At 57.7% G+C, this 139,195-nt stretch overlaps 2 protein-coding genes across 8 annotated transcripts; both read right to left on the bottom strand.

Moving 5' to 3' along the window:
• Positions 1 to 13,922: 13,922 nt before the first annotated feature.
• Positions 13,923 to 26,767, bottom strand: ENDOV (endonuclease V). 2 transcript variants are annotated; one of them, XM_023244269.2, is made up of 9 exons: positions 26,610 to 26,767; positions 26,124 to 26,295; positions 21,172 to 21,306; positions 20,896 to 20,935; positions 19,891 to 20,003; positions 18,705 to 18,773; positions 18,296 to 18,424; positions 15,679 to 15,752; positions 13,923 to 15,044 (listed from the first exon to the last, which is right to left on the bottom strand). In XM_023244269.2, exons 1-9 carry the CDS (start codon positions 26,663 to 26,665, stop codon positions 14,891 to 14,893), a joined length of 942 nt encoding a protein of 313 aa, XP_023100037.2. In that variant the 5' UTR covers positions 26,666 to 26,767; the 3' UTR covers positions 13,923 to 14,890. The 2 variants fall into 2 exon arrangements, with proteins under 2 accessions (XP_023100037.2, XP_023100038.2); XM_023244270.2 differs by lacking the exon at positions 21,172 to 21,306 and having other exon boundaries at positions 26,610 to 26,766.
• Positions 26,768 to 29,846: 3,079 nt separating this feature from the next.
• RNF213 (ring finger protein 213) lies at positions 29,847 to 136,420 on the bottom strand. Of its 6 annotated transcripts, XM_019818352.3 has the most exons (69): positions 136,312 to 136,420; positions 134,380 to 134,521; positions 128,575 to 128,759; positions 124,620 to 124,763; positions 114,982 to 115,488; positions 114,631 to 114,753; positions 113,810 to 113,985; positions 113,134 to 113,292; positions 112,597 to 112,799; positions 109,945 to 110,228; positions 108,028 to 108,284; positions 105,456 to 105,653; positions 103,127 to 103,349; positions 102,547 to 102,602; positions 101,651 to 101,804; positions 98,688 to 98,861; positions 96,202 to 96,291; positions 94,961 to 95,083; positions 92,359 to 92,539; positions 90,386 to 90,559; positions 89,176 to 89,325; positions 86,671 to 87,260; positions 85,438 to 85,603; positions 84,235 to 84,452; positions 82,231 to 82,371; positions 81,952 to 82,116; positions 80,158 to 81,313; positions 79,701 to 79,894; positions 79,372 to 79,527; positions 74,669 to 78,289; positions 72,886 to 73,022; positions 72,388 to 72,483; positions 70,360 to 70,478; positions 68,963 to 69,082; positions 68,394 to 68,533; positions 68,027 to 68,171; positions 67,684 to 67,822; positions 64,858 to 65,049; positions 63,648 to 63,793; positions 62,110 to 62,264; positions 60,123 to 60,341; positions 59,592 to 59,773; positions 58,906 to 59,026; positions 55,086 to 55,186; positions 54,812 to 54,994; positions 53,656 to 53,825; positions 53,451 to 53,550; positions 52,233 to 52,344; positions 50,720 to 50,930; positions 50,291 to 50,481; positions 49,486 to 49,608; positions 48,618 to 48,728; positions 47,830 to 48,072; positions 47,463 to 47,544; positions 46,166 to 46,200; positions 44,980 to 45,074; positions 43,268 to 43,427; positions 41,797 to 41,977; positions 40,994 to 41,085; positions 40,130 to 40,387; positions 38,670 to 38,802; positions 38,281 to 38,364; positions 37,771 to 37,951; positions 37,381 to 37,582; positions 36,301 to 36,378; positions 35,550 to 35,744; positions 35,058 to 35,147; positions 34,792 to 34,970; positions 29,847 to 31,814 (listed from the first exon to the last, which is right to left on the bottom strand). In XM_019818352.3, the coding sequence occupies exons 2-69, from the start codon at positions 134,474 to 134,476 to the stop codon at positions 31,661 to 31,663; spliced, it is 15,720 nt and encodes a 5,239-aa protein (XP_019673911.3). In that variant the 5' UTR covers positions 134,477 to 134,521; positions 136,312 to 136,420; the 3' UTR covers positions 29,847 to 31,660. The 6 variants fall into 6 exon arrangements, with proteins under 6 accessions (XP_019673911.3, XP_044900640.1, XP_044900641.1 ...); XM_045044705.1 differs by lacking the exon at positions 136,312 to 136,420 and having other exon boundaries at positions 98,688 to 98,858; XM_045044706.1 differs by lacking the exons at positions 124,620 to 124,763; positions 136,312 to 136,420.
• Positions 136,421 to 139,195: the final 2,775 nt, after the last annotated feature.

Genomic DNA, 139,195 nt, shown 5'->3' with positions numbered 1-139,195 from the left:
GCAGAGGGGAGAGGCTGGGGGCCGAGGTCCCCACGAGGGGCTGGCGCCCCCCAGAGCGGGAACCCCGCCGCCCCTCCCCCACCCGGCCGCCCCATCCTCGGGGGGGGGGGGGCTCCTGTGGGGAGCATGGCCGGGGGTCTCTGGCTCCTGGGAGCTGACTTTGGCCAGGCTTCCCGGGAGGCCCCGTGCAGACCCCAAGACGGGAGTGGAGAGCCCATCCGGCTGGCGCCACCCGGAGAGGTGCAGGCCTGAGTCTCCCTCGGACAAAAACAGGCCCCCGGTGGACACTCATCCGTGTGGGAGGTGTCTTACCAAATGTTTGAAAGGGAAAAAAAAAATCCCATTTTCTTAGCTTTTTTTTTTTTCCTTTCTATTTTTTGATTATTTTTCTAGATGACTTCATTTCTAAGAAGGGTGTAGGGGAGAGAAGGAGGACAGAGGGAGGGAGGACATGGGCCCCGAGGAAGCCGAGGGACGAGGGACGGGAGCAGGGCTGGAGGGAGGGCAGCAGGGTACCTGGGCCCCAGGGAGGAGCTGAGGCCTCTTCACCTTGGAGAAAGCAGGCGCCTGGTCCTCACTGTGGGTGTCCCCACCCCCCAGCCCCCACCGCTGACCCCTCGTGGGCCTCCTGGCCGACTCCGTGCCCACCAGGCCCTGGGGCAGAGGTCAGCTCATCCAGCTGGGATTAGCGGGGGTCCTCGCTGGCTCATGGCCTCTGCCCGCGGACAGAGCCGAGAGGGGGTCCCCGCCCCCCGCTGAGGCCCCCTCACCCCACACGCCACTTGGGACCCATGGGGCCCACTCCGGCTAGCCTAACCAGAAAGGAGGAGTTATCTCAGGATATCAGCAGGCTCAGAGAATCTTCTGGAGAGCCCAGTGGCTACGTACCGCCCTGGGGCCCACACCGTGTGACAACCCGGCCGCGAAGGCCATCCTTCGGGGAAGTGACTGGGCGCGCTTTCCTTGGGTGCTCTCTTGTGTGTCCGTTGGGGCGCGTGTGGTCGCGAGAGCCTCTGTGGCTGCAGGGGCCCCACTCCTGCCTTAACGGGACGTCCTGGGCGGGGCGGGGAACCCGCGGCGAGGAGCAGGCGCCCCGCGGCCCCCTTAGCTCACAAAGCGGGTTTCCAGCCCCAGATGCCGGCAGCCGCCGGGCTCCGAGGGGGGGGACCTGTCCCTGCCTCTGCCGGTGTCCCGGGTGCACCACCCGCGTCTGCCTCCCACTGCACGCGGCTGCTCCTGAGTCTGAGTCTCCGCCTCCCCCTGCCTTTCTCTTCCCACTGGGAACCCCTGACATTGGGTTTAGGGCCCACCCCAGCCCGGGATGAGCTCATCTCAAGACGCTTAACTTGGTTACCTCCACAGAGTTTTACTCCAAGTGAGGTCACATTCCGAGGTGCCGGGCGGACACATGTTTTGGGGGCCACCCCTCAATCGGCTGCAAGAGGCGCGAGGCAGGGGCACAGAGCAGGGGGTGGGAGGGAGGGGAGCGTTGGGGCAGGAGGAGCCAGCTGTCCCCAGTCTGTCCAGGGGTGTGGGGCCATCTGACCTTCACGGAGGTATTTAAACCCTAAGGCCGCCTGTGTCTGCCCACATGGGTTCTCCACTGAGGCCGGGGCGTCCCAACTTCCGGGTTCCATGAGCACCCCGTCCCAAGGGCTTCTGGCCCCCCTGTGCTTGGGAACCCCAGAGTCTGAGGCCAGCCTCTCTCGGGGGTCCCCGGGCCCCGCCCCGGACCCCCCCCCTGCCGCCCAGCTCCTCCCCCTTGAAGTCTGAGCCACCCCTCCTGACGGGACCCATCCCGACCATGGAAGCAAACGCCCTCAGAGGTGGAGACCTCCAGGTGCACGGCCCGCACCAGAACATACACGCGTCTGTATACACGTTCCCTGCACGGTCTTGTCCCATTCTCAGGAGATACTGACCCCGCTCCACAGACGAGGAGACGGCCCCGCAGGCAGATTGACTCCCCCAGGTTCCCACAGGCAGACCGGAGATGAACCCAAGCCCACCCGGCCTGCAGCGCTCTCCCCTCACCGGGCTCAATCCACATCAGGGCTTGAATCCTCCTCGGAACAGGAAACTCACTCCCTAACAAAATGGCACCTTCTCCTGACAATCCCACGTCAGGGAGGCTTCCTTCCTTCACTGAGGGAAAGCTCATCCTCATCCAAGTGACTTGGTCCAGGACAAATTTCTCCATTTCTTCCCTTTCTTGAGAAGTTGGGTTCTGCCCCTGCCCCACCCCTCACCCTCCCCAGGAGGGTTTCCGGCCTCTTGATGCTCAATCTACAACATCAAGGACACAAGGTCCTTGGGTCGTGGGACAGCTGTGGAGGGTGACTTTGGACAGGCGTCCCCCAGCACCATGCCCGGCTCAGGCGGAGCATGCCTGCTCTGGAGGTGACAGCGTCTCTCCACCCGGGACCAGAGCCCAGGGGTGAGGCCCGGTCATTTGGTCACCTTGGCCGCCTCGAGCCAGGAGCCACCCCGGGCACTGCCGGGCAGAGGCCGTCAGCCTGCCACAGCACAGCAGCGACGCCACACTTTGGAAAAGAAAAAGGGGGAAAAAAAAAAGGCAACCACCAGCCGAGAGGCTAACAGCTGAGCTGAGTCACGCCGGGCGGGCGGAGGCGGCTGCAGGGGCGGGTGGGGGCCGCCCAGGATGGGAGGGAGGCGAGAGGGGCACGGGGCCCACCTGGCACCCTCCCCTGGGCTTCTGGAGCCGGGCAGCCCTCCAGCGGGGTTGTGGGGCCTGGAGCCCAGGGGGTCGCGCTGAGCCCCGGCCTCCGTCCGGCTCCGCCCCTAACCTCCTCTTCCAGCCGGTGGGGTGATGCTGCCTCCCCTGCTACGGTGCCCATGAGACGGGTAGCCACGCTGCTAGGTGCTCAGGGCAGCCTCTGGCACACGACAGGGACAGAGCCGGGTCCCCAGCGTCCACTCACTGTCCTTATGAATGAGAAACCCTTGAGCTTTCCAGGGCAGGATGCTGGCGCTGGCCCAGGGGGCCTCCCCTGCCCCAGGCCCTCCCGGTGCCCGACAAGCGCAATCCCCAGGCCCTGGGTTGTCGCCTTGCCAACTTTTCCACACCTCCCCCATCCACAGCCCCACTGCCCCCCAGGGTCCAGGGCCCAGGGTCCCGCGGGCCTGGGGCAGCCAGGCCGGGCGGTTCTGCCTTCGCAGCACCCTGCCCAGCAGCCTGGCCCCCGTGACCTGACGGGACCCTCGGGGCACGACTCTGGCTGCACGACTCTGGCTGCAGCACTCTGGGAACCACGCCCAGGTGCTCTGGCGGATCTGCCCGGCGTCCCCACCGCCCTCACCCCCTGGCGGGAGGGCCCCCGCAGACGGCAGGCGTCTGTTTGCCCAGGACACCCCTGTCCTGCTGTAGCTCCGGGCTTGGGAGCCTGAAGATGGTCACCAAGGCCCCGAGAGGGAAGGGACGTTCCTAAGGCCACCCTGCCCTGCCCGGTGTCCCCAGGACCCCGCCGCGTGGCGTGCCTCCCCCCACGCTCAGGACCCCTGCCATCCCAGCCCCCTCCCCCTCGCAAGCACTCCCCGCTCCCCCCGCCGGCCTGCCTCTCCCGCCCCCACGCTCTGGCGGGAAGGGGTTCCTATGGCACCCCTTCCCCCGCACACACTTAGCTCACTGGCAGCCCATCTGCCCCGAGACACTGAGCGGCAGATGCCTCCAGGCACAGCGGTGCCTGAAGCGAGGCGGCCCAGCGCCTGCCGGACGTGAGCACCGCCAGCCAGGCCTGGGGGCTCACGCTCCGCCTGGCTGAGGCGGGGGACTCACCCAGACGGCCCACGGCCCACGGGGGGCGGGGGCCAGGGCGTGGGCGGGAACGGGAGCCGCCCTTGCGGGGCCCCCCCCCACACCACCCCCCCAGGGCTCCAGCAGCCTGGGAGCTGCTCCTGGCAGGCTGCACACTTGGGGGCAGGGATCCGCAGCTCTCTGACTCCCCGGGGAAGGCCCAAGCTGTGGGGGGGCTGCTCCCCAGCCCCCAGCCGTTCCCCTCCCCAAGAAGGAGGCCGGTGGACCCCCCCCCCCCCGGGGAAAGACCCCACATAAGGGCCCGGCTGTGGGCTGGGGCTTGTGGGACGGGTTCTTCCTCTCAGCTCAGCTGGCTTCAGACCTGGGCCTGCCGGGCCCCAGGCCCAATTCTGGTGTCCCTCAGCCCCCTCTCTATCTCCAGTGACTTCCCTTACTACCGGCGGGGACACCTGGCCAAGCAGGGTCGGAGTCCCTGGGGCTGGGCCTCCTGGGAAGTGGTGGCCGTGGTTCCTGGACCCACCAACCGTTCCCAGGAGGCCTGCGGCCAGTTGGCAAAAAGCCTCGTTGCCATGGCAGCAGCCTCTAGCCCTGGGTCCGGGAGGAGGGGCCGGCTGAGGACCCCCAGAGCTCAGCCTGTGGCTCTGGCCCTGCCCTCCCCAGCCCCGGGAGCAGAGCTTCGTAGCCTGTGGGTGCCCAGCCAAGCCCTGGGGTGCCAGGCCCGCGTGGGGCGAGGGCCGCCGTGCCCCCAGCCGCCGAGGTGGGCCGGCACGCGCACTCTCCCATCCCCAATAGAGACAGAAGAGGCTGGCTAAGCCTGGAACTCTGGAGGCTCCGGCTTGACATTAGGTGGAATTTCCTGGTTCTGGAAAGAATGAGAACATTTCAGAGATCCGCACACAGGGCTGCCGGCTGCTGGCCTGTCTCGCTCGCGGCCTCGAGCGCACGTCCGTCCGTGTGAGGGGAGAGAGCTGCCGTGAGCCGGCCTGCCCGGGGCAGAGGGATGCACGACTCGGCCTCTGAGGACCCACCCCGTCGGCCAAGACCCAGAAGCCACGAAAACCCAAACTCACTCCCCCCGCCGCTTTCCTCCTCTCCTCCCGGCGCCCCCGCAGTGTGGCACCAGCGTGCAGACACACACACACACGCACACGCACACGCCCCCGGGCCGCCTCTGCTCCCCTCACATCTTGCATTTGTTTTCCTTCAGCCGGGCTCGAATGGGGACGCGCTGCACTCACAATTGGCAGCTTCCTCCGATCCCCCCCACGGAGGTGCCATATGTCAGTGTCATGAATAAGCACGAGGCTCCCTGGCTGGGAGAGCTGGGAAGTGGCAGCTGCCAATCAGCGCTGAGCACACGGGGGGGGGGGGGGGGGGGAGGGGGGGAGGGGCGCAATCGCTGGGTGGGGGTCAGCTCCACCAGAGGCGCAGGCCAGGTGTGGGGACCCCGTGGGTGGGGACAGGGCTGGATGTGAAAGCACGGTCACTGGTCCACATCCCCGGGGGGCCAGGGTGTGTTCCCGAAAACAGCAAAACCCAGAAGGCACCGTGACATCGGGTGGCCAGAGTCCCCAGACTCTGCCCCGGTGCCCTGCCTTGTCTGCCTGCCTGCCCACTGGCCAGCCCACACCACCTGCTCCGGGTTGGCCCTTTCCTCCCAGGCCGCTTTCCTCATATTCCTCGTTCCTGTGCCTCTTCTGGGCTTGGGCTCCATCGGAGCCTCCCCCCCCCCCCCCCCCACCGCCTCACCTGTGCGTAGCCTGCGGGGCAGAGAAGGGAGCCAAACTCTGCCAGCACCTGCCTGTGGGCCAAGCACAGAGTGAGGCGCATCTGCCTGGGGCACTGTTCACTCTCCCAGCACTCAGGGAACCAGGGATTATTAGCCCCATTTACAGGCAAGAAAACTGAGGCCAGAAAGGTTTTAAGAAACTATCTCCAAGTCCTACAGCTCAGAATGGCAGATGGCCTGCCGGTTCATTGCCAGAGGCCCTATATCTGTGTTGAACCTGGGAGCCCTCTGCCTGGTTGCTCCCCCCCCCAGCCCCCACCCTGAGAGGCCTTCCCCCGGCCACTCCTCCTGCACCTCCCTGCCCTGACCCCTGTAAAGTTAACCCTTCTCTCCTTCCTGCCCTGTGAACGCTCTTACCCATCTTGGATCCTATAGAGATCACACAGATCACAGACCCCCAAATGCACGTTTGTCCCTCGAAGCTCTGCCCCACCCCCCACCGGAGGTGACCAGTCAAGGCCTGACCCAGCAGGTGGCTGTAAAATGAATGAATGATGGACAGAGAGGCTGCAAGGCCAGGGCCATGCACCCAGGTTCCCCAGCGTGACTGCAGACGTGTGCATCCTGGGGAGGTGGAGGCCAGGCCCCGCCCACCCGGGTAATGCAGGCCCCTTCCTTCATTCTGAGCCCTGCTGGAGGCGGAGGCAGGTGACTGCTGGGGATCGGATTAACCGCTCCAGGTTAATTGGCTATCCCCCGCTACCAGCATGACAGATCCTGCTTGACATTTCCCTAGATAGTTAATTGATACCCAAGTAATTTGTCATGGAGACCTCGTTATATGCCAACTAGGTCCCCTAAGCCGTCAGCGTCTGTGCCCCAGAAACAAGATTGGCAAGTTAATAATGGAGCCTTAATCACGCTGTTTCCTGCTGGCATTGGAAGAGAATACCCAGAGACAGGATGGGGCGTCACTGGGCAGAGACGATGCTTTCTAGGGCCTTGGGAACAGAGTGTCCTGAGAGATCCCAGAGCCCCTGCACCTTACTGAGAAGGTCCCTTCCCATTTCCCCAGCCAGGCGTGCCTTCTGGTGACCGTGTTCGGCCTGCTGAGGAACCCCCTTCCATAGGTGCTCTGGGGCTGATTCCACTCCCTGGCTCTAGCAGGTATGTGGTGCGGCCAGCTGTGCCCCCAGGGTGAACTAACAAGTCCGTCTTTACCTAAGAGGGTTTGTGTTGGTTTCTGTCACATGTAATCTGGAGGCTTCTCAGCTCAAACCCCTCTGGGCTCTTACCCCAGGATTCGAGCCCATCTGCAGAACTTGTGTGGGGTCTGATCAGCGGCCTGGACAGGAAGACAGCCTGGTGCAGAAAGGGGAGGCCTGGACAGAAGGCCAGGGCTGGCAGGGAAGGGGATTTTTCAGGACGGACGCAGTATCTGGCCTCGGGAGAAGGGGAGCAGGGTGAGAGAGGAGTAAAAGTAGGGCAGAGGCTCCCTCAGCGTCCCAGACCAGCAGCACAGAGGGACGCCTCGGCATCGGCTTCAGCACCAAGGACAGCGGTGGCCTCATGGCCCAGAGGAGGGAGGGGGGCACAAGTTACTGGGGTGAGGGCGAGGGCGGGGTTGTAGCTCTCATACACTTGTTCTCAAGAAGCCACGAGATGATGCACACCGTCAATACAAGGGAGCAGACCCAAATAAAGGGCTTCAGAATCCACGAAGGAGGGGGATTCAGCACAGGAGAGACGAGGGTGGAGAGAGGTGCTTGGTGATGGATGTGTAGCAGGTGTACAAGGCAACTGGGACAGGTGGATATGGGAGGAATGGCTCTGAGTTAGTTGTCTTTTGCTGTGTAATAAATTATCCCAGAACAGGGGCGCCTGGGTGGCTCAGTCGGTTAAGAGTCTGACTTCGGCTCAGGTCATGATCTTGTGGTTCGTGAGTTTGAGCCCCACGTTGGGCTCTCTGCTGTCAGCACAGAGCCCGCTTCAGATCCTCTGTCCCCCTCTCTCTGCCCGTCCCCCAGTAGTGAACACACTGTCTCTCAAAAATTAAAAAAAACAAAAATTTAAAAAATATGTAAAATTGTCCCAGAACAAAGATCTATTGTCCCGCGTGGTTTCTCATGGAACAATCCTGGAGGCTGTCTACCATAGGCTCCAAGAAAGAAACCAAATTTATAGATGGCCTGATGTTTTTAACATACCAGAAAAGACATTTATATTTTTGTTACAGGGTTTGGGGATGAATAAGTAATAGGTACACAGAAAATAAAGCAAACCCAAAACATGAGGCAGTTATTAAGTCCAGGAAAAACAAGAGGTTGTACAAGAAAAAAGATGTAATTACAATACGTTACTCAGCTGTGAGTAGTATGTGCAAAGAAATAATAATGCATACATTGAATTATGATTCAGCCAAAATGAGAAAATGGGTGGAAGAAAAGTGTGTGTGTGTGTGTGTGTGTGTGAACAAACTCTCAACAGCAGGAAGTGAGTGGATGATTTCCAAGTCTGAAAAAAAAGCAACGTTAGCACGTTATTTAGAAGTAAATACCAAAACAAACTAACTAAAATAACAAAATTTTGCCTCTGAGAAGGGGAAATCAGGAGAGACGGTGGGTACGGAGCGGCTGGTTTTTCGTGGCAAGTCTTACAGAGATATTTGATTAAGCCACGTACATTTATGACTTTGGTGAAAAACCAAGTGGAATTCAAACAACTATAACGCAGACACACTCCAGCCTGCTCCATACTCCCGGGAACCCCAGGGAAGGGCGTAGGGAGCTGCCTCCTTTTTGGGGGGCAGCCCCCTCCCACGTCCTGGAGCCTGGTCTCCCTCCCTGCCCTTGCAGGGGCCCTCCGCTGGCTTCCCCCACTTCCCTCCCTCCACCTTGGACTCTTCGCCTGTCTCCTGCCTTCACTGTCCCCTTGTCCATTCTTCTGCCTGTTGGGTGGGGAACAATCAGACGGAGGGGGGCCCAGCCCTGCCCCCAGTGCCGCCTGTGGTGGTAGGAAACCGCCAGAAGTCGCTCCTGCTTCCTGGGGAGGTGAACTGGGGATACCGGGCTGTGCTCCATCATTTCCATGACACCTCGTCTAATTACCCAGCATGCTATTCATTTGGATGTCAGTGCTGCCGCATGCCTGGGCCTTTAATTAATAATTTGGTAAAACTCCATGCAGGGCCTGGCCAGGGTGGTGCAGCAGGGGCTGCTGGGGCCAGAACAAACCTGGAGTGGGTGGGCCAGGTCAGTGAGGCTCCCCTCCCCCAGCGAGTGCAGAAGGCTTGGGCTGGAACCCAGGTACCCTGGTTCCTTGTCCCCAGCCATTCCCACTGGGCCCTAAAGGCCCACCCAGGAGGAGGCAGGAAAACAGACCCTGAGGGGTACGTGCACACCAGTGACTGGGGCCTGAGTGGAGGGGATTGGCTTCACTGGAGCCCAGGCTGGCTTTTGGGCCCTGGAGGGTTGGGACCCCAGGAGCCAAGGAGGAGGGGTGAATGACAGTCAAAGGTGCCGAGAAGCCTGGCAGAAAACCGGGCTCACACAGGCCAATGTCTGCGGCCAGAGAGGTGTGGGGGTGGCTAGGGGAGGGAGTGCTCGGGGCAGGTTAGGACCTCCTCCCTGAGGCCCTGCTTTGGCCTGATCACAAAGGGCCACTCCCAGCCCTGGGTGTCCCCCATTTCTGATTGCCCCAAGAGAGGGGAGGGTGCGCAGGCTGGGGTCCCCAAAGTGAAGAGACCTACAACGTCCAGGCCAACCCACCTCGTGGGAGCCTCTTACTCCCGGCCCTTGGGCAGGGTGCGGGCCTCGGGAAGGGGCACAGAGCCGCCGGGTTAACAGGAAAGTCTATTTGGATCTGACTTGAATTATTGAGTGGCTCGGACTTATTCTTGGCTCTGGGGCAGGCTGTGGTCTATGAAGATTGACATCGTCTCGGCCCTATTTTTAAGGTTCCGTGGGAAGGAGCTGAGACACCACCACACGCAGGCCCCCACGTGCCCTCTGTGCTGGGGCGAGAGAGCTCCTGGGTAGGGGTGGGGTGGGCAGGACATGCCACCTGGGACCCCCTCCCCACACCCACCCTTGGGGCTGGCGGGTCCCCACCTCGGCCCCTCCACCTGAGCTCCCAGCCCGGCCCACCCCGGACCCCTGCACGCTGTTCCCCTAAGCCGAGCCCCCTCTGAGAAGTGCTGGCTGTATCCACGCCGGCATCCCCAGGGGGAATGGGCTGTGACTCTCCGTCTCGTCTCTGACCCGTGCTCGGTGCCCTGCTTGGCCGTGAGAAGGGCTGACGGGCCCACATTGCTGTGGGTTCTCTTCCTGCAGGCCCTTGTCACCCTGATATCAAAGCCAGACAAAGACATCACAAGAAAACTACAGACCAATAACCCTCACGAATACAGATCTAAATGTCCTCAGCTCAACACTAGCAAATCAAACCCAGCGGCATAGTAAAGGGACTGTACATCATGACCGAATGCAATTTATTCCAGAAATGCAGAACGGCTCAAAATGTGAAAATCGGCCCGTGTAACACACCACATTAACAGAATGAAGGAAAACAATCATTTCGATGGTTTCAATAAATCCAACACCTGTTCGTGATAAAGACACAGAGAAACTAGGAGCTCCTTCAACCCGATAAAGGGCGTCTGCGCCCGTCGCTATGTGCGTGTGCATGCGGGTGCATGCGTGTAAGTGTGTGTGCCCGCCTGTGTGCACATGCAGGGAGAGACCAAGAGCTTTGTCCTTGAAGTCAGGAGCCAGACAAGGACGTCTGTGCTCGCCACTTCTATTCAACGTTGTCCTGGAAGTTCCAGCTGGACCGTCAGGCCGGGACAAGGCGGAAAAGGCATTCAGATGGGAAAGGAGGAGGTAAAACCACCTCTCTCTGACGTGACGTGATCTTACGTGGAAAGCACCCTAAAGAATGTGTGTGCACACACACGTGCGTGTGCACACAAGCGGGCACACGCACACACAATTACAGCCAACGCATTACAGCACAGTTGCAAAATACAAGACACAAAAGCCAGATGTATTTCTTTTTTTAAAAAAAAAACCTTTATTCATTTTTGAGAGAGCGTGAGCGGGGGAGGGGCAGGGAGAGAGGGAGACACAGACTCTGAAACAGGCTCCAGGCTCCGAGCTGTCAGCACAGAGCCTGACACGGGGCTCGAACCCACGGACCGCAAGATCATGACCCGAGCCGAAGTCGGACGCTCAACCGACTGAGCCCCCCAGGCGCCCCGAAAACCTATACGCTCGTGTACACACTAGCAATGGATAATCCCAAAACAAAGCCGATAAAATAGCGTCAAACAGAATTTGACCAAAGGAGTGAAGGCTCGTATGCTGAAAACCACGGAAGGAAGCGGAAAGAAGTTGACAGAGGTGTCCGTGAATTCGCTGCCCAGGCGCGGGACGGCAGGACCGCGGAGCACCGCGAGGTGGTCGGCGCAGTGCCCGTCAGAACCCTTTTCTGCCCTTGTGCAGAAGTGGACGGCCGGCCCTGAAGGTGGCAAGGAACTGCCAGGGGCCCGGAACAGCCATACATAAACACTGACATTATCATCAAAGTGGGCCCAGGATCTAGACGTAAGGGCTGAAGCCAAAGGACTCGCGGGACTTAGGCAGCATCGCCTTAAATGTGACACCAGACGCACCAGCAGCACGCGAGCACAGACAGGCTGGACGTGTCACACGCCGTGGCGTCCGTGCACCGAAGGGCCCCTTCCGGGCCGGGGGAGAGCGCGTGCGTCCGCACGGGGTGGGGGACAGGGCCCGGGAGGAGCCTGGCAGCCATGTCTCCCGGAAAGACATACAGAAGGCCAACCGTCACACCAGCAGGTGCCCCACCTCAGGTCAGAGCCACGAGACCCCGCCTCACGGCCAGGAGGACAGCCAGCCAGCTGCCCTGGAAGACAGCCTGGCTCTTCCCCAGAAAGGTAAACAAACACACAGCTGCCACGGGACCCAGAGCCCCCTCCCCGGTGCAGACCCGAGACGACGCAAACGTAGCTCACACAGAGACTCGTACGTCGCTGTTCCTGCGGGCCCCGAACAGAGAGAGCCGGGTGCCGCAGGGGGCGGAGGCCGGTGGCGCTCTGTCCCTACAAGGGGGTAGCGCTTGGCCGTAGAGAGACGCGCCGCTTCACGGTGCGACGCGGGAGAACCTGGTGCTGAGAACATTGGGCCCGAGACCTGGCGGAAACCAGTGCAAGGGCCGCACGGCGTGCGACCCGGTGCCCCCGCTGCTGGGCCGGGCCCCTCTGGGGCGATGGAAAGCCCCGGAACTAGACGGCAGTGACGACGGCACAAGGTCTGAATACACGAGAAAACCGCTTCGTACAACTTAAATGCGCTTGAAGTGGCAGCTTTGGTGTTGGGACTTGAATTTCAAAACATAAACAAGTCGGGTGAGTTGTCTGCACGGTCCTCTCCGGGCTCTGGCCTGCTCTTTGCTGAGGGGAGGAGGCCGGGGTGGGGGATGCAGCCGCGCTGGTCACGCCCTCGGCCCGAGACCCGCCCGGCCCCTCTGGTCACCGACGCAGAGCGCCGTTCCCGCCCCTGTAGGAGGTGGAGGCCGCCTGCAGGGCTGGGGCCGGGGTGCCCTCATGTCCACACGGGCCCAGGAGGCAGGGTCCTGCCTGTCCAGCTCCTGCAGGGCTCGCATATTCTGGGGACGCGGGGTGACATGAGGAGTTGGTGGGAGGGGAGGGCTCCTTCCTTCCTGTCTCTGCCTTCTCATGAGGAGCGATAGCACAGCCTTGCAGACAGATGGCCGTCAACCCCGGCCTCCACGGGCCCCACTTCACGTGCTGTCACCCTGTTAAGGACTGACCACGGCCACTCCACACGGGGGCACCAGTGTCCGGGGATGCTCAAGCTTGGCCCAAGGCCGGTTGGTAAGAGGCAGTGGGACCGGCCGGCTCTCCCCGGCCTTGGCCCCACATGCCTGGTCCTGATGGCTCCGGGCAGGGAAGGCCCTGGAAGAAGTTAGGAGGGCAGCACGGGCGTAGCACCAGGCAGGCAGGGCCGAGAGCTTTGCTGTGGGTGGTGGAGGCCAGGCCTGCTCAGCCAGCCGGCTGGGGCTGGGTCCAGCTTGGCCACGCTGGCACAGTGCCACGTGCGTGCGGGCTGCTTCGGAGCCCTTGGTGGGCAGGCTGGGGCTCCATCCGAGGGCTACTGTTTCCCTTGTCCACGGGCCCCGGGGTGGGGGCGGAAACTGGGCACCGCTGGGACCATGCGGAGCCTGCCCGGACCTCCGTGCCCTTCTGTGGGGCAGGGCCGCGACTCCGTTGCCAGCCCTCCCTGTCCTGCTTCGGACCCTCCTCCCAGAACCCAGGTCTCACCAGGGCCTCGCGGGGAACGCGGGCAGGTATGCGAGGTGCCGAGCTCCCGGGGCTGCTGGCCTCCCGTGGGGTTCAGGGTAAGTGCGCCCAGCACCGGATGACAGACTACAGACATTCTCCTACTCCATCCACCCAAGCCGGGCTGCTAGGAACCCCGGGCAGAAACAGGCTCCGGGCGCGAGGTCGCAGCCTCAGAGCTCCTCCTGATGGCGTGTCGTGCCTTCTCGAGGGACAGCCCGTGTCTCAGTTCCAAAGCAGTGACAGCCGGGGCACCAAGGGCACGGGTGAGATGACAGCTGCGTGTGCTGGGGCGCAGGGTCCGATGTCAGGGGCACAGCACCCGGGAGCCGGGGGTCCTGGTCCTTGCGCCGGCAGAAGCGGAAGCTGGCTTGAGAAAGGAGGGGTGGCGCCAGGGGGCCGCCTGGGGAGGCAGGGGAAGCAAGACAGGAGGACAGAGCCTGGCCTGGCCCTTCCCACGTGCGGGAGTCCCCTTGAAGGCACCTGCGGAACCTGCTGGGACCTGCTCACCCCGCCGGGTCACGGCGGAGAGCCCAGAAGCACCCAGAGGGAACCCACAGCCCCACCCGCCCTGGGGCGGCCCTGCTTCCCTCAAGTGGGGAGCCCAGCTCAGCCTCCTGCAGCCACCGGGCCTCCCAAGGGGCACAGGCAGAGCAGGGTGTGGCCCCAACTGCAGCCCGCCGGCTCACTGTCCCCGTTTCCACCAGGGGTCTGGGCCTTGGACAAGAACTCACTCCTCATAAACGAAGGCGACACCGGGGAGGGGACAGGGAGTGAGGACACCTAAGACCTCCGTATGTGTCTGGGTCGTCTAAACCACGACGAGAGGCTCCTTGAGCAACACTAGGAATGGGCACCCGGGGGGCTCAGTCCAGTTGAGCGTCTGACTCAGGTCACGATCTCAGGGTTCACGGGTTTGAGCCCCTCGTCAGCTCTGTGCTGACAGCGCAGAGCCTGTCTGGGATTCGCTCTCTCTCCTCCCCTCCTCATGTACACTCGCTCTCTCTCTCAAAATAAATAAACAAGCTTAAGAAAACGTATGAAAGGCAAGAAAAACCTCTTCGAGTCGTACTTCTCAGCGAATGCCAGAGTGTGCAGGGAGCCTGGGGCGAGCTGGCCCGTGGGGCACAGGGGGCTGTGGGTGCGGCCGCGCCGCCCACATGGAGATGAGGGGCCAGCAGGGGGCCAGAGGCACTCTCAAGGACCCCCGGAGGTCGGGCCTGGGGTCAGGAGGAGCACAGGGGAGGGCCCCAGGCGGGTAGCAGTGAGGGCAGGCTAACAGCACTGCAGTTGGGGTGGGGACGTGCTCAACCGGCTTCCCAGACGGGGCCGCCTGCCCTCACAGCCCCAGCCAGGGCAGCGGGGCCCGACGCCCCACCCCTCGGCCACCAGCACCCGTCCCATCGGGTACCTGACCACCCCGCGTGCCCCCTGGTCCCCTCGTGTGCCTGCAGCAGGCCGGCTGGCAGATGGGCGGGGCAGCCGCGAGCAGAGGGCCCGGCCGCCCTAGCTCGCACCCTCTCGGGTCAGGGCAGAGGCAACTCAGCGGCCGCCTGAGAGACGAGGGAAGCGCTGGTGTGAAAACCAACGCCGGAAAATAAAATCGCGAAGGCAAAAAAGCAACGGCGTGTGCACTTGAAGGAGCAGCTGGACGAGAGGCCACGAATGCACGTGCAGTCGGGCAGTCTTAAGCCCCCTGGGGTGCTTTTAGAGAAAAAAAACAAAGATGCCCCGAACCCCACGAACCCTGAACGTCCTTCCTGTGCCCCTGGGAAAGCAACGTCACGCTCCTTCCGGGTCTGGCGCTCTGCCGCGTGACATCTGTCTTCGGCCGAGCTCCTGTAGCCTCGAGACCCAGACCACGGGGCAGGCGGTGGCCGGGCCCGTGGCCGTCCCTGTGGGCGGTGCGGCCAGCGTGTCCTGCAGCCTGGGACCTCCACCAGCTGCCGTGGGCACCACGGCCCCGTGACCATCCAGGCGGAGTGGGAGGCCGGGCGGCTGGAGGGTTTCACTGCGCGCAGCTCGGCTCCACGCTCGCCGCCGCTGGGCGCGTGGGTCTGGGGCTTTCTGCTGTCTCGGGACCTTGGCCGTGGGCCTCGGGGGGCCTGCCCTCATCTTGGAGCTCTTCCGAGCCTCCCTTTGGCCTCTGTACCTTCTGGCTCCTGGTGATGACATCGAGAAAGGGCAGCATCAAAGGCAGAGCCAGCCCAGAGTTCCCCGTGCTCCCCACGTGGTCCCCGCAGCTGCTGTGACTCGAGGAGGAGCAGACCGTGCCGTGTGGACTCCAGCTGGCCAGCCCCCGCCCCTGGGGGAGCTCGGGGGTCCCTCCGCTCTCAAAACAGCCCAGCTGGGCCTCGGACAGCCCCGGGCTTCGGGAAAAAGGAGCTCGAGGAAACGCCGACCGGAGCCTCTCTGCTGCTCATCAAGGCCACGCCTCAGTCTCCTCGCGTGTAAAGCGGGGTCACAGTGTCCGCCTCGTGCTGCCGTCAGGGCCAGATAACCCGCCCCTGCCGGCTGTGACATCCGTGCCGGGCTCCCCCACAAGAAGCTGCCGGCATAGGAATCACCGTGCCTGGCGTGCAGACAGGGAAACCGAGGCCCGGGAGCGTGATCACCAGAGCCGGTGGTGCAGAGCCGGGACGAGGACCGGTCCATCTGACGGGGTGCCCAGGCCCCACATCCTGCCGCCTCAGTGTCCCACCCCAGCAGGGACTCTGTCCTTCGCCCGGCACCGCGGGGAAGCCATCCCGCCAGGACAGCCCCACATCGTCCCCTGCGGGTGCCCCCAGCACTCACCTGTCCTGCCCTGGTGCGGGGGGCGTGGGGGCTCCCAGGGTCCTGCGGATGTAGTCTCGAGAACGGATGTCAGCCTGAGGAGAGGGCGGCTCAGTGAGAGGTGGTGGCCTCGGGACAAGCCTCCACCTCACGGCCTGGTGGAGGCGCTCTCGCTTCCCCGAGAGCCCACAGAGGGCACTCCAGGCCGCCACAGGGACATAGGCTGCAGCCCCGTGGGCGGCACACTGCCAGGCCCCCCGGTCAAGGCCCTGTGATGGCCAAGTCCCCGCAGGGCCCGAGTGCACGGCTGGGCTGGAGGCTCGGGCTCGTCCCCCACGTTTCCGGGGGCCGCTCGGCTTGTGCTCAGTTTGTGGCTTGTGCTTTCCGTAGGTTTCGCTTCTGCTTGAACCCCCTCCTCCGAGGAGTCTCCTCAGCCCAGGCAGTCTGTCTCCCCAGCTCGTGTCTGTTACGACCCCCTCCCTGGGAAGTGTCTACAGAAAGTCCTGCAAAGTCACTGTGACGGACGGGACCGAGGCAGACTTGAGGGACAGAAGCTCAGGCCGGAATGGAACCCTCTCCCACACACCGGCCCCTCCGCAGGGTGATCGCACTGGCCTCGGGAAGGCCCCTGATCCCGGCTCAGATGGGCTTAGCCCCCTTCAGGCCACGAGACTACAGGCCACAGCAGTTAATCCCTCCAAATGCTGTTCGAGAGTGAACAAGCAGGCAGGGGGGGGAGGGCAGTGGGACACTCTGGTGGGAAGCCCCCCACCCTCCTGTCTTTCCCTGCAGCAGCCAGGACCGACCTGACCAGACAGCCCACGCCTGGCACCAGAGGGCTGCCTTGCTGGCCTGGGGTGGGGGGACCCACAGACTCCATGGAGAGAAAAAGCAGGCACGCAATCCCCTCTCTCAGCCTCTCCTGGGGGCTTCCAGAAGTAACAAAGAGAACAAAGTGCTGACAGGCCAGTGGCCCAGGATGAATATGGGTCAAGAGACGATCACGGCTGCGGGACAGGGCCCTCCCCCCACGGCCAGAGCGGGGACGGGGACTGCGGGGTCCTGGCCCAGGCGGCTGCTTCTCCCCCTTGGGAGGGCAGGCCCAGGAACCCGGTGGGCTCCTCTCTAGGGCAAACGCGCAGTCCTTGCCTGCCTTGGAAGTGTCCAAGGTACTTTACAGGCCATTCTCCACCTGCAAGGATGGGGTCACTGTCCACACGGCGGGCAGAGAGAGGCGTGGAAGGACTGTGCCAGCACCACAGAGTTCTTGGCTCTAGAGGTCTCGGGAGGGTTGCTAGATTTCTCCCAGAGACAGGGTCAAGGGAAGAGTTAAGGCCTCCAGGGAAGGGAAGGGGAGGGCGGGCGTGAATGTCACAGCTTGAAGACCCACGACCTAGGAACCCAGCGGAGCCCTGGACAGGGACAGGGACAGGGACAGGGAGGCTGAGGCTGGTGGGAGCTCAGTGCCGGCGCAGCAGGGGCTGGGAGCCACAGCCGCACGTGGGCTACTGCTGCCCCCTGCAGGCCGCCCTGCACACCAGCAGCTGGGGAAGGTCCCAGGCCCCCAGGAGGCGGCGGGAGGCGAGGGCAGCAGGGCCGGGGCAGAGCCAGGGGTCACCAGGGCACTGGGCCGTGTGGACTGGCTCTCGGCAGTCTGGCCGGGGCTCCTCTGCCCAGCCGCCCAGAGCTGAGCCGGCACAGGCCATGGGGAGATGGCGGAAGCAGCAGGCTCCAGGGAGACCTCCAGGCACCCCGCCCTCCCGTCCCGTGGCCACACTAAACCGGGAACCTGCACAGGCCGGCACCTGCTCTCTAGACGGGCTCCCCCAGCTCCTCGGAGCCGCCCACAGAGCCGCAGGCCGGGACTCGCAGCCGGGTCCCTGTGGGCGAGTCTCCGGCATCCGGGCGGCCTCGATCACGGGCCCGTGCCTCCCCGGTCCCAGCTGCAGCGACACCTTCCTCTCGCTTTCCTGGCATCAAATTCCTTCCCACCCCAGGGCCTTTGCAGATGGGGGTCCTTGGGCCTGGACCACCTGCCCCCTCCTCTGGCTGCTCTCTTCCTGAGGAGAGCCTCTCACGAGTCCTCACTCCATGGGCCTCTCTGGGACACACACCCGCCTATGGCGAGACTCCCTGTCACGACTGAGCTCACCAACGCGGGCCCACAGGCCATCTTGAGCTCAGCTCTCGTCTCCTACAGGCTGAGCTTTCTCCCAGCCGAGCCACCTTGTTCCCCCAAGTTCTGCCCACCCTCCCCCCACCCCACTTTAGGTGCTAGGTGCCCGGCACAGCCACATCCTGCAATCTCCTGACCGAGGACTCTGGTACAGCCGGAGCCTCCCCAGCAGAGGATGGCTGTTCCCCACCCCCCCGGGCCGGCGGGGCGGGCCCCCGAGGGGATGGCTGGAAGTTGGCAGGACACTGTGCCGCCTGAGCAGATTCTCCCAGTGACCCCGGTAGGGTGCGTAGGAGGCCGAGGAGAAGTGGAGCACGGCAGACCCGGGGCCTGGGCGGAGCAGGGCCCCAGGATGAACTCTGGTCCCCTCCCCTCCCCCCAGGGCCCAGCGTGGCCCCATCAGGCCCTTCCACAGGCGCCTGCGTCCAGGGAAGTCCAGGAGGCGCACGCCGGCCCACCCACCTGGCGCACGGGCTCCGGGATCCGAAACCTGCAGCAGCCTCGGGTCAGGCGCACGGCCGCCTCCAGGCTGATCTTGTGGCCCACAGAGACATAGAGCGGCTTGGTGCTGTGGTCGTGGCTCCTCAGGGCCTGGGACAAGGCAGGCGAAGTCAGGGCACGGTAGAGACAAGCCCTGGGGGCTTCGGTCCGACCACGCGTCCGGGGGCCGGGTGGGGCACGCGCAGCCCGGAGCTCCCCTCGGCACAGCCGAGGGTGCCGGGCAGGGGTGAAAGGTGCAGGGCCCCCCCCCCCCCCCCCAGGGACCAGTCAGGGTGGCAGGGGGGAGGTGGACAGGGTCTGGTGCACACGGACAGGCGCCTGCCCCTCTGTGGGTGTCATCTCGGTGGCACGCAGGCCCCTGGCCGCTCACCATGCCCAGCACGGTCCCAGAGCCCCCCGTCAGAGGAAACGAGTCTCCTCCAGCCCGCAGGAGTCCTATCTGGAAAACAGGAAAACACACACACACAGAAGAAGTCTTTTCTCAGGGAAGGGCGGAGGGCAGGCCCGTCCATGTCTGAGGCCGCACAGCCGCCAGGCAAAGGGAGGGCGGGCGAGTCTGTGCGTGGGCTGCAGACCAGGCCGTGCCCACCCCCCATGCCATCAGCGGGCTCGGCGTCCGGGAGGCCTTCCCTGGCAGCGTCCAACCCCGACGAGGCTGTCGGACCTCAGTTCCCTCCTTGTTCCGTGCACGAGGTGCCCGGGGCCCAGGAAGGGGCAGCCCGCCCAGGCTGCGGTGCTGACGGGGGGCGGCTGCCAGGCTGGGACGAAGGCTGGCGCCCACCCGCCCGGCCTGGCCGGTGGGTACACGGACGCCACCTGGGCCGGAACCAACGCCTGCCGCTCTTTCTCCCGCGAGGGACTCAGGCATGTTGGATTCACCCCAGCAAGGCTTTTGTTAGGGGTGGGGACTGGTCCACTGAGTGTCTCAGGAGTCACGTCAGTTTGCTCTGGGGTCCCCGTCAACTCAACAAAACTATTCCACACACACACGGGACTGCCCGCAGGAGTGGGACAGACGTGATCACTGTTCTCAGCATCAGCCGTCTAGCGGTGGGGCTGGGCACGTCTCCGGCTCCCTGCGGAGTGGCTGTCACATTCCCAAAGCCAGCCTTGAGGGGGCCGAAGGAGGGAGATGCTGGGAGAAGGTGGGGATGAGTACAGAGGGCCACATGGGCTCCCAAATGTCCTGCGCGCAGTAACCAGAGGCCCTTCCCCTACACGGGGCACCACAGCAGCGCAAACGTAGCGGGGATGGGAGAGGCAAGCCTGTGCCCAGGAGGCTGGGAGAGCTCGGAAGGCACTCGTCTGGCCTGGGAGTCTGCTGCCGTGACCCCCGAGCCGTGAGGGACACACAGGCCACGCAGAGAGAAAAGTGGGTCCTTCTTACTCCGGGTTAGGGAGCCAGGACGGGGAGGACGGTGCCAGCAGGCAAGGGTGGGAACAGAGGCTCGTACGGGGCGGGCTCTGGGGCTGGCACAGGCACGTGCCCAGCCTGTGCGCCCCCACAGGCCCTCTCCTTGCCCTCCCCTGGGGCAGGGCATCGCCCCATCCCTCACCTTCTCCTTGTGCTGGGTGTTGTTCTCCAGGCCATCGACCTGCAGGAGTTTCTTGGCCACCCCGATGCAGGGCAGGTCCGTGAGGACGCCGAGGTGACAGGCCACCCCGAAGCCTACAGGGGCAGAGGGTGAGACTGGGCTCATGGGGCAGCGAGCCAAGGCGACCAGAGACAGCGTGGAGACTGGGGACAAACCAGAACCCGCCGCAGCTCCCCAGGTAAACAGAAGCCTATCGGCAGACTGAGCCCTGGGGAGCCAGGACGCGGACGGCCAACCTGACCCGGAACGTGGCCCTCGCCCCGCTTCACGGTCACCAGGCGGAGAACGCCCCCTTCCCTTCGGCGACATTAGGAGCCTGATTAGCTCACGATACTTCATCCCGTTTCTCCTTCCGCTTTCTGGCACTTTCCATCCTTTCTCTTTTGCAGCTGCCACCAGGCCTCTGCGTCACCCTCCCAACACACTCTTGGGGCTCCGGCCAGGCAGTGCGTAGTCACGCGCTGGCACCCAGGGTTCTCGAGGCAGTGGCCAAGACGTCCGATGCCAGCCCTTCCCAGATCCCCGTGCGGCCCCACCCCCAGGCTCGTGACTTCTCCCTCAGTCATCCTCTCCGGGGTCAGCACCCCGGCACCCAGGCGGGGGCAAGTTCCCCAGTGCCAGTGGGGAGCGGGCACTCCTGTCCGGCTTCAGTGGGCCTGTCAGAGCTCCGGGTGGGTAGCGGCGGGACAGGCCAGCTGAGCAGCAGTCGGGACCAGAGTGGCCGAGGGCACCTGAGATGGCCAGCATGGAGCGCTAGGGGAGGCCTCAGGGGGCAGGCAGGGAAGAGGCAGGGGTGACAAGAAGCAGGTTCTTTACTGAGTAGGGTCCTGACCAGGACAGCCAGCCCAGGGGGGAGCGGCCAGGGCCAGGCCGGCAGCAGAGGGTCCTGGGCAGGGGGCGGGCCCTCTGTGAGGGGACCGTCAGAACCGTCCCCTCCCGGGCCCTGTCTTTCGGGGGCAGGATTACCTCGGTGGTGGAGAAGCCCATTTCCATCCACAAGGAGTACCTGGAAGAACCACACGTGACAGTCAGCCAGCCGGACTGCCCCTCCCCCGTCAGGCCGGGGCAGCCTGGAGCAGGTGGGGTGGGCTCACCACTTCTGGGGGTGGGAGGCTTTTTGGGAGATCCGGCAAAAGCGCACCCTCTCCAGGGAGGTCAGAGACCTCGGCCTGCAGTGGGTGACGTGGCCTTCCCTCCTGGCTGGAAAGAGGGGGTCTCCCTCCTTGGAGTCGAGGTACCTGCCTGGGGCACGAGGCCGGGCTCCTTCTCCCGCAGCCGCCGCACCGCAGCCACCAGAAAGGGCACCTCTCGGAAGGCCAGGAAGCCCGACACGTAGGGAGCCTTCAGGCTAACCATGCGGCAGTCCTCATACACCACCTGTCGCCAGGCACCCGGTCACCGGCAGGCACGGCCCCCGGCTCCTGCCGGCCTTCAGCCTGTCACCCTGCAGCCCTTGGTTCGCTGCCGCCGGCTCCCTCCCCTTCTCCCACCCCCCCAACTCCTCTTCTCGGCCTCCCTCTCTGGGGGGGGGCAGGTGTGAGGTGGCCGGGCGAGCACCAGGGCCCCCTCGAGCCCCTCCGCCGCCCCACGCCGCCCCCGCTGGGCTTCGGGGAGGCTCAGAGAAGACAGAGCACAAGAAGCACGTGTGTGAAGCGGCACCAGAGTGAGGATGTTACTGTTCCTCACTAGCAGGGGACTTGGGGGAGGAGAGGCCGGGTCTTCACAGAGAAAGCAGCCACAAGACAGGCAACCCCAGCTTCGTGCAAAGAGTTCAGAGACTCAGAAAAGGACAGGCAGGGCCTCAGAGCTGGGCAATGTGGAAGAGAAGAGGGGTTCCCGGGGACAAGACAGTGCAAAGAGCCCCAGGGCCCTTTTGAAACCACAACTTCAGCCCTCCCCCAAAGCCGGCCCCCACCTGTGCCCCCACGAGGGAGGGGGCACGTGCCCCAGCATCTCTGTCAATGACTCCCGGGAACCTTCTCCAACTGCCAGTGACCCAAAGCGCGCAGGGTCTCCCGTGACGACGACCGCGGCACCGGACTCACAGGGAACCCAGCAGACCGGAGTGCTGAGCCCCACACGACAGGGTGACTTCACAGGAACAAGCGTGAAGTTCAAGCGTGGCCTGAGTTCTCACAGGATGATGGCCGCTTATCTCTGAATCTGTCCGCACAAGTTCCAGAAACCAGAGATCTACAAGGAGAGGGCAAACACTCCCCGACACCATCTCACAGCGTAACCGAGGGATGAGCCTATTGTGACCGTCGGTGTGCGCCTCTGTGCGAAAGTAAACAGCCCGGGACGGCAGAGCCCGCTCTAGACGTGCACCGGGCAAGGCCGGGGGCACCTACGGGACGAGACCCGTAGGCAGCCCGGCCAGCCGGGACCTGGAGGAAGAGGCCTGGAAGGCCACAGGGCCAGCAGCGGCCTTCTCGGGGAGGGGACAAGGAGAGCCCTGCAGGGTTGTGGTGAAGAAAACGAGGTCAGAAGCGTGAGGCTCTTCAGAAACAAGAGTGCCAAGAATCAGGGGTGCTGCCTATCTTCACCTCAGGAAAGGACACCATTCCCTGGAGCGACCACACCTCACTGTCCCTCATGAGCTAAGAAGCCCGGCCAGCCACCCAGACCCCAGCCCTCCAGACCCGGTTAAATCCGACTCTGGACGAGCAGTGAAAGGCCGTACAAACCCGGACAGAAATGATCCAAGCCCACCAGTGATGAAACAAATGGTGCCCCTAGCCAGCTGTGCGGCAGAGGAAAATTAACTATTCTTAAATGGCACGTGGAGAACACAAGGCAAAAATTAAAAACCTGGAATGGAAATACACAAAAACACAAGAAAGACAGAAAGACCAGAGCTCATGACTACAGAAGAAAAACAAGGCAAGAGAGCCGAACTAGTCAATAGAGCACTTAAAACCACAACGCAAAAAATGTTCCAAAAATAAAAGGAAATCTGACCCCGCGTGTCCAGAAAGCCAAGTGTGAACTTGGAGAAACGGACCCGGAACAGCCAGATCAAGAAGCAACTTGTGAAAAAAAAAAAAAAGAGGAAAAAAAAAAAAGAAAGAAAAAAAAGAAAAAAAAAAAAGAAAAAAAAAAAGAAAAAAAAAAAAAGAGTAAAGGAAACACAGGCAACATACTGGACAACCCGTCATTCCCCACACGGTGTAACGGCAAGAGTGGATTTTTTTTTTTTTTTATAAATTTTTTTTTTCAACATTTATTTATTTTTGGGACAGAGAGAGACAGAGCATGAACGGGGGAAGGGCAGAGAGAGAGGGAGACACAGAATCGGAAACAGGCTCCAGGCTCCGAGCCATCAGCCCAGAGCCCGACGCGGGGCTCAAACTCACGGACCTCGAGATCGTGACCTGGCTGAAGTCGGACGCTTAACCGACTGCGCCGCCCAGGCGCCCCAAGAGTGGATTTAAAATACACCTTAAGGGGCGACCAGGGGCCTCAGTAGGTTGATCGTCCACCTCTCGATCTCGGCTCAGGTCACGATCTCACGGTTCACGGGACTGAGCCCCCACATTGGGCTCTGTTGACACTGCGGAGCCTGCTTGGGATTCTCTCTTTCTCCCTCCCTCCCTCACACTCTTTCTCAAAATAAATAAAAAACATTAAAAAAAATCTTTAAAAAAATGTTAAACCTTTATAAGCTCAGAAAACAAAACAATACTTAAGAGGAAACCGGGGAAATGAGCCGTGGAAAGGGATTCAGGTGATGCTATAGGATTATAATGACCGCTCCGAGGTCCAGTAACGACACTGCTGTCATGCGTAGAAGGCCATTCTCGGGACAGGCCTGCTGAGGTGCTCGGAGGTGAGCTGTCACCTCCGGGAAACACTTTCGAATCCCTCAGTACACACACACACACACACACACACACAGAGAAATCAGTCGGCAACAGGCGGATCTAAGTAGAGAGTATTCAGGTGTCCAATGTATTATTCTTTCAATGTTCACACATTTTCAGCTTAAAGATCTGGAAAAAGGAAAAAACTCAATTGTGGGAGCACCATGTGGACGGTCAGAATCTCTGTGAAGGTCTGCAGGTTTCGACCTGGGTCGATGAAGTGGTGCCCCTACAAACTCCGTCTCAGGCTGCACGTAGGTCCGCCGGACTGGGGAGGAACTACATTTGAGGAGGATGGCGGGAAGGTCTGTCCTGCGCTCTGCCGCCTGAGGCACAGTCGATGGACCGACGTCACAGACAATTCAGCTTCCCGTGGAAAAGAACGCACTAACCGGGTGTCCAACTACGAACGGGCTGCGTGGTGAGACCACCATCCGCCAGGGCAACCAAGGAAAGGACTCCTGGCTGCCTGGAGGGTGGTTCAGTGCTCCCCACCCCGGCTGTGCTCTGTAATCACAGGGATGCTGTTTAAAGAAGCGGGTTTCCAGGCCGTCCACTGGAAGACCATTTTTTTCTTCAGGAAATGAGTTGGGGCTCTGGGGTCAATACATTTTTTAAAAACTTTATTGAGATAAATTTACTACATAAAGTTCACTTGTTTGAAGTGTATAATTCAACGTTCTCGTTATTTATAGACTTGTACAACCGTGTAATTCTAGAATACTTTCACGACCGCCCCCAAGCAAACCTCACCTCCGTTAACACTCACACTGCATCTATCCCACTCCTTAGCCCTTGGCACCCAGGAATTTACTTTCTGTCTCTGGATTTGCCTATGGAATTTGTATTTCTAAACACGCTTCCGGAGACTGACGGGGCAGATCTGTGCGATTAGGCGTTTGGGAGCCGCTGCGCCAGGCTCTGCCAGAACCCTTTCCCAGTGCAAGCTTCCGGAGCACAGGATGACGGGTGCCGACTCCATCCAAGCAGCGGGCACTCTGCTCCGTGCTGGGACTCCACGACAACACAGCATCACCCTACCCTCGAGAACCTACGCTTAGTGCGGTAACCTTTGAGTACAACGTAGAAGCGCTGCGTAAGAATGAGACCGAGGACAGGGATGAGAGGTGATTAACTCTGCAGCTAGGGAAAAGGACCGACCGACGGGACTATGTGAACCGGGCCTTGAAAAGTGAGAAGCTGTCCTATGCTAGGACATAGCTGTCCTAATAATGCTATATTTATTTTTTGAGGGCTTACCACGTGCCAACCAGTTGCTTTCCATGCACGATCTCATTTATCCCTCACCACAGCTAGCTATCAATAGTATTTTCATCCTTGATTTAGAAAGGAGGAAATGGAGGCCCAGGGGGTTGAAGTGGGAGCGGCAGAGTGGAGGTAAAAACTTAGGCAGTCTGGCTCCCGCGTCCATGCCTTATTCCCAAAGCCATCCTACCAAGTGACCAGGCGACCTGGGAGGGCAGGGACTCTGGTTCCATTACCCCGCTACACCCAGCTCCTAGCAACGGCAGGTGCCCAGTACGTTTTTGCTGAATTTTGACTCAAGGGGTCTTCCGAGTAAAGCACAAAGACACGGAGGCAGGAACATGCGGTCGTGGGGAGCAGGCAGACGAGCAGGGAGGGCGAGGCTGTGGGCTAAGAGCAAAGCGTTCCCTGTCCAGTCTTCCTGAACTGTTGACTCCAAATCAATCACGGGCATACTGCTCATGCCTTCACGTATCTGGGTGTCTTCTCTATGACAGGCATCGAGCTAGGTGCCAAGGCTACAACTGGTGGGCATGACAACCTGATTTCTATCGTCGTGGAGTTTACATTCTGGTAAGAGAGGCAGATCCGCCAATCCCATCCCAGGGCAATGAAGAGAAAAGACAGGGTACTGAGAGTAACTCCTGATCTTGCAGGGTGAGAGGGGTGCTTACCGGAGCACCTGAGACACAACTAGGGGGTAGCCAGGAGAATATTCCAGGACAGGAAACACCAATGTAAGGTCAGGCAGGCAGACAGAGCATGGCACGTGTGAGGAATCTAAAGAACTCCCGAGTGGGGAAAGGGGGTTGGTGACAATCTAACCTACAGCGTCATATTAAGCTGGGTCAGATTCCCCAAGGGCCTTTACACTTGTTAGGAAGCACACAGAATCTCCTTCGGTTTTTACCTCCCTTCTCTTTCCTTCAGAGGCTTCCCCACCGACTAACGAAATTCTACAAAAGGAGAAGCGTGGTTCTACGCTGGCCCTGTTCCCTGTCCCGCCTCTCTCACTAACGCAGCCCGCAGCCCGCAGCCCGAGCGGGGCGGCCCCCGCGGGGTTACCTCGAGCTCAGGGTAGCTGAGCACCACCAGCGAGGCACAGGCGCTGACACTGTCTCCCTTCACAAAGGACACGTCCACGCCCCCGACCCTCTGCAGCCCCGAGAAGCCGGGGTCCCGCTGCCACGCCTCCGTGTCCCGGTCCACCACGAGCGCCTTCAGCTGGGCTTGCTCCCTGAGGGCAGACACACGTCCAGCGGGCCTCCCGGCCCCGCGGGGCTTGAGGCTCTTCCCCGGGGCACTCCCGGTCTCACCACCCCCACCCCCCCACTTCCCGGGGAGCCCGGCCTCGGGGACGCCCCCTCCGCGGTCTCACCTTCCGACCCCCTGCACCGAGACGCGGCGCCGGAAGCGAGCGCCGCCAACCCCGCAGACTACAACTCCCGAAGGCCCTTTCGCCTGCGTGCCGGGCCTCCCCCCCCCCCCAGCCCTCCGCGGCCCCAGAGTCGCTCCAGCCCCCGCAAATTGGCTGTCACCCGACCCCATTACCTTATCCAGAGCGACAGGGTCTCCTTCGGAGGCAGCTCCGCCGCCTCCCTAGCCATGGCTCGGCCCCAAACGCCCCTTCCGGTGGCGTCCCTTCCTAGTGGCGTCACTTCCGGCTACTCGCGCGCAGGCGCCCTGCTGCTTTCGTGGCCTTGGCGCTTCTGGTTGGTGAACCCGGGTCCGGACGCCGCCGCCTGGTGGCGGGAGGCCGGCGGGGAACCCTGCCCGCTCCTGGCCGCCCGCCCACCTGCCCCGCCCGGGTCTGAGCGGTCCCGGCCGCGCGCGGGCGCCTTCAACCGGGACGAAGGCTCGAGCGGCGACCAGAGCAGCTTCGAGACGGTGCGGGCTGCGGGCGGTAACTGGCGACGTCCGGGTTTGCTCGCAGCCTGGTCGGCGCCCGGTGCCCGGGGGTGGGTGTGGGAGGCGGGGGAGGCCGGCCGCCCGCGTCCCGCGCGCGGTGTACAGTGCAGGGTGGGCGAGGCAGGGTGACCTTCCACGTCGGGCACCTCGCACGCTCCCTCAGCTTCTGGCACCGGACGTGCCGAGCCGCCCGGACCCCATCACCGATCATCTGCCCTCTCCGCGGCTCGTGGGTTTGGGCCCGGTGACTTCCGTAAAAGCTTTGAGAGCACGGCGCAATCCTTAGTGGACCACACTCGCGAATTCGGGTGGGTCCTAGTGGGCCCACAGCCTCGCCCAGCAGACCAAACACGGACCACCTTTGGCACGTTGACGCTCACCCCAGGCTCCTCAATTTAACGAGCTCTTCGTGCCCGGCCTCGTGCGCGGTCCCGTGAGAATGGCAGGGATGCCTACTTTACCCCGGCCGTGGGAAAGTTAAGAGGAGCCCTGGGGGGTGAGTGGGAGACAGCATTCCACAAAGGGCACAGCACGTGTAAGGGTCCTGGGGTGAAAAGAGGTTGGTGTAGTTGAGGCACTGAAGGCAGCCAGTGAGACTGATGGGTAGCGATTTGACCCGTGGTTTATATTCTCCCAGGGGAAATCGGGGAAGTGTGTGGATAAGAACTGTAGTCTGAATATAGATTTCAAGAGGAAATATGGAAGTTTGAGGTTCAGGAAAGGCTTTGTGTAGCATTTGACAACCCACAGGTGTGGTGCTTAAATGGGGTGTCTTTGGATGGGATGGGAGCCCCGTGATTGGTGGGAGTCGGTGGCACAGGATGTGAAAGAATTCACCTGAGGCAGAACAGAGGAGATGGAAGGTTACTGAATACGCCGCAGGGGAGAAGCAGGCAGGGCAGGACAGTAGAGGAGAGGCTGTCTGCCAGGAGGCCGTGGGAGGGGGCTGCTTTAATAAAGAGAGAAGGTGAGGAAGGGGCTTGTGCAAGGCCCTGGAACTGGCAAATGGGAGGGCCAAGGCCTACACTGGGGGCCATCTGGGATGTATTGTGTCGGCCTTGTCATGGTACAGGGCGGTGAGGATGAGGAGGCCCTTGGCTTGGGTAACTGGGGGCCGCTCGTGGGCCTGTGGAGCTGGGGCCAAAGTTACCCTGGGCTGAGGCTCTGCTGTGCTTGGGGTGAGGGCAGTGGCCACCAGGGGGATGCTAGGGCCTGGGGCACCCTCCTAATCAGGATGGGTGTGGAGGAAGGGGCGAGGTTGAAGGCCGGCCTGTATAGGATGTGCAAGGTCCCGGGGCAGTTTGCATGGGCTCCGGCTAGGGCCCTTCCTCCATTTCTCTGCTCTTGCCTCAGTGGTGCCCCCAGATCCTTCCTCCTCAGAAGGAAGCAGGGCCCTGCTGTCCCCAGTACCCTGACGATGTGTGAAATGCTCAGCATCTGTGCGTTCCTGGTGCTGGTTTTCCAGTTGGAGATGGGAGCCATGAATGCTTGTGCGTAAGTTTAATTAGTGACTAAGAAGGGACCGGAAGAAAGGCAGGAAGCGATGTGAATGCTAGCCATGGCTTGGATGGATGGTCACCCAGCTCGTGGCCTCAGGTTTTCTCCCTCAGCCCCATCCAGTAGCTCTCCAGGCCCCGCCGATACAGCAACTTCTCACTTAGTGCGTGGCTGTTAAGTCAGAGACGTGCCAGGGCCCGCGTGCGTGCCCAGACTTGGGCAGCGCTACCAACCCTAGCATTGCCTTTGCCCTCCCCGTCTTCACGGTGAATGCTTATCGGTGGAAGTTCGTGTCTAGGTTAGCATCGCCTGGCTCTGGAACAACCGACATAGCTCACGGCTGCCTCCGTGAACAAGTGATGGAATCCCGCAGCCCATGACAAAAAGTGGCTAATTTACACACACGGTAAGGTCTTAAAGAGGAGACAGCAGGGCGCCTGGGTGGCTCAGTCGGTCGAGCGTCCGATTTCGGATCAGGTCACGATCTCACAGTTTGTGAGTTCAAGCCCTGCATTCGCTGTTGACAGCCTCTGCTGGCGGCATGGAGCCTGCTTGGGATTCCGTCTCCCTCTCTCTGTCCCTCCCCTGTGCACTCGTGTGGCACACGTGCTCTCTCTCTCAAAAATAAACATTAAAAAGAAACAAAGAGGAGACAAAGTGCCGTTTCTGCCTGGGCGGGAAGCAGGAGGGGTGCATTTGGGAAATGTGCAAAGGAACGGATGTGAACGGAGATGGGAACCGGGAGGAGGAGGGGGAGGATCGGCCAGGGGCCCAGAACAGAAGCTGCCGGAAGAGGAGTCTGACGGCAGGGGCGAGGCCTCCTCTAGAAGCCCCCGGTTTCTCTCCTGGAGGAGCCTCTCCATTTGGAAGAGAAAATGCAGTTTCCCCCTGAAGTGGGATTTTCCCGCTCGAATGTAAGTGGGCCGCTGGAAGCTCACAGGTTATCCCTTGTTACCCTGTCTTTCCTTCTGCAGAGGAAAGGTTTGCCCGTCTCGCAACCCCGCTCTGTGAACAGAGGGGGCTCTCCGACAAGGTTAGCTGCAGCGCTGCTGTCTCCCGGCGAAGGCATTTCAGGCGGGGAATGGGGGGCTCGCCCTCTGAGGCCGAGGTGGAAGCTTCTGGCTTGGAGTCTGGAGACCGGGCAGGGATGGCCAGCTGTGGGTCCCCCGCTTGGCTATCATTTTGTCCCGAGAAAAGGTTTACCTCTCACTTTCTACACTGGGGTGTACGTCTTCTGTCCAGAACCTTCCACTACATGGATGCATCTACATTTCCACACACACACACACACACACACACACACACACCCCAAAACCATTCCCCATGGCTGAGCTGATGTCTACTTGCCATAAACTGAAGCTCTACCCTCAGAGAGAAGGATTCTTTAGCAGCAAAACTCAAGTTTATTAAAACAGGTATGACAAGTATAATAAAATTGACATTTGCTTGTGCTAGGCCAGTGTATTTCTGTATAAACAAGATAATCTAGATATGACCATTAAGGCTTTGAAGGTATAGCATACAAAACAAAATATCTTAGTTAAAAAACCCTTCATTAAAAGTGGGGGGAAAAATTCCCAGCCCCAAAAAAAGATTCACAGCAAGATATTGACCCCTAACTCCCCTAACTGTGCTAAGGTATGGCACAGTGAGGGACCAGAGCAGCACCTTGGTGGGCCGCACCAGCTCCGTCCCAGCTTGGAGGAATCAAAGGGATTCCCAGTGCAAGTCGACGAGCTGAACAGGCGCCCTCCCTGCTGCACCTCAACCCATTGGGGGGGGGTTGGGGGGGTACCATTGCATAGTCTAGAACGATACAACAATCACGGGTTACTAAGTTCAAGGGGGTGTTGTTTCAGATTAATTACTGAGGGGGCCCGGGCCACCGTGCTCCCCTTCATCGGACACTCTGAGGAGCACGGAGGACGGTTCCCTCTGCAGCTCCCTCCACTGTGGCTGCCGCGTGTTCGGTGGTCCCGGCAGCGTTTTGTTTCCGCAATCTCAAGCTGCCCACGTCGTTAACTCACTCAGAATGTATATTGAAGACACTCGCCTCTGACTTGTAAACAGTGGTCATCTCAGTGCCGATGGGTGCCCAGCCACCTGGGAGCAGGCGTCAGTCCAGAGGCCACCAGTATCCAAGGAGACTGTGCAAAAGAGACACTTGCCTCACAGTGAGGAACGTGGCAGGGCAGATCGAGTTGACTATTCTCTTTTTTTTTCCTTTTGCAGAAACTTAGCTGGTTCTGTATTCTCTCTGAGTCTGTTTTTTATGCCTTGGTGGAGATTCGGAGGAAGGACCAGATAGATTCAGAGGGAGGACGCGTTTATTTAGCACGATCCCGGACAGTTTAAAAGTTCCCACAAAGATGCTGCAACCATGCCTTTGATCCAAGTGTGTACTGACCAAGTTTCATTTGGAATTTAAAACCTCTAGAAATAGAAGCAAACGTGGCCATCGCTCCAGTCTCTTCATTGTGTAAAAGAGGAAGGAACACCCGAAAAGTACCCCCGACTTGGCCCCGCGCTCTCCACAGTGAAAGCATTTTGGCTCTGACCCTTGAAGCTCAGCAGTGACTCTCCGTGGGGGCCGGGTGAGGTCTCGGAGGTTTGGCCTCAAGGCACTGAATGCCCTGACTTGTGTTTGGGAGGACACAAAAAAGGGTCTGGCACTTTTGCAGACCTTTCTGGAAACCTACAAATATTTGCACAATACTCAGACTCAGAGGGAACAGAAGAAAGAATCAAGCTGGATTCTCCTCTGTGAGTGCAGAACAATTTAGAAAATAGCAAAGTCAATAACCCCGTCTCCCCTCCTCCTCATCCTGCAGTGAGAAGGGCCGGGGTGTGCGTGTGCTGTACTCCAGCCGGCGAGCCGAAGGCACGGATGGCTCCTGTTCCAGGAAGCTGAGAAGCACCTGCTTGGCACCCCGGGCAACCGAAAGGTGATCTGTCCCAGCTTCCCGGGGTCTCCAGTTCTCACCTCCCACCGGGATGTATCCATAATCCGATGGGAACGATGTGGAATGTGCACGTGTTCCTGGAACAGCGTGGCTCTCGCAGCTGTCTGCGGCACGGCACCCGGGGATCTTGAGTTCCGAGCCACGCCAGCAGCCGCCCTCGTACGCCCTGGCCCAGGCGGCGGCTGGTGACAGACGAGGGAAGAGCCCGCTGTCCCCCGTCAGGAGCAGAGCACTCTACCTCACCTGCCGACCTCGCTTCAGTTCAGCGGCCATTCTCCACACGGGGACACAGCTGCACAGCAGTATCTCCTCTGGGAACTGAAATTCCAGTTCAGGAGGAATTTCACCCTCTTTAGTTTCCATGTAACTTACTAGAGTGTCTCTCAGGCTGAAAAACCAAGGGACAAGAGATAGAAGGTTAAGCACTCTCCCATTTAACGCAAAGATGCCATCAGTGGTCGTTGCTATTTCCAAGTCAATAGAACCAAAGTGCTTGTTGAGACCAGAAATGCTGGGGGGGGGGGGGGGGGAGGGGGATCATCCTGAAGTCGAGTTACAGAACGGGGACTAGAAGCCGGGGTTCAAGGGCTCCAGGACAGGCCTGCCGCCTCCCACACTAAAGTGTACAAACACCACAGAACAGAGCTGACCTTGATAATTAATGGCCAGGTCACGCCCCCTTAAGCACTCTGGTAATGTGATCTGCTCCATAAACACAAAGCCTTGCCATTCAAAAAAAGATTATATTCCATCTCATGTTTTATATTAACAAAGATGGTAAATTCTCCAGGAAAGGGATCTTTTGTTCTCTGTACTAAAATTCCCAGGTAGGAAGGACTTGTTGAATGTGTTCAAGGAATATAAACGTATGCAGGCATATGCCAGACGGCGTCATGGAAGGAAACAGCACCGATGACGCGCTGGCGAGGAAAAGTGGGAATGGAGTATCTATTTAGGAAAACAGGGCTGGCAAATCCCTACCTCACATCATACGTAAAACATAAACTGGTTAACAAAGCAGATGGACAACCTAAGACTATAAAAGCACAAGAAGAGAATGTGGCAGAGGGCTTTGTAAGCTTGGGATAAGGAAGACCCTTCTGGTATGTTTTTCTAGTCTTTATAGAAAAAGATCTGTCAGATTTGGCTTTCTGAAATTGAAGACTGAGGCAGAGGTTCTGTAACAAAGATTAATCTTAAATATATATATATATTTTTTTTCAACGTTTATTTATTTTTGGGACAGAGAGAGACAGAGCATGAACAGGGGAGGGGCAGAGAGAGAGAGAGAGAGAGAGACACAGAATCGGAAACAGGCTCCAGGCTCCGAGCCGTCAGCCCAGAGCCCGACGCGGGGCTCGAACTCACGGACCGCGAGATCGTGACCTGGCTGAAGTCGGACGCTCAACCGACTGCGCCACCCAGGCGCCCCAGTAAATATATATTTTTAAATTTAACGTTTATTTTTGAAAGAGAGAGGGTGAGAGGGAGTGCGCGTGCACAAATGGGAGAGGGGCAGAGAGAGGGAGACACAGAATCCAGAGCAGGCTCCAGGCTCCAGGCTCCAAGCTGTCAGCACAGAACCCAACGTGGGGCTCGAACCCACAAACCGTGAGATCATGACCTGAGCCGAAGCCGGACGCTCAACGGACTGAGCCACCCAGGTGCCCCTAATCTTAAATCTTTTAAGATTATGAAAAAGATAAATAGCCCAAAAGAAACCTAAAAGATACCAAGAGATAATCTAGAGAAAGACACAAAAATGGCAGATGAGTAGGAAATCTGCAGCTTCACCATTAAATAGGAAAATACGAGTGAAAACAAGACACCTATTTTTGGCCATTAGGTTGGCAAAAACGTAAAAGACGGGTAATATCCGACGTTGGGTTTTCTCATACACTATACATCGGTGTGACTTTTTATATCAAATTTAAAATGCACATCTCTCTCCCTCTCCTCCCTCTTTGGTGTGGAATTGTAGAAGTTCTTTATATATTTTGGGTACTAATCCTTTATAAGGTATGTCACTTGCAAACATCCTCTCCCATTTGGTAGGGTTGCTTTTTGGTTTCGTTGATGATTTCCTTCACTGTGCAAAAGCTTCTTATTTTGGTGTGGTCCAAATAATTTATTTTTGGTTTTGTTCCCTTTGCCTGAGCAGACGTTGCTAGAAAAATATTTCTACAGCTGACATTGAGAAACTACTGCCAGTGTTTTCTCCTAGGAATTTTATGGTTTTTGGAGAAAAAGGAACCATCACGCATTGTTGGTGGGAATGAAAAATAGTGCAGTCATTGTGGAAAACAGCACGGAGTTTCCTCAAAAAAATTAAAAATGGGACTACCCTACGATCCAGCAATTATTTATTACTATTTAGTACTATTATTTATCCAAAGGCTACAAAAATATAGATTCAGAGGGGTACATGAACCCCAATGTTTACAGCAGCATTATCAACAACAAGCTATGGAAAGAGCCCAAATGTCCATCAACTGCTGAATGGATAAAGAAGATGTATATACACCCACACGTATACACACACTGGAATATTAGCCATAAAAAAGATTGAGATCTAGCCATTTGCAATGACATGGATGGAGCTAGATCGTATAATTATAAGTGAAATAAGTCAGAGAAAGAAAATAACATGATTTCACTCAAATGTAGAATTTAAGAAACAAAACAAATGAGCAAAGGGAAGAAAAGAAAGGCAAACCAAGAAACAGACTCTTGACTATAGAGAACTAACTGACCATTACCAGGGGGCAGGTGGGTGGGGAATGGGTGAAATAGGTGAAGGAGATTGGGTCCACTTCCCATGATGAGCACTGAGTAATGCATAAAATTGTTCAATGACTATATTGCAAACCAGAAACAAATATAACACCGTATACTGTATTTCAACAAAAAAAATTTAAAAATAAAATGCACATCTCTGACATAAGTACGCTTGTCACAACCAGAATATATGACTTCAGTAATTATTTTTAAAAGCCCAGCAGGGGTGCCTGTGTGGCTCCGTCGGTTAAGCATCTGACTTTGGCTCAGGTTGTGATCTTGCGGTTGGTAGGTTCTCTGCTGTAAGTGCAGAGCCCGCTCTGGATCCTCCATCCCTTTCTCTCTCTTTATCTCCTCCGCTCTCTCTCCTCTCTCAGAAATAATTAAACATTAAAAGAAAAAAAGAAATAAAAACCCAGCAGAGATCAAAGCCAAAGGGCCAATCTGCTGGGGGCCTGGAAAGGTTAAAACAGCAGGGCACGGGCTTCAGAGGTCAGACGGGAGCTCCTTCCACGTCTGCAGAAGGTCACGGGAAAGACCACAGGGCACCCCGTGTGTGCAGGTCCCACCCGCGAGCGAACCCGTACCTCCACTCTGGGTTGAAGTTGCCCTCGGCCTGGGGGCTCTTCAGTTTCAGGATCATCATTTCATGAAGCTCCAGGAGGAAGGAGTCGAGGTCAGTCTGGTTCAGGAAAGTGCGAAGGCACTTGGCATTGTCTGGGCTGAGACCAACTTTGTACCTGGCACTGATTTCCCTGAAGGGCTCCTAGAATAGAGAAGAAGAGAGGCAGTAAGAGGCTGGCTGGGAGGACAGAGGGCGGCCCCCAGCCCAGCGGGGTGGGGCTGCACCCACCTTGTGCAGACGGAGCAGCTGTTCCGACCGGTGGGCCGACAGGAGCTGCCACAGTGCGATCGTGTGCTTCAGCTGGCATCGGTGTAAGGCCTGAAAGCGACAGGCTCCTGAGCGGGAGGCGGGGCCGGGAGGGCCAGGCTCCCCAAGCAGGAGTGGGGGCTGGGCGGGGACAGGCTCCAGGGCAGGAGGCGGGGCCGGGAGGGAACAGGCGGGCAGGGCTGCACTTTTGCCCCGGGCTCCTCTCTTCCCATAGCTGTGCACCAGCCGCTGGCCTCGCCTCCAAAGCGCCACCCCTCCCCCGCCATATCTCAGAGCCCCTTCCCATGGCGAGAGGGTGGCTGTCGCGCTGGGCCTCGCCTTGACATGCCACTCTCACCTCCTGCCCTTTCCGGAGGTCGCCCAGGTGGGGACTCCCTTCGAGGCGCAAATCCCGGCAGGCAGTGGGGAGGGCAGCGTGGATGAGGCTGCAGCGGAGCCCCAAGCAAGACCCACCTTCAGAACCAGTGCTGTCTGCTCGCCCATGCGCAGCACGTCCTGGACGTACACGTTCAAAGACATGTTGGGGTTGCCGCCAGCCGTGCTCAGGAACCCCAAAGTGACTTCTACGAGCGACAGGGCCTCACAGGCATCGCTGTAGGACTGCAGCTGTCCGCAGATGGCGCTGATGGCCGCGTTGTGGAGGGGTTTCTAGGAAATCAAAGGCGGGACAGGGGTCCGTGGCTGGGGGTTTCTTGTGCCTCATAACCGGCAAGCGGGCTTACCTACTTCACGGCCAAGGCCTTAAGGTGAGAGACCTACCAATAATGACAGTTAATGCTCGGTGATTCTGGGGCAGCAGTGCCCCAGACACTTTACAGAAATTGACGTGAACTCACAGTCCTCCAAGCAACCTTGTGAGGATATTTGCACGGTCGCGTGCGTGCTCACACACACACACACACACACACACACACACACACACACACAAGTCCAAAGAGCGGGAATAGGTAAGTTCTCTGGACCTTTTGCATCAGCACGCGTGGTCTGACATCATGACTAAGAAACTACCACCAGGTTTCAACAAGAGAACTCTTGCTGATTTGCTGCCCTGCTGGCCTTCTGGAAAGAACAGTGGGCTCAGGGAATGCAGGGAGGCCGCTGGAACCTGGCGGTGCTCCCAGCAAGGCTGAGCGGTCCTCCCCAAGAGGAAGCCACCACCACCGGGTAAAAGCACCGTGCGAGCAGGGTGGTGTGCTGTGATCACCTGTGGCATTTTGCTCTTGATGTCCGCAAAGAGATGCTCATAGTTCCAGTCACGTCTGTGCACCAGAGTGGGGATTCCCTGAATTGACAAAGAAAACAGCCTTTGGAGATGGAATCCACCGCGGAGGTTTCTGTCCGACGACAACTCTATTCCTGAGCAGTGACGCAACGGCAGGCCCGTGCTCCTCAGCATGTCGCCGGACAGAGCGTGCCCCTCTTGGCGGCCGTGTGAGGTCTGTGTTTGACCCACGGTCTACAGAAACAGTGACGCGGCAAGGGACCCGGCCTCGCCTCGATGGCCAAGCAGGTTACGACACGCCGAATGCTAAAGGCTTGCCGGCCACTGGGGGGAGCAGGTACACGGGGACCTCCCGTTCCTGTACTCCCCCAACCACTACGGGGCACAGACAACGGGACAGCAGAGCGGGTTAAGACAGCCCTGGGTGCAACAGGTCAGGGCTTCACCGCCGGCAGCGAGGGAGCACACACACGGAACCAGTGTCCCCGACTGGACCCGGCAGGGACAAGAACAGCCCAGGTGAAAGAACAGAGATGTGTAGGTGCACAGTGTGTTCAGGGAGGGAGGGCGGCTCGGTGTGTGAATCAACCGGCTGGAGAAGGGCTGCGACAAGCAGTGTGGGCGTTACCCCACGCGCACCGGGACACCAGTCGGCCTCAGGGCCGTCGCCAGGGAGCGACGTGGGCCAGATGTGGTTCGGGAATGTGGCCTAAGACTCGGAAGGCAGGGAGCAGTGGGCCTGTGGCAGTTACACAGGTGCCGTGGTGTCGGGTGACAGGCTGTGTGTGGAGCGTGAAGGCAGGTGGCCGCCAGGGGCTGTCAGGGGCAGAGGCGATGCCATTAACGACACTGAGAAATCCAGCAAGTCCACGGGGACCTGAAGAGGCCCAGAGGTACGGAGGGGACCCAGGTTCTGGCCTCTGGGGGGACCGCACGGCTGGACGGTCATCCCTGTGCCCGTCTCGCTCAGAAAACAGCTGGGATGCAAGGCCAACTTTCACAAAACAGACGTGCCGGCCCGACAAGTCCCGTGGGGGGGGCGGGGGGGGGGTACAGCCGCACCTTGAGCGTGAGCCTGGGTTTGCCCTGGAGGAAGCGGCCGGTGACCTGGCGCTGGATCTTCTCCAGGTCGAACTCCTGCAGGGTCTCCTGGCCCTGCTCCACCCTGTACTGGCAGTTGGAGAGGATCAGGGGCACGAGGTCCCGCTCGACTTCGTAACTGATGACGTGCAGGTCCGTGACCTCGGAGGCATCGACCGTGTAGCTGAGGGACACACAGACGCGGCGCTCGGGGACCCACCCGGAGCGGGCTCCCGGCTCCCCCCCTCCGTCCCGGCGGGCGAGCGCGCTGCCCGGGCCCGTGCACCCGGCCGAGGCAGGGAAGTGTGCCCGCCCCCGCGGCCCCGCGACCCCCATCTCAGACACGGCTCCCACGGCCGGCCGTGCGCTCACCCGTTGTTTTCTCCGGAGAACTCTCCCACCGCGTAGACCATTTCGTTGTGCAGCCTGATCAAATAGCTGACTAAGGCAGTGGAGCAGAGGCCCCGGCCCCGGCGACGCGGCAGAATGACCTCGAAGTCGGTGTCCTCGTCCAGGTCGGCGTCGCAGTATTCTTCGGGCAGCTTGATTTCACCTTGGGAGGACGGGGAGCCCTCAGCAGAGAGGCCTCCGCTCACCTCCACGCCGCCGCTCCCGCCACCTCCAGGCCGGCGCCCGAGCCCGCGGGCGCTTCCCAAGTGGGGACGAGCTGGAGCCGGGGTCGCTCTGCGCGCTCTGTCCCCACCGCCCTCACGCGCCCACCGGTTTCAAACGATCTCAGCTCCTTCCTGAGCCCACATCCGCAGATCCGAGATGACCCACGGGTTACTTCTCTCGTGGTATGTTAGTTCGCTTGCCCCCGACACCTGTGCCCAGAGACTCACGGACCAGGGTTGGGCGGGAGACAGGGAGCGTGGCACCTACCACTGGTCTGCAGCGACATCCTCAGCTTGTTCCATGTCGACAGAAAGATACGGATCCTCTTGCGGAGTAACTGCTTCAACCCATCTGTCCGACAAAACACCTCCTAAGGGCCCCGTGAAAACCCCTACCCAGTCGGGTCCGACCAACATCGTCGCGCGCTCTTTGGGAAGGGCCCGGCTCTGCGTCTCCGGCCTCGCCAGCGTGTGTGAGTGCGGACGCCGAGTTTCAGCCGCAGCCAAGCCTCTTTTGGGCTTTTGGGATTCACGGCACCCGTTACTTCGCACTGAAGGCTGAGGGGACAGAGGCCCCGAGCCCCGGGCTGGCTGCAGCGGTCTCTGCGAACCCCCAAACACCGCTGGCGCTGACCTCCTCCTGGAGCGGAGACGTACCTTCGTGGTGACTGCTGATAAAAGCTCGGATGGACTGGTAGTCAGCTTCCGAAACGTTCTGGAACTGCTTCACTAGATCCCTCTGCAGGGCCAAGATCTCAGGCAGTGATTTCACCAGCCTCAGCTCTGCCTCCTGCCGAGGGAAGACCGCCAGGCCGCATGTGAGTTCACCTGTCCCACGTTCCTGGGGACACGGGCTCCGGGGCTGGCTCAGGACCCGGGTTTGCATCGGAGCCGGTCGAGGCGCCATTTCACGTGACGCGCCCCCCCGTGGGCTCCTCGGGAACAGGAAAAGGCCGTTTCCGTCCTTCACAAGTGCCTACCGCCTGCCAGCAGGACACCGTGCACGCTAGGGACGGAGACGCCAGCGGGACACGGTCCCTGCCGTCACGGGGCTGACACGTCACACGTGTCTGCCGAACACTCGGCAAAGAAACCGGCCTCCTGGGCCCCGGCGATGGGCTGGCTGTGCGGGAATCTGCCAAGAGCAGAGGCTGGGGATTTAGGCGCCGGCACCCGGCGTCGCTCCCGTGTGTCGTCGGAGCCCCAGGAGACCCTCCCTGCTTGGGCTCCTGCCCTCCCGCTGACCGACAGTCGTCGCACTTGTCCCGAAAGCCAACGCTGGTACACGGCGGGGCGGGGGAGACAGACGCTACCACAGAAGGCGAAGTTTCAGGGGGCACGAGGCTCAAATGGGGCCTGTTTCCGGTCTCGGCCCGACGAGACCGTTCACTGCTCCCTTCCCCCCACCCCCAACACCTTTCTTCCTTCTGAGGCCGAGTCTGGGACACGGCAGACTCTTTTTGTCTGTTGGTTTCATTCTGGTTACGTGTTCCCCACGAAAAAAGCTTTTTCTTTCCACAGACCCTCACTGATGGCCAAGCGCTTCCGGCACCGGGGCCAGGATGGTGGACGGGCACCCCCCGGGATGACCTGAGTTCTGCTCCTTCCTGCTGAGTGACCCGGGGAGATACCATCCCGGCTCTCACGTTCTTTACGGATTCCTGACTCCTGCCAACTCCGACCGGTGTATTTCCTCTGTGACTTTATGCTTCAAACTGCCTCACGGCCTGACGTGCATGAGGAACCTACCCTCCCCTGCCACAGGTGGTCCAGCAAGAAAGCAGAGCCCTGGGACACCCGGGGGACTCAGTCAGTTAGGCGCCCGACTTCGGACCAGGTCCTGATCTCCCGGTTCATGGGTTTGAGCCCCGCGTCCGGCTCTGTGCTGACAGCTCAGAGCCTGGAGCCTGCTTCGGATTCTGTGTCTCCGTCTCCCTCTCTCTCTGCCCCTCCCCCGCTCACGCTCTGTGTCTCTTCTCTCAAAAATAAAATAAACGTTAAAAAAAAAAAAGGCAGAGCACCGAGGTAGTCGGTTACATGCCCCGTGTGACTGAGTAACAGCCAGGCCTTCGCGTCCGCAGGGACACGGGCAGGGGGTCACTCAGGGGCAGCCTTACCTTCTGCAGGAACTTCCGGAGGATGGGCACTGTGTCTTTGCCAGAATTCTGCTCCACGACGTGCTGCAGATACTCGACCGTGACCCTCCTCCTGCAGGCCCACATCTTAGAGCAGTGGACCACGCTCTTCTGGGGCAGGTGAGGCAGGAAGGCCCCGGGGTCACCGTACACGATCCTGGCCACGGGGTTGGAGCTGAGCCGCTCGTCCTGGCTGATCTGGGTGGTGACGGTCAGCAGTGCTTTCTGCAGATGCTGGTGCTGGGGGCGAGAGCAGCACAGGGTTCTGGAGGCGAGGCCGCTCACGCAGACCGCGACACGGGGGCTCCGCCAGTGGGCAAGGTAGGGCGTCCGCCCTCCCCGGTTTAGCAAGCGACCAAGTTCTCTTTCACGACGGTTTTCAGGTTCCTTGCCTGTGGGCTCACGTCTCCCCAGATGAGAGACCCAGAGACCCGAACTGTATCCGCATCCTTTTACTGGGTGGCTTTTATCTCCCTCCGGGTGTATTTACTCCCAGTACCGTTCTTATCTGAGGAGCGGTGAATCCACGAGTACCCGTGCATTTTTGCTGGGCATCTACACGCGAGTCTGTCTCCCTACCTGCCGTTCTCGCCATTAAAAGTAGCCGACAGAAAGCCACCTACCCCTCCTGGACTCACAGTAATTCCTCAACCGGCCAGCCCGGCCTCCGGGACGGAGGGCACGGGGACAGCAGAATGGCAGAGGGGCCGGTGGTCCACACCTGCGCCTGGGGTTCCGCCAGCGGCCCCACGGCCCTTGCGCGAGGGACGACGCACAGCCCAAGCGCCCAGGACGCTCCCAGGACACCCACCCGTGGGCTCCCAGCCGGCCGCCAGGGCCGCGTACCTCCAGCTCAGGGAGAATGAGTGTCTGCATGGCCTTCTCCCAGCTGTTTCGGAACTCTCTGGATGACAGCTTCCCATCGAAATTGAAAATTCCTACAAGGAAACACACGTTACCCAAGGAAAAGAAACCACAGCAGCTACGTAAACACTGACTAAAGCCGAGACCAAAGTCACGCTCCCTTCCAGCGGGGGGACGAGGGGGGGATGCGGGGCACTTGTTGCTAAATTAACCTGTGTTTCAAAACGGTCCCTGCTGCTCCCAGCAAGCCCAGGATCGTGGTGAAGATAGAAACAGAAAGAAAATAAAGTGACTCTCAACGCCGCCACTCAGAAATAGCCATTCTGCTACGTCACCTTGAAGACCTTCCCTTTCCACGGGTTTCAGTCTTTAAAGTGGAACATTGGCTCAGTGACCACAGTGGTCTGTAGCCCCCTTTTCCACGGGACCAACTGTGGACACGGGCACACGGGCAGGTAACCCCGGACTGCGTGTCCTTATAGCAAAAGAAGGGGCCACACAGGCCAGGGGTCCAAAGAGGACAAGTCTCAACAGAGGAGCAGACACTGGTCTCTGGACGGTGGGGACTCAGACGCCCTGCCCGCCCTGGACGACGCACGGCCTCCCCGCACATGCGCACACATGTGACGCCTCTGTGCTCACGTGCTGACCCGGGGGGGGGGGGAGCGCAAAGACAAGAGCCACCCTTCCCTCCGCTCGTCCCCACACCCCACCCCGCTTCCCTTATCCGTCCCCGGCGTCGTGAGGAGTGACCAGCCCCCCCCCCCCTCGCCCCTCGAGCTCACTCTGGCCGGAGGGGTGGCGCTGCCTTCCCAGGAGGCTGCGCAGGACGAGGTGCACGGCGTTGATGGCCTCGTCGGCGCTCCTGCCCAGCGTCCTCGTCAACTGCTCCAGGTCCTGCCGGATGTGCTGCTGCAGAAACCCTCTGGGGTCCCTCACCGGAGGCTTGATGATGTTTATCACAGCCTGCGAGGGACACGAGATCTTGTCTGCGGGGAGCCGGTGGGCCTGGCACACGTCCCCAGGAAGGACGGCCAGGGCCGAGTCAGAGGGCGCTGGGGAGGGGCGGAAGCACCCCGCGCACAGAGGCGGCGGGGCGGCGAAAGTGACCCTGTGACATCGTCAGCGTGACCTCGGGCCCACGCGGCCCTGCTCTCACCTCATTGAAAACACGCGTGTCCCTCACGCGTTAGGGCACACGTTCATACGGTCACGTGTGCAAGCACGTAGGAACAGCCTCATCCCTAGCTCGTTAAAGCTACACTGCACGCAAACCCAAAACAAACAAGTAAATAAACCCTCAGGGGCCCAACGTTCGGCCGTCATGGTTCATTAACTTCGAGGGGACGCGCTGCGCTTTCTTCCCCCGAGCTCCAGCGAAGACACGGGTAACGTCGAGGTCGAGTAACCTCCCCGCTCCCAGTGTGCACCGAGACGCGGAGTGTTTGTTTAAACTTTGATAATAAGACTTATTTTGCCAGGGCGCCTGGGGGGCTCAGGTCGTGATCTCGCAGTTCGTGGGTTCGGGCCCCGCGTCAGGCTCTGTACTGACAGCTCGGAGCCTGGAGCCTGCTTTGGATTCCGTGTCTCCTCTCTCTCTGCCCCTCCCCTGCTCGCTCTCTATCTCTCTCAAAAGCAAATAAACATTGGGGCGCCAGGGTGGTTCAGTCGGTTGAGCGTCCGACTTCGGCTCAGGTCATGATCTCACGGTCCGTGGGTTCGAGCCCTGCGTCAGGCTCTGTGCTGACAGCTCAGAGCCTGGAGCCTGCTTCTGATTCTGTAACTCCTCTCTCTCTGCCCCTCCCCTGCTCGCTCTCTATCTCTCTCAAAAGCAAATAAACATTGGGGCACCTGGGTGGTTCAGTCGGTTGAGCGTCCGACTTCAGCTCAGTTTGTGATCTCACGGTTCGTGGGTTCGGGCCCCGCTTCAGGCTCTGTACTGACAGCTCGGAGCCTGGAGCCCGTTTCGGATTCTGTGTCTCCCTCTGTCTCTGCCCCTCCCCTGCTCATGCTCTGTCTCTCTCTCAAAAATAAACACTCAAAAAATTAAAAACAAAGAAAATGGATTTTACGGAACCTGATGCGTAGGGCCCCCCGCCGGCGGGGAAACGAGGGGTGCGTGAACCTTACGCTACTTTGTGGATTTGGCAACAAATACGTACTCCTGACCCGCAGGAGGTGGCCAGCACTTTTTGGACAAAACGACTGGCGGGTCGTTACAAATTCGCGACCGAACGCGAGGCTTGCGGGCCGTACCTCAGGACTCTGGGCCGCCCCCAGGAGCATGGCCAGGTGGGTGAGCAGTCGTAGGAGCAGGAAGACCGCGGGGGCCAGCTGTCGGTCGGACACCACCGTCTCGCGTCTGCCCAGCGCGACTCCCAGCACGTGGCCAGTCTGCGTTCTGTCTGCGTGGTTTCTGGAGAGGACGAGAGAAGACAGGGTAGAGACTGAAGACGGCCATCTCTCCTCGGCCCCAGGGGCACACCTCGGAGTCTCGGGCCGGCAGATGAGGTTGGCATTTGGAAGAGAATGGTGCCATGGTACTCGTCGCCGGGACCACTCGCCTCGGGGCGTCCCCCTTCCAGCCTCACCTTCCCGTCTGACCGGCAGCCCGCGTCATTCTCAGCGTGAGGCGGCTGACCCGAGCGGCCACCTGTGCTGCCCCCGAGCCGCGTGTCCAGACAGGGGTCTGCACCTGCTCCTTCCACTGTCCACTGTCCCTAAGTAGGCTAGGGACAGGTGACGTGGACATCGGGGGCATGTGCACCCCGATCTCATTTTCCCCAAATCAGAAATGGGATGGAAGGCCCGGCAAAGAATTTCGTGTCGCACCCAGGTGGGAGGCACAGCAGGACAGACAGCTGCAAAAACACTGGAGATTCTGGGACGTTCCGACGGTTTGTGGCGATAACAGGCTAGGATATTTTAAACTGTAATGGCAGCAGACTGGCGAAAATGTGATGGCCACGGAGGGGCCCCAGCTGCCCTCTGGGGGAGCACGGAGAGCCACACTCCTCTCGAGAGAAGGCTGGGATCAGGACACCAGCCCAGGACTGTTTGATAAGACGGACTCTGTCTCCTTCACGTCCCGCAAACAGTGGTGGCAGCTGAGAGGCTCCAAGTGAGACGGCCTGGGCTCAGATAGAAAAATGCCCACATCGTGGCTTCGCAGATTTAACTGTCGCTCTGAACCAGGTCACTTGCGTATGGCAAGCGTATCTCTACAGGGGCCACGCCCCAGGCCCGAACAGAAGACCTCTGAATAACAGGTGTTAATGCAAGTATGTATCCATGTGTGGCCTTATTTACAGAGAAGAGGCCAGTCAGGGGCGCCTGGGGGGCTCCGTCGGTTGAGCGTCCGACTTCGGCTCAATTCACGATCTCGCGGTTCTTATGTCCGAGCCCCGCATTGGACTCTGTGCTGGCAGCTGGGAGCCTGCTTGGGATTCTCTCTCTGCTCCTCCCCCTCTCATGCTGTCTCTGTCTCCCTCAAAATAAACAAATATACTTTTCAAAAGATAAAATAAATAAAATCTTTGAAAAACCAAAATTTCTGCAAAAAACCCCCAGAAACTTAAAGGGCGCCTGGGGGGCTCAGTCGATTGAGCGTCCGACTTCGGCTCAGGTCATGATCTCGCGGTTTGTGGGTTCGAGCCCCATGTCAGGTTCTGTGCTGACCGCTCACAGCCTGGAGCCTGTTTTGGATTCTGTGTCTCCCTCTCTCTGCCCCTCCCCTGCTCTCTAAGAATAAACATTTAAAAAAAAAAAAAGGCCAAAGGCCAGTCAGCCAGTGACAGATCAGACACCGCACTGTTCCATGACCACAGGGACCTTGGCATTGAGATCCGACAGGCCCAAATGCACAAGTTATTAATACCGTATTCAGTATCAAGTTACCCGCTGGAATAGAATCAGGCTCCAGAACCCGTAGTTGGATCGCTTTGAAACGAAATGCCCGTCTCACTTACGTGACAGCAAGAAACCCGTCCTCAGGTCTGTGGTTAATCCCGCCAATTACAGCCCCGCAGTCCACACAGTGGCTCCGTTCCATCGGCCGGCCACACTAGGACACACACAGACGGGGCCATGCTCAGTTGTGGACGACTGTCGCTGCAGGCGCACAAGCCCACGCGGGAGGCCGAGGCCCGCGATGGACGGCAGGCACGTGCAGGGGGCTGCCGGCGCCATGGGGCCTGGGGCGCGTGCTCTGTGCAGACGTGGTGTGCGCCAGGACACGGGGGCTTTGAGCAGGACAGGCTGAGCCGCGCTCACGGCTCCTCCCTGCTGCCCCGACTGCCCACGCCCGGGCCCTGTCATCTCGCGCCGGGAACACTGCCGCGGCCTCCAAACCCAGTTCCCAACTCTGTTGGGACTTTTTTTATTTAAAAAACAAAACAAAACAAAACATATGGTTCGCTCCTTCCACAACCTCATTTTTTTCCAAATCAGACTGGGTGCTCCTGGATACTGCGAATCGCAGCCTCAAGCCCCAGAGCGCGGAACGTCGGAGCCGAGAGCGGTCCCGGGAAGGACGGGTTTTCTCGTCTAGGTCTCTCGCTTACTTTGTTCAACTCAACACCTGCTGCTGAGCAAGCAGAGCCCCGGCCGGGTGCCGCGGGACGCAGAGACGGGGCGCACGCAGCCCTCTCCCCCGGGGCTTATAATCCCGGGGGTCTTCTTCCTGTCCCTCGGTGTCTACACCGCATCTCCTCCCTGGGCTAGTAGTCCAGACTATGGACCAGCCAACACCTTGCCGTTACAGAAGGACACGTGTCACACATCCCGTGTGGCAGTGGCCGGGAAGGACGGCCAGCAGCAGTCTTGCCTCCCACAGGGACTTTGGCAACGTCTGGAGACATTTTTGGTTGTCACGCTGGGGACACGGGTGCTACTGGCATCTGGTGACTCGAAGCCAGGAACACTGCTCCGCACCCGAGCACATCCCACAGGGCCCAGCACAGCCCCCCAGTAGAGGGTTACGCGTGGAGACCCGCGGCGCCCTTTGGTCACCTTCAACAGCCTTCAAAAGGGTCTGGGCTCTCCTAGAGGTCAAGACCCTCATCAGCCTTTTCCTCCACGCCCACCGCTCCAGCCTCAGATCTGCAGGAACAGACGTTTTGGGCCCCGCCCCCCTCCCCGGACACCACGACTCACCTCTCCCACAGAGCAGGGGTGGCCGTTGGGACACACTGTTGAAAGAACAGGACACACGTCGGCTGCTGAGTTTCCACCCCATGACCCGAGGTTAAGAGAGAAGGCTAACGCTCTCCCCTCCGGCGCAGCCACAGCAGGACGCAGAGCACGTCAGTGAAAACACGCGTGGGCCTGATCTGACACGCAGAGAAGCTCCCTTCACGGGCTCGTGCCACGGGCTACCCTGGGAGCCACCCTTCCTTTCTCTTTCAACTTTTTTGTTTCTGAGGAGTGTGTTTCGTAACAACTTTTTAAACCCAGTTTAAAAGGATTCTTTGCTCAGGGGATGCCTGGCTGGCTCAGGTGGAAGAGTGTGGGACTCTTGATCTCAGGATCGTGGGTTCGAGTCCCACGTTGGGAGATTACTAAAAAATAAAAAAATAAACTTAAAAAAAAGGAGGGGGGCCGGGCCAGTCCTGGCTGTGTCTGTTTAGAATAATAAATAGGGGCGGCTGGGTGGCTCGGTAGGGGTTGAGTGTCCGACTGTTGATTTTAGCTCAGGTCAGGATCCCAGAGTTGTGGGATTGAGCCCCACGCTGGGCTCCGTGCTAAGCATGGGGCCTGCTTAAGATTCTCTTTCTCTCTCTCTCTCTGAGCGCCTGGGTGGCTCAGTCAGTTAAGCGTCTGACTCTTGACGTACTCTTGGTGTTGGCTCAGCTCATGATCTCGCGGTTTGTGGGTTCGAGCCCCGCGTCGGGCTCTGCGCTCACAGCTCAGAGCCTGGAGCCTGCTTCGGATTCTGTGTCTCCCCCTCTCTCTACCCTTCCCCTACTCACACTCTGTGTCTCTGTGTCTCTCAATAATAAATAAATGTTAAAAAAAAATTTAAAAAGATTCTCTCTCCCTCTCTCTCTGCTCCTCCCCAGCTCACTCTCTCTCTCAAACATAAATTAATTAATTAATTAATTAATTAAAAGGGTGATTTACTCAGGCAACAGCAAAGTTTACACGAAGTACAGGTGCCATCGTTTGGGCTCGCGCTTCTGTATTTCAAAAAGAACTCTCTTTGGGTCGGAACCCGGGCCGTGGCGTGAGCTGACCCTTGCCCGGGCCTCTGGTGTGGCTCACGTCCCAGGGAGAGAAGAGTGTGCCCAGCGCGCCCCCCCCCGGGGGCTCAGGAAGGGGCTGATGCGCCCCGTCCGCGGCCAGCAGGCGCCGCGCTCTGCAAAAGCACCGATGGCGGAACCGGCCAGGTGGCTGGGACCTTCGGGCACAAAGCGCGTGGGCCCCGGGTCACATCGCGGGGACTGACACTTACTGTACCAGTGTACGCCTTCCAGACCCTTCCAGTTCTGAGCCTGAGCCAGCAAGTCTTCCGGCATCGTTGGAAGAAAAGCGCTCTGAAAAGCCAAGAGAGCAGAGAAGCTTCAGGAACGTGGGCGCGTGGCCGGCTGCCACCGCCTGGGGCTGGGAAGCGGCCTCTGCAGCCCGCTTCAACGCTCTCCACCGGGGAAAACAGAACAGGGCTCCCTGCGCGATGACACAGGGCAAGGTCTTCGCCATCGCTGGGGGCTCAGGCGTCAAGTGAGACAGAGGCAGAGAGGAGACCGCAGGACGACCACGGGTTCTACGGGTGCCCAGGGACGGCCTCGGTCTCTGTGGTGACAACCAGCCCCCGGGCTTACCGCCATAGTGGCCGGGGAGAAGGCCAGATTCCTCAGGGGTTCCAAGACTTCGCTGTGTCCGCACAGGAGGAGGATGGCCACGTGGACGGCCAATTCTGCCACCGTGCCTTCGAGGCTGCTGTCCCGGACACCCGTGCTCAGCAAGGGCAGAGTGTCGGCCACGAGAGAGGTTGCGAAAAGTTTGATATCCTGATGAGAAAGGACCTCGCTCTCCTCGATGAAGCTGTTGAGAGCCTCACGTTGCTGGCGAGAAAACATGTTGAAAAATATATCAAAGACGATGACGTGAAGGCTAACACTGGCTCCTTAAGCTAGCCACATACTTCGATCCAGACACATATCGAGAAGGAAGGAAACTACGGTTGTCACCGTTTGAGGGGAGATCATCCAGATGAGAGAATTTTCATCTGCAGACGCAGCACCACACATCCCAGGGCTAACTCTGATGTTCTGCTTTGTAAACACTATCTTACGTTCTTGACTTTTCTTCCTTTTTTTTTTTTTTTTAAAGTATTTATTTATTTTTGAGAGACAGAGACAGAGCGTGAGCAGGGGAGGGGCAGAGAGAGAGAGAGAGAGAGGGAGGCACAGAATCCGAAGCAGCTCCAGGCTCCGAGCTGGCGGCACAGAGCCCGACACGGGGCTCGAACTCGCGAGCTGTGAGATCGGGACGTGAGCTGAAGTCGGACGCTCAACAAACTGAGCCACCCTTGTGGTTTTTACTTCTATTCAAGAAAGTCCCTCTGGGCTTTGAGACTGTGAGCATCGTCCCGAGTGTGGACACTCACCTCTGGCTTAGGATGGAGGTTTGCATCAGGGAGTCTGTACAAAGTGGCGACCTCTCTGAAAAGCGCTAACAGTAAGTGGGCCGCCTGCTGAGGGCCGGGGTTCCTGGAGACCTGAAGAGGCGAGGACGCCGGTGAGGCTCGGTTACACACGTCCGACTGAGGGCCAGAGTCCTGCTGACTCTGGCCTTAAACCGGGGGGAGGCGGGACAGCCTTTCCCGAGACCTGGACGCCCGCCACCCCCCGCACCTCGAGGGCGGCCCCTGGCCAAGGACTCTGAGGCCGCCCGGCTCATAGACATTCCGCCACGCAGCTCAGTGCGTTTATCAGACCGCTTGGCACCCACGTAAGAGAGAGCACCGCTGTTCTCCTTCTGGGCACCCCACCATTCCTGGAAACCCCCACCACCGAGCAGAGCGAGGCTGTGTGTTTACTTCCTCGCTTCCCGGCACAGTCCCAGGGTACACGGGGCCTCCAAGAGGAAGCAAGACCAGAACCGTTCGAAGGTGACCCTAGGAACTCCCTGCCTCGTTAAGGAAATTGAGCGCCACGTCAGCACCGACGGGATCACGACCGTGCACAGGTAGGGGCGTCGTCCCCAGTTCTGCCCGCGCACCTCCCATCAGGGTGACCTCAGAGGAAGTGATGTTCAAGCAGGGTCTCACAGGAAGTAACAGATGTGCGCCGTCACATAGGGGCTAATGATGGCCCCGACCGGGCGGGTCAGCGAGGTCAAGCAAATCTGTCCCCTAACTCGGTTACTAACATCCTCCTGTTTCGGCCGGGCGCGCGGAGGCCGTGGACACACGACTCGGCTCTGGGGCGCCGTTTGGTACCGAGGGAAACGGGGGGGGGGAGGGGCCGTCCTACCTTCACAGCAGCCGCAATAGCCAGGGGCTTGCACTCGAGGACGGCTTTGCCCACCGCGTCACGAAGGGACTTGTATTTGTCACCGTACACCAGGTACCGGTCCATCTGGCTTGAGTGATCCTCCTGCAAGGCCAGGGACACGGGTTCATCACGGTGGGGACGTGGGGGGACACGGTCAGCAAAGAACCGCCCTGACAGGTAGAGGACCCAGGCGATGGTTAGAGGTCCGGTCCCCTGCTGTGCTGGGACAGGCCGCCTCCTCGCGCAGTGGAGGGGGGAGTGGGTGCAGGACTGGGGAGGAAGAGGCAGCTCTGACCGTGTCGCTGTGTTCTGTCCCCACTGGGAGCACAGACAACAGTGCCGTAAGGATGCCCGTGCCAGGCTCCCAGCGGAGGTAACACGGAAAGCCAGCATGCCGAGTGTCATTTCTGTCACCCCAGGAACGGGCCCCGGAGCCAAAACTGCTACAGCTTTTTTACCCTCTTTCTCCTGCCTCCCGTCCCTGCCCGCGCGGGAGAGAAAGGACTTCTTCTGCTAGCTGATCACTATTCATTTGCAAGAGCAAAAGCCACACGTTCGTTCTTTTGCGTTGCCCGCGTCACGCCGGATCAAAGGCGAGGCCCAAATAAGCTTTTTGTGCAGGGAGGTGACAAACCAGAAGCGCACGCGCCCACCTGTCCCCCAGGGCGGGCCGCCTAAACGCCACCACGAGCCTGGGCAGGTTGGCTGCAGGGAGGCACCGGGGACCAGGCTGGACCGGCGGGGGTGGGGGGACGAGGCCAGGACGGGAGGCCGCGCCACTCACCTGCTGCGCTAAGACCGCCTGGGGAAACACCCACCGCGCCGGGTGGCCCGGCCTGGAGAGGCGCTGCACGAACTCGATCCCCCGCTCGCTGGCGAGTTTCCGCACCAGGTACACCCGGTACCAGTCGTTCTTGACCAGCCTGCAGAAGCGTTCCACGTGCTGAAGGTAGCGCTGCTTGTCCTCGGCCGCCTCTGCAGAGCACAGCGAGACAGGCGTGAGGGCCGGGCGGCCCGCTGTCCTCGCTGCTCACTCGTCCGGGACCCGGAGCCAGGCGCGAACAGCACGGGCCCTGGCGTCCGGAACTCACGGTGTGATGACCGACCCAGAAGGAAGGGGACACAGGACAGACCGGGATCGCTCTGCTTCCCGAATTTCCACAGAACGAGGTCTCTAGGCCTGGGGTGGAGAGGGGTGCGGACGAAGACCTGCCTGAGCCCTCCTGGAGCCCGGAGAGGAAGTCAGAGGCCCTGTTGAGACAGAGGCGGATCCTGGCCATCTCCTGTAGGTGGTCTACCGAGGCCTCGCTGGCAGGCTCGGGGCCGCGCCGTGCCGAGTAGGTCTCCAGGAACACCCCGTCCTCTCTCAGGCATTTCTGGCCCTCGCTGGTAGAGAGGGCGCTAACCTTCTCGTACATGGAATCCTAGGGAACAGAGAACCGGAAAAAAAAAGGATGTTCTTTCTTTTTATGTTTATTTTTGAGAGAGAGAGAGAGAGAGAGAGAGAGAGACAGAGTGCGAGCGGGGGAGGGGCAGAGAGAGAGAGGGAGACACAGAATCCCAAGCGGGCTCCAGGCTCCGAGCTGTCAGCACAGAGCCCGACGCGGGACTCAAACTCACAAACCGCGAGATCATGACCCGAGCCGAAGTCGGACGCTTAACCGACTGAGCCACCCAGGTGTCCCAGGATGTTGTTCTTTTTAATAGGCACATCCCCAACCTTCCAAAATTCCCACAATGTGACCACGGAGAACAAGACGGAAATATTGTAAGTTTGGGGGAGCCTGGGTGGCTTGGTCAGTTGAGCATCTGACTCTTGATATTGGCTCAGATCACAATCTCACGGTTTGTGAGTTTGAGCCCTGAGTCGGGCTCTGTGCTGGCAGCGTGGAGCCTGCTTGGGATTCTCTCTCTGCCCCTCCCCAACTCGTACACACGCGCACACACACACACACACACACACACACACACACACACACGTTCTCTCTGTCTCTCTCTCTCTCTTGCTCAAAATAAATAACTAAATAAACATGAAAAAAATCGTAAGGTTGAAGGTAACTGTTTTTAAAAAAAAATTTTTTTTTTAACATTTCATTCATTTTTGAGACAGAGAGACAGAGCATGAACGGGGGAGGGGCAGAGAGAGAGGGAGACACAGAATCGGAAGCAGGCTCCAGGCTCTGAGCCATCAGCCCAGAGCCCGACGCGGGGCTCGAACTCACGGACCGCGAGATCGTGACCTGAGCTGAAGTCGGATGCTCAACCGACTGAGCCACCCAGGCGCCCCGAAGGTAACTGTTTTGAATCATGGAAAACAAACAACCCTTTTTATTTTAGGGGCAAGAAGGAGGGGAGGAGAAAACCTTTGAGGAAGAAAAAACGTCGTATAATCTGATTTTCCCATGTGAATCGTAACATTTTTGCAAGTAGCAAAAGTGCGGGGAGAAGAAATACGACAAGCAATCACAGCCACAGCCTCTCCGCCTGCAGAGTTGAGCACGGTTAACCTGGGAGGAGTGGTGTTTTCCTCTCACCCAGGCTCGGACACATCAGAACACACGACTGCCGGGGGCAGAAGCAGTGTTTCTGGGTGTGGAGCGGAGCATCTGGTAATTTCACCCACTAAAATGATATTCTGCAAATTTTCGGAGACACTTTTCCACTGAACAGACCGCGTGGTCCAGCTAGTTTGCAGAAGGAGCTCAGGGTACTGACGGCTCGCTTACCTCCAGGCAGGTGCTAAAGAGGATGTACAGCTCAGTTTTATCTTCAGTCAAGAACGCTTTCTTCTCCAAAAGGGACAAGTAAGCCTGGATGTAATCTTTCACTTCTTGGAAGCTGCGGAAAGAGACATATGGTACCTGGTGATCTCAGGTCTCGTGTTGCAAAAAAAAAAAAAAAGAGAGAGGGAGAGAGAAAGTATCTATCTGTCTACCTACCTACCTATCCATCTTTCTCCTCCTGTATAAATACAGCCGTGTGTACATACACTTTATAACATGGTTGTGCTGAAAATATTTTAGCACAATATTGGAGGAATACAATTCTGTACTTTAGACCAGCTGTTCTCAGCCTTCTTGGCTTCAGAACTCTTTAACGGCCTTAACAATTACACAGAACCCCAAGGGCTTTGTTGATGTAGGTTCTATCTATCGATGTTGATGACGGTCCAAATTAAAACTGAAAAAAATTGAAAATACTTATCAACTAGTTTAAAACATACACCCCACACGGGTTAAAAATTAATAACGTTTAGGGGAGTCCGGGCGGCTCGGTGGGTCAAGCGGGCTCCAGGCTCTGAGCTGTCAGCACAGGGCCCGACGTGAGCCTCGAACCCACGAACCGTGAGATCACGGCCTGAGCTGAGGTCGGACGCTTTACCGACTGAGCCACCCGGGGCACCCCGTCTGTTGGAACTTTTCTTGTAGCATCTTGACTTTGCCGTCGCCTCGAAGTATGCTTTGTCAAGCCAGGGCACAGGCCGGGGGCACTAAGTGTCCTCTGAAAGAAGCCTTGGGACACAGGTCAGCCTTCTCGGCATTTTCTGAAATACCATAATTTGACAAGACCGCTGGCCTTTGGCACTGTGCGGGCGTCTCTGTCCCTTCACAGAAGCAGACAGATGTAACTGCTGACACAAAATGTAGGTGACGCCTAGGACGAAGAGGGCGGGGGGCCGCTCTAAGTCACCGTCCGTCCCCCCAATCCCCAAACGAGATAGCTGTGCGAGGAGGCTCAGAACCGCAGGGCTCACGCGTTCTCGCACGTGAAACACGCTCCCCTGCCCAAAACACGACTTCTTCCCCCCAACAAGGTGCCTCGTAGCTATGCTGAACTCGTTTGCCTACAGCCGCAGACGTCACACACACAACCAGGGGGTGCCCCACTGAAAAAGCTCCCCCAAAGCAGCTTCTAGAAGCTCACTCCAGGCTGGCTGTGCTTACCTGTACTTCAAAAGCAGTTTCAGCACCACCGAACGGATGACAGGGGTCTTATCCACAACGTCATCGAAGGGGGAGAGAGATTTTGTGTGTTCACGGTGCCCTTCAACCAGAGAGAGAGGGGGTAGCTCATTATTCACGTCGGACACAAAAAAGTCAGAGGAGGAAGCCAGGATTGATTTCGGTCTACGGGCAGAAAGCAACTTACTTTGGAAGGTACCTCTTAAGAGCTCCTTTTGCGCGAAGAGTAAATTTAGCAGAACATCGATCACCTCCTTCTCTGGTGGGGAATTATCCTTGAAGCATATGGTGGAGACCAGGTCTATGAAGAAACTGTTACACATCTGCCGGATACAGGCGTGCTTCCTGATGGCATTCCTGGGGGAACACGGTGGGGAGGCACAGTCAGTGCTTGGAGAGCGTGCCCCAGATCCCTGCCCAGGCTGGACACCTCGTGTTCTTCAGTAAAGAGATACAAGTATCTCCTTGCTACGGGCGCTTAGAGCTGGGTGCAAACTTAGAGCTGGGTGCAAACGGCCGGACGGGGTGCAAACTCCTCTCTAGGGGCCCCATGATCATTTGCACCAGCCAGTGACACCCTTTTCTGCTAATGTCTGCAAAGACCCCGCCCGCTGGACTGGCCGTGTGCCCCGCCTTCGGGCGGTTATCGGAAGGGGGGCAGGAAGGGAAGGCTGCTGAGTCACCGATGGCAGAGCTGAAGGCTCTGAGCCCGCCGAGCGTTCGCCGATGCCAACCACTGCCCCGCAGGACATGTGGCCAGGCACAGCTGGCGCCTCGGGTGTGGGGGAGGCAAACTTCTTCCATCTAAGCTCTTCGGGTGTCTCGTGACGGCTTTATCTAATTTATGACTTTCTGATTTATTTCCACTAGTCGGGTCATCTCCCAAATCTATGCTCGCGTGTGTCTCGGGGAGAGAATCATTTTGGGACACTAGGTGCTTATGAAGCTACACAAGTGGCCGTCTCTCTTAGGATGGTTCTCTGAAGTCAGCTTTCCTTTTATTTTTTTTAAGTTATTTTTAAAAAATGTTTATTTATTTCTGAGAGAAAGAGAGACAGAGAGGGAGGGAGGGTGAGAGCAGGGAGGGGCGGAGAGAGGAGGAGACACAGAATCCGAAGCAGGCTCCAGGCTCCGAGCTGTCAGCCCAGAGCCCGACACGGGGCTCGAACCCACGAACCGGGAGATCACGACCTGAGCCGAAGTCGGACGCTTAACCGACTGAGCCAGCCAGGCACCTCTGAAGTCAGGTTTTCTAAGGTTAATACGGTTTATATTTCTGAATACTGTACTTGCCAAAAAAGGAAGAGAAAGTGGAAGCTCAAGAGAAAGAAAGGGCGATTTACCTGTGCTCTTGGGACACCGCTGGAGAGAAGCCTTCTGGCAAGTCTGTTAAACACAAAGGACATCTCATCTGGCCTATGATGACCCAGACCTTGACGCAGGCCAAGCAGAATACGTGGTCACAGGGCAGGCACACCGGGTCCTGTGGGTCTCCCAGGCAGACGGGGCACGGCTGAATCTCAACCCTAGGATCCAAGAAGGGTGACCAGTTCTGAAGCTACAGGGGCCACACGTGCAGGGCTGTCTCCCGCAGGGATCGCGAACCAAAGGTCTCACCTGGCGAGGGTCTTGCAGACCTGGTCCTTACACTTACGAAGAGTGACCATCACGGCAACGAAGGGCCGGTACGTCTTGATGTCAGAGTTCTCCTGCAGACACTGAGGGACGGGGGGGAGTGACAAGGATGCTAATGAGCAGTGAAGAGGGGCAGAGCTCAGCCAGCCAACACGAACGACACTCCCGGGGCGACACGGTGCGCACATCGGGCACCTCCGGCCACTGGGCTGGAGTTGGGGGCTGGGGCTGTGGCGTGTGCCTGCAGGGTAAGGCCTTTCTGTTTCTAGCAGTTTCTCCAGCTTGGAATGTCCTTTGTTATCATGCTGCTTTGGGGGCGGGGGGGGGGGGCGAGGACGAGATGTGCAACTTGTGATTCCCCCCCTTCCTCTCTTGTCCTTTCTAAGGCTTACGCTTCTCCCACGACGGGAGATTCCAAACTTGAAATGATGACGTGATGACCACATGAGGATCCACCCCCACGCTTTAAGAACTCTTAGCATTTTTGGAATATTTGCTTTAGGTGATTTTTTCAAGAAACCAAACGCGGCAGATAGAGCTGTACGTCCCTGGGTGCCCTTCTGATAGCGTTGCTCTCCTTCCCCTCGCACAGAGGCCCCCCGAAATTCCCGCGTGCAGGACATCTGCACGCCTGCATAAGGACCACATATTGTTTTCAGTGTTTTCAAGTCCTGATCGTTCGTGTTACCTGCTGTATGGCACCCCCCGGCAGACACGCCAGCCCCTTGTTTTCTGGTTACTTGGGCATCTGGAATGTCCCCACCGTGTTGTACCCAACATCCTTCCACGTGTCTGAGTACCAGCGGGAAGTGTCTAGGGCTTGTATTCAGAGGTGGAGATACTAGTTTTTAGGAAATGTGCATCTTCAACGATACAAGCTGAGAGTCTGGTGGGTGTGCTTCTGGAACTTTGGGCTTAGGCATGAGGCTTGCAATAGATATCTTTATGTTACGTATACCCGTGGGCGTTAACAGCATAACAAGGAACTCCTTGTATCCTCAGTTTGCCACGAGTATCTTTTTTCCACTTCATAAATTTTACCAAATGCTTTTCCTGTCCCTTCTGAAATGATCACTTAGAGTTGACCTTCTAATTCGATATGTAACTGATACCATTTATAGATTTTATGATTCTGAGCTACCTTTGAATTCCCAGGATTAATCTTACTTTGAAATGGGATAGGTTTTTGGGGCGCCTGGGTGGCTCAGTCGGTTAAGCGTCCGACTCCGGCTCAGGTCATGATCTCGCGGTTCGTGGGTTCGAGCCCTGCGTCGGGCTCTGTGCTGACAGCTCAGAGCCTGGAGCCTGTTTCAGATTCTGTGTCTCCCCCTCTCTCTGCCCCTCACCTGTTCACACTCTGTCTCTGTCTCAAAAATAAATAAACATTAAAAAAAATTAAAACAAAAAAAGAAATGGGATAGGTTTTTAACACCCTGCTAAATTTGATTTGTTAATCAACAGGCTAATTCGAAAGGGAGCAAAGGACTTGGAGAGACATTTCTCCCAAGAAGACGTACAATTGGGCCGTAAGCACCTAGGAAGATGCTGGCCATCATCAGTCATTAGGGAAACGGCAGAGCAAACCCACAAAGGGATACACCCATCAGGACGGCTATGATAAACAAACAAAACGTAACAAGTGTCGGCAAGGATATGGAGAAATCGGAGCCTCGGTGGGTTGCTGGCAGGAGAGGCATGGAGAGGCCGCTGTGGAAAACAGTTCGGCGGCTCCTCAAAAAGTTACGCACAAAGTCTCCATATGACCCAGCAGCTCCACTCTAGGTTCGTCTCCGGAAGAGCTGAAAGCACGACTCGGACACTTGCAGACCCGTGTTCACGGCAGTGTTCCTATTTTCAGAAGGTGGGGGCAGCCCAAGGGTCCATCAGGGGATGACTGGATTAACAAACTATGTCCATCCACGCAATGGGATATTATCAGCTTATAAAGGACGGTCCTGACACCTGCTACAACACGGTGGGCCCTGAGGACGTGCAGAGTGACATCGGCCCGTCCCCAAAGGACAGATGCCATAGGGTTCGCCTTCTGTGGGGTCCCGAGAGTTCTCAGAACCATAGACAGAAAGGAGGATGGTGGGCGCCAGGGCCCGGGGCGGGGGGGGGAACCGGGAGTTGGTGTTCAATGGGGGCAGAGTTTCCGTCTTGCGAGACAGAAGAGTTCTGGAGACAGAGAGTGGGGAATGGTTGTGCAACAGTGTGAATCGATCAGCGCCACTTGACTGTAGGCCTACAGATGGTTACAGTGGCAAATTTTATGTGATGTGTATCTTCCCACAGTAAAAAAAAAAAAAATGGCAGCAGTCTAGTGGTTGGACGGTGGATGGTTAAGGATAGAGTGTTACAGACTGGAAAGTCAGCAAAACATCCGGTGAGACTGTCATCCGTGACACCGTGGAAGGCGGATCACAGAGCAAGAGAACTCCCTCCCTCCCCGTATCTATTACCTATCTATCAATCATCTATTATCTACGTAGTATCGATCTATCTATCATCTATCTATCATTCATCTAGTATGTATCTATCTATATCTAGCCACCTATGTACCTATACCTATCCACCCACCCACCCGTCCTTTCTATCAGAACTGAGAAAACTCAGAATATCCACCGTCCTGCAGCTATTACCAGAGTCCTGTGGGAGGCTCTGCTGACTCTCGGCACAGGCCAACTCCAGGGCGGCCCCACTAGAAGAGAAGGGTGGAGGCCCCTTGCCTTTCCGGTTAAGACTTTCCTCCGGGCAGACCACAGGAGCCAGCCTTCCAGGCAACGCGAGTGGGCTCAAGGCTGTCCTTGGAGGGGACGAGCATCGCCCGAGGCCATAGACCCGAGAGCCTTCAGGTGTGAAAATGAATGAGCGAAGACCTCTAGCCGGGGTCACTCACGCGTGGATCTCACTGGAAAGCCAGCCAGAAGCCCACTACGTTTCTGGGGAACATCACCCCACAGGCCGGGCCTGACGATGCCTGAGTGCGTGCACACCGGTGTGCAGGGGCCGGATGACTCATCTCTTAGCCAGCCGGTCACCTGGCCATTAGGGGCCCCGCGGGACTGGCCTCTGTGCGGGAAGAAGGGAGTCATGCGTGCCTGTCCCCCCCCGCCAGGGTAGCAGAGGCCAGCGTTTTCTAGAATTCTTTCTGCACTCTTCCCTCCCTGAAAACGGCCTCCAGGTTCTACCGGGCTGTGGGAGTCCGGACTAGGGGCTTCTCCGCCTCCTTGGCGGCCAGGTGGGGCTGTGACTACGCTCAGGACGGTGAGCCGTGACCTCAAGCGGGTGGACACATTCTGGGCCGTGCTCTTAAAACGGCCCGTGACGACAGCAGGAACAGCCTTCTCAGAGCACACGGTGGAGGTTGTATGGTGAGGACGACAGAGGGACAGCACGCAGGAGCAGGGACACCCGACCCGGGGAGCGGCCCGCGGCCCCGACTGCCGAGGCTCCCACTGTCCTACGAGAGGCACGTCAGCTCGCGTTTCGTTTCCACCACCGATACCCGCCCTCCTCGGAGTGTGCGGCCTGCACGTCAAAGCCCGGACAGCTGACACCATTAGGTGCGTTCGCGCAAAGCTCCCGGGGTAACGGAGGCAGAGATCACCTTCCGCTAAGCGCGTGGCCACGGAGATGGCAAACACACAGGCTTGACAGCCGCCGCGGAGGAAGTGCGCCCTGCTGCGCTCCCAGGTAAGATGGGCAGAGAGCGGGAAGGACGCTCACCCCGCGGGTGACGGCAGGCTAGGCCGGGAGCTCCCGCGTCCCCGGAAAGTGCGCCTGCCGAGCCCGAGCTCACCTTGTTCAGTAGGAAGACGTACTCGGTCACCAGCTCGCACAGCTCGGGGATCTGGCTCTCGATCCCCAGGAGCACGTGCTCCACGAACAGGGCCACGGGGAAAATGCGGTTCCACTGGGTTCTGTAAGAGCAGGTGGTTGGTCACTGGGCTGGGACAATAGAGCCTGAGACCCCAGGATAAAGGTGCAGGGAGGGATCCGAGACAGGGATGCGGTGAAGGCGGATGGAAGATTCCAGGAGGAGCCCTTTGCGGCGTGCTCCCGCCCCCAGTCACCTTCCTGTCCCCCACGCCCTCCCGCAGACTCGGGGTCAGGAGTCCCGCCTCACGCAGGAAAGCCGGCACGGGACGTGCCCCCCGCGGGACGCCTACCCTGACTGCTTGTCCCCTCCCCGCGGCCCTGCCGCCCGCCCAGGGCCCCTTCCTGCTGCTCCCCTCTGCCAGCACTTCTCCTGCGGGGACTGCGGGGACCGTAGGCTCTGCTGCTCCCCTTTCCACGCCCCCCGCCCCCCTCGGGGCTCCCTGAATGCCCTGTTGTCTGTTTCGTCTCCAGCGTCGGCATGATGCCTGGCGGTGAAGGAGACTCAGCGGACATTAAGGGACATTAAGAGAGGACCCTCTTCTGTGGCAAGAGGACCCCATAAGCCCATGGGGAAGGGGCTGGTGGGGGCCGGGCTCCTGGCCTCACCTGACCTCCCTGATGACATCTCTGGCCATCTCCCCGCAGGTCTGCAGGTACCCGTCCGAGCACAGGAGCTCTAGCGGCATGGACAGGCTCTTCACCATCTGCAGCCAAGCCTGGGGGCTGGGCTTCAGGATGTCTCTTGTCAGCATCTCCGTGCAGGCCATCGCTGCAAATGCATCCAGAGTCTGGTGGAAGGTGGGGGGGGCGGGTGGACAGAGAACAAACCCCTGACTAAGCAGCGCCCCCTGTGGCTGCTCTAATATCCTAAGCCCAGAGGTCCAGGTTGTGAGCCCGTGTTCTTCTGTTCCAGGCTCGTCGCCTACTCCCCTCTTGTCCCGGGATATAGGAAGCATTGGTCAGATGTGTTCCTAACATTTGTGTGTTAGCCGGGCATACGGCCCCGGGAAGAGGTCGCCCACGCAGAACACGGCTCCTGGGGCTTCCCGTCCTGGGCGGCCACGGAAGCACCCCCCACCTGCCCCAGGAAGGCCAAGCCCAGACCGTGAACACAAATGAACCCGGGAGAGGCCATACCAGCTCGGGTCCGTCCAGTCTGTCGTTCCTTACGGTTCCCATGACGTTGTAGAGTAACATCTGTAGGACTTGGGGGTAGGTGGTCACGATTCGGGAAAAGTTCTGCAGCCGGCTCCGGAAATGCTGATAAGCCACGTGCACCCACGGTAAGGAGACCCTTTCCTGTGGCCTCTGTGCTTGCAGCTGACAGATGCAGGACCACAGCGCCACCTGCAAAATCTGGGACGAGAAGCAAGCTTTTAGCGTAAACTGGAAAGCAAAACAAAAGCTATGTTTTGACGGTGGAAAATCCCGACCGCTCAAAAATGACACAAGGGAAACTTAAAAACCACACACACTGTGACGGTCCCTGGGTACGTTTTGGTGTCACCCTGTCTAGGCATTTTCTTATCTATACCTTGTCCCCGTTTTGTCCCCAGATCATGACCATGGTGTATGTCTGATTCTTTTCCCCACTTAACATCACATTGTGAACATTCCTCTGTCGTTAATTACGTTGGGAGACCCTCACTGTGAACGTGTGTGCCCATTAAAACAACCAGTCACCAATCAAACAGCTGTCACTTAACTTGTCTGGCCTTTAATTATGGACAATTAAATTGTTTCCTTTTTTTTTTTTTTTTTTTTTTTTTTTTTTGCCATTTTAAGAAACAAAGCTGGAAAGAACATTCTTGTGGATAAAGTGTTTGTCCACATCTGGTAACACGCCCGGGACAGAGACACCATTTCAGATTTTCTAAGGCTCTCAATACAACCCCTCGGACTTTTCCAGAAGCACATGCTGGTTCACAACACCATCTGTAACAGGGGTGCTTCTGGGTCCAGTTAAAAACCAGTCTTGGGGCGCCTGGGTGGCTCAGTCAGTTAAGTATCCGACCTTGGCTCAGGTCATGATCTCATGATTTGTGGGTTCGAGCCCCGCGTCGAGCTCTGTGCTGACGGCTTGGAGCCTGGAGTCTGCTTCGGATTCTGTCTCCATCTCTCTCTGCCCCTCCCCTGCTCATGCTCTGTCTCTCTTTCTCTCTCTCAAAAATAAATAAACGTTAAAAAAAAACAGTCTCGCCACATGGGCAAGAACCTAAAACCTAAAAACCGATCAGGTATTGTTGACTTATCAGTGAGGCTGGCCAGTTTTTTCTGTTTTGTGGATCTCTGCATAATTATTTTGTTAATACTTGGGTTTATAACTTTCATCTAGTTTTTAAAATTAGGAAACTTTCTTATTGATTCCTAAGAATATTTTATTTATTTTTTTAAGTAATCTCTACACCCAACATGGGGTTTGAACTCACGACCCTGAGATCAAGAGTCATATGCTCCCCCGCCAGGCCCCTCCGGGGTTCCTAAGCATATTTTGTTAGCCCTTAATCACGCTGGTGATAAGTATGTTGTCCTTAAATGGGTCACTTTCCTTTTTTACACACTCTCAAGTGTGAACCCAGTAGGTAATCAGAAGTGTCCTAATTTCCACTGAAATTTCAGTTAGTTATTACCTGTAGTGGCCAGTTAAATATTTACCTATTTTTTTTTCAAGAGAAGACTCCACATTTGAAAAGAAGGTGTTATTTATTTATTTTAATGTTTATTATTTTTGAGAGACAGATAGACAGAGCATGAGTGGGGGAGGGGCAGAGAGAGAGAGGGAGACACAGGATCCGAAGCAGGCTCCAAGCTCCGAGCTGGCAGCACAGAGCCTGACTAACGTGGGGCTCGAACCCACGAACGGCGGGATCATGACCTGAGCCGAAGTTGGACGCTTAACTGACTGAGCCCCACAGGCGCCCCGAAAAGAAGGTGTTAAAAAAATAATAAAGTAAAGTGAATAAAAAACTAAAAGGTGTTAGAGGGACACTGGAGGTCTCCCTTGCGTGAATGGAAAGCCCGTGATGCAGGGGGCCCCGGACAGGGGGCTGAGGGTGGAGGGACGGTGCGGCCCAGCCGCACGGACACCAGTGGCCCCCTCCCCTGCCCCAGAGTGAGCACTTACCCTCAGTTCTTCCCACGTGGACACTCTCATCGTCAAGAGGAGGAAGTCCTTTATATAGCATAGAAAGAGTTCTTCCTGCTGTTCTGCGCTGAGCTGAGCGAGAAACCTGCCCAGAGAGGTCTGCTGAAAGATTTCCACTAACTTCTTCAACAGTCCTGCGGAGCAGAGCAAAGAAGGGCGCAGAGGGAGAGCCTGAGGCGTGTCTTCTGGCCTGCGGTCAGGACCCCAGGGTCCCCCGGGCAAGGATAAGGCTCTGCTGAAGGGCAGCTCTCGGCAAACGGGAGTAAGCCGCACGATTTAATGGCTGTTTCTAGACACTTCGGACGCCTTTCCAGCGAGATGACGGAAACGAAGGCAGAATACATACTCAGTTTCAGTCACCACCAGCCTAGGTGGCCCCAAAGGGATAAGATGACCGCAGACAGAACAGGTTTTATGTCTAGCAAGTCATGTCATGCTTCGGGAATCCCAGGGTCTGAGTGGGTCACCAATGAGGGGGCTGCTCTTCGGGGGCCGGGGGTCACACGCTGCTCACACCAGGAAGATCTGCCTCTAGGGGACGAGTGCCAGCCCGCAGGCCACACGCTATCACAGGAAAGCAGGGGCAGTACGGGTACAGCCTCGAAAAAGGAAATACTCCTTCCTCAGGACAGAGATGGCTTCAATTTGTTCTGAAAACATTGCAGAATGCTTACCTAGAGAAGTAAGTTCGTCTTCAAGTATTTGACCTACTTTTTTTTTTCATGTTTATGTATTTTATTTTTATTTATTTTTTTCAACGTTTATTTATTTTTGGGACAGAGAGAGACAGAGCATGAACGGGGGAGGGGCAGAGAGAGAGGGAGGCACAGAATCGGAAACAGGCTCCAGGCTCTGAGCCATCAGCCCAGGGCCTGACGCGGGGCTCGAACTCACGGACCGTGAGATCGTGACCTGGCTGAAGTTGGACGCTTAACCGACTGCGCCACCCAGGCGCCCCATGTTTATGTATTTTAGAGGAGAGACAGAGCGCGAGCAGGGGAGGGGCAGAGAAAGAGGGAGACACAGAATCCGAAGCAGGCTCCAGGCCCTGAGCTGTCAGCCCAGAGCCCGATGTGGGGCTCGAACTCATGGATGGCGAGATCATGATCTGGAGCTGAAGTTGGACACCTAACCGACTGAGCCACCCAGGCGCCCCTGACCTGGCTTCTTTAAAGGCAATACTATGAGTAAACTTTGAAAAGTCTACTTCGTGCATGAAAGATGGAAAGATGACTTTTCCCAAGGATGCGTGACTCCTGGTTTTCCCGGGATATGCCTATGGCCAGGCCCGCTTGACCCGTGACGGCAGAGCAAGGAGCCACATGACTCCGAGGACACTGACCGCGCGGTGTGGACAGAACTTCGCTTGCGTCGCTGACACTGTTGGGAAGGGCTCAGCTCGGGCCGTCTCCCGAGTCCTGATGCCCGAACTGCCTAGAAGGTTCCGAATGGGAATGGCCCACTTACGACGGGGAGCCAGCACACGGTCCCGTTTCCCGGCATCCTCGGGGGCTCACCTTCAGCTCCAGTGATGTACTGAGCCTGGAGCCACAGCTCCTCCAGATACCCTTTGACTCTCCAGCCAAACGGGACGTCGTTGGAGATGTCCTCCGGAAGGGTCATGTGGTTCTGCACCATGATGTAGGGCACCTCACTCTTAGATCTGCAGCCAGACAAGGGGTTGCTCACGACACAAGCCCCACCTCTGATGCCACGCTCAACAGCACAGGTGCCCAGAAGGCTGGCCCAGATCACAGCTCAGGGCTTCCGTTATAAATGCACTCAAGCGCGTCCCTATGTCATCTGTTTCCCAGACAACAACGAAACAAGGCTGGGAGGTCAAGCAGGCTGCCCCAAGGCTGGGGCAGAACCGGGCCGTGCGGTGCCTGGACCTCCCCTCGCCGTCCACCTTCGACACAGAACCCGGCGTGTCGGAGGCGACCCTTTCCCTCAGGGTCGACGGTGCCCTGTCGTCTAAATAAGTGTTTCCACTCGAGATCCAGGATCCCACGTACTCGAACATTCTTTGTTCACCCACACTCCAAAAGCGAAGCCCCTGAGAGCCAAAGAGGAAACTGCTGGGAGGCCGGCTGAGAGTGAGCTGCGCAAGGGCAGGCCCGCGGCGGGGTATGCGGGTGCCGCCACGGAATGAGGGGCAGGGAGAGCTGACTGATCCAAGGGCTCTCCGCAGCACAGCCTCGCCAGTCCGGATGAGGCCCAAGCTGGCACGTGTACCTGGGGCGGTGCTCTGAAAGCAGGGCCATCCATGAGGCAGGGGAGTGAAACAGGGAATTCTCAGAACTTTCAAGAACCCCGTTTGTTACAGCGATGCCATCGCCCTTAGGCTGCAAACAGACCCGGCACTTAATTTCTGAATTTTTAATTTTAGAGAGAGTGCGTGCACGTGTGAGTGGGGCCGCGGCGGAAGGAGAGAGAATCTTCAGCAGGCTCCGTGCTCAGCGCTCACAGCCCGACTTGGGGCTCGATCCCACGAACCGCGAGATCGTGACCTGAGCCGCAATCAACAGTGGGACACTCAAATGACTGAGCCACCCAGGCGCCCCAGATCCAGCATCTAAAATAAATGTGATTCCAATGTCGATACATACACTTCATCAACTACTTGGATGAGCATGTTAAGACCGCACCTGCCTTACGGTTTTTTTCCCTTCACTCACACACACACACACACACACACACACACACACACACAACTCTCTTATTCACCTCATATCATTTGTCACAAGAGGAATGTTCAGAAGCTTGATGTCACGGAAAATAAACATCCAAAGATCTCTTGTCCAGGATGGAGAGTCTGGCCTGATCAGTAGCTCAAGGTTGCTGTCTATGTCGAGGACGGACACCATGCTCGCCAGGAGGGGGGTCACCACACCCTGGACCCGTTTCCAGAGGGTCTGCCTGCAGTGGGGGAGAGAGGAGACCGCGTGACGGCTCGGCAAGCACGGAGCGCGGGGGGGGGGGGGGGGGGGCTCCATTTTGTTGACATTCGGTTCATTGGTCACAAGACACCTGGTCTATCGATGCAACGCCACAGGTCTGGCAACACATGGAAACTGGCATCGTTTTTAGGTACCCAAAGAAAAGTTCACAGGTAGAAACGGATTGGAGACGGGACGGGAATGGACCTTAATTCTACATCGAATCAGTTTCCAAGTAGCATCCGTTGTGTTTTGTTACATAGCTATTTCCCCAAAGCAAGTAAAGGCTCTCTACAGAAAATAGGGACCACATTCATTTGGGGGAAAAAAAAGTTACTTTAAGAAAAAACAAACAATAGTTACAGGGAGAAAATGATAAAGCACAGGCCAAAATAAGTGTGTTGGGGGTCAAGTTAAACAGGAAAGTACACGCTTCTCTAAAACATGGTTTTACTCATGTCTGTGGACATTGGATCCAAAAGGGTTTACACACGTACACACGTTTCCCTGCTTCTGTTAACGCTGTTGTACTTCGCTGTTATAACGATGTTTATGCGTGATCATAAACTCTATAATGCCCTGCAAGGAACCTACTACCAAGTAGTTAATGTTGGGGAGAAAAAGTCAGGTTCCACTGTAAAAAGAAGAGAGAGAAATACTTTCCTTTTAAAAGTACGCAGTGTGCACAGACCTGTGGAGATTTCACAAGCGTCTAGGGAGGAAACGAAGCACGCTAACGGTCAAGAGAGCACTTGATTTACAGAAAAAAATGCCTAAGTAGAAAAAGTGTAGGAAACCACAGGATGAAATGTAGAAGCCGGCAGTGGGGGGAGAGGGGAAGGTGTACCTGGACGGGTATGCAGGCTTCGGGCATCGGGGAAAACCAAGACTAAAATGACTTGGATTTATTTTTTAATGTTTATTTATTTGCGGGGAGGGATGGCAGGGGGAGGGAAAGTGGGCGAGGGTCAGAGAGAGACAGGGAGACACAGAATCCCAAGCAGGCTCCAGGCTCCGAGCTGGCAGCACAGAGCCCGACACGGGGCTCGAACTCACGGACTGAGAGATCATGACCCGAGCCGAAGTCGGATGTTCAACCGACTGAGTCACCCAGGCGCCCCAAAGATTTGGACTTTAATCTCAAGAAGGGAAGTGACTTAGGTCCCCAGTACGTGGACGGTAAACAGAGTGGCCCCCAGAGGCTTGTGAGAGTGAACTAGTAGGCTCCAAAGCCCACCTGACACCCGACACAGGGGAGTTACAGCTGTGGTCTGACCACCCCATGCAGGGGTGTTCAGACACCCCCGGCAACTGCTGAGGGGTGGGCCAGTCTCAATACAGCCAACAGCAGAGCAGTGACAAGGAGGGACCCCACACACCGCTCTGGACACCTGCCGAGTGTGGGGAGTCTGGCCGCTGGAGGGGCGGTGTGAAGGGGAAACCAAAAATACAGATTTTAAGGATTACTGACATGAAATTAAATATTTAATAATATCTGTAAGAGGGGTGGGGAGCCTGGGTGCCTCAGTCCGACTTTGGCTCAGGTCACGATCTCACCGTTTGTGAGTTCAAGCCCTGGGTCCACGTCAGGCTCTGTGCTGGCAGCTCAGAGCCTGGGGCCTGCTTCCCATTCTGTGTCTCCCTCTCTCTCTGCCTCTCCCTGCTCGCACACTCTCTGTCTCTCTGTCTCTCTGTCTCTCTCTCTGTCGAAAATTAAGAAACATTAAAAAAGTACAAATATAATATCTGTAAGGTGTAACCAAGGAAAATGATCTAGATTAATATCTGATCTTATAAAATTCCTTACTCAGAAAGCGTAAGTGGGAAAGAAACTAAGGGTAAGTAAAGAAAAACACAGAAGCAGGAACTGCCCCCCACAGCAACGAAACCAGCAGCAGGAACTCTGGGGGCTCCCACAATTCCCGCCAGCCCATCACACAGAGGCAGTGTCCCGAGGCCATGCCGATCACGGCTGGGGAAGACCGGACCCGTATGAGACCAGAGGAGCCGAACGTTCCTTCAGAAGTGAGGAGCCAGGGCACGAGGATGTGTGACCAGCCTAAGAGGACCCTGCCGACTCGGGGCGGCTGGACCTTCCCTGTGGGACCCACCGTGTCCCGCCTCCCTCCAGAACACCAGGTGTCTCGACTTAGTCCTGAGAAAAGGGTCCAGGTTTTACGGAAAAAGGACCACGGGTGATACATGAATACTCCCGGACCCGACGTTTGTATTATCAAATGACTTCGACTAAGCAGCAGGCCTGAGAAAATCATTCCCCTTCCTTCCCTGCCTGTCCCCTTCCCCGTAACCTAAAACAGCAGCCATTTCCACGGACGACCACGCTGGTCGGGGTTAACACCCTGCGGGGACACACATTCTACTTTTGTTAAGTCGGGCGCTGTTCTTACGACAAAACGTGCACACACAGAAAAGGAGACCAGAGTCTAGCAAACCCCATCTGACCTCCACCCAGACCATTCTGCCCCCTTTGGGGAAAACAGGGACCGCTCTGAACCGCACGGAGCTTGCGGACGAGGCGCGCGGGCGAGCCGTCCACGGCCGGGGCGCTCGTGTCCCACTGCCACACCGAGCCACCCCCCCCACGGCCCAGTACCTGAATGTGCCTGCCTCCTGGAGAGCGTCCTGATTCGAGGCCTCCCGGGTCACCCACTCCTTCATGTTGAACAGGGACTGGTCTTCCTGCTGCTTTAGGAGCACGTAGAGGCGCGCCTTGGATGCCCGCAAGAACGCGGCTGCAGAAAAGCAGAGGGCATGTGCCTTGGGCATCCCCCACGGGCATCGAGCGGGGGGCTCTGATGGACGTCCAGTGACCCCAGGGTCTCGGGCGAGATTTGGGAGCTGCACCGAGGTCCCTGCTGCACCCGCGGCCCCTGCGAGCCCTGGGGCCACGGGGGCAACGGTCGCGCTCCCCCCGTGCCGCCCGTGGGGCCCCATACCTTTGACCTCGTCGTCGTCGTCCTCGTCTAGGAGGCCGAGAAGGATCTCCACTCTCCGCATGCTGCGCTGGCGGCCGTCCTGGTCGCGGAGCGTGCCCACGGCACTCTGTATGCAGCTCCTCAGCAGGCTGGTGGTGTCCATGATCTGTGTGTGTCACGGGGACAGTCAGGCCTCCCCGCCCCACGCCGCCCACCCCCCCCCCATCCCTCGAGAGCCGCTGTCGGGGGCCGCGGGCCTCCCCGGGGATTCAGCCCGGTCAGATCCCGCCCTGGCCCAGGGCCTTGACTCCGGGAGACAGGAGGGGACCGTCTGTGGGGTAGGCCCGCGTCCCGGGAGGCCCCAGAACTAGAAAGAGCCAGAACTCACATGGCTTCCGCCCTGCTCAGCGTTGCCCGTCGCCGTCGAGCCTTCCGTCCCCAGGTCCACCCCTGGCGCCTCCTCTGACCCCGCGGCCTCGGTTTCCATCGGTTCCTCCAGGCTGTCACCGGCCCCGTGTTCCGTCTCCACTGCAACAGAAGTGCGATCAAGCCGCGGAGAAAGGGAGGTGCACTCGGGCTCTTGCCCACAGGCCTCCCTGGTCCCTCACCCCCGCAGTGGGTCACACGGGCCGGGCTCCGGCAGGCCCGGGTCACGGGCTCCACCAGCACCAACCTTCCCTCCCGTCCTGGGCTCACACGGCTGACAGGGGGTGCTGGCGACCAGAGTCTGACACGCACCACAGGCCCCATTTCACAGCCTGATGTGTCCACTACGACCCATTTTCCCATGTGGGCACGATGACCTGCCTGGCCTTGGAAGCAGCGGAAGGTGTCCTGGGACTTGCCCCCTGTCAGGGCAGGTGCGGGGACTCAATGGGGACCTCCCTGCTCCTCCGTGCTCCCGGCCACCACTCCTACTGTCCCACCTACGGCCCCAAAGGCTTCCTCCTGACTTACACTCGGAGTTCCCTTCTGGTTTAAACAGCTGGCTGATGGTCACATTCTGCAATCTAGTCACGTCCGAAACCATAACCGTGGACTTGCACAGGTCGTCAATGTGCACAGACTGCCACAGCCCTGTGAGGAATGAAGTCACTGAGAACGTCCCCATGCTTTTCCTGGTGTCCTCTTGGCCACAAGCAGGGACACACCACAGGTCCTGATGTTTAAATACGCAGCTGCTCAGGGGTGTTGGGGGGCCCAGTTGGTTAAGCATCCGACCGGCAGCTCGGGTCGTGATCTCACGGTCTGTGAGTTCGAGCCCCGCGTCGGGCTCTGGGCTGACAGCACAGAGCCTGGAGCCTGCTTTGGATTCTGTGTCTCCCTCTCTCTATGCCTCTCTCTTGCTTGTGCTCTCTCTCTCTCAAAAATAAATAAAGATTAAAAAAAATTTTTTTAAATACACCTATTGCTGAATGGTTTGTACCCTTTAGTCCCCTTAGTCACCCTTTAGTGACTCTGGTTCACACACAGAAGCCACCTGACCCTGCTATCTATTTCAACAACCGTAACATAAACATCACTCATAAGAATGGAAAGATCTGCCTTTTTGTAAAGGGTATCTGAAGGTTTTCCATTCTTTTTTTTTTTTAAGTTTATTGATTTATTTTGAGAGAGACAGAGAGTGCACGAGCAGGGGAGGAGGAGAGAGAGAATCCCAAGCAGGCTCTGTGCTGTCAGAGCAGAGCCCAATGTGGGGCTTGAACTCACAAACCCTGAGATCACGACCTGAGCCAAAACCAAGAGTTGGATGTTTAACCACCTAAGCCACCGAGGCGCCCTGGTTTTTGATTCTTTTTACATTTTTTAGTAACCTTGCCCCATCACAGCTAGAAAAGGGGTGTGGGAAATTGGCAAGATTTACCCGCCATTATCTACGACATTCTTAAACTGTCACTTGCCAGTTCCTAGAATACCAATTTTCTTATGCGTGAAATAATTGGTGACCCATTCCTCAGAAAAAAAGAGAGAGGCTTACGATAGCATTCCCTGCCCCCCGCCAGAACCAGGCATAAAGTGTCAGTGCTTCCAGAACAATGCCAGTTGGGAGTGCCTTCTCTAGGCTATCCGTGTAATAAAAGACACGATTAAAGACACGATTAAAAGACACTATAAAAGAAAACGCTGGTGCTTATCTACCAGTCAGTAAGGGAGTCCCGCACACTGTAGCAGCCAGCCCAGACACGCGTGATTCCTGCAATAAGCCGGGGTTAAGAAATTTAATTGCATCCGAAACGAATCTCGTTGAGATCAACACCGGTGCTCGGATCCCAGGCTTGTGCGCCACGGGAGCAAATCAGGAGCAACTCTGCACAGTATCTAAATAAGCCTATTTGGTGCCATTTTCAGCCTACCCCCGTGGAATCCCACGTAGGACGCTCCACTCTCCATCCGGGACAGTTTCGTGATGAAATAGACCAAGATGCAGCCCTGATTCCCTTGTATCTTGTTGATTTCGTTTATAGCAGAATACCTGTTTTAAAACAAGCAAGCGAGGACAAACAAGTCAAAACAAAACAAACAAACAGACAGACAAAGCCAACGTTGTGGAAGCGGCTGACTGCTCCCGTGGGCGGTCAGGTTCAATCTTATGTCTTCTTAGCTTGCTTTCTTTCCCCCTCCCTCCCTCCCTCTTTCTTTCCTTCCTTCCTTCCTCCCTCCCTCTTTCCTTCCTTCCTTCCTCCCTCCCTCCCTCTTTCCTTCCTTCCTTCCTTCCTCCCTCTTTCCTTCCTTCCTTCCTCCCTCTTTCCTTCCTTCCTTCCTTCCTCCCTCCCTCCCTTTTTCCTTCCTTCCTCCCTCCCCTTTTCCTTCCTCCCTCCCTCCCTTTTTCCTTCCTTCCTTCCTTCCTCCCTCTTTCCTTCCTTCCTCCCTCTCTCTTTCCTTCCTTCCTTCCTTCCTTCCTTCCTTCCTTCCTTCCTCCCTCCCTCCCTTTTTCCTTCCTTCCTCCCTCCCCTTTTCCTTCCTCCCTCCCTCCCTCTTTCCTTCCTTCCTTCCTCCCTCTTTCCTTCCTTCCTTCCTCCCTCTCTCTTTCCTTCCTTCCTTCCTTCCTTCCTTCCTTCCTTCCTTCCTTCCTCCCTCCCTCCCTTTTTCCTTCCTTCCTCCCTCCCCTTTTCCTTCCTCCCTCCCTCCCTCTTTCCTTCCTTCCTTCCTCCCTCTTTCCTTCCTTCCTTCCTCCCTCTCTCTTTCCTTCCTTCCTTCCTTCCTTCCTTCCTTCCTTCCTTCCTCCCTCCCTTTTTCCTTCCTTCCTCCCTCCCCTTTTCCTTCCTCCCTCCCTCCCCTTTTCCTTCCTCCCTCCCTCCCTCTTTCCTTCCTTCCTTCCTCCTTCCTTCCTTCATTCCTCCCTCCCTTTCCTTCCTTCCTTCCTCCCTCCCTCTTTCCTTCCTTCCTTCCTTCCTCCCTCCCTCCCCCTTTCCTTCCTTCCTCCCTCCCTTTTTCCTTCCTTCCTCCCTCCCTTTCCTTCCTTCCTTCCTCCCTCCTTCTTTCCTTCCTTCCTTCCTTCCTTTCCTTCCTTCCTTCCTCCCTCTTTCCTTCCTTCCTTCCTCCCTCCCTCCCTTTTTCCTCCCTCCCTCCCTCCCTCCCTCTTTCCTTCCTTCCTTCCTTCCTTCCTTCCTCCCTCCCTCCCTCTTTCCTTCCTTCCTTCCTTCCTTCCTCCCTCCCTCCCTCCCTCCCTTTTTCCTTCCTCCCTCCCTCCCTTTTTCCTCCCTCCCTCCCTCCCTCCCTCCCTCTTTCCTTCCTTCCTTCCTTCCTCCCTCCCTCCCTCCCTCTTTCCTCCCTCCCTCCCTCCCTCTTTCCTTCCTCCCTCCCCCTTTCCTTCCTTCCTTCCTCCCTCCCTCCCTCCCTTTCCTTCCTTCCTTCCTCCCTCCCTCTTTCCTTCCTTCCTCCTTCCTTCCTTCCTTCCTTCCTTCCTTCCTCCCTCCCTCCCTCCCTCTTTCCTTCCTTCCTTCCTTCCTCCCTCCCTCCCTCCCTCCCTCTTTCCTTCCTTCCTTCCTCCCTCCCTCCTTTCCTTTCTAATGTTTATTTTTGAGAGACAGAGACAGAGCGTGAGCAGGGAGCTCCAGAGAGAGGGAGACACAGAATCGGAAGTAGGCTCCAGGCTCTGAGCTGTCAGCACAGAGCCCCACAAGGGGCTCAAACCACGAACTCTGAGATCGTGACCCGAGCCGAAGTCGGACGCTTAACCAGCTGAGCCACGCAGGGGCCCCTCTAGGATAGTCTTTTATATCCTATTAATATTCTATCATTTACACTTCTTGGCGTTTTACCACTGTTGCCTGGTTTTAGCCTTCTCTGTAGGCTAAATTTCAGGGGGGAAATTCTTTAGGAACTCCTGAATAAAATCTGGGCTTTCCGGGCAGTTTCTGAGAAAAATACCAAACACATACTTCGCTGAAGCAATGAGTTGAGCGCTGTGGACTCCGTCTTCAAAACTGGTTTGAATAATGAGGATTTTACACCTGGCTGCATCAGATAAGCAGTTTCTGAAAGAAAAAGGAAATTATCCGTCCTTAGAAACGGGCGATGAAACTCCCCCAGACTGACGGGAAGTAGAAGACGACCGAGACCGAGAACGAGTGCCTCGGGTGAGGATCTCCTCTGTGTGAGCGGACGAGCCAGGGGAGAGCATGTAAACCCGGGGAAATGCTTCCCCGATGAGACGAGACGATGCTTCCCTCCACCCTCCAAGAAGGACGCCTGTGCAGAGGCAGCAGAGACGAGGGGGCACTGGAAGGATGCAACAAGCACCCTTTTCGGTCGTGTGGCTTCGGCGGTCACGAGCCAGGGCTGGTGACAGCCCGGTGGTCCCTGCAGCCCTGTGAGTGAAGGACAGAGCAGTCAGGGCTGGGGGCAGAGGGGACAGGGAGGGAAGGCGGGAGCCTCACTGGACTTCTCTGAGGAATGAGCCCTCGGTGTCAAACTGCTGCAGAGACAGGATCATGGGCTTCAGAGCTCCGTCCCCTCCTTCTGACTGCAAAACTTCGCAGTCACGGTTGGTCAGCAGTCTGGAGAAAGTGGTGATCTACAAAGTCAGGAAACGCAAGTTACTGGCTAGAATTCAAGGGAAGGTTTACAGGTCTGCTGGGTTAAGTCCCAGAAACGTGAGGATGTTGAACAGATACCTTCCATGGGCTCCAGCATGCGTCGCGGAGTTGGTACACAGAAAAGAACCCAAACCCAGAGATTTTAAAAACGAGGCAGCGTTGAGGCACGCAGAACCCATGGGATCGAAACGTTCTAGAGAGAAGACTCATCCTGTTCCCTAGGTGCCTTCAAGTCTCCTTGGAGCAGCTCTCCGTACGTGGCCCCTAATGGAAATTCTGACGATTGCTCAGGGCTCAACGTCCCCGCCATTTCTCCCTCAGTCTTGCTGCATTCGTCCAGACAGACATCGCCGCCTGGATGTCACAGGGGGCAGCCAGGTGCGCCCTGGATGGAACTTACCACCAATACTTGTTTGTTGCTCATTCCTGGACTGCGACTCTCCAAACCTCCAGGCATCCAAAGCATGATCTGGGGAACCTTCCCTAGACCCCTCCGTCTTCCACGGCCCCCCCAAAAGAATCAGCCCCTCGCTCTGCCAACTGATATCTGGACTATTTCTCCATTCTGTCCCACGTGCTCCTCTCTCGGACTAAACTGGCCCAGCAGCCTCCTGACTGGCCTATCTTTTCTGCGACACTCTTCTCTCAGGCCTTCTCCCTCCCTGTCCCAGGCAATGGGACCCATCTCGACAAGCATTCCGTCATCTCTCCCGTCTCTACGGCAGACCCCTCATCGGCGCCGCTGCTAAGACCCGCCGTGAAGTCTCTCCAACGGCATCTCAACCCCACCTCTCGGTCCTTGCGTCCTCGAACCTCACGCTGCACAGCGACCAGTCCCTGGAGCGATTTCACACCTTGACAGCTCAGCTCAAGTAGGCTCTGTGCCTGTAGTACTGTCCCAGCCACACGTCACGATCGGCTGGCGGGTCCTCTGACCTCATACCCTGATCTGCGTCACCCCCTTCTGCCTCCACGGATAGCACTGTCTTATGATATCCATGGCACCTGCTCGCAAGTCTCACGCTGCATGCTGACGGAGGCCGAGAAGCGTGCCAACGCACGTCTATATTCTCAGTGCCCTCAGCCCGGTACTGGAAGGCGTCCCTTCATTTGCTGAAGCGAACGTTGTCCACAGCGTTACCCTCCGCGCAGAGGACTGCGCGGAAGCAGGCACTCGAGACTCGCTTGGCCTGAACTTTTTTGAGGATTTGGGTCTCTCACACTCCATGGAGAGAAAGCGGAGTCTCAACGTAGCCATCTGTAAATTCCTTGGCACTGCCTTTTTTTTTTTTGTAATTTTTTTTTAACGTTGACTTAGTTTTGACAGAGAGGGAGAGAGACAGAGCATGAGAGGGGGAGGGGCAGAGAGAGAGAGAGGGAGGCCCAGAATCCGAAACGGGCTCCAGGCTCCGAGCTGTCGGCACAGAGCCCGACGCGGGGCTCGAACTCACGGACCGCGAGATCGTGACCTGAGCCAAAGTCGGACGCTCAACCGACCGAGCCCCCCCCAGGTGCCCTTCTTACGCACTGCCTTGAAAGGAGTCCTGAATTCTGGACCCTAGGGATCCACCCAAGGCCTCTGGGGTGAAAGGGGACCAGGGTACAAGCGTAGCGAGACAATCACCTCCGTGAAGATGATGCGGCGTTCCAGGTGGCGCTCGGGGTCCGCCGTGCGCAGCTGGGCCCGGAGGAAGTCCGCAAAGGAGCTGTGCTGCTGCGTGTGATAGTACTCCCGAGACAGCGCCTGGGCGGTGAACAGGCCCAGGGAGGAAGCGCCCAGGCGGACCACGGCGTCTGGCGTGGCACAGCCCAGCAGTATCGACTTGGCCTCCTCGCACACCCTCTGGTAAAGTTCGTCGGTCAAGGCCCCGCGGCCTAGCCTCTCCGTGACCTGCAGCACCACAGAGGCGCAGGCGTCCGAGTGGTAACCGACGAAGACTTCGGAAGGGCTGTATCTGTGTCCGCCTGCGAAGTGCTGAGCTTTCACATCCACGAACCTCTCCACCCAGGCCTTGAGCTCCTCCACGACCCTTCTCTGCCATTTCTCCAGGACGGTGTTGATGTCCAGGTAGTGCTTCTCCAGCCGGTTGATGAGAGGGATGGGGAACTGTTTGTAGACGACGTCTTTCTCCTCGATGACGATCAACCGGAAGTCGGGGTGGACCCGGCACTTGACCCGATGGGTCCCCAGCCCGAGGTCCACGTACTTCTGGCCTCCCAGGTAGACGTAGTACTGGTTGAGCGCGTCGTACAGGCTCTCGTAGAGGCTCTGGAGGTTGAGCAGCACCACCGTCTTGCCGGTCTCCATGCAGATCTTCACCCGGTTGATGTTCCTGCAGATCTGGGTGTACTCTTGGTCCCGGGGAAAGCTGGAGCCGAAAATGATCTCCGGCTGCTGGTCGTCCCTGAAGAACATTTGCTGCAGGACCTGGAGGGCCGCGTAGTTTCTGGTCAGCACGAGCAGGTAGCGGGACTCGGACTCGTCCGGCTCCCCGCCCGCCGCCTTCCGGAGGCGGACGCACATGTTCTGCTCGATCAGCTGTATGGTGCTGACCGCCTCTGAGCACTTCGCCTCGGGCAAGGCGGCCGTAAAAATGTCCAGCGCGTGGATGTCGTCTTTGCCGCTGAAGTTGCGGAGGACGGCCTGCGCGATGTCTTGCGGGGAAGGCTCTTTATCAGAAGCCTTCGCCCTGGCGAAGACCATCTTGATGAGGCTGTAGTAGTCGCGGAGCCCGAAGAACTCCTTGTCTTGCTTCCTGCACACCGTTTCGTAGGCTCTGGCAAAGGGCGCAAAGAAGCCCTGCACCCTCTGTTGAACCAGGGGCTCCGAGGAGCAGATACCCTTGGCGCTCTCCATGAGCTCCTTCTTACTGGGGCTGCCGCGCGACACAAAAATGCCCCGGTTCATCTTGGCGGGGTCCAGGGCCCAGTTGGAAATGCCTATGAAGCCAACCTTCTGGTGGGGGGCAGGATCGTCTTCGATGCAGCCGTACTCCAGCAGCGGGTGCAGCGCCTTCAGGGGCATCTTGGGCGAGTCCTCGGCCAGCCCCACCTCGTCCAACACCACCACGGACACGTACTCCTGCAGGTCCTTGCCCTGCTGGAAGCGGGCACACTGCTTGAAGGTGCTTATGATGCCCTGCGGGGTGGAGTGGGGGCTGCACTGGAACGACACCAGGTGGACCTGCTTCAGGTTGCGGAAGAGGTCTGAGTGGGCCGCCGGGCCTTGCATGGCGTCCGCCACGATGGTCTTGGCCAGAGATTTAGAGCTGCCGGGCTTCCCCACCAGGAAGAGAGGAATCTTCAGCTCGATGCAGATGACCATCATGAAGACGTTCTCTTTCAAAGCCGAGTTCCTGGCGATGGTTTTCCGCAAAGACACGCCATCCAGGAAGAGATCCTGCGTTCGAGTTATCTCCTCCAGGACGACCTTGCTGTCGTTGTAGGGTTCCGGAAAGAGCCTGCAGATGGTCTTCCAATAGGACTCCTTCTGTTCTAAGGAGGCGTGATAGCACACCGCGAGGGCCAGCACCAGGGACCAGAGGACGGGCTCTCTCTCGAAGCCGCTTTGGTCCACGTCGGCCCTGCAGAGGAAGGCGTCCAGCTGGGACAGGAGCATCACGCGGTGGTCGTAGAACCACATGAAGACTCGGACACAGCGCTCCACGTCCCTGAGGCTGACAAAGCCACACTCGTTTCCTCTCTTCCTCATGAAGCTCTGCGAGGCGGAAAGCACCTCCGTGATGGCCCGGATCTGGGCTTCGTCCACCCCGACGGAGTCCACCGTCCTCTGCACGATCTGCTGGATATAGAGCTTCTCGGCGGTGTTATTCAGCTGGCCGAAGTCCCACACCAGGGGGATGAGGCTCGGCGGCAGAGCGTGGACCCGGTACACCAGCTGCCGGAGAGGGGTGGAGCCAAGCTTCTCCGCCGTGTCCTCCGAGCGGACCCTGTACCCCAAACCGGCCGCCTCCAAACGGCGGATCATCTCCTGCGAGTGCTTCCGGTAAGGGTTGCAGGCGGCTATGATGTGCAGGCCCGAGTCCTTGGCCAGGGGCTGGCCGTTCACGGTACGATCGCACAGGACTTCCTTGATGCAGCTTATGGCTTCCGTTGTGTTGGCTTCATCGAAAAACAAGATGGTGCCCAGCTGATGCTGCTCCTTGTTGAAGACAGCGAGTTCCTCGGCCTCCCGGACTTTGGAGTAGATCATCTCTGCCGTCGTTCCCCCGTGGACCTTGACCAACTTCATGGTTTCAGCTTGGGTGCTCCCACGCCGCAGGTCGCTGAGGAACTTAATGAGCCTGGTTTTCCCGCAGCCGGTCTCCCCCATGATGATAACGGGGATCCCACACCGGAACCGCATCTCGATGGCAAGGATCTTAAGCATGTTGTCCACGGTGAGCTCATAGGTTTCATCGGGGTCCATGGGCCACTGGATCCCTAACGCCAGGCACAGCCTTTCCAGTTTCTCATGCCTGGGCAGCTGGTCAAAGTCAACGTTGAAGGGCACCCTCTGGAGCGACAGCCCCCGGTACAGTTCCATCGCCATGACGTCTTTCTTGATGACCGTCCTGCTGGCGAGATCCACCGCGTCAAGGCTGCCGTTCTGGTTGGGCTGGATGTGGAAGCCTATGAATGTCATGGACGTGTGGTCGCCGTTGAAGAACACGTACGGGTGAGGCTCGGACTCCCACCTCCTCCGGAGGGTGAAAGGGGCGAGATCTTCTTCCCTGACCCCATCCATGGGGACCGCGTACCTCCCTGGGCTTTGGTCGGACGTGTGAAGGGTTGGTGTGGCGAAATCTCTTGCCATGAAGATCATGAAGGTGACCACAAAGTTCTTGAAGCCCCCCAGCGTGTCTCCAGTTACGTCTGGGTTGCAGAAGAGGGAACCCTCGCAATCTCGGAGCTGGTAATTGAGGAACCCGGCAAAGTTCCGGAGCTCTGACCAGGATGGATCTATCACCCCGCAGTAAATCAGGAAATACTGCAGGCATTCCGTAGGGGTGCCTTCCACACAGCCTTCTTGGTACAGGAACGAGTCCAGGTTTTCTTTCTGGTGGAACCGTCTCAGATACTGGTAAGGCCTCTGGAAAGTCTCGCTTTGGAACACTCCCTGGTCCATCCCTGGATCTCTGGAGTTCTCCTCGGGACTCAGCTCCATATCGATCACTTCTTTGGGAGGCCGGCAGGTGACTCTTGGGAAGATGTCGAGAAAGCTGAACTGGGGGCCGTGTGTACTCTGGAAAGGGGAGACACAAAGAAAACGCGTATGGCTCCGTTTTCCGAACCATCGTTCTGCACCTTAACCCTTCACGCGGTCTGCACCGGACGGGCCTTTATGAGCAACTACTTTGCGTCAACTGATTTCCGCAGCCTCCTTTGTACACGAGACTGCTTTCTTTTGTATGCTGAGGCATCGTGGGAACTTACCTTCTCAGCTGCTAAGTCTCTTCTACCCGACTTCTTGAAACAAAATCTCTAAATTTTTTTTTAATCTTTATTTATTTTTGAGAGAGAGAGAGAGAGAGAGAGAGAGAGAGAGAGGGGGACAGAAACAGAGCACGAGCAGGGGAGGAACAGAGAGAGAAGGAGACACAGCATCTGAAGCAGGCTCCAGGCTCTGAGCCATCAGCACAGAGCCCGACACGGGGCTCGAACCCACCAACGGTGAGATCGTGACCTGAGCTGAAGTTGGGCGCTCAACTGACTGAGCCACCCAGGCGCCCCCTGAAACAAAATCTCTATTAAGCCCGTGTGTGTGCGCGTGCAGACGCGTGCACAAGATGCCCACCCTTTCGTTTAGAAATGTACACGACAGGGGGCGACTGGATGGTTCAGTCAGCTGAACATCCAGCTCAGGTCATGATCCCAGGGTTGTGGGATCGAGCCCCATGTCGGGCTCTGCACTGAGCATAGGGCCTGCTTGAGATTCTCGCTCTCCCTCTCTCCCTGCCCTTCCCCAGTTTGCACATGCTGTCTCTCTCTCTCTCTCTCTCTCTCTCTCTCTCTCAAAAAAAGAAATGTACATGACAAAAGCCTCCTTCCCATCTTGGCTGGCATTAAGAAAGACGGACCGTGTCCAGCAGACGAACTTACTGCATTGCGAGCACCGCTGGCATTTAACGCCAACAGCATGAATCCCGAAGTGAACAAAACAAACATAAGATACTGCTAACAGATGACGGTATCTTCATTCCAGACATTATTAGAAAAATAATTTTAAAGACTGAATTGTCTTTACTAACACCGTGCTCAGCTGCTTCGCTAAGGGAGCAGTGGGCGAACCGGTGCAGAGACGTGAAAATGCCCTGTGGTACACACCCGTTTGGAAGGCGTCTTGAGCATTACTGGGGTCCTTTCCAGGATTTCAATGATGTATAAATGGCACGGGTTCCGGAGCCACATTTTCCCATTTATATCCATTAAGTACTGCAGGATGAGGAGTTTGAAAATGAACACCCAAAGTCCGGTCTGCACCTAAAGACAGAATCACGCAGGTGTAGGAGCGCTTAGAAGACGGCCCGTCCTCCCAGCCCCGGGGACTGTCGTGCTCCGTCCTTGGACACGGTGATACCGAGTATCAATACGCGTGGGAAGAGGACGCTGACTTTCCCGAAGCGGCCGCGCGACCAAGACCCCGGGGCACTTACCGAAGAGGTCACGTCAAAGTGGAATATCATGGGTCTGGTCTGATAGCGGGCCTTCAGGAAAGGCAGGAGGGAACTCAGTACTTGGTTCTCATCCACCTGAGGGTCGATCAATCGGATGACCTTAAGGGGCACGTTTTCTCCTCTCAGCTTCATCGTCAGTTTGCTGTGCAATCTCTCCACGTAGAGAGACTTCCCTGAAACGTTAGAGTATGGAAATCAGGCGGCAGGACCGTGGACCAGGAAGACTTGTTGCAAGTCGCTTCTCTGTGCAAAATTTGGAACGGGTGAAACAAACCATCGCCCCGATTCACAACCTCAGAGAGCCAGAACCTCCCTGAGACTCCGTGTCCCCGCCTACAGAGGGCTCCATCCGAGCCGTCCCCCCGCTGCAGGGGGAAGGGCCGTCGGATGGCCCCCGCGACCCGAGGGGCCCGCCCACCCCGGCAGCGGTCATTACCGACGCCCGCGCGCTTGGACGCCACGATGCCCACGCACGTCCGGTCCCGGAACACGTCGGCGGCCGACGGCGTGTGCGCGGGGACCTGGAAGTGCTGCGCCAGGTAGGCCTGGATGTCCCGCAGGGGCGCCTGGGGGGTGACCAGGACCTTGTGCTGGCTGAAGGCGGAGGGCAGGTGACAGTGCTCCCGCTCGCTGTCGCACACCATCACCAGCTGGAAGTCCTCGTGGTGCGGCTGTGAGCACAGGCTCAGGAAGAGTGCCTCCGCCTGGCTGGCCACCTCGTAGCTCAGCAGGTCCGCGTACAGCAGGCTGTAGACGCCCTGCCCCCGGGAGCCCGGGGTCAAGCAGCGACGCAGGAGCAGAGCCACCTCCTCCAAGGTGGTCGCCGGGGTGCAGAGGAGCACCTCGTCGAAGGTGGGCAGGGGCTGCTGCGGGGTGTGCATGTAGATGGCCAGCGCGGCCAGCAAGACCTCGGAGTGGCCGCAGACGATGAGGTTGGGCCGGCCGACGTGCAGGCCCTTGGGCAGCTGGCGCTCCACGGGGCACCCGCGCATCCACCCTAGGAGGGCCAGGCATCGGCCGAGGGCCTCCAGGTCCAGGCAGTGGGGCAGGAAGGCGCTCATGCACACCAGCGACTGCTCCAGGACGGCCCTCAGCTTGCCCGCCAGGCTGAGCTCCCGCAGGAGCATCACCTGCAGCCCCTGGATCGCCGTCTTCTCCTCGTGCCTGGCAGCCTCCCCGCGGGGCTCCTTGAGGGCCTTCGCGACGTCCTTCGGGGTGCAGTTGCCTTTGATGAAGGACAGCATGGTGAGGGCGGCGTCGCTGGGCGTCGCTTTCTTGAGCTCCGTGCTCAGGTACACCAGCTGCTCGGCGGTGTAGTAGTTGAGGTAAAAGTGCTTGGCCCGCTTCTCCGCCACGAAGGCCTCCCAGCGGTCCAGGAACTGCTCCAGCTGCTTGCTGACGGCCTCCAAGAGCTCTGCGACCGAGCCGCTGCCCTTGAGCTGGACCACACGCTCCAGGCGGAAGTCCATCTGGATGGAGACGCCGTGTCGAGGGGAGCAGTGCACCTGGGCCGTCCAGTTTCTGAACAGCATGTTCCCGGCAGCGTACAGGTTTATGAAGGACTCCACGAGCCTCTGCACGTTGCAGAACACCTGTGGCGAACGGAAGCGGGAGCCGTGTCACAGGCGACGCGGGAGTCGAGGGGGAAGCGCCCCTCGGGTTCGGGTCTTTGCACGCTTCCCGGCGCGGCCTCGGACACGCGGGGCTCGCCGCGGAGGCCTTTTCTCCTCTTTACATAATCAGCCTCTCGAGGGGACTCTCTTGAGGATAAAGGCTATTGGCGTAAGGTACAGATAGCCTTGAAAGAAAAAACCCTTGACAGAGGCCAGGGGCTGTCACGTAAACGGATACTCCTTTAACGGTATGTTCGCTTTTAATTTTGACCAAGAGCTACGATCTAAATCTTCTGGTATTGGGGGGTTCTTGCTGATTCACAGCGATCGAAGCAACAGAAGTCTCCTTCTGGGACCCCTCCGCCGGCCGTCTCCCCTACGACGCAGAGAACTAACAGACAATTCAGCCTGCGCACCTTAAGACGGGACCACCGACCGAACGGGCCCGTCGTGGCTCAGACATCTCTTGGCATCTTGAATTCGGGTTCCTGCATTCTGCAGGCCCGCTGTCCCCCCCCACCCCCCCACCCCCGATTTAAAGCGGAGTGCCTCCTATCACTTAATGCCAACTCAGACCCTCCTGAGTTGTCCCGCCCGCGGGCAGTGAGAGTCCTCACCTTGGAAAATATCTCTACTTGAACATTGCTGTGATCTTTCTTGCCAGACATCAGCATCAGCTTGTTCAAAAGCTCCTTGAGCTCTTCCAAAGAGAAGTCTCGCGTCTCCTCGCGGCCTCCGTGGCTCTCGGGAAGGGATAACTGTAGAACCGTGTCTGGGGAGATCTGCAGGCAAGTGCCAGTGTAGAAGCTGGTTTTCTGGAGGCAGAACCCCACACCCCCCCCAAGTGACAGCAGCCCGTACAGGTCACAGCAGTGCCGGGACATGGGGTGGCTCACCTTTTGGCCATCTGCGGGGGCCCTGATGATATAGCAGCCTTTGTCGTTGATGGCCGTTGCCAGAGACAGGGAAGTGAGCTCTACTGAACCGTGACTTTCCTTCACCGTTTTCAGCCACTCTAAGTTCCTGGCAGAGTCGCACTGTTGGGACAGGAGGGACACCTTCTTTCTCTTCTTCCCGTGGTCCCCCTCCTCTGCTCCCGCGGTGTGAGCCCCTCTTCCCCGTGTCCCACTGGGAGTGCAGTCGCCCTGGGTGAGGCTTTCCTCACCCGCTGTCCTCTCACCTGTCCCGCTCGGGTCGCTGCCCCACAGTGTTGCCCTTTTTCTAACGGGCTGATTGTCCGTGTCCCCACCCGTGGCCAGTGCCCTGGCTAGCACGCGGGGGGGCACATGGACGGGATGGGGGAAGGCTTGGTTCTGCCGGGCCCCCAGGCGGGGGTGAGGCCGGATGGAGCAAGGGCACTGTGGCCTTACGTTCTCCGTGTGCTTCTGGGGACCCCAAGTCCAACCGGAAGCACTAAGGAGAAACGATGACGGAGATGTTTTGTGGGCAAGTAAGCTTCCAGCAGTAGAAACGGAGATGCCTCGTCCTGTCCTTCTGTCTCCCCTTTCCTCCCTCACCCTCCTCCCTCACCCTCTGGCCAGTTGCGGCTGGCCAGACATGGCCTCTGCAGACTAGCCACGTGATGCGGTGTGGGTCTGCTCGAACCCTGGTGCACGTGGTTTACTTAAACTACCACGTTCGTTTTAAAGATTTTTTTTCGAAGTTTTATTTATTTTTGAGACAGAGAGAGACACAACATGGGGTGGGGGCAGAGAGGGAGACACAGAATCCGAAGCAAGCTCCAGGCTCCGAGCTGTCAGCGCAGAGCCCGACGTGGGGCTCGAACCCACAAACAGAGACCAGGACTTGAGCTGAAGTCGGATGCTTCACTGACTGAGCCACCCAGGGGCCCCACGTTCATTTTCTTTCTGATAAAAAATGGATTTCTAGGGGCACCTGGCTGGCTCAGCCGGTAGAGCATGTGACCCTTGATCTCAGGGTCCTGAGTTCAAGCCCTGTGTTGGGTGTAGAGCTTACTTATGAATTAAGTAAATATAAAAATGAATGTATATTTTACAAATATATACAAAATATAATTTACAAAATACAAATTAATATATATTTTACAAACATAAATTTAAAACGTTAATTTACACCATTTATGGAAAATATGGAAAATACCAAGCGATATACAGAATTAAGTAACAGTTACTACGATTCAAAAAAAAAAACACCAGTCACAGGTCAGTCTTCTGTCCGTGAGTGTTTTGCATGACAGGAATTGTACTTAATTTACATGCAATTCTGAATTACACTTTCTAACGTAATAAGGGAGAGAAGGCATTTCCATGTATGAAGGAAAACTGGTTTTAAACATCATTTTAGGGGCTCCCAGGGGGCTCAGTCGGTTGAGCGTCCAACTCCTGATTTCGTCTCAGGTCATGATCTCAGGGTTCGTGAGTTCAAGCCCCACGTCAGGCTCTGTGCTGACAGTACAGAGCCTGCTTGGGATTCTCTCCCTCTCTCACTGCCCCTCCCGCACTCTTGCGTGGACTCTCTCTCTCTCAAAATAATTAAACTATAAAGAAAAATCATTAAAAAATTTTTTTAATGTTTTATTTTTGAGAGAGACAGACAGACAGACGGACGGAGACAGAGCACGAGCAGGGGAGGGGCAGGGAGAGAGGGACACACAGAATGGGAAGCAGGATCCAGGCTCCGAGCTGTGAGCAAAGAGCCCGACGCGGGACTCGAACCCACGGACTGTGAGCTCGTGACCCGAGCCGAAGTCGGACGCTTAAGCGACTGAGCCACCCAGGCGTCTGCCCAAGAGAGACATCATTTTAAAATGCCGCATCCACCCGTCATTCCGGTGGCATAGTTCGCAGTCACGCCCCTGGCGGTGTTGCAATCGCCCACGCGCCTTTGTCTGCTCGCCTGAAGCCAGAAGTAAGACTTACCAGCTTATGGGGCAGGTATGCGTCGTTGTTCAGGGCCCTCCACAGCTCCCCGAGATGGGTCATGAACTCGTCGAACCCCGCGCTCGTGTCCAGCTTGTAGAGCAGCGGGGAGTAGCCCTGCACGGCATCGTGGAAGCAGGCCACCCGGTCCACGTCGATGTCGTTCTCCCCCGCGGAGATGGAGGCCAGGTCCACAAACACCTTCAGCTCGTGGACGCCTTGGGGCGGAGGGGGACAGGTGAGGGGGTGGGGGCGGGGCGGCTCTAGGACGGCCCGGCATTCTGACCTCGAGCAAGGATGCTTAGTGAGGTATAAACGGATACTGCTGAAATTTCAGGGTCTTGCTTATCGACTTTCTGCTCTTAGCACAGAGCCGGGGCCATCTTTCTTTTGCAGCTGACGTCGACACTACTGCTCAGCACCTGGCCTCACGGAACCACAGCGACATCCAGGCACCCCACGGGGCTGCCGTGAACCTCGCTTTATTTCATCTGCACGACGCGACCGTCTTACACGAAAAAGACGCGGGCTCAGCTGGGAAATACTGTGTCGAAAGTTAACCATCAAGGGATGGAAGGACCTCTCTTCGGGCAACTTACGAATCGAAGGATGTGCCTCAAAGCGGGCCGGGGAGCCCACGGTGGCAAGCATGGGGGCTCTGGAGGAGAGACAGCCTCCCCCCTGCACACCAGAGCCGCCTCCCCTCTCCCCTGCTTCCTCCACCTCTCTTCCGTACCTCCCCTCCTCCCCTCTGTGCACCCCCTCTGCCAAAGGCGCCCAAGCCACAAGACGAAAAAGGCTGCCAAGGCCCCGGCCCAAAAAGGAACACACAGAACACCACCGAGTGTGACGTAATCCAAACTCTCTGCGGACGAGGGCTCACCTTGTTTTGTAGCTAAAATCAAGCCCAGGAAAAAGCAAAAGGGAGCAGGATTTGTAAGAAAATGACCCTCCACTGTTGACAGCAAGCATCCAGAGTGGGGGAAAACAGTAGCCGAGGAAGTGCTTTCTACGCCCGAACGTAAGAAACACCGCCCTGAAATAAACTGTGCCGGCAATCGCTGCGGCAAATGCTGCGCATCGACCTGACTCAGACAGCATCTCTGTTCTTCAGGCAGCACGTGAGCAAGTGGAGGGCTTGCCCCCCGCGCCCCCCGCCCCACGAGCCATCTGAACACTCCCTCCAGACGCCGACCGCCGTACCTCCGAGAGCCTCCCGGACCCAGCTGACGAACTCCTTCCTCAGGGACAGCTCGTTCAGACACTGGCACCGGGGCTCAGTGACGTCCTGTAGCAGCTTTTTGGCCTGGATGAGCTGCTTGCTGATCCGGTCCAGCTTCTCGTGGCGGAACTGGTTGAAGTTGTCCGTCTGCAAGACAAGGCTCTACTGTGCGCGGGACGGGGTTACCTGGAGCCCTGGAGTTGGAGCCGGAGCGACGACCATCCCGGAGGCCCCATCCCCGCCCTTCCTGGACTGGCGGGAGCCGGAGGCAGGCACATGGAGCCCCTGTCCCCGAGACCGTGCCTGGCGTTCTGCCAAGACGCAGCCAGGTAAAAATTGCTGCTTTTCCTACTTCGCGGGTAAGGACACGGACCCCCGGAGCAGTGACTTACTCGAGAGCACGCTGCTGGCATTCAAGGTTACGTGTGCTTTAATTCCAAATTTTGTGCTAAACTTTAATCATCATCGCAAGCGTCTATACCATACCGCAGGTCACGGGATACCCTGTCAATGCTCGCCTGAAGGAACACACCGCATGGGGCCCGGTTCTTGCCCGTAGCAGAGACAGCCTGCCGCGGACCGCTCCTTGCTGGCACCAGGGGACGCAGAGCCGGGCGAAACCAACCCCTCTTTTGCCCCTCCAGCCCCTCGCTAGCCCCATGAGACCAGATCACTCCCTCCAAATCCCCGGCTACTGAAAGAGGGTCATCGCCCGTTCCCCGGTTCTCGAACCTCACGCCGACCCGGGAAAACAGCGAGTGCCAACGGCACTCACACTGTTTATAAACAGAGGTGGAAACAAGGCCCTGGGCACGATCTGGCATCGAATGAGGTGCAATCAAGAACTGCTGGGTTGGGGCACCTGGGTGGCGCAGTCGGTTAAGCGTCCGACTTCAGCCAGGTCACGATCTCGCGGTCTGTGAGTTCGAGCTCCGCGTCAGGCTCTGGGCTGATGGCTCAGAGCCTGGAGCCTGTTTCCGATTCTGTGTCTCCCTCTCTCTCTGCCCCTCCCCCGTTCATGCTCTGTCTCTCTGTGTCCCAAAAATCAATAAACGTTGAAAAAAAAATTTTTTTTAAAAAGAAAAAAAAAAAAAGAACTGCTGGGGGGAGGCTGTGGAACCATCCCGTCCAGCCTCAAGAACCCAGAGAGCCCGTGAGACGCCCCTGCCAACTTCCCAGCCCCCCACCCCAGGGGTCCCTGGCAAATAACTTACAAAGTTTAACAACGTGTGCAGGACACGGAAGTCACCGGTCAGGCCCAAACTGTCCTTGACCTTCAGGATGACCTTGGCTGAGCTGACGGCCTGATGCAGGTGATGGTACTCCCTGATCTGCCCAACACGGTCACCGATCCAGTCTCTTTGGTCGCTGCTGTCCAGGGCACACATAAGCTGGAGCTCGAAAGTGAGGTTGCTGTATTTATTCACAAAGTCATTGAACATGACATTGACCTCCTGAAAGGTGATCTCTCCTGACTTCAGATCCTCATAGAGATCCTGATACTTCTCGAAACAAGGGCAGTACAGATACTTGTACGCTTCTTCAGGCTGGAGTATCTGCCCTTCCAGCTCCTCCCCGGGCTCGCTCAGCGCCCTCGCGGCTTCCGCCCAGAACACCTGGAAGAGGTGGCTGTCCTTCAACCAGTCCATCTTCCTGGCCATCTCCTGGACCTGGGGGCTCAGGCTGTAATGTGTCGTCCTCTTTACGTCCGGGGAGGCGGGCGACAACCTCACGGTCACGGCGTCGCTCAGACGTTTACCGTTGAGGTCCTCCGCGTGTTTTCTGGTCACCTCTTCCAGATCCACTTGGAAACCACAGAGGAACGTCAGAAGTCAAACCTCTACTCGCGGTACCGTTCTACCTTATTTTCCCCATAGTTACCGTCCTCACTGCTCGAAACGCAACTTGCGTGAACGCACTTGCCGTCACTCTTCCTCAGTAAGGACCCACTGGTCTCCCCACAACCCCCCCTACCCCCCGCCCCAGCTTGTTCATGACTTTCCACAACAAAGCAAGCACGGTCCCTTCTAGGCACCTCCGGGCGCATGTGACCGTGTGGACATCGCCCGCCTCACTCCCTCCCCAAACCCGCTCCGGGGCCACAACAGACAAGGTCTTGGAAAAGTCACAAACCACGACGGGCTGGGAGGAGCGGAAAAGATCACAGCCAGAGCGGGGGGGTGGGGGGGGGCGTGGAATTGAAAAGCAGACCCGCAGCCACGGCCAAGGCCGAGTTGGGCCCCAAGGCGAGGGCCGCCAGCCCGCAGCGGGCAGGCTGGGATTCCCTGGCGGCATACACACAGGTCACACAGGTCGTTGGAGAGGCGGGAGAAAGTAAGGAGGCCGGGATCGAAAGGCTGGAGAGGAGGTCCGATTTTCACACACACCCCACTCTAGACAGCAGGCCGCCCGCCCGTCTCCACCCCAGCCAGCGACAGCTCTGACGCGGAGCGAGTTTGGCAACGGGAGAATCAGGTATGCCTGGACGCATGTCCTCCCTCAGAAGACGACGGAGGGGTTGTAACAAAGAGGGACACACGCCGCGGGCAGCGGAGGAGGGGAGGCAGGAGCAGGACCCTGAGAGAGGACCAGAACACCCACACCAGATGCAGACGGTCCTCCAGCCCCTCCCGTCTCTCCACCCCCAGGACCCCGGCCGCCGGGCCTGTGCCCCCCACGCTGGTCTGACCACCCCTGGGACAGGACCTAGCGTGCCCTTGAGGCCCAGTTACACCACCCTCAGGGGCTACAGCCGGTTTGCTAGGCCCCCCCTTCATACAGACGAAGAATTCCCAGACACACGGGGGCGTCTTTAACGTGAAAGACAGAAAAACATCCACATAAGGACTTGGAGGAAACAAGAAAGTCTGGGGACAAAAGGCAAGGGAAACGTCTAAGCCGAAAATGACAATAATCTCAGAAAGACGAGACACCGCGATTGTGAACAGGAGCAAGATTAGCACGAAACAGGGTCGTTTAGAGAAAAATCAAAGTTCTTGTAAATCAGCGCGACAACTGAGACGAAAAATGCTAAGGGAAAGGCTGGAGGCCAAGGGGCCGAAATTTCTCAGAAAGCAGAGCAAACACCAAAGGGACAAAAGTTGAAGAAGAGATCCACGGAAGTGGCGCGGCTGCTGCGGGAGGTCTGGGACCCAACGGGGCGTGTTCCCGCCAGAGGAAAAGTACCAGTGAGACAGCTCACGCGAATTTCCCGGGAGTCAAGGACGTGGATTTCTAGATTAGGAAGACCTACGTATGCCCGACACGACGGATGGAAAAGCAACCCCGACCTCGGCTCGTCACGATGAACTCTCTGAAGAGCGGGGCCGAAAAGATGGCCAGAGCTTCCGGACAGAGAATGACCAGTGGTCAGAGTCACATCTGACTTGGGCTCGTCCACACCGACAGGGACAGTGGACCAACGCATCCAAGATCGGGCAGGATCTCCCCTCTGTAATTCTGCAGCAGCTAACGCTCGGGCCTGGGAGACCAGGGCAGCGGGTGGGTGTTCAGGAGGGTCATGCGGAGGCACAGCGATAAACAGCGAAACGACCAAGGTGGCCCGTGTGATGCGGTTAAAAACGAACACGTCACGAAATGCCTCCCCCCCAAGGTAGACACTGCTGCGTGACGTGTGTGGATGGTCCCCTCGGACCCTCCCCCCCTCCCCTGCCCCGGGGACCCTCCATTTGGTCCACGTGGGCTCCCCGGACTGTCACCTTTCACCAGGTGCTTCACCTCCCCGCACAGCTTCAGAAGACTGTGGACGCATTTCTTCTCTTTCTTCAGAAACTTGAGCTCCTCCTTCCTCCACTCCAACACTTCCTTTACACCCTGCTTCTTCTCTTGGGGTGAAAGGCACTTTCCCTCTGGAAAACGAGAGGAGCCCAGTAGGAGCAGCAAGCGCATCCTTTTCCGCGAAAACCCTCTAACCCTAACCCTTTCTCTTTTAGATTTGTTTTTAACGTCTATTTATTTATTTATTTATTTATTTTTTATTTTTTTTTTTTTTTTTCAACATTTATTTATTTCGGGGACAGAGAGAGACAGAGCATGAACGGGGGAGGGGCAGAGAGAGAGGGAGACACAGAATTGGAAACAGGCTCCAGGCTCTGAGCCATCAGCCCAGAGCCTGACGCGGGGCTCGAACTCACGGACCGCGAGATCGTGACCTGGCTGAAGTCGGAGGCCTAACCGACTGCGCCACCCAGGCGCCCCAACGTCTATTTATTTTTGAGACAAGAGAGAGACAGAGCATGAACGGGGGAGGGGCAGAGAGAGAGGGAGACACAGAATCGGAAACAGGCTCCAGGCTCTGAGCCATCAGCCCAGAGCCCGACGCGGGGCTCGAACTCACGGACCGCAAGATCGTGACCTGAGCTGAAGTCGGACGCCTAACCGACTGCGCCACCCAGGCGCCCCAACGTCTATTTATTTTTGAGACAAGAGAGAGACAGAGCATGAACGCGGGAGGGGCAGAGAGAGGGAGGCACAGAATCGGAAGCAGGTTCCAGGCTCCGAGCTGTCGGCCCAGAGCCCCATGCGGGGCTCGAACCCACGAGCAGTGAGATCTCATGACCCGAGCCGAAGTGGGACGCCCAACCGCCACCCGGGCGCCCCTCTGCCAGCTCCCTTTGAGGATGCTCTGAGGTCACGGCCGCGGGGAGGGACGCGGCGGCTGCTACGTGCACAGCCACGCTGCCCACACGCCCACGGGCCCAGCCTCGTGGAGAGAAACAGGGCGATCTTACCGGCCCATTCTTTTATCACTTCCCCATCATTTTCCTGAGGATAAGAAACCGTCCCCTCTCAACTGACCGACAGGAAGAGCCCCTCATCGTAGGAGGATGTAGGTCGCCCCTCTACAAAACACGCGGACACCCGCGGTCCCTGTCCAGGAACCTCAAGTCCGGTTCCGCTGACACTCACTTAACTGACAGATGTCGAGAAACTGATTGGTGTGCTTGATGATGAGCTCCAAGTGTCCAACCAGGACAGTGCCATCCAGGAGGTCCTCGGTAACTTTCGTGAACACGGAGTCGGCGGTGGCCAACAGCTTCTTGCCGTCCTCGGTCATGTTGGTTAGCACCTTCTCATCGGTTTCTGAGCAGGTTGAGAACAGAGTTAAAGGAGCAGGCGCCTGCTCCTGCCCCCCCGCCCCCCGCCCCCCGCCCCCGCACGACACGGCGCTGCCCCGCGGCCTCCTTGCTATTCTGCCCCCACCTGCACGCGAGACCAGCAAAGGTCACCCTGTGTCTCCAGAAGCGTCTCTCCCTTAGCCCGATTCTGCCTTCTGGAAGGCTTCCCAAACGACCTTGCTCATAAAGGTGACTCCCGCCATGGCAGGAGAGGAGAGCCGCACTTCTCTGGCTTTTAAAACCTGAGCCCCCTTCAGCATGCTGAGGGTTGTTCTGGAACTAGTGTCTCCTTTAAGCCCCGCGTCTTGAGAATCCGTGCAGCGGAACAGTGGCCTGCACCAGGGACGCACGGGTGCCCAGCGAGGGTGACCCGGAGGGTTTGCAGGGGGTGTTTTTGCGGAGACACATCAATGTGAGGGTTTGATATTCTGCACAGGGTGGCTCTCTTGCAAAAATGGGAATTTGAATTTTAAGATCAAGTGAGAGGACAGAATTTTTATTTATTTTATGTTTAGTTTTAGTTTTTTTAATTATTATTAATTATTTTTTTAATCTTTATTTTTGAGAGAGAGAGAGAGAGAGAGAAAGACACAGCACAAGTAGGGGAGGGGCAGAGAGAGAGGGAGACACAGAAACCAAAGCAACTCCAGGCTCCGAGCTGTCAGCACAGAGCCTGAAACTCATAAACCGTGAGATCGTGACCTGAGCCAAGGTCAGATGCTTAACCGACTGAGCCACCCAGGCGCCCCTAAAAGCGTCCGTTAATTTAAAAAAATTTTTTTCTTCAAGGTTTATTTATTTTTGGGACAGAGAGAGACAAAGCATGAACCGGGGAGGGTCAGAGAGAGAGGGAGACACAGAATTGGAAACAGGCTCCAGGCTCTGAGCCATCAGCCCAGAGCCCGACGCGGGGCTCGAACTCACGGACCGCGAGATCGTGACCTGGCTGAAGTCGGGCGCTTAACCGACTGCGCCACCCAGGCGCCCCTCAACGTCCGTTAATTTTAAAAGACACAAATGAAATCTTTCCAAGTGAGTGGCTTTTAACAAGGCTCATGAAACCACCCACGCCCCCATCAATGACCTCGTTTTATGCACACAACAGCACTGACAGGCAAGACTCCGATGTAACAGAGACTCTGAATCCTCCAACTGGGATTTTTTTTGTCCCAAATCCAGTGCCCTTGCCCTACATCTGAACCTAATGACTTATACATAAACTTGAATACGACATTTTTTGGGCAATACGTATCTCCCCCTCTCTGACCACAGAACACCCGGGGCGTGGGGGGGGGTGGGGGCAAAGAAACAGACAGTATTTATTTTGTTGTGAAAGGTCGTCAGCATCGGCTTCGACGTGGACGCTGATCTCAGAACAACAGAGAGTGGTTTTTAGAGCCAGACACACTTGGGTTTGGACTTTAGTTCTCGGTATTGATGTTTGAGACCTCGGGTGAGTCACACTACGAGCCCCCCGCCTCGGCTTCCTCGCCTGAAGAACGGGGATCTTTCGGGACTGTTTCAAGGACCCTACGCTGGCAGTGAAGCTGGGGCATGGCAGGCACCCAGGGAATGGGGGCCACAGAGCAGGATACCCGGATCCTCCTGGGTGCCTCCCTCCCGTCCCTCCCGTCCCTCCCGTCTGCTTCCCTGGTCGAACATCAACCCGCCCGAGTATCAGGTCTAATACTCTGTCCCCCACCCCGGGGCTCAGGAAGACACAAGCACACGGGACAGACACACCTGTACCCCCCACGGACATACCGTATAACTTGAAGAGATGCTTGACGTCCGGCCACGTGAGCAGGTGCGTTAACACCCCATCCATGTCATCCACGGCTTGCCCGTTGCTCCTTGGCCAGGACTTGGTGATCACGGCCGACACAAGACTGCCAAATTTCCGCAGGTCGTGATGGGAGATTCTTTCAAGAATGCTGGTCTGAGACTGAACAAAGAGAGGGAAATGCGGGAGGTTTCTCGGGAGGGTTTGCCTTCGAAGGATGTAAATGAACCGCTCGTTCAATAGCATTCCAGAAATCCTCTGTGGTTTACAAAGCCTCAAAAAAAGCAAGAGAAGAAAATACTTCCCTTTTCTTAGGGCATTTCTGTTTCCCTGCATGCCGTGTCCTCACCTGACAAACATCAGAGACGCAGAAACAGAGGCAAAAAATACACACAGACGCACCTGCACGGCACAACCCGTTTCCTCGGGCTCACGGCCTGCTGCGGGTTTCCCGAACTTCCCGGGAAGGATGCCAAACGTAGTATGAGAAAGCTGTTAATACGCATACCCTGTCCTAAACCATGATTCTCAACTGTAACGCGTTCAGCACATACTTTTTAGTCCTCCTTCCGATTCCCCACAGAGAGATGGAACATCCTCCTTCTTCAGGTTCAAAGTTTTTATAAAAAGTTTCGGTAATTGGGAAAAATGTAGGGATTTGTTTACAATAGCTACTTTTTGATATTTAAAAGGATGAAGCAAAGCCGTATCCAACAACATATAAAAAGGATTATATACCATGACCAGGTGGGGTTTATCCCGGGGGTGAAAGGTTGGTTTAACACAGAACATTTGTGGGTTTTTTTTTAATGTTTATTTATTTTTGAGAGACAGAGAGAGAGCATGAGCGAGGGAGGGGCAGAGAGAGAGGGTGACACAGAATCCAAAGCAGGCTCCAGGCTCTGAGCTGTCAGTACAGAGCCCGACATGGGGCTAGAACTCACAAACCGCGAGTTCATGACCTGAGCTGAAGTCGGATGCTCAAATAACTAAGCCACCCAGGCGCCCCTGTTTTCGTGGTTTTTTTTTTTTAGTTTTATTTATTTTTGAGAGCGAGAGAGCGAGAGCAAGCAGGGGAGGGGCAGAAAGGGAGAGAAAGAGAGAGAGAGAGAGAGAGAGAGAGAGAGAGAGAGAGAGAATCCCAAGCAGGTTCTGGGATATCAGCACAGAGCCAGATGTGGGGCTCGAACTCCCCAACCATGAGATTATAACCCGAGGCTGAAATCAAGATTCAGAGGCTTAATCGACTGAGCCACACAGGTGCCCCAAAGATCTGTGCTTTTTTTTTGTAAGTATATATATTTATTTTGAATGAGAGAGAGAGAGAGAGAGAGAGAGAGAGAGAGAGGCAGAGAGAGAGAATCCCAAGCAGGCTCTGAGCCGTCAGTGCAAAGCCCCATACGAGGCTCAAACTCATGAATGGGGAGACCATGACCTGAGCTTAAGTTGGACACTCAACCAACTGAGCCACCCAGTTGCCCCATAACACGGAACATTTGTTAATGTGCTACATCGTATCCAGAGAAAACAAATCGTACAGTTGTCTCAGCAGACACAGAAAGCGTTCAGACATCCAATGCCTTTCCACGATAAAAACTCTCGACTAGAAGGAATGCCCTCAAGCTGACGAAAGGCGTCTCTGAAAAGTCCACAGCCGACGACACGCTCAGAGGCACAAGACTGAGGGCGTCCCCGCTGAGATGAGAAGTAAGGCACGTCTGCACTGGGGGCTCTAATCACACCAATGACGGGAGAACAAGATATAAGGCATCCAGATTGCAAAGGAAAAAGTAAAACCATTTCTCTCTGCGTACGATGTGATTTTATGTACAGAAAGCCCTAAGCTCACCCACGCACAGAGTGGGAGAGGCTGTTCCGAAGGGGCGAGGTGGGGCAGCATCTCTCCCCACTTTGCAGAAAAAACCCTACGTGAGTCGACAGAATCTTTCCAAACTCATCGTCTTCTTCCATAAATGTTCTGCCAGCCTTTGGGGTCTCTCATTGCACACGAGCTAAGCAAGTGTGAGCAGGTGGTAAGACCAGCCAGCAGCAGCCGGGCGCCTGGTTGGCTCAGTCGGTTAAGCGTCCGGCTCTTGGTTTCAGCTCAGGTCATGATCTCATGGTTTGTGGGCTCGAGCCCCACATCAGGATTTGTGCTGACAGCATGGAGCCTGCTTGGGATTCTCTCTCTCTTCTCTCTGCCCCTCCCCTGCTCGCACGCACTCTCTCTCTTTCTCAAAATAAATAAACTTACAAAAAAAAATTAAAAACAAAAAAAAAACAAACAGAAGACAATCCAGCAGCAGTGAGAAGGACGTACAGGCGCAGCACCGGATTGCTTGATTCAGGGTCACCCGTGAGCGGTGCGTTAGCTGTGGTAGCAGGAGGCTGAGCGGCCTCTCGGGGTCAAGGGTACTGAATTTGAGGACCCTCCCTCTAGGCTAGAGGGGGGATGCCCGGTGCCCATGTCTGCGCTGGTAGCTGGGGCTCAGAACCAGCGGGCACTGAACGGCCCCGAGCTGATGATGTCAGAGGACCGCCGTGAACCCAGACGCGTTTCCCACGCGGTGAGAGGCTGTTCACCTGGCAGGCCGTGCTCACTGCTTCAATGACACACTTCTCGAAGCACCTTGACACGCTGTCTTCTAACCCCATGGCATCCCAGTGGGTGCTGCAGAAGGCAGAGATCTGGACGAGAGGCCTCTCCTGCGACACAGGGCGACGGTGTGAGGGCTTTGGGGCTGTGCTCTAATACTCTGTGCAATAAAAGCGCCCCGATCGCCCTACCTTCCCCACACTGCACCGGGTCCCCAGGAGTTTACTTCACACCCCACCCCGACCATGTCCCCTGGCCCCGCCAACTGGAGCCGTTAGACGAACGAGGCTGCGAGGCAGCGTCTCTCTTCCCGCTTTGCAGAAAAAGCCCCCGGCCCAGCAGCTGGCAGAAGCAGGGAAACTTTGAAACATAAGCGATTCCCCCTTGCTTCCAGTTTCCTAAAAAGACCCCTGAGACCGTGGCGTATAAAACTCTCGTATCATGTAAAAACGAGTCCTGATTTTCCTAGGGTCACAGGCTTTAATTCAAAATAAAGACATGGGGGTGCCCGGGTGGCTCAGTTCGTTGAGCGTCCGACTCTTGATTTCGGCTCGGGTCATGATCCCAGGGTCGTGGGATCGAGCTCCACGCAGGGCGCAGAGCTAAGCGTGAAGCTTGAGATTCTCCCTCCCTCTCCCTCCTTCCCTCTCCCCTGCTTGCATTCTGTCTCTAAAATAAAAAAGAAAAAGAAATGAAAACACTTTTGTTTCCCCATTTTTGTCACTGGGGTTAGTGAGCAATCTGCACATGGGAGGGCTTTGCTCCATAAACCTAGGGTTTCCCTGGAGGCAAGACCCTTTCTCTCATTCTTCTCTGGAATATCACCTTTGGTCAAACGATTAAGGCCGGATCAAAAATGCAAGGTCACGGGTGCCTGGGTGGCTCAGTCGGTTAAGCGTCCGGCTTCAGCTCAGGTCACGATCTCGTGGTTCATGGGTTCAATCCCCTCATCGGGCTCTGTGCTGACAGCTCAGAGCCCGTTTCAGATTCTGTGCCTCCCTCTCTCTCTGCCCCTCCCCTGCCCTCTTTCTCTCTCTCTCTCTCTCTCTCTCTCTCTCAAAAATGAATAAACATTTAACAAAATTTTTTAAATGCAAGGTCAGGTCTACCCCACGCCCCTTGCGCACCAGGACTACCCATGAAATGCACCGTTCCGTATCTACAGGATGTTACGAATGGTCTGGCTTCACCAACTTGCTCCTGAAAAGAACACCCCGACTTCTGCTACCTGTTTGATTCTTCCTTCCAGGTCCCCCATCAACGACTCCTTCCAGCCATACTCCACGGGGAAGTTTATTTCCACCAGCCGCCTCCAGACCTGCAAAAGCCCTCACGTCAGTGACAGCCGCAGGACAACTAAGGGCCACGATGAATTCTACGAGAAAGGAACAACTGTTATGGCAGCTCCAGGGGCGCGGGACACCTGGGTTCTGACCGCGTCTCTGTCACCGGTGAGCCGTGTCAGTGGCGAGGCAGGGCAGCCATCCTCGTCCCAGTCTTTGGAAAGGAAGGGCTTCGACAGGACCAGGCAGCCGGGATGCTCCTCCTACCGTGTAGCTGGTCTCTAAGCTGAACGCATCTGTCTCCTATTCTAGCTCAAGGAACTCCGAACATAAAACAAAAGTTGCAGGGACGGCCCGGTGAGACCCCTGTTCCTTCACCTGGATTCCCCAGTCGTTGGTATTTAACAGCTGCTTTCTCGGTCTCCTTCGTGAAGCGTTTTCTCTGCAGAACCACGGGGAGAGAAGGTGCAGGCTCCGCGCCACGTGGTCCTCTAAACACGTGGGAAGGAATCTCCTGGCATCGTGGCCCTTCTGCCGCACGATCACGGTGCAAGCGTGACGCTCAGGGCGGTTGGTGTTGGCGGGACCCTGTCCCCTGACGGGGGTGATGGGGAGGCCGTCCATTCTTCTGTCTGTAGACTGTCTCTCGATCTGTCGATCTGACTTGACTCCTAATTCTCCCATGAGGACAAGCAGATCCTGACACCCCGCTTCCTAACGCTCACACCCACTGAGTTCAGCACTCGTGGATGAATCCTGACGGGGTCCACGATCACCGCCGTGTTACAGATGAAGGTTGAGACCACGGCGGTTTCCTCCACCTCCGTTGGCTGCATTCTCCAACAAAACGAGGAACTTCTCTTTCTCTCCTCCCCCCCCCCTTTTCTGTTTCTGTAAACATGTTTCAAGGATTAATGAGCCGTCTGTTGTCCAGTCCCGGCATTACTCGTCCGGATGACCAAACTGTCCCAGATTCGGCTAGTAGTCCCTTCGGACGACCTTCTGTTTCCTTTTCTCTAGAAACGTGGAATGACTCTAGACTTACAGAAATATCGCAAAGATGCGACGGAGTGCCCACGTATGGCCACCTCGTGTTCCCCTTGAGTTCGTGCCTTACTCGGGCACAGTACGGCTGCCAAAGCTCGGAAACGGTGTCACCGGGTATCAGGAGCTAAACGAGTGACTGTCCCGGGAGCTGGTCTGGGACGCTGGCCTGCCACGAGCCCCGCCACGAGCCCCGTGTCTACCAAAGGGGTGTCAGGCTGTGGGGCCAGCTGTCCTGCCTGAAGCCCAGGTTTCTTTTAGTGGGGATGGCAGAGCCAGGCCTGGGGGTGCTCACGACGCTCAGGGGCCTGGCCGGCATGACTTCCAGGCCTTTCAGTGGAGAGAGCTGGGAGCCCCTCCAGCCCTCCAGGTCACGAGCTCACAGCAATACCACGGGCCCCTGGCCCTCTGCCACGTCTGCCTCTCCACAGTGAGAAGGACGCCTGGCTTCCGAATCCCTGTGCCCGGTGCTCACAGACAACTCCAGAAGCGCTCCGCCCGTCCCACTACCAACAACGAAATTTCTAAATAAAGCTCAAGATTGACGTGCGTTTTCTTCATTTTGACCTCAGACTCTGTCCCTCTGAGGGTGAGTGATAGGACTTCTGTGCTCCAGGCATTTGGATTGATGTCCCCTTCCGTGTGGAGAAGGGGTTAAGTCTGAGACGTACGAGCATCACCAGCCCTGTTCACGCACAGGGTCAGCTGTGTGATTTTACCACTATCCCGTTCAAGTGTCCTGGGAGGCAAGCACCTGCTGAAATCTGGGTCGACGGGGTGAAGGGGGCCATCCGGTTGGGTGGCTCATCCCTTCTCTACAGCTGCGTCCTGGCAGCTGGCTATAGTCTTCAAGAACACAGCCCGGTTCGCCCCCTGTGGGGCTCTGATGGGGAGTCCCTGGGGCTGGGCTGCCCGCGCTTTGGTCCACTCTCTCGTCACGTCCCCCAACCCCGTCACCTCTTCTGTGAGACGGGGCTAACAGCCACACCTGCCTCAAAGTAGATGTTCGGCTACGTTTTAATCAGTATTATCTTACCATTATTAATTACTACATTTAACTGAGAATCCTCTCGTGTCAATGGACCATAAGCCACCCTTCACTCGTTCTTAACGCTTGGGGGATTATTCTGCCCAGTTTCCCCTTCAAGTAACTCTTGCCTTTTCCTGCCTTTTCCAGCCAAACCGCCTGCCAGCGTCCTTGCTGAAAGGGAGCCCTCTCCCCGCAGGCCCCGCGTCTCAGCACCTTCCCCCGGGGCCTGTGGCGGGGGGGCCACGGTGGACCCCACCAGGTAGACCGTGGGCAGCACGACCAGCCCTGGCTGTGCATCCTGGGGACAGAGCACAGGGCCAGCGTGCCGCGTCAGTGCCTTGGCCCCACACAGCTCACCTTGATTTCCTCCCGGTATCTGAACGTGACCTGCGGCCAGTAGCTGAAGAACATGCTCTCCTGAAAAATGCTCTGAAGCCAAGCTCTGGTCTTGGCGACCGTCCCCTGGAAGACCGTTTTCACGGAGTTCTTCTTCCCGGTCTCCTTTCCTGGGCCTTCAGCTGAATCCGGCTGCTGAGGGAGAGAGAAGGCGCGTAAAGGTCCCCGTACCGCGACTCGGGACATTCTGGAGACGCCACTCCACCTTCCCGATCCGTGGCAGGTGCTCAAGAACCAGCCACATCGGAGTCACATGAGCGCGTTCGAGACCTCAGCCTCGCCTACGTTTCAAGGCGCTTCGATTTCGTGGGACTCTGTGGCTCTGCTCTGCAAGTGGGCGGCTCGGGCAAAGCAGGGGGCTTGGGAAGGATAAGCCTTCTGTCCCTGTGAACCCCCCAGTGCAGCGATAGCACAGGGGGACTCCGCCTTACCAATGAGCAGGCCACACCAGGCCGCCTTCTCCAGACTGGCTGGGAGAAGACGTGCCCCAGTGGCAGAGCCTCGTGCAGCCCAGAGACGCCCCCACTGGTGCACCATGCAGACCCCTGCTCCTTGGACAGAGGTAAACCCGAGGCTGCTTCTGTCCACATTTTTTGCCCACGAGGTTTCCCCTACTCCAAAAAATCCTTTCTCCCTGGGGTCCGGGCTCTGGCCCTGGGGTCATGGGCCCTGGCCCTGAGCTCTTGGGATCCGGCCCTTGTAACAGGCTCTGGCCCCGGGGTCCGGGCTCTGGCACTGGGGTCCGGGCCCTGGCCCTGGGGTCACGGGCCCTGGCCCTGGAGTCTGGACTCTGGCCTTGGGGTCACGGGCTCTGGCGCTGGGGTCCGGGCTCTGGTGCTGCCTCCCCCCCACCTGGACATCTACATGAAGCAGATGGGCACAGAGCCTCACCTCAGCAGAGGCCATGCCCCAAAGCCCCAGGAAGGCCCTCTCAGCTCAGCGCTAACCTCTGTGCTTCGGCAGTGCCCCGCAAGGTCAGTATAAGTGTCAGGACCCACACCTGGATCAGCTGTCACTCCGCCCTCCGGGGGGCTCCCTGAGAGCCACCACATGCCCCGCCCCTGCCCGGTGGCCAAGCAGATTGGGTTCCTGCCCTGCAAGCTGATGCTGTGGAGGAGCGGGCAACGGCTCACAGACAGACAGACAGACAGGCCAGCATCTGCTTGCTAAGCACGTAGGTGCCTAGTGGGGAAAATGCCAGGTGTTCTCTGGGCACATGAAGGGGACTGTACCCAGCCTAGGGCAGGAGGGGGCTCTGTCCGTAAAGACAAGGGGGGGGGGGAGGAGGCCCACCCGGCCAGTGCCGGATCAGTGGATGCCAAGTGGGCGCCATGGTTCTCAGCTGAAAATTGGGACACGCCCGCCCTTGCCTGAAATCCCCGAATGGCACAGCACCTTCTAGAACAATCCAGAAGCTCAAGCATGGTGTGCCTGCCCTGTGATCTGGCCTTCTCTACACCTTGGCTGCATCTCCAGCCACACTCCACTCCCCACGGGCCCTTGAGAACAGCGAGGTTCCTCCTCCCCGACCCTGTGGGGGGTCTTCACTCCTCGTAGGAACCCCGGCCCTGCCCTCACTTCCCACGGCACCTTATGGACACTCCAGCCTACCGCCTGTCACCTGTGCCACACTTACACGTTCCCTGGGTGGCCCCCACGAGGCCCCCTTCTCTTTTCCATCACCTACACCGGGCACAGGGCCGGCCAGAGACGGGCAGGACGTGGACAGCTCAAGGCCGAGCACTAGTCTGATGCATTCCCACACTCCTGGCCTTTCTGCATCTGGTGTCCCATCAATGCACTTAACCCCCTGTGTCAGGACCCACCCAAAAGCTTGTTAAAAACTGATCATACACTTTTGAGTTCAGTTTTGCCAGGCTTTTTGTTTCTATGGCTGGGGTAGAATATTTTCCCCATATCGTAGATTACACCGGTCTGAGAGTCCAACCACCACGTAAGAGCTTTTTCTGCGGGAAAACGTATATACGTGTTTTCGCGTACGTTTATGGAAGCGGACACCTGCCCGTGATTAAAGTTTAAACAACAGCGGTTTCAGCAGAATCATCTTACCAACGTTTATTTTAAAACGTGTCTCAGGTATTTGAAAGAAGAAAAATGAAAAGAATAAAGTCAAAACACACGCGGAATTCTTTCACGTCGCTAACACAGTCCCAGCTCTGGCTCCTACTCCGGTTAGCAAGCAAACGGTCAGTCTAAACATAAAGTCTCATATCACCTGCAGGGCGATGCCCAGGATCTCAAGTGTAGTAAGAGTACAACGCGGAGAAAGGAAGAAAGGTCTGCCACGAGCAGGGAGGGGTGTGAGTCCCAGACATGCAGGGGTGAGTGAAGCAAGCAGGCACATGAAGCAGAGTGTGCGAAGATGGGCAAAGCTCATCTTGGGCGGCAGGAAACAGAAGAGGGCTCCCTTTGGGAGGCGTGCAGCGGGAGAGGGGACAGGGCGCCAGGGTCTCCCTACAGCTCGATCCTGGAGGGGGCGCAAGGGCGCGCACCTGTGTGCAGAGGCGTGGAGGTGTGCCTGTTGGGTGCGTGCACTTGGCCGCTGTAGTTAGGTACTAGTGTGCAGGAAACGAGGTCAAGTGGGAAAGACCACGCCCGGACGTGCGTTCTGGGCGCACATCCGCACTGCTCTGGAGTTAACCCCTGCACTGCCTGCCTCCTTCCCTCCCTCCAGTGGAAGCCCGCGGAGGGTAAGGGTGCAGACGCCAGCTCACCAAAACATCCTCAGTGCACAGAACAGAACCCAGCACAGGGCAGGTGCCCAACGTACATTCTGAGGATGCTGTCACCCATTCTGTGGCCCTCTAGCAATCCTAGAGCCGGCCGATCTCCCTCCTGGAATTGAGGCCGCTCGAAATTCCAGTTATCGTGGGTGCGACACTGTGTGTGTGGGTTCCACTTACCACTAGAGATTTAAGTATAATAATTCTGCGAACAATCTCGGCAGATAAGGCAGGCAGCTCATAAAACTTTGGGTCTTTTGTGATTCTGCAGATAGTTTCGTGAAGTTTCAGGCACACAGTCAAGTAGGACTGTACCAAGGGCTCCTCAAGAATCCTACCCCGCAAAGAGTTAAGAGAAATCGTTGAAGTAATTTAGGAGAAATGAGACAACAGTACCCATTAACCGTGATGCGTTCCTTCCCTTCCAAATCCCTACGAGTCAGGCAAAAAAAAAAGCTAGGGATGTGTGTCACCGCAGGTTAAGGTACTACGTAACTTTGAAAAAAAAATCAGAAAGGTACAGGGAGAAAGGGAGCGAAGACAGTGCTAGAACAGGTACGGTGGATGGAGTCTCTTCCAGCTCTGTGGGGACCAGGCCCCGTCGTCCCTGGCTGGCACATGGCCAGAGCCAACGGGGGCGAGGAGCAGCAGGTGACATGAGAGAGGTAATGTGAGGGTGCTTCTGTGACTGGCTCGGGGGAGGTCCTGGGGCCACTGGGGCTTGACACGAATGGCGATCTGACGCCCCCACCCTGAACACCCTGAGAATCCAGGGGAGGCGATTCCGCAAGTGTCCCGAGAATTCAGGAAACACGTGACGCCCCACGTGTGTGTTTCCGTGTAGTCAGCTGGCCTGACTTGCAAGAAACCATGCAGAGACCAGACGTTAAAGAAATGCGGAACACGAGCATGGATATGCAATGCGGTGATCGTTTCGATACGGATGGAAGACAATGTGGGGGAGAAAAGAGCACTGACAGCTCAAAAAGGCGGTGGGCGAGGACCTTCTGATCCCGCGGTCAGTGGGGGGGTGACCTCGTGCAGGACAAAGTCCGCATTTCGCTTTTTCTACTTACCTGTCCTGATAAATGTCCAGGAGGTGGAGCAACATTTGAAACGTGTTCTCGGTGCTCTGGGGTGGCCAAGAAAACAAAAAACAAAAAACAGGACAGTCAAAGTGACGCCACCGCGTTCGCGAAGACAGAACCCAGAAAACCCGACGTGACTACAGCAGAACGATGGATTCCTTTCTTTCTTTCTACCACCGAGTTTTAAGGTACTCGAGAACCAATCTTCTATCGTCTCACAAGGGAAGTTCAGGATTTAAAATTGGACCATTTCCCGCGCCCCCCAAAACGGGAAAGGAGGGAGCAGCTGTGACGGAGCGGCACGCGGGGGAGCCCCGACCCCGTCCGCCCGCCCATACTGCACAGCCTGAACGCCTCCCGGCCGTGGCTTTCGGGAACTCTCCGGAAGCAGAGGAACTGCCATCAGAGCGGCCCCATAGCCCTGGCAAAGAGCCACCCCACCCGGGCCTCTGGCTTCTAAGTGTTTCGTCCTGCCAGGACCGCAGAAGAGAAGGATCACAGGCTCTGAACGTCTCGCTTCTGATGTGCTTTTGCTAAGCGTCTCAAGAGCCTGCTCTGGACAACAGACCTCGAAGTCGCTGAAGGAGAGTATTGTAAGCCTTTGAAGCCGGTACCACGTCCCCAGAAGGCAGTCCAGGACGCAAGTGGGGAAGACGCTCAGATGGTCCATGAAGTTCTCCATATAGTGAACCAGGTTGCGCAGGGGCAGCAGACTGAACCAGGACCGGAAGAGAAACTCATCTACGTTCAGCAAATGCCTTTCCTTTCCCATGAGCTGAACTAAGTGACTCCTGTAGGGACAGAGAAGGAGCGGCAGTGAGATCGGCAAACACAGACGGAGTTAAGTGATGTCAGAAGAGACTTATAAAGTCCAGACTTCAAAAATAATTTAAACATCGGGGCGCCTGGGTGGCTCAGTCAGTGAAGCGTCCGACTTCGGCTCAGGTCATGATCACGCAGTTCGCGAGTTGGAGCCCCGCGTCAGGCTCTGTGCTGACCGCTCGGAGCCTGGAGCCTGCTTCCGATTCTTTGTCTCCTTCTCTCTCTGCCCCTCCCTCGCTCAAGCTCGCTCTCTCTCTCTCAAAAATAAACACTAAAAAAAAGAAAAGAATTCACCAAAACGGATGAAAGTTGAAGATATGACGCTGAGTGAAACCAGCCCGTCTCCAAAGGACAAACATGCTGATTCCACTGACGAGAGGTCCCTGGCGTGTGCAAATGCACGGAGACAGACAGCAGGACGGGCCTTACCAGGTGCGGGCAGGGGAAACAGAGTCGTTGCCTAACAGGGACAGAGTTTCAACGTGGGAACAAGGAGAAAGCTCTGGCCGGGGCGGCACAACCGTGTGAGTATGTGGGATGCCGCTGACCTACGCTGAAAATGATTAAAAAGCCAAAGTATAGGACGCGTCTCTTTTTACCACGGCAAAAAATTGCACTAAGAATTAAGCATTGTTTCCAGCTTTATGCAGCTGTAAGTGGCTTAGAGCCCTTGTGTGCCAGGTGTGGAGTGTGTTGATTTGACACACTGACCGCCTTCGCTCTACCCAGCACCTGCATGATGTCACACAGTTACGATTTCTTTGTTGTGCTGAGAACAGTAAAGATCTACTCTCTTAGCGACACGGAAGCCTGTCTAATACACTCCTACCAACTACATTCACCAGGCCGTAGAGCGGTCTCCCAAAACTTCTTCATCTTCTACCCGGAAATTTGTGTGTGTGTGTGTGTGTGTGTGACTGGGCATATCTCCCAACTTTTTTATCCGCTCATCGGTGGGCACTAGGCTGTCCCCACGCCGTGGCTATTGTGAATATTGCTGGAGCGGACATGGGGGCACACGTGCGTCTCTGAGATCCTGATGTCATCTCCGTGGAGCAGACGCCCACAAGTGAGACTGTGGGACCATATGGTGGTTCCACTGTCAACTTTTTTTTTTAATTTCTTTTTTTAATGTTTATTTTTGAGAGACAGAGAGAGAGAGACAGAGCATGAGTGGGGGAGGGCCAAGGGAGAGGGAGACACAGAATCCGAAGCAGGCTCCAGGCTCTGAGCCGTCAGCACAGAGCCCAACGCTGGGCTCGAACTCACAAACCGCGACATCGTGACCTGAGCCGAAGTCGGACGCCCAGCTGACTACTGAGCCCCCCAGGCGCCCCTCCACCGTGAACTTTTTAAGGAACTTCCATACTGTCTTCTACAGGGGCTGCAGCGACTTACGAATGAAGCATCTTGATGAGCGAGTAAGTAAATGCTCCACATCAAACAGTCCAAGTGGACCCAGTGAAGGTCTTTAAATCATGACATTATACAGTGACACTGTACTGGAGACACCCCAGAAGGGGACAGCTGGAAGGCACATAAAGCCAGGTGCCACAGAAGTCACAGAAGGGCTACAAAGAACATCTGATAAAGGTTCGTGACCCACTAAAGGCCGTGTCTGCTTGAAAGACAAGATCTTTAAGACCAAGGCTGGTATTTGTCATTTTCCATTGTTAACAACTGAATTTCTTCTAACAGTTTATACAGCACTGAAGGGTATTTAAAATACATATAATTAATCTTTTTTTTTAAAGCTTTTTCATGTTTAAGAGAGCACACCAGCAAGCATGCTCCAAGGGGAGAGAGACAGAGAGAGAGAATCCTAAGCAGGCTCTGAGCTGTCAGCGGGGAGCCCGACGTGGGTCTCGATCCCATGCACCGTGAGGTCACGACCTAAGCAGGAGCCAAGAGTTGGACGCTTACCGGACTGAACCACGCAGGCGCCCCCGAAGAAGTCATTTTAAAAGAAGTGTTGCCCGAAGCAGGAATGTGTGCACGGGGGAGCCTATCGAAGGTTCTAGAAGCACAGCTGTCATCCCAAGACTTACAGATACAAGTGTGGCTCTCCAACTTACCGATCTGCCTTTTTTTCCCGGAACTCCGAGAAGGGGATTCCTTCCAGGGCCGCCCAGGTGTCTTCAGGCTGTATCCTGGAGTCCTTTCCTTGAGGGGTTGGTGCCACGCAGTGGTGCAGGACAGGCAGGGTGAGCACCCAGAGGTCGACCGCCTTCTCTATGCACTGTCGGCAAAGGTTGACCAGGAATACCCGCCACCTGGGAAGGGAACAGAGAGCCCACAGCGAGCTGAGGATGGCCAGTGGCTTGCCCTGGGGGGTCTGATGACCCCTCGCACGAGAAGCAGGAGAACATAGGGGTGGCCGAGAAGAGCGACCAGCCCCGGGAGAAATATGGTTGCCAGGGACGTAGGGGCTCACCCTTGGCACCCACCCATCCCGGCATCAGGCTCTCGCTGAAGCCCCGTAGCGACCGACCATCCTCCCTGACAGTGGAGGGAACAGAGGTTTGGGAAAGCTACGTGATCTGTGAGCCCAGACCCTCCGGCTACAGTAAATCCAGATACAAAGCCACATAAAGCCGCTCTGTAAGCACAAGGAGAAACGTGCAAACGATACAGGGCACACTCCCTACGGTCACAAGATACTGATGCTGGCCGTAGGGCAGCTCTTTGAGCTTTGCCCTTGCACAAACTTTGTACGTGTGTCACCAACGCCTGGCTCTTAAAACACGCAGAGCTGCGCTGGGTAGCTCAAGTTTGTAAAACCGAGAAGCAGATGTCCTGATAAGACGCATCGTTCAAGGAAGCCCACCTTCCGTTCCCCGCAAGCTCCATGCGCAGAGCCGCGGAGAAGACCTTGCAGGAGCACTCTGTAATCGAGGGCACCGAGGTGGCCCCCGTCACCCACGGAGAAGCAAGCTCCTTCGGGCCAGGCCGGAGCCTCCACACCGAGAGCACCCTTGGCCCAGCACAGCGGACCCTTGTGTGTCCGAAACTGAACATGTGGCCACAGAGGCTGCAGGGGGAACACCCCCGTCGCTTCCGCAGACGCCCTTGAGGCGAGCCCTGCAGTCAATCTTCGAACCCCAACCTCTCAAACACATGCATACAGGGCCGATAAAGGAAATTCTCAAGTTTCCGTGCTCGTGGACACGCTCCTGGGCTCCCTGGGAAGCTACACTGTGGCATTCACCACATTCAACATGACTCGGCAAAACTCAAAGCCTGGCCCTGTTTCTGCCCCCAGCACACAATGTTCGTTGGCTTTTAAAGTAAGTAAATAAATAACCAGGGGCGCCTGGAGGGCTCAGTCAGTTAGGTGTCCGACTTCGGTTCAGGTCATGATCTCACAGTTTGTGGGTTCAAGCCCCACGTGGGGCTTTGTGCTGGCAGCTCAGAGCCTAGAGCCTGCTTCGGATTCCGAGTCTCCCTCTCTCTCTGCCCCTCCCCCACTAGCACTCTGTCTCTCAAAAATAAATAAACATTAAAAAAAATTTGCTTTTGGGGCGCCTGGGTGGCACAGTCGGTTAAGCGTCCGACTTCAGCCAGGTCACGATCTCGCGGTCCGTGAGTTCGAGCCCCGCGTCAGGCTCTGGGCTGATGGCTCGGAGCCTGGAGCCTGTAGCCTGTTTCCGATTCTGTGTCTCCCTCTCTCTCTGCCCCTCCCCCGTTCATGCTCTGTCTCTCTCTGTCCCAAAAATAAATTTAAAAAAACGTTGAAAAAAAAATAAAAAAAAATAATTGCTTTTAAATAACCAAAAAAGAGCATTCCAAACATAAAAATAAGAAAAAAGAAAAAAAAAAAAAAAACACAAAGAGCATTCCAAACATAAAAATAAGAAAAAGGAAAAAAAACACCTCCCGGTTCCCGTAAGTCTTGCACATACTAAACACATAAAGTCTGTAACTTTCTGGACTGTCTTGATGATCTGTAACTCTTCGTGTAAAAAAACACACATACCCCTATACCACATTCCTTCCTGGGGGCACATGTGCTCTCGTGGCGGAACGTGGGCTCGAATAAAATGCTTTCCCTCTTTTGTTTTTTTAAGATTTTATTTTTTAAGGAAACCCTGCACCCAATGTGGGGCTGGAACTCAAACCCGAGATCAAGGTTCCACAGACTGAACCAGGCAGGCGCCCCATTTCCTTTTAATTTGAAAAAAAGTTTCATTTGGGTCGACAGTAAAGCGTGATACACCAGAAAGCTTCTCAAAAGCAAGATATTCCAGGGGCGCCTGGGTGGCTCGGTCGGTTGAGCGTCCGACTTCGGCTCAGGTCATGATCTTGCCGCTTGTGAGTTCGAGCCCCGCGTAGGGCTCTGTGCTGACGGCTCAGGACCTGGAGCCTCTGCAGGTTCTCTGTCTCTCTCTCTCTCTCTGCCCCTCCCTCGCTCACACTCGGTCTCTCTCTGGCTCTCAAAAATAAACAAACATTAAAAAAAAAAATTAAAAAAAAGCGCAAGATATTCCAGTAGAAAAGTAATAAAAGTGAAGACAATACACACGTGAGGAAAAAGTCTAGACAAAGAAACACTGAAGCGACGGATGTGTAAAATCACGGGCAGTCTTTCTTTCCTGGACACACGCCTACACACGCACGCACACCCCCCCACACACGCACACACAATACCTCAGACGTGTTTCAAAAATGTGGCTGAGGTCGCGGTGAAGGTCGCCAGGCGAACAGGCGTCCAGATAAAGGAGGTTACAGAGCCAGGCCAGGTCACCTTCCAGCATGGGTAAGTCAAATGTTTCCACCGAAAACAGGAGGATCAGTCCCATTCTCAGTCTGCTCCTCACTGGGTGGGCTTCAGGCCGAAGGTCCCCACTTCTTTCCTGAAATGGCTCGGACCGCTTTTTCAAATACCACCACAGGTTTTTCTTCACCTGACCCCAGGAGGGAAGGAAGACATAACTGTGGGGCTGTGAGCGTCAGGGGTGTGAGAGCCGCCCCATCATCGCCCTCTGTTCCGTGCCACCTGGGCGGGGGGCCAAGGCCTATGAAGGGCGTACACAGCCCCATGGAGGGGTGACCCCACTGCCATGCCTCCTCACCAGACCCTGAGCACCCCCACTCCCCCGGGCCTTTGATGGGAGCCGCCACCAAGGGTGCAGTCCCGAACCCTGCATGGGGGAGGGGCCCCCCACGCTTACAAGGTCCCAACCGTCATCTCAGGCATGGCCGCAGGTCTGTCTCAAAACTGCCAGGGCCCTCCCACAACGCGGGGGGACGGGTGATGGAGAAGGGTTCCCACTCCTTCTTTCCACTCTGCCAGAGGCCAGGTGAGGAGGTGGGACCAGGTGAGGAGGTGGTGCTAGGTGTGGAGGAGGGGTGGGGCCAGAGATGGGGGAGGGGTGGGACCAGCACAGGAGGTGGGGCCAGGTGTGGTGAAGGGGTGGGGCCAGGTGAGGAGGAGGGGTGGGGCCAGCGGTGGAGGAGGGGTGGGGCCAGCACAGGAGGTGGGGCCAGGTGTGGAGAAGGGGTGAGGCCAGGTGAGGAGGGGTGGGGCCAGAGGCAGGGGAGGGGTGGGGCCAGCACAGGAGGTGGGGCCGGGTGAGGAGGAGGGGTGGGGCCAGGTGAGGAGGGGTGGGGCCAGAGGCGGGGGAGGGGTGGGGCCAGCACAGAGGGTGGGGCCAGGTGTGGTGAAGGGGTGGGGCTGGGTGAGGAGGAGGAGTGGGGCCACATGGGGAGGAGGAGTGGGGCCAGGTGTGGAGGGGTGGGGCCAGGTGGGGAGGAGGGGTGGGGCAGGTGGGGAGGAGGGGTGGGGCCAGGAGGGGCAGAGCCAGGTGTGGTGTAGGGGTGGGGCCAAAGGGGGAGGAGGGGTGGGGCCAGTGCAAGAGGTGGGGCCAGGTGGGGAGGAGGGGTGGAGCCAGAGGGGGAGGAGGGGTGGGGCCAGGTGAGGAGGAGGGGTGGGGCCAGCACAGGAGGTGGGGCCAGGTGTGGAGAAGGGGTGAGGCCAGGTGGGGAGGAGGTGTGGGGCTAGAGGGGGAGGAGGGCTGGGGCCAGGTGTGGAGGAGGGGTGGGGCTGGGTGAGGAGGAGGAGTGGGGCCACATGGGGAGGAGGGGTGGGGCCAGGTGTGGAGGAGGGTGGGGCCAGGTGTGGAGGAGGGGTGGGGCCAGCACAGGAGGTGGGGCCAGGTGTGGAGAAGGGGTGAGGCCAGGTGGGGTGGAGGGGTGGGGCCAGAGGGGGAGGAGGGCTGGGCCAGGTGTGGAGGGGTGGGGCCAGGTGTGGAGGAGGGTGGGGCCAGGTGTGGAGGAGGGGTGGGGCCAGTGCAGGAGGTGGGGCCAGGTGGGGAGGAGGGGTGGAGCCAGGAGGGGCAGAGCCAGGTGTGGAGGAAGGGTGGAGCCAGGCGGGGAAGTGGATGGGGTGAAGGAGGAAGAAAATCCCCAGGCAGTGGTGCTTGGAGAGTAGGGAAGTTGAGGTAGGTCCTTCTGCCTGCACCTGCTCCTCAGGGCAGCTCCTGGCCAGTAAGAAGTGGGGGAGGCGGGGAGCTGACCGCCCAGAAGGGGAAGACAGCCACTGGGGACACCCCAGACACCTGGTACCTCGTTCTCGTCGTACTGCAGAGCGCTCCAGGGCTGCTCACGGCCTTCATAGATCATGGGCACTCTCACGACAGAATAAAACTGCTGGAACTGGGTAAAAAAGCTGTTTATGTTGATGGCGTCCCAGATCTGCAGGATGCTGAAGATCGTGTCCAGCATGATGGTGGCGGCGATCTGCTTCCCCCTCACCAGCTCCCTCCTTGTGCCGTCTGTCAAATGGTCCATCATCCTCTGAATCAGCCCCGGGGGCTTCATGCAAACTATATCGTCGTACTGGTGCCACTCTAAGAGCAAAAGAAGTAGGACGCTGTAGGGCAGACCGTCCGAACACGCTGACCTAGACGCCCCTCCCTGGGAGGCTGGTGCCCGACGGACGAGGCAAAGGAAGGGAAGGCAGCCGGGTCGCGCACGGGTGCACCTGCCTGCGGATACCCAGCAGGGAGCTGGGCCCAGGTGGGGGACAGCTGTGTTTAGGACAGACACCCTAGTCGCCCCGAGGTGATCAGAGGGGGGCCCGAGGGCACACGACGCAGCCGTTCGGAATCTATCTGAAACACCTTTTATTGAACCAGCTGGCTCAGCAGGCTTCGTACATGAGCTCCTTAGAAAATGATCACACAGCGGTTGAGAACTTGATCCCGAAACCACAGTCACCGGCCCTTGAGCACTATCTGGCTAAGTCACTCCAGGCAAGCGCTATTTCTTCTGTACTGGGAACCACGATGCCCGCCCCATGAAGGACAGTGCGGGCCCCACGACAGACTAGACAGAGCCCTGGACACAGGGCCCGACGCAGGGCAAGGGCTGAGCACATGGCTGCTCCTCGTGTGACCAGATGCAGAATGTAGAAATCTCTGGAAGAGCAGGTCCTCTGTGCCTCCCGCGGTCTGCATGGGGGTCCCCGCTCACCCCGCCCCCACTCCATCCCGGCCTGGCGAGGACTTGAAATTATTGCCCGGAATAAAGCGGTTTTCCTGCTCTGCGTCCCACCAGCCAGAGGCCCACGTGGGCCCATGCTGGGGACACGGTGGGTCCCTCAGTTGTTCAAGAACGCCCCAGACAGAAGGTGAGGGGAGAGCTGCAGGCCTGGTCAGGCCCGCATTGTGGAGAGCAAGGGGCACCCTGGACCCTGGGACGGTGGGGCAGGGAGGGACATCAGTGGTCTCCGTCTCTCAGAATCTACCAGAAGAAATGTTTACGTTCCAACCCGCTAGAGAAAAGAGAAAGAAAATACAAAAGTCAGAAAAAACACAGAACAAAACCGACACGGAAACAAGGTGAACAGAAAAGATGGGAGAAGGTGGCAAAAGTCAGCCTTCCCGCGGCAGTGGTGACTGATGCTGGAGGGCTCACGGAACCACTGCGGTCACTCACAGACGGAATGAAAAACCGCGAAATAAAACCCAGCAATGAAAGCCCAGCAGACACGTGAGCCGGCAGGACAGAAGGGGCCACATCAGGGGACAGCACACCAGGTCCCCATGCCAGGCCACCGGCCCATGCTCCCGCCACCTGGGTCTCTGGGGGCGCGGCCTGCAGCCAGGAACCTCCTCCCTGGCGGCCTGGCCGCTGTGGTTCACGCTCTGCGGGGACGCTTGCAGGGGGGAAGGGGGGAAGCCACCTGTCCCCCCTCTCTGGGGAATCAGGAAACCCGCCTTTACTCAAATTAATGCAGATAAGCTATGACCCCACTGCATGGAGCAAAGCACAGACCCTCATTCACCATGTTCCCAGCACCTTCCAGACACCCTTCCCAAACCACCCGTGATGCCGTCGGCCGCGGGGGGCCCTGCGCCTGGGCTCCAGCCATGACCTCCTGACTCTCGGAAAGCCAGCGAAGGCCTTCCCGTGAGTCCTTCTGTCGGTCACCGGCACTCAGCTCCGTCCCCGTCCCACGTACCCGGCTTGGGCGCCCGTTCCCCGTAAGTGCTGACGGTGAGCCGGCCACCGCCCTGACGGTCGAGCTGCAAGGGGAGGCGCTCAGACACAGACCGAGGCCTCTCGGGAGCGGACACGCCAACCTTGCTAAAAAGGACTACGCTATGAAATCGGCTTTCTCTAACACGCGCACAAAGACCCCCGCACACCGTGCGCTCTCGGCACGCGCGCGCACACCTGTGAGACCGGGCACCGGGCCGCAGAGAAGGTACAGGCCACCGAGATCATCCACAGCACACACACACACACACACCACACTCACACCCTGTCCGCACACGCCACACGCTGCACGCAATGAGCGGAAAACAGAAAAAGGGAAGAAAAGCTACGGAAACAAGGAGACAGAAAGAAGAGAAAGGAGACGAGACGGGAGGGCGGCCAGGATGCCAAGCAGCAGGGGCGCCGTGGGCGGAGGTCTGACTCTCAGTCTCCGGGGCTGGGGGTCCTCCCGCCCTGCACCTGCTCACCAGCCCCCTGCGGCCCCTCCCACCCAGCGGCTTCGCCTTCCTCCCTTTTGCCCTTTAGGAGAAATTCCCTTCTACTACCATCGGAAGAGAGCGCTCCGTCACGCTGATCAAACCCGTGCTTCCCAACTCGGGCTTCTTCGATGTGGAGCAGGGGCCGGGGGGTGGGTGGGGGGGCATGTGACGAGGACCCACACGGCCCCCCTCTGCAGAGGAACGGCCGCACCCCTGTGCCCGGCCACGGACTCACCTCCCGAGCCCAGGAGTTCAGACCTCACGTGCAGACAGCGGTTGACGAACTCGCCCTCCTTCTGCTGACGTTTGTAGATGAACTCGTACTCCACCTGGCCCTTGCCTCGCATGATGACGTACTTGTAAGGAATGGGCTTATCCAGGTGCTGTCTGGAAAGGGTGGCGCTGCCTTCCACGAGGGACCCGTTCTCACGCAGGTCTCTGAAGAAACAGGACACCGGCCCGTTACCCGGAAGAGAATCCCATTTTGAAAACGTTCGCTCTCCTCTAACGCAGCACGGAGTGCAGACCCAAGGCTATAGCTCGATCCTGCCCAAGAGGAGGCTTCTAGAAGGAGACACGGTTTCCGGACAGAACCCACGTTCCGTGGGGTCCGGAGTGACACGTGACGAAGGAGTACATGACAGGGGGTACGTGTTTGCAAATGTCAGTTTCCAAAAGCGTAAACGGGTGATCGCCTTGAAAAACGGGATCAGAGACGGCGCGTTCCGTGCGCGTCCCCGAGGGGCTCCCCGCGAGCGCTGGCCGTACTCACTTGGTGTGGTGCATCTCACAGACGTTCCGAGTCCACTTGGGCTTCCCGAACTCTTCTCCACCCCTGATGAACACTTTGTGGAGGGCGGGGTCGAACCCGAAATGCTTCGAGACGATCGCGTGGAAGTAGAGCGTGACCCCTTCCTGCAGGCTCGGCGGGCTGCAGCAAAGCCGGGAAAGGAAACGCCCACCGGATCTAGACGTGCCTACGCGCCTGCGCGCACGCACAAGCGCCGACAGGGTGCCTGCTTCCCGACGGTGCGCGAACACGCACCCCAGCAAAGCGCGAGAGCGTCCACACTGCAGGCAGACCACACGCCGTGCGGGCCCCTCTCCGGAGGTGGGCACGGGTGGGGGGCTATCTCTGCCCAGCCGTGACGGGCTGGGGGCAGTGGCGGGAGGGGGCTGCTGAGCATCCCGGGTGGTGCCAGCCTCTGCCCGGAAGTCGGCCCACGCGGCCTCCGGGTCCCCAAGGGGCCGTGGGAGAGAGCACAGAAGCAAACGAGGAACCGGGGCGTGTGACCCGGCCCCCCCCCCCCGCCTCCCCCAGAAGAGTCCCCGAGAAGGACACCTGGGACCCTCCGGCCCTGCACCAGTGTGGGGGTGGCGGGAGGCTGCACTGGTGCCCCCCGGGCAGGCTGTGACCTTGCTCCCGAGCGCCAGGGCTCACACCCTACCTCTGCTTCACTTCACACACGGCGGCTTTGGAGTTCCTCTGTTCTTTGCCAGTTTTCACAGCAGCCGCGTAACTGCTGTTACTCCCTTCGGGCTTCTTGGGATCCTCTGGCTTGGCCTTCTCATTTCTACCTGTCTTCTCTCCAGTAGCGGCCGTCTTGTCCTTGGTTTCAGCTTCCTGGAACAAGTTACCAAGCCCCAGTCTTTAGGATCAGCTGCCACATTTGCCCCCTCCCGGGGACGGCTTCTCACAACAGCCAGGCTGCTCACGTCCTTTCCCTGCTCAGAACCTTCCAACGCCCTCGGGCCCACCCGCCACAGCCTCCAGGAATCCTCCAATCCTGTCAGGCCCCTCTTGCCCTCACTCAATCCTGGGGGCACCGGCTTCCTTACTTTTCCCTAGACAGCCCCCTCCCCCACTCTGCCACAGGGCCTTTGCACCTGCCATTTTGGCCTCGGCTATGTCCCCAGAGAGCCACATGGCTTGCCCCTCACTCTTTCAGATCTCCGCTCCACCTGCACCCCCTTGGAGAGGCCTCGCCCGGCCATGCTCTCTCAGCACGCACCCCCGGCCCTCTCTGCCCTCACCCCGCTCTCCTCTTTGCCACTCCCCACGCCTGACTGTGCTTTCCACCTTTCCCCACGGAGAATGTGAGCCATGAAGGCCGGAGCCACGTGTCCTTCACGGCTGTATCCCTAGCACCCAAAAGAGTGTCACCGAACGACTGAATGAAGGATGAGCTTTGGAAGGAATGGGGCCGGAAGCGGCAGACACTGGGACAGACAGCAGGACGGGGAGGCTTCCAAGGACGAGGTGCTCTACCTGGCGGTGTTCTGAGGAAGCAGGGGTGCTTGCTGGCGGCTGTTTCGTTTTCTGAGTCTTGGCTTTACCTTCCTTCCTGGCCCCTTCCACGGGCTCAGCGGGCCGGGTTACAGCAGCATCTTCCTGGAGGAGACAGAGGCCCCGGACGTCAGGGCGCAGGTGCCGCGATGGCGTGAGGGCCAGCACTGGCCGCCACCAGCCCAGGAGAGGGGCCCGGCAGCTCCGGGAGGGGCACCGTCCCCAGGGACGAGTCCCCAGTGCCCCTCCTGGGCAGGGAGGCGACGTGGGACTGCTTGGGAGAGCAAACCGTCAGGGCAGATAGGCTCGCTCCTGGATCCCCCAACGACTCACCCCGGGGGCCCGGGCCCCGGCCTGCTGCCCGGCGCTCTGTGGTTCTTTCTGGGGCTCCGAGCCCGGCTCCGAGTCAGGCATCGGGCGCTGCCAAGCAGCACCGTCCTTCCCGGGATGGTCTTTACTGGCAGAGGCGGTCGGGCCAGCCCCCTCCTGGGGGAGGCCGCTGGCCTTGGAAGGCGTGGGGTTGTCATGCTCCTTCGCGTTCGGGACGGCCCCTCCCGGAGTCTGGTCGTGCAGAGGGCTGCCGCCAGCCTCGGCGTGCCCCACGGGCGCTTGGTGGCCACCGCCCTCCAGGGGGGTCGGGTCGGCGCCCGGGGGCTGGCGAGGCTGGCTGGCCGCACCACCTTGCAGATCTTGGCTTTGGGGTGGGGCTGTGTCCTGGAACCCGGGGTTCGCCGGCAAGCTGACACCACAAGGGCACGAGGAGTCCTCCGCCAGGGAGTCCAGCTCCATGGAAGCGGAACCGTTCTGTTTCTTTCTCTTACTCCTTTTCTTCCTTTTTCTCTGAACAGAAAAAGACGCTGATTTTAGTTCCTGGGGTCACTATGCTCTCCCAACGTTTTCCTCCCATTTTCTCTCAATGTCTCAAGCATTCAAAGCTTCGCCCGACCAAACTCCCCTTGTACCTGTTAAATCTGCCCCTTCTTCATCTTGGAAAGACTGAAACAGAGACGCATATGGACGGGGGTGGTGGGCAGAGCGGAGGGGCAGGAGGCCAGGCAGTGCTGGCCACACGAGTCATTCTGCCAAGTCACAGCTGAGAAGCTCACACAGAATTCCTTCCGATGGGACATCATCCCTGGAAGTGTGGTCTGTTTTTGTTTTTTGGGTTTTTTTTAGGTTTGTTTATTTTGAGGGAGAGAGAGCAGGAGTGGGAGAGGGGCAGGGGTGGGGGGGGAATCCCAAGCAGGTTCTGCACTGTCGGCGAGGAGCCCGACTTGGGGCTCGAACTCACGAACTGTGAGATCATGACCTGAGCGGAAACCAAGAGTCGGACGTTTAAGGGACTGAGCCCCCCAGGCGCCCCTAAAGGGTGGTGTTTGAACGTTACAAAGCGTGGGCCTCCACGAATCGCACTCCTACGTCGCATGTGTTTCGTACGTGATGCTAAGAGAGAGAAAAAAAGACAGGACAGAAAACAGGAGCATCAAGAGCCACGTCCTGCCCGGAGATGCTTGCTCAGCGGCCGGAGACCCTAACCTCGCCATCAGAAACGGCTCACGGGGAGCAGCCGTGGCAGGACCCTCCGCAGACCTGGCGGGGTGGGGGGGGCCTCGGTGCCCTACCTCGCTGAGGGGCACAGCTCTGGAGCAAATGAATACTGGTCGGTTCACTAAGTGCCAGTGGCCCATAAATCCCCTGAAAACCGCTGTGGAGCCGGGACTCCCCACCCGCCCATACGCCCTGAAAGAGTCCCCGTTGACAGTGAGGGAAGGTGGGGTTTGTTTGCACATGGGGTGGGGCGGCCTCGTCCTGGGTCAGGGCCTGGGTTTTCTTCACGAATCCTAACCTCCTGCAGGTGCGCCTACAGCCAGCAGGACACATGGGGCCTCCCCGGAGCGAGATTTCCTGGCCTGTGTGACCACAGACACCCAACTACTGTCGTGGGGCGAGAAAGAGGCTTTAGAGAGGTCACTGAAGGCGATGACTTCTCCAGCGTCCCAGGTCCCACGGAGCACTCGAAAGCTTGCTAATGTGCGGACGGTGACCGGGCAGGTGCGGGGGACCCGGGAGGACTCTGCGTCTCCAAGGAGCCGCTGCGGGGCGGGGGGGCTGCTGGGGAGCAGCAGACCAGCTCTGCTCTGACCGGGCCCTGGCTGCAGCATCGCCACTAGGCCTCCCGAGGATTCGAACCCCAGCCGGGCCGAGAACCTCTGACTCGGCAGAAGGCAGCCTGCACAGACACGTGGCCCACGGCCCTCTGAGAATCTTCTCCGACTCAGCTCGAGGCTTGCTTCAGCCGAGCTGCACACTGACTGATCGAGGAACCTGGGAAGAACCCAGTGCCAGGCACAAGGAACGAGACAGCAGGACGCATTCCTCCCCCGCGAAGCCAGTGGGTTAGTAAGAGCGACAGACTACTGACCGTTTGAGCCTGTGGAAACGCCAAAGACAGAGGCGCTCGAGGGCCCGGGATCTCAGAGGGGGTCCCTAGCCCGGAAGGCTTCCTGGAGGAGACGGTGCGGGCCGCGTCAGAGAGACACAAAGCCCACCAAGATGGCTTCGTCCGTCCCACAAAGAGTCCCCGGGCCCGTACCGTCTGCGAGTGGCCAGAAACCTCTCACCCAGAATCAAAGTCGAAGCGTGGCCGGGGGACCTCTGCTCACTGGCTGCCCGCCTCATCCTGGCCTTGTCCCGCTCTGGCCTCCGGTACGAATTCTGTTTTTTTTCTTCTCTGTGGCTTATGATGCTTTGACAGTTTAGGGGCCTTGCCAGTCCTGGCGACCACCCCTCCCAGGGCTAGCTCATTCCCAGAGGGGGCAGAAGACTCCCTCCCGTAGGCAAACTAATCAACCCAGAGGCCACACCCTGACTCACCTCCCTCAGCCACTACTCCTCGGCCCTAAATCACCCCAGGGCCGGGTTCCCAAGGACTAGAGACACCCCTACAGCCCAGAGTTCACCAGGACTATTCGGACTAGCCAATCCTAGACTTGCTCAAACGTGCCTTCCCTATCATTACTCCACCTCCTGACCACCCAGGAGCTTCCCGGCCCCGCAAGGCCCCTCCTCTTGTGACTCAGCATCTCCATCAGTTAAATAAATCCCAGCACAGATTGGTCCGGACGCCTCCTTGCTGGGCCCTCCTGGAGATCCCTCCCTCCTCCAGTGCCATGCCCCACGTCCCTGACACCCTCTGTAGGAAAGCGAGCCCTCCCAGACCGTGGCCTCCGGTCACTAGACGCCCATTCATTTTCTCCCACTCCAGAATGTAGGCCTCTGTTTGTCCACGGCCACACCTGCAGTGTCTAGAATTCCTGGCCCACTGCAGGGACCCGAACATTTTTGTTTCATTAAACACATTCCTCGGGAAGCCTCCTGCGTTTCTCTCCAGCCGACCAGTGTCTCTCCCGCATGGGACCCTCGGGACCCCACACCCCTCAGCCCGGAGCCGGAGTCCGCTCGGATCCTACAGTGGGTTTTGACTTTTCTGATTTGCAACGTGTCTTTCCCCCCCTTTACCTTGTTTGCTGCTTTTCGTATTCTTATTTTATTGGGCTTTTTATGAGCTGCTCCAAATCCTTCTAGAACGAGATGTATACTTTGTACAGGTGATTTCTGGTTCTCTTAACAGACATCTGAGGGGTGGGTGTGTACCAGGCAGCTGTCCACGGCTCCACAGTTGGGGGACCAGCACACCAGAGACAACACAGCTCAGGCTAAAATCTAAACCGCTCCCTTGCCAGAAATCGAGGTTTTATCCGTCTGTGTTCCTAGTTGTCGTGGCCTGTGGTTTTTCATGTTCTGGATACGGATATTTGCCTCAAGGCAAAACTAAAGACCGGAACAGTCAGGAACATGTACACCTTAACACTCCTCGGACTGGGAACACACACACAGTGGACCGAAGTCGAGGGCATGGGTCACGACCTCTGGGTGTGGGGAGTGGGCAGGGGGCAGCGGGGAGGAGACCCCGATAGTTCTGATTTCCACGCTTAAGTGGATGGTGGGGGTGAGGGTTCACCTTGTGAGCCCTGCGTCTGCGTCATAAATGTCCTCTGTTGTGGGATTAACATTTAATGAAAACATTTTTTGAAGTTTTCTGACCAGTAGGGGATGCTAAGAAGCCTTCCGGGGCCTGGAATGTTCTGTCTCTGGATGCGGAGGGCGTTGCCAGGCTGCACGGGTGCACCTCGATTCAAAAACTATACCACGCCAGCCCTTAGCGCACACACAAAGGCTACTCCCACTCCTGCCCAAAGAGAATTAACTAGAAAAAAAATTAGTTTGCTGATTCTTGGAGTTTTTTTTTTCTTTTTATCAAAACGCACCTCTGATGTTACAACCCGCACCCATTTATTTCTCCAACAAACAAACCACAAACCTCCCAGACACACAGCACAGAGGGGGGCAGGGTCTGCGGGGACCCCGGCCCCTGTCCACTCACCCAAATGCTGGATCAGGGTTACACGGGGTGGGGGGTTGCTGCTGGGGACCCTGGAGAGGCACCACGGCGGGGTGTGGGGGCGACAGGTGGGGGCACTGCAGCGGGGACCCGGATGAGCCCCACTAATCGGATAGAAGGCTGAGATGTTGGAGTCCAGCCCCAGCCTGGGCTGACTCGGGGAGGAATTAGGAATTCAGACAACAGCATCCCCTTTCCCCACTGGCCTCACACTTCCTTCTCAGAAGCCGGCCCTGCCAGGGCTGTTTTCTGCAGGAGCCCGTCCCACCGTCTCCTGCCAGCTCCAGCAGGGTGAGGACGCAGACCTTCTAAACTGAGGCATACGTGCCGGTGGGCAGGGACAGGGTCTGGGACGGGGACCAGAAAGGTCAGGCTGAACCAAAGCCCAACCCACCCCCAGCCAATGGTGCCATGGGGACAAAGCACCAGCCTCTCAACTACAAGCTGGCCGACTGCCAAAGGGACCTTCTCAGGGACCACCGAGGGGGACACAGAGGTGGCGGGCGACGGGCACGGGTGGCACGACCTCTCCCCGCAGGAACCACGGGCCGCCTGGATTTGCTGAGGAAGTCTGACTGGATCTGTTCTGAACCCACGGGGACACGATGGAACCATCCCGCCCCCTCGAGCTGCCTGGTGCCTCCTGGGGGGCCACGACGGGGATGCGGTGGGTGGGTGGGGGCCGCCTCAGTTCCCACACAGCTCACCACACACACCGGGCTGGCCAGGTGACCCCGTGTGGGTTACTCAGCCATGGTGTGCCTCAGTTTCCCCATCTGTAAAACGCAGGGGACAGGCACCCCTACATCACAGGGTCACTGTGAGGCCCGGATGGGACAAAGCAGGTCAAGAATCGCAGAGAGGTGGCCAGCACATGCAGGGTCCCCCCTAGTGCTGCAGTGACCGTGGCTCTTTCCCACACACAGCAGAGGCTGGGGGCCACCGTGGCAACCCTGTGTGTGGCCAGCTGCCTTCTCCCACTCCTCCTTCTCCTCTGGGAAATAGTCCCTGAATCTCCCCGTTCTCAGCCATCGGGCGCAAGTAGGAATCGCCTCGACTCCAGCTCCCGGGGCCAACCCATCACCCTGGCCACAGGCGATGGGCGCTTAACCCAACTGGAGCCGGTGAGGTTTGATGAAAGTCTCCCCTGGGACGGAGACACTTCCTCCTTCTGTAGAGGCCACTAAAGGAGGCATCCTCTCACCCCTGCACACTGTATCGTAGGTGGATGACTGTGGAAGCCACGACACAGTAGAAAGGTCTAGAGTGCTGGCGGCAGCTGCTGAGACGCTAAGGAGGAAACTGACAACAGGAAGGCGACACCTGGACCTGGAGAGGAACACCAAGGTGCCTGGATCAAGCCTTGCCTGCAGACCGACCTGAGGGTTTCCCAGTTGTGTTAGTGACAAATTTCTCTTATCGTGGTAATTCACCCGAGCTGGGTGTCCAGTTATCTGCAACCAAAAGACTTCTAATAGTTAAAATAACCAAACGTTGAATTTGGTTGTTTCTGTCTTACAAAAGCCTAAAGTCGGTCCAGGTAATCGATGTTCTAGCAGCCTTTGTCCCGTAAGCGGTCAGGCTCTCCTGTGAACACTCAGGCCACAGAATCCTCAGGGCTCCAGACTGCTGCGCTGTGGCACGGGACAGGAGGACCCCACTGTGGCAGGCGGCCAACCCTCCAGGCATCATAGAAGGTGGCAGGAGACATCTGACCTTCTATGGGAAGGGCCCCCAGGGCACCCGAGTCAGGCCTGCCTTCTAGAAGGAGGGGTGCTGTCTGTCAGCAAGGAAGTATTAGAAAAGAAACCACAAGCCTAAAACGGAGTCCCTTGTGCTAAGTTCCCCATCAGCAAACCCAACCTGATTGCAGCTTTTTTTAAAGTAGGCTGTATGCCCGACGTGGAACTCGAACTCAAGATGCAGAGGTTGAATTGCATGCTCGAACCGACGGAGCCAGCCAGGCGCCCGCTAACCGCAGTTTTAGCCTCCAGGAAGGTAACCTTTCACCAACCACTCAACCTGGAATCACCTGGTCAGCCCTAGCGACGTGATCTGCCCAGCGGACCCTTCTGTTCCCAGTAGGAGGGCAGCCGTGCCTCGAAACAACTCGCTCTTCACTAAGAATTTCCTTTTCCACCCCGCTTCTGCCTTTGGAAAACCTTCCACGTTTCTACCCGTCCCTGCCTTTAATAACCTTCCTCTCTGTACCGCCCTTTGGAGCTCCTTCCTGTTGGATGGGAAGCTGCCTGATTCATGAGTCACTGGACAAAGCCCATTTGATCTTTACAGTTAGGCAGCTGAAGTCCTGAAGCTTAACATATTTCATAAGGAAGCGTGGCCACAGCGAAGGCAGATGGCCCTGCAGAGCCGGAAGGGCCTGGAGGGCACAGTTGTGTGGGGGTGGGGGTGGGGGTGGGGGGGCGAGGGCGGGCAGGGTTACAGCCCCCGCCCCGTACTCTCCTCAGGCTGAGCATCTTCCCGGGCTTAGATGGCCTGCTCCTCTCCCGTAAACTGCCTTTTAAGTCCTTCACCTGCCGGTTGTTCGCTGCTGTCCTATTTCCTGGAAGTTGGTCAGGTGCCCCAGCGGTCGACCCTTCGTCAGAGGCCACAAAGCTTTCTGGCCGTTGGCTTTTACATTTAATAGATGGACGGTCTTCTCTGACTCAGAATCTATGAACATTTTTACTGCCATATTAGCATCTGTGGGTTTTTTTAACGAGGCTGAGAAACATTTATATAATTTTACTAGTAGTTAACCTATATTTTCTAGAACTTTTAGGGTGTCGTTTTCCATTAAAACACGGAGTTGCTCTGATATATTGTTTTCTGGAGGGGAGGTGGGCACAGGGAGGGAGAGAGAGAATCTCAGGCAGGCTCTGTGCTCAGCTGGACTCGGGGCTCAATCTCACAACCGTGAGATCATGACCTGAGCCGAAATCAAGAGTCCAATCAGTGCTCAACCGACTGAGCCACCCAGGCGCCCCGACTGGTATATATTTTGATGTGTAATATGACCGGGGGATCTGGTTTCCAAACAGCCCGTGGTTCAAACACACCTACTGTAACTCTCTGATTTATCATGGTGCTCTGATCACATGCTGAGCTGTTACACACACACACACACACACACACACACACACACGTCCGTCTTCGCTGACGGGTCTCAGTCACTCCATTAGAAGGTTTTATAGCTTGAGAGACATTAGGTCAAATCTCCCACTATTGTTCTCTTTTTCTATATTCTTTATAGATCTTCTCACCGATTTGTACTCCAGATGGACTGAAAAACACTAGTTTTGCACATAATTGGTTAATGCGGTGGATAGATCGGAGGACATCTTTATGATCTTAAAACTTGCTTTCCCTCTCAAGGAAATGTTGTTTTGCGGGTTTTCCTGATTTTGTGGCTACCACAAGCGAGCTCTCCCTCTGCTGTTATTTTCCGTCCAGGCAACTCTCCAGGCCCTGTATCGATGTCACTGTATTTAAAGATTTTATATTTTTTTAAGTTTATTTATTTTTGAGACAGAGAGAGAGAGAGAATCCCAAACAGGCTCTGTGTTCTCAGTGCGGAATCCGACTCGGGGCTCAATCTCGAGCCGAAATCAAGAGTCAGATGCCTAACCGACTAAGCCACCCAGCCTCCCCTCAAGATTTTATTTTTAAGTAACCGCTACTCCCAATGTGGGGCTCGAACTCACAACCCCAAGATCAAGAGTTGGGTACTCTACCGACTGAGCCAGCCAGGCGACCCTTGAAGTCACCGTCTTTAGAAAGTGTTTCAGGGGCGCCTGGGTGGTGCAGTCGGTTAAGCGTCCGACTTCAGCCAGGTCACGATCTCACGGTCCGTGAGTTCGAGCCCCGTGTCGGGCTCTGGGCTGATGGCTCAGAGCCTGGAGCCTGTTTCCGATTCTGTGTCTCCCTCTCTCTCTGCCCCTCCCCTGTTCATGCTCTGTCTCTCTCTGTCCCAAAAATAAATAAATGTTGAAAAAAAAATTAAAAAAAAAAAAAAAAAAGAAAGTGTTTCAGCAGTGACTTTACAGACCTAAACCTTCCAGGCAAAGACCACGCCTGCTTTGCAAGCCTTCCACCAACACCCGGTACCTAGTATCTACTGGGCAATAAAGTTTTGTTAACTTCGTCAATGACGTAGGCGAGCGAATTCTGCCACCTGCAAATATGCCTCTTTGGCATATTGATTATACTTTAAGCTGGTTATTTTTAAGAAGCTGGAGTCGGGAGAAGCCGTGAAAACCGAGGAGAAATGACCCTTTTGTGAGAGCTATTTCCACGTAAAAGGAAAGTTCCCAAGTAAGGGTGTCTCCCTCATCACCAGGAACAGGGGAGTGACTCAATTCCCTAGAAACTCGTCAGTGGAGAAGGCTGGCTTTAAATCTGCCAACACCCTCAACTTATTCACGGCGCTTTTCCTGATGAACTCCCACGACTGACCCTCCCACCCCAACATCTCCCGTGGAGGGGGCATTCAAGGTGATGGCTTTGGCCACTGTGGGTTGTCACCCCATTTTCCCAGGTCTCTCCCATGTATGCAGGAGGTATCTGTGCTGTGCAAATTCTCTCCGACCTTCTCCCCTTAACCCGTCTCATGCCAATCTGATCCGCAGCCCAGCCAAGGAACGTAGAAGGGCAGAGGAAAACTCTTCCTCCCCGACAGTGGTCGTCTCACTCAGGAAGAGTTAACGCTCTCTGCAAAGAAGTAATACATAAAATAAACTCCACAAACGTCACTCTTCAGCGTATGAACCCTGGGGTTCCGAGCATGAGCCTATAACCTCAGGCGTCGGCGGCAGCTGGGCCTAGACCACCCCCCACCCCCACCCCCCGGGCCCGGGCCCTCCCGCTCTTTCCCATGAAAAGAATCTCGTATGGCTTACGGAGGTTTCGCCAGGTGAGTGTCCCCCACGTGCAAGCAGATAGTTTCACAAGAAATCAGACGGCGGACGGAAGAACTGGAGGGTGCGGGGGGCACACGAGGAAGCTAAAACTTGAATGTCCGCCAAACGTCCTCAGCCACAAGAGCCAAAACCGAAAGGTATCGCTATTGCGTAGACCTACTGCATAGACTCAACGATATTCCGAGTTTGGCTCCAGACTCCCAGCATAAATCAAGTCTCTCCATAAAGCGAGCCGGACAAATTTTTCTGGTTTCCCGGTGCCTGAAACATTTATACGCACGCTACGCCGGCTTCTAAGTGTGCAACGGCATCATGTCCAAAAAGTCAACGTGCGTGCATTCGTTTTAAAATACCCTATTGCTAAAGAATGCTAACCATCACCGGAGCCTCAGCGAGTCATAGTCACTGATCCACAGGTCACTGTAGCAATCAGAATAACGGCCAGGTCTGAACCCGTTCGAGAATCACCAAAACGTGACACAGAGACACCGAGCGAACAAAGGCTATGGAAACAAGGACGCCGACGGGCCTGCTCGGCACAGGGTCGCCACAAACCCAGCATTTGTAAGAAACACGAAGCATGCCTGTACCTGCTCGGGGTCTGCAGAGAACGTGTCAGCGACCCCACGCAGGGTAGCGTCCTCTTTTCTTCTTTTGCTGGGAGGGTGATTAACAGCCTCCCGCTCATCGGATGTGCTGCCGGCCGCATCTACACAAACCTCTGAGGCAACTCCCTGTTGAGACACGACCCCCTTCAGACAGGGCAGGAAGACCACAGGCTCGGGCCTAGGCGGGGCCGCCCTCTGGTGAGGGCCGAGCCAGCCAGCTGGCACTGACCAGAGAGCGCCCGTCTCCCCTCCCCCCAGCCTCCTCCTCCTCCCCAGGAAGACAGCGACGCCCCGAGGGGCTCACGATGTGCCCCAGGCCACCAAGCAGGCAGGGCCGTGCTGCGTGCTGCTGCTCCAGAGGAGGAAGAGTCTGTGAGGTGCGGGGCCTGGCCTCAGCCCTGCCCAGGGCACAGGGGGCCTGGGGCTGCCGGGCACCACGTGCAGGAGGAGGGACAAGGGAACAAGGCCAAGAGCTTCTGGACCAAGAGCTGGGGAAGGCAGGGGATCCGTGTGGAAAAGCAGGGCTATTTCCGCAAGGGGTACCTGGAACGGGACCCGCAGGGGAGACGGATCGGAGCACGCAGATGGCCCCTGGGGACCAAAGCCCAATTCGGGCAGCTCCAAAAGTCCAGGAGGCCTCCATCACCTCACAGCAGGAAGCTGTGGGAGGGAGGCACCTTCAACCCAACTCAGCCTGGCTCTAATAACACCCCTCCTCCTCCCCCCTCTGCCTCCCCCCTCCCTCTCCCTCCTCCTCCTCCTCCTCCTAGCCAGGGGAAGCTACCCCAGGGAGAGAACCATCCAACAACCTCTAGGAATAAAGGGAGAACCAGCAAAAGCACCCAGTTAGTCTGCAACAAAGGGCCACCAAAGGAAAGGCCAGGCTGAGACGGTCACCCCAGCTGACAGGTGTGGTGGGAGCCCCACACCGTCCCCATTAACCACAACACCCCCCCACCCCGCACACCCACCCCGTGGCGGCTGCGTGAAGGACTCACTCCCTCGGTGGCTGGGCTGAGGCCGGCCAGGGGGCTCCTGTCTAGCTGGGGGCTTGTCCCTTGGTCCCCTGGCGGAGTCCCCCCACCCCGTGAGCACACCCCGGCTGCACACACAGGCCTGTTCTCCACCACACACACGCCGCTTCCCGACCGTGGGGTTACGTAGGGTCGCCACAGGGCGGGTACGAGCACGAAGCCCGGTGAGTGAATCATCAGACAACCCCGCCAGCGTCTGCCTGTTCGCTTCACTCTGGCCTCCCTTCGAGGGTGGGAACTTGCGCATTTAGGCTTTTTTAATCCCCTTCTGCAATAATACCATACAGAGCTTTACGCTGAGGTGAAGGTCACGTAGCATGCAATGAATCATTTTCAAGTGCACCTTCCGGTGGCTTTTAGTGCTTGAGGTGCGAGCACCCCACTATCTCGTCCTGGGCATTTTCACCTCCCCCGAAAGGAACCTCATGCTCTCCGAGCAGTGCCTCCCCCCTCCCCTCCGCAGCGCCCCCCACCCCCCAGCAGGGAGCTCCTACATTCACCTGAAGGTGGTCCAGGAACAGCCTTACATATCCCAGGTGCCTTCAGGGCACCCCAGAGGTCAAGACAGACCTGATTCCTCGGGAACCCCCACCCTCTGTCAGGACACAGGCCCCCACCATCGGACACCCCACGTGGGGATGCCATCAGGCACCCTATGCGGGGACCGGGGAGGTCAAGGCTGAGTTCCAATCCCACAAACAAAGCTGTCTCCGGGGCGAAGGCACCACCGTTACTGAGACCTTCCAAAGGTCCAATCAAGCTTATGCTTACACTTTCGCTCAATTTTTGTTGGTGTTTCTCTGGAGGGACAGGCCCAGGGGAGCCCCCTTCTCCGCCATTCTTGCTGGTACCAATCTTTGTATTGGGTTAGTTAGTTATCTAATGTGATTGCGAGAGTTTCCCCACATCTTTAATCTTCGGGAAAGTAGCAGTTGGGAGGCCGCGGTCCATTCCGCCGTAAGGACGAGACAAATGGCCTCCCATGGTGGGATATTCAGGCGGGTTCCGGGATTTGGGCCATGCGAGACTCGGGCTGTGATCAAACCCTATCCTGACCCTTCAGGTGGCTTTCTGGGGTTCTTTTCTTATGATGAAGTCAGAGAAGAAGAGGAGGTCGAAGGACCCTGTGTTGCTGGGTGGTCCCACCCTGTTACCTCAGGTGCAGGGAGAACTCTGTCCCATCTCTGCGAACGCCCACTTTAAATCAATTCTTGACTTGCATAAGTTTCATATAAAAGCCTGCAGTTCTGGACTAGAATCTCTTGTTGGCCCACTCCTTTCTATTGGGTTGTTTACTGTTTTCTTCTTCATTTCTGAGAGCTTTTGACATATTGAGGCAACTCATCCTTTGCTAAAAATATTTTTATGTAAATACAAATATTCTCTATTTTTTCCTAGATTGTTTGTCCTTTGTGCTTACCACATCCTATGAGGTTTTTAGTTCTTTTGAGACCTTTCTGGAGTCAAAGATACCCATCTTTTGTTTGTACACTTTTCTCTTGCTTTAATTACTGGAAAACCTTTCCCTCTTCAGAGATCAGATCACTGTTTATGTATCTCTTCCCCAACTGCTCTCATCAGTACTAGGTTCTGACTCAGAGCTGCCTCTTCTGACACAGAGATCCCCCCCTGAATTCAGTTTTGCTGAATTTAGTTTGACTTAGTTGTTTGATTTAGTTTGATTTAGTACAGTAAGTCCCACTCAGGACTTTTCTTTTTCACAGTATTCTTGGTTATTCTGGCCCATTTTTGTTTCCAAAACAGCCTTAAGCTCACTCTGTTAAAAAAGAAAACCCAGGGGCGCCCGGGTGGCTCAGTCGGTTGAACGTCCGACTTCGGCTCAGGTCATGATCTTGTGGTTTGTGAGTTCGAGCCCCACGTCGGGCTCTGTGCTGACGGCTCGGAGCCTGGAGCCTGCTTCAGAGGCTATGTCTTTCTCTCTCTGCCCCTCCCCTGCTCACACTTTCTCCCAAACATAAATTTAAAAATTAAAAGAAAAACAAAACAGTCCTTCTGGACTCGGCACCGTTTTCACTCACAGAGCTGCACGTGCGCTCCTCGGTGCTGAACCTCCAACATCCCACATTCTACTCCGGACCACAACTTGCCAAAGGGAAGGACACACGCTGTCACACACACACACACACACACACACACACACACACACACATCACATGATACACACCAGCCACACACACACACACACACACACACACACCCTCAACACACCCCCACACTGCCGCCCTGGCCTGACCACTACGAGGAATAACCGAGGAACAGGCGGGAGCCCAGCCCCGACCCAGACACAGAAAGACAGCCCCCCCTCTCAGCGGCCGGCAGGAATCCCCGGGCCCGCGGGGTCTGGACTCCAACACGGGGAGCTCTCTCCCGTCACTCTCCCTGAACCTGTCGCAAGACACTCTTGGGGCCTGAGCCCCCTGCAGGGGAGATGGAAGGACACCCGGCAGCAGCCCCCACCTGGGCGGAGAGGAGTGTCCTTCCTGAGTGCCCGCCTGTCCCCGTGGCTCTGAGACACCTCCAAACCGCACCATCACCAGGAAGAGGCCCCGGGAGGAGCCGGACAGCCACGGGGCAGGGGCTCAGGCGCCCAGACCCCGTCTCTGCTGGGAGACACAGCGGCCGGGTCTGGTGGGAGGAGAAGGCAGGTGGCGACCCCGGAGGGACGGGGACCCAGAGACCGTGCAGCCGACCAGGCCCAGAGGAGGGCGGCCACCAGCGGGCCGGGCGGGGAGGGCCCTGTGGGGGCCGCCGCACAGCAGTATGGTAAGGACAGGGGCCCTCATTCGGCCACCGAGGCAGCCACAGCAGCGAGCAGCTTCCGGGCCAGGCGGGTGGGAAGCGGCCCTCCCACGCCCGCCCAACCAGGGACGGGGCACACTCACTCTTGGCACGGTCCCGGAGACGTCGGAAGGGGGCTCGTCTAGATTTTCCTGCTGCAGGTGATTTGAGCCCGGGGACAAGAAAGGGCCGCCGTCTTCCCTCAGCTCCTGTCCGTACTCCGTTTCTCCCTCTGGGGCCGTTTCTCCCTCTCGGGCCGGCGTCGCCTGGAGGCTGCTGTTCTTGGGATCTACAAAGGGACACGCACACGGGTCAAATCTCGGAGGAAAGCAAGGGAAGTCACGGAGGGAAACTCGGAATCTTCCTTGGACACTGTGGACACATCATCCCTCTCCCCCATCATGCGCTTTCCCTGGGCACCTTTTCTGTTCTCAGTGGGCACGAGGGACCCAGGACCCCGGCCCCAGCCCCAGCCCCAAGGAAGCAGCGACGCATTCTGAGCGCCCAGATTTCCAGATGTCAGCACGGGCAGGGTGGCCTGGTCCTCATGTTTCTAAGTCAGAATGTGCCACTCCCCCCACCCCCCTCTCAGGGGCAGGTGCCCCCATTCCCAGCCCCGCTTCCCGGCCGGACCCAGGGTCTCCCAACACCTCCCCTTCCGGTTCTGTGTCCCCCTCTCTTTCTGCCCCTCCCCCACTCGCAGTTTGTCTCTCTCTCTCTCTCTCTCTCAGAAACAAACATTAAAAATTTTTTTTAAAAAAAGACTGGGGGGGGCGCCTGGGTGGCTCGGTCGGTTAAGTGTCCGACTTCAGCTCAGGTCATGATCTCACGGTCCGTGAGTTCAAGCCCTGCGTCGGGCTCTGTGCTGACAGCTCAGAGCCCGGAGCCTGTTTCAGATTCTATGTCTCCCTCTCTCTATGCCCCTCCCCTGTTCATGCTCTGTCTCTCTCTGCCTCAAAATAAATAAATGTTAAAAAAAATTTTTTTTTTTTAAAAAGACTGGGGGAAGGTAAGGGGCTTCAAGATGTTACCCCCTCCTTCACTCCGATGGTCTTGCACACCGGCACCTGTTATCTCTACCGTCACGATACAAAGGAGCCGGATTCAGTAAGGGGACACCTTAACTGGCACTTGGTGGGGCCAACCTGTGATGTGCTCACAGCCACCATGCTGGGCATGCGCTTTTCCTAGCTGGATGCAAAAAATGGAAGCACAGAGCTGGGCCCCCCCACCTCAGGTGGCAAATGGGAATGCAGGGTTTGAACCCCACAGAAGCTGGGACAGGCCCTGGGGGTTGGCACTGGGGCCAGGGTCCTCGCCTGCAGGACATTTTAGCTCAATGAGACCAAATTCCCGTCCCCCACCCCTGCAGCCTGCTTGCATGCTGGGCAGCATGGCCTCCCCCCCACCCCGCGGGGCCCCTGGCGCCCCTGCAAAAGGCAAGCCTGCCGGTAAGAAAACCTTCTAGAATCCAGAGAGCTAAGTGGGTCTCAACTCCCCTTCAGATCCCCACAGCAGGTCAATGGCCGATTAGCACATGAACAGGGGGAAGAAAGCAGGGGCCTGGCGGGGCGGGCAGCCCCCAGTCACTGCCCCAACAAAATGTTGCACAAAATTAGCTCAACCTGAATCAATCACCCACGCTGGCTCCTAACGAGTGCCCCAGAAACAGGTCTGGGGGTGCAGTGCGTGCAACCCTGGGCCGGCCAGCCGCTAGCCCGGGACCCCCAGCAACCCTGGCCCCTGCCTCAGCCTGAAAACAGTGGCTGCGGCGGCTTCCTTGCCCCGAAGGCTAAAGCAGGTAAGGCATGAGGTTCGGGGCGGGGAGGGGGGATGGGGGCGGGGGGGTCCCATTCGTAGAGACGGAAAGTAGGATGGTGGGTGCCAGGAAGAAGCCCCACTGGGTCCCCTGGGACACCTGGCCCTCCGACCCCCCACCCTCGGACTGGCCCAACATTACCCCTGGCAAAGGTGGCCACCCTCTGCCCAGGATGGGCTGGGGCTCTCTCCCCATCCATACTTCTGCATGTGCCCCCACCCCGCCCCACCCCATCCCCGCCCCCGGCCGGCTCCCCCAGGACCCAGGTGTCCAGTGATGTGGGGAACAAAGGCGAAAGAAATGTAGACAAAATTAAATTTCCCTATAATCTGCGGCCCGTTGACAAATATTTGAGACCAGTCAGGTCTGACCTTCCTCCAGGAACTCCCAACTGTCTTAATGTTAAAGTTCTGCTACAGGGAAAAACCTCCTTAGCTTGACAACAGCCAGGCCTCCAGGATCCAGAGACTTCTTTAACATATGAAAGTCTCTTTGGGAACTTCCTTTGTCTCTACTCCTCCGACGTTAAGTATATACTCAATGGCTCTGCACTACCCCAAAGCAGCTCTTTCTGCCCAGGGGGTCCTGTCCCTGTGCCTCCATAAAACCACCTTTTTCATACCAAAAAAGGTCTCGAGAATTCTCTCTTGATGGTTTGCTCTCGAACCCCATGGCAAATTATATCATCAGCACCTCTGAACAGCCACACCAGCCTCTCCAGGCTGCGATCGGGCTCCCGAAGGACCGGCCCTGTCCGCAGCCCCCGGGGTCCCCAAGCCCCAGGTCTGGAGTGCCCGAGCTCAAGGGCTGGGCAGGCTGGAGGGCCCATGAGCGGCTGAATGGAGAAGATGTCCCTCCGGAGCTCCAGCCAAGCCCTCTGCATCTTGGTTTCAGTTTGTTTTCCTGTAAATAGAGAGGCACAGCCAGCGTGTGAGGGAGCAAGAGAGGCCGGGAAGCAGGAAGCAGGAAGCGATGTGCTTGGGGCGGGTGGGAGGGTGTTGCTCCTCAGACCCCAGGCCCTTGGGGACCCGGCGGGCAGAGTCCCATCCTCCTGTGTGTCCCTCCTGAGTGACCAGGGCCCGGCCCCGCTCCCGCCAGCAGCAGCGAGGGCCACCCGTGTGACCCGGCACCATGGTTCACAGACCGGCCAGCGGAACCGCCAGCAGGTGCCAGCATTTCGGAGGCTGGGGGCTTTGCACTGCTCTCCCTGCCGGCCGGGATGGGCAGGGCCCTGCCTGGTGACCACAGGCGGACTTCACGGCATTCTGTAAAAAGGCTGCACACCCAGGTTCTCACCCAGAACTTCCGTTTCCCCTGCTCCGTTGGCAGGCACGTCGGATGCCCTGGGCAGCACTCTGAGAGCCCCTCACGCAAAACGAGAGGCGGGCAGAGGTACAGTGGGCTTCCGTGGAGACCCCGAGAGGCGCAAAGCGCGTTTTCCCTAAGCGGTGGGTCTCCAGGAGGCACCTGTGACTCCTTCTCTTTGCCTGTCCGTCAGGGAATCCCCCTGCTTTACCGGTTCAGTAACTCATTTGAAGCCTGAGGCCCACACTCAACCCCTGCCTCACCCTGACCCCTGACCCCTGACCCCCACTACAGGCCAGTGCCTGTACAAAGGGAAAAGATAGAAAAAAAGAGGCAAAGAGGGAAAGGTTAGGACCCGAGGCCCCTGGGTGGAGAAAAACACATATTTTAGAAGAATGCTGGGAGCATCGGGACCACAGCAAACCCCCTCAGGCGTCCTCTTACGAATGTGACAGACACCCACCTACTCCCCCTCAGGGTCCCCTTAGGAATTTGACAAAAGACTCGACCTCAAAGTAGACCATTAAATGTACTTCCTACAAGAACGGATACCGGATACGGTAGGCCACCCCTCACACAACGGAAAGGAGCCAATCAGGAAGGGACACCCCCTAGAGCTATCCGGCCAAGGGGGGGGGGGGTAGAACCTGAGAAGGACCCCAGGGGGAAGGGAAGCGGGGCGACCAGGACCTTATAACACAAAGACCCTTCCTGGCCCGTGGTTAGCGGGCATTCTCTTCCCAATGTTCCCTCTCAATAAAGAGAGCTCTCCTATTATTTTTACCCTAATAAGCTGTGCATTTTGGGTCCACCTCTCCACTCTTCTAAGCGAAAAGAAAAGGAACCCCGGGCATTGAGAAAACGAACACCAGCAGGGCCCCGGGCTGCACATCTGCCCAGCCTGGCTGGGATGGCACAGCAGAGCAGACACAGGGGGCCCCCGCCCACCACCTGCCCTCCAAGACCACGGCTCCCTCCCAGGGCGCGCGCTCCGGAGCCGCCCGGCCGGGATCCAAATCCGGGACCCCATCCCACCCCGTCTCTGCTAGTTGCTAGCCGTCTCTGCTAGTTGCTAGCCGTGGGACTGTAGGCAAGATACTTGACCTCCCTCGGCTTCACTCTTGGCGTCTTTAAGATGGGAATTTATGATAGCTGCGCCCTCAACCTCAACACTCGGCACAGCGCCAGGCTCCCTGAATTTAACCAAAAGCTCTGATTTTGGTTTCTGGGTTTTTTTTAATCTCTGGGGTCCCAAAGACCCCCCCCCCCCCCACACACACACACAAGGTCTCCCATCCAGGCGTGTGTACTAACGGCCAGGGATGGGGAGCCCTGGCAGATGGGAAATTGCAGCCGGACACCAGGAGCTCAGCTATGCTGGCCGTTCCACACCCGGACAGCCAGGGATCAATAACGAGAGAGGACACTGAGGACACTGAGCCCGACTGCATGAGTCAAGCCCCGTGGGTTCCACAGGCAAAGACAGACCCCTGGGGCCAGACTTCCTCCCTCCAGGGGCTGCAGCACAAGAAAATCAAACAGAAATTGACAGCAATGGCAGCAGCCTCTTTGACCCTCTTCCGGTCCAATAAAAGCATCTGTGACGTGAGCACTTTGTACCAAGGCTGCTGTTTCAGGGAAGAATCGCCTCACCCCTAACACACAGCGCACTTTGGCAGGTTACCAAAGGTCGGAGAGCAAGAAGGCTTGTATTGACAGCATTTACGGACACACACACACACACACACACACACACACACCCCTCGTATTTAGAAAACACACAAGGCTGGTGTGCCTGGCTGGTTCTGTCGGTACAGCACCCAGACTCTTAATCTTGGGGTTGTGAGTTCAAGCCCCACGCTGGGTGCAGAGATCACCTAAATAAATAAAATTTTTTTAAAAAAAGAAAACACACATGGTCTTCTAGAGAACTTTCTTTGATTGGCCCCCAAAGTATTAATTCAGCACCTATTGTGTGCAAGGGACTTGGAGAAAAGCAGCTAACAAGAGAACAAAGGTCCCCTCCGAAGCCGCCGGCTGCCGTGGTCCAAATGCTAGGAGGGCAAGCAGCCTGATGAAGAAAGGGTAATTCGGCTGTGGGGGAGGGGGAGGGGCTTTTTTCCCTGGGCGGCCAGAGTGGGCCTCCAGGTGGGAGACAGAGGGACAGAGGAGCAAAGACTGAAGGGAGGTGAGGGGGTCATGGTGCTGTCCTCGGAGAACAGGTATGTTCCAAGCGGAGGGAACAGAGAGTGCAAAAGTCCTGTGGTCCCAGAATGCCTAAGAAGGGAAGGGAGTCAGTCGGAAGTCCCGGACGCCAAGAGAGTTAAGGACCAACCTGAGCCAGGGGTGAGTGAGGGCCACCAGACACGGTTCCCCTTTCATGCACCGACCTGCCACCCCTCCCCGGGAAGGAGACTGCCTGTCCAGGCTGCGGGGACCCCTCACCCCACCCCAGCACCTGGGACACCGCTTCCACAGCATCCCCTGAAATCCGCTACGACCCCTCAGCTCAGCCCCCGACACTTCCCATTCGCGAGGGGGCGGAGAACCCTCGAGTTCTCCTCTCCAAGAAATGAAATTGAAAGTTTTAAGAGCAACGGAAGCTTCCAGCAAAGGAGCAGATGAAACTGCTCTTTTCACAACTGTGCTTCTTCCGCTAAGAGTTCTTTGGCCACAGAAGACCCCCTGCTGCCCGCCTGAGCTGCCTGCCGGCGCGGTTTCCACTTCAGCCGGGGGACGGGGGACGGAGCCTGGGCCCAGCCCACCGCCCCTGCTTGGCCCTTACCTGCCACGGGGGCTGCAGGGAGCAGCCTGTGTCCACACTCGCTGCAGAACTTGGGGGCATCCTCTTTGGAGACATGCCCGCACGAAAGACACTCCATTCCTCCCGGGACGGGTCTTCTCCAGGCCGGCAAGCTCAGGCAGGTCTGGAAGGAAAAGGAAGGGTCCCAGGGCAGCTGACTATATAGTGAGCCACCCGTCATGTGACCAGCCCTGCTTCAGTTTCATTTTCAGGGAAAGGGAAATTAAAGCACCCAGAAGTTCCTCGGCTCAATGAGCTCAATCGAAACCCATCCTTAGCTCCTGCCCTGCCTGATTCCCCACTAAGCCCTCCCCACTCCCTCCCCCCACTCCCTCCAGCCCCGAGGGTCTCACCCCCTCCCCCACCATTGGCGCGGCACTCCGTTCCCTTTCCACTGCCCCAGCCAGGCTCACCCCTCCTGGGCTCTCCATCGCTCAGTGAGTCGAGAACTGTGCGTCCCCCCCCACCCCCGACCCCGGGCTGAGATGGGGCTGGGACATCTGAGAACTGGGTGTGGGCAGAGGGGGGATGGTTCCAGGCAGGGACACAGCACGTGCAAAACCCAGAAATAAGACTCTGAGGATGCCCACGGTGTGCTCGGGACAAGGGGCTCGGGGACAAAAGCACCTGACTCACAGGTGACATGAGAGTTAGGTGAGGCAAACGGCACTGAAGAAACGCCAGCCGACACCGGCTGAGTCAGAACCCACCAAGCGACCAGCCTGCACGGGCAGCCCCGGGCTGACCCGGGTAGCCGTCAGGATTCCTAACAACAGGCAGGTGGGCAGGCTGTGTCCTCTGGGCCCTGACCCTGCTGCCCGCCCCTGCCTCCCCCAGACTTGGCCTGCTCTCCACTCCCTAGTGAGCTCTCCGGGGGAAGGCAGGGCTAGACCCGTGTGAGGCAGGTTCACAGCCGGGCCCAGCCTGCCACAGCCGGGCCCTGCCCCCCACCTGGCCCCTGACCCCTACATGGCCCGGAAGCGACCACCCTCCTGGTCTGGGCTCTCACTCCAAGACTTTCAGTGACTCCCCATGGCGCTGGCCTCTACCCCAGAGTCGTCCTCCTCGGCCAGGCTCTGCCTCCCTACAGGCCAGGAATGTCACAGTAGGGCACTGAAACCCACCCTGAAGGGTCCTATTGTTTTCCGCCGGCACCAAGGGCCTGAGGGCAGAAATGAGAACCCAGGCCCCGGATGCAACTCCATCCTAAAGCTTCCCGACGTTTCCCTTCCTCTTCCCCAACTTCAGAACTGCGCCAAACTCAAAGCCCATCCCCCGCAACCGCCACTAAACAAAGCCTGGCGGCGGGGTTTGGGGGGCAGGGGCGGCGGGGGTAGGGGTGGGGGTGGGGAGGTGGGGGCGGGTCAGGGGCAGCGGGGGTAGAGGGTAGGGGTGGGGGAGTCGGGGCAGGGGCAGGGCAGGAGCAGAGCAGGGGCGGCTGGCCTCCCCGTCTCTGCTCTCCCTTCTCCTCTGGCCTCCCCGCGGCCGCCTGGCGACCCTGGAGGCCGTCACGGCCGAGGTGCCCATCCTGGCCCGGGGACCCTGGCGGCGGGCAGTCCTAGAAACCCGGGAGGACGCTGCGCTCTGGGCCGCGCGGTTACGGGGACGGGGACGCCATTCTCCTAAAAGTGACTGTGGAGACACGTAGGGACACCCTTTGGTAACAACACCGCTCCGTGGCGGCCACCGGAGAAAGCCAAGGATTCCGCTCCGGGGGAGGCGCGGCTCGGGGCGGGGTCCGCACCCCGGAGCCGGAGGCGAAACCGAAACCCGGCGCCGCAGGAAGAGGCAGCCCGGAGGCGACGGCGCGCAGCACGCAGGCGCCGCGACCCAGACCCACGGCCCCGCGCCCCGCATCCCCGCATCCCCGCACCTCGTCGGCCCCGCGCCCCGCATCTCCGCGCCCGCTCGCACCTACAGCGCCCCCGCGCCCAGGCCACCGCCGCCGGGTCCCGTTCTGACGTCCGGGCCCCCCCACCCCCACCCCGGCGTCCGCCCGCCAGAGGGTGCGGCCGGAATGCCCCCTCCTATGGCGCCCCCCAGTGGACCCGGCGCCCGGCCAAGGGGAAGGCGCCGCCTGCCGCTGCACGCGGGGCGGGGCTCGCCGAGCCCCGGGTGTAGCCCCGCAGGGGTCCGCACCCGGGTCTCCCCCAGCAGCCTCCAGCCCCGGCGCACAGCACCCTGGACAGTGCCCACCTCCCCGTGGCGCCAGCGGCGGTCCCCGGAGGGGCACAGAGGACGCCAGGCGGGTCACTCGGTGCAAGGGGCATTGGGGCCTTGGGCCGATTAAGTGACCACAGATGGCAGTAGAGACTTCGCAGCCGGCGCCCAGCCCTTCGATGGTCACTGATAACCGAGAGGGCCCCCCAACCTGCGTCTGCACGCGAACGCCTCCAACCCTGTTTCCTCCTCTGTGAGTTCCGAGTCTGGCATCCTAGAGCTGTTGGAGAATCTCTTTTTGACGGTAATAATACAGTAAACGCTGGCGTTCCAGGAGTATCACTGATTCCTCACTGTCCCCTCCCGGGAACCTGTGCCGCTACAATCTCCGCTTAGGCTGATTATCAAATTCAAAAGGCCCGGGTTCCCGCCCTCCCCAGTCACACCGTCCTTCCTCTCGACTGGGACCACAAGCTCAGGTCTTGGGGTCCCCCTCCTGCGATGCGCCCCCTTCCCCCCTTGCAGGACTGGCTTCTGCACTGGATCCCAGCATCACCGTCCGAGCTCAGGCAGTGCTCGGGGTGCTTGGCACAGGTTGCCGAAGACGGTCTCACGTGTGCTGGAAGCTACCAACCCCGACTCCCTACCAGCCACCCCCGCTGTCTCGTCAGCTCATCTGGATCTGGGCAGGATCCAGGCCGTGTCCAGTGCTGTGGCCTTTGACCTTGTGCTGACCTCGTACGGGGCGCAGGAGAGAGAGAGCTTGTCCTGAAAGAAAGGGGCTCCAGGCAGGGGTGCCAGGCTGGGCAGGCTGGATGCGGGGCGGAGGGGAGGGGGGTGCACAAAGCCTGTAGTGGGAGGGTGGCTGACTGCACCGAGGAGGCGAGGGGGCTTGGTCAGAATCCGGGGAAGGCTCCTGGTGCCCAAAGACGCTCCGTGCTGGGACTCCTCCGGCGAGCAAAGGGAGAGCCCAGCCCTACCCTGTTAGATTTGGGGCCATGCAGGCAGAGCAAAACCCAGACCCTCTTCCAGGCCAGTAACAAGCCGGCCCCGCTGGCCAGTGGCAGCCTTCCTGAGGGGCAGCGATGGCTCATGGGCCCCACCAGCATGTGCACCAGAACCTTGAGCCTGCCCACAGTACCAGGGAGTCATTGAAGGGCCCACACAGCAGGCACTGCCGGCAGCCTGGCAGGCTCAGGATGCCCGTCCTGGGCAAGTCAAATGGCTGAGGACACACACCTGACCCGGTCATTGTCAATGGGCCAGCAATCCGTTCTCAGACCTAGGAGGTGGGCCCCCTGAGGGCCAGAGCCATGACTCGGACTAGGGTTGGGTCCCGGGAGGTATCAGGGGCCGGACCCACACCAGTTCAGTGACCTCCCTGGGGGGCTAGCCTGAGGGCGCATGTTAGGGTGCAGGACTAGCTTAGGGTTTGGGTTCAGGGAGCAGCTGATGGTGTGTCCCAGGCTTAGATTTTGCTGTGACTCTACTGAGACGTCAGTACGTGGCACGGTCGGCCCGGACACCCTGTTCGGACACGTGCGGATACAAGCCACCAGGTGTTCCAAAGAAAGTAGGGGCTTTGGACACTCCTGCCTCTAGGTGCTGAGAAGCTGACAGCAAGTGTCCCTGTCAACAGGACACCTGCACCATAGGGACGGTGAGCCCCCCAAAGAACCAAGTCAAAACCCACAGGGAACACCAAATAAAGACAGAGCAAAGAAGGCATGGAAAAGCCAGGTGTTAGGAGCCCAGCTGATGCCCACAGAAAAGACCCCTGACCTTCCCTCATCTGTACTGATGTAACAAACGTAGACGTTAAAATACGCACACGATAAAATAGAGTATAACATAACGTGTAAATGTAGTATGACCTAATACCATTAAAATTCAATTGGGGCGCCTGGGTGGCTCAGTCGGTTAAGCGTCCGACTTCAGCTCAGGTCACGATCTCGCGGTCCGTGAGTTCAAGCCCCGCGTCGGGCTCTGGGCTGATGATGGCCCAGAGCCTGGAGCCTGCTTCCGATTCTGTGTCTCCCTCTCTCTCTGACCCTCCCCCGTTCATGCTCTGCCTCTCTCTGTCTCAAAAATAAATAAACGTTAAAAAATTCAAACAGAAAATAACAAAATACAAGCCAGGAACAGAGACTGACTGCCGGGCGCAGGAGCAGGGTGGGATCCTGGGATGAAGGAGGGAGGGGGTGAGGAAAGGTGTCAGCTTTGTCCTTAAACACAGGGTGAGGTAGACCCCGCAGGCTCGACTCTCCTCTTGGCCCAGCCTTTACAAAGAGCCTGACTCCTCCCCGTGGGAGATCTGCTGGGGGAAAGCCTGTCTGGTCCTTCTGCCCACGGTCAGTTGCAGGACCTCAGCCGAGGACCCCGTTGACTCGGCCACGTGGTCTAACCTGGCCAAACCCGGCTTAGATCTTCCAGATCCCGTGGACGTTGGATCATTTGAAATGTCTTTGGCCTTGATGTTGCAACCACCAGAGTCTGTGGCATGGATTCAGTCGGACCCAAACACCCTTTGTCAGCCAGTCTTGTTTCTCCCCTGCGTGGATGGATAGTCGCGGGCTCACCGGCAGGAAGGATGTTCTCCTGCTACAGGGCAGCCAGCAGGGGGCGGGCGGCACACTTT

This window comes from Felis catus, chromosome E1, assembly GCF_018350175.1.
Source record: "Felis catus isolate Fca126 chromosome E1, F.catus_Fca126_mat1.0, whole genome shotgun sequence".
Classification (NCBI taxonomy): domain Eukaryota; kingdom Metazoa; phylum Chordata; class Mammalia; order Carnivora; family Felidae; genus Felis; species Felis catus.
This window is presented reverse-complemented; position numbering and strand designations above follow the sequence as displayed.

Bases quoted from the DNA above. Each gene is read 5' to 3' on its own strand.
- ENDOV (XM_023244269.2), bottom strand. From the start codon at position 26,665: ATGGCTAGGGAGGCGGCGGAGCTGCCTCCGAAGGAGACCCTGTCGCTC. The intron at 26,296-26,609 runs GTAATGGGGTCG...GTCTGCCCTCAG, and splicing joins ACCCTGTCGCTCTGGATAAG to GGAGCAAGCCCAGCTGAAGG. The intron at 15,753-18,295 runs GTGGGTGGGCCG...CCCTCTCCTCAG, and splicing joins TCCCGGAGCCCGTGCGCCAG to GCTGACATCCGTTCTCGAGA.
- RNF213 (XM_019818352.3), bottom strand. From the start codon at position 134,476: ATGGAGTGTCTTTCGTGCGGGCATGTCTCCAAAGAGGATGCCCCCAAG. The intron at 78,290-79,371 runs GTGTGTACCACA...TCCCCTTTCCAG, and splicing joins TCAAGACGCCTTCCAAACGG to AGTACACACGGCCCCCAGTT. The intron at 60,342-62,109 runs GTAAGTGCTCAC...TTCTCGTCCCAG, and splicing joins CCACGTGGGAAGAACTGAGG to ATTTTGCAGGTGGCGCTGTG.